The sequence below is a fragment of the Copadichromis virginalis genome, linkage group LG15 (assembly GCF_057382275.1).
Source record: "Copadichromis virginalis isolate Kocher_CV1m ecotype Utaka linkage group LG15, C_Virginalis_male_GT1.1, whole genome shotgun sequence".
NCBI classification, from domain to species: domain Eukaryota; kingdom Metazoa; phylum Chordata; class Actinopteri; order Cichliformes; family Cichlidae; genus Copadichromis; species Copadichromis virginalis.
The window spans coordinates 38,844,291-38,988,469 of NC_140632.1; the positions used below are offsets into that span (position 1 = coordinate 38,844,291).

At 40.9% G+C, this 144,179-nt stretch overlaps 4 protein-coding genes across 5 annotated transcripts; 2 read left to right on the plus strand and 2 right to left on the minus strand.

The window, feature by feature from the left end:
* Positions 1–21,900: 21,900 nt before the first annotated feature.
* Positions 21,901–49,094, minus strand: xxylt1 (xyloside xylosyltransferase 1). The gene is made up of 5 exons (XM_085433295.1): positions 48,654–49,094; positions 46,599–47,226; positions 40,122–40,269; positions 33,330–33,462; positions 21,901–24,526 (listed from the first exon to the last, which is right to left on the minus strand). The coding sequence occupies exons 2-5, from the start codon at positions 47,133–47,135 to the stop codon at positions 24,130–24,132; spliced, it is 1,215 nt and encodes a 404-aa protein (XP_085289421.1). The 5' UTR covers positions 47,136–47,226; positions 48,654–49,094; the 3' UTR covers positions 21,901–24,129.
* A 435-nt stretch (positions 49,095–49,529) lies between these two features.
* On the plus strand, positions 49,530–56,985 carry LOC146693001 (uncharacterized). 2 transcript variants are annotated; one of them, XM_085433296.1, is made up of 12 exons: positions 49,530–49,904; positions 50,952–51,085; positions 53,716–53,825; positions 54,395–54,484; positions 54,582–54,628; positions 54,720–54,850; positions 55,018–55,099; positions 55,207–55,320; positions 55,535–55,624; positions 55,798–55,869; positions 55,953–56,130; positions 56,213–56,985. In XM_085433296.1, exons 1-12 carry the CDS (start codon positions 49,783–49,785, stop codon positions 56,414–56,416), a joined length of 1,374 nt encoding a protein of 457 aa, XP_085289422.1. In that variant the 5' UTR covers positions 49,530–49,782; the 3' UTR covers positions 56,417–56,985. The 2 variants fall into 2 exon arrangements, with proteins under 2 accessions (XP_085289422.1, XP_085289423.1); XM_085433297.1 differs by lacking the exon at positions 49,530–49,904 and having other exon boundaries at positions 51,020–51,085; positions 53,316–53,825.
* A 1,120-nt stretch (positions 56,986–58,105) lies between these two features.
* Positions 58,106–85,147, minus strand: LOC146693002 (ankyrin repeat domain-containing protein 13C). Its single transcript, XM_085433298.1, has 13 exons — positions 83,421–85,147; positions 81,754–81,795; positions 75,283–75,387; positions 70,551–70,636; positions 68,489–68,534; positions 67,522–67,588; positions 66,148–66,292; positions 65,585–65,716; positions 64,545–64,706; positions 61,200–61,279; positions 60,915–61,013; positions 60,630–60,730; positions 58,106–60,513 (listed from the first exon to the last, which is right to left on the minus strand). The coding sequence occupies exons 1-13, from the start codon at positions 83,812–83,814 to the stop codon at positions 60,383–60,385; spliced, it is 1,590 nt and encodes a 529-aa protein (XP_085289424.1). The 5' UTR covers positions 83,815–85,147; the 3' UTR covers positions 58,106–60,382.
* Positions 85,148–88,510: 3,363 nt separating this feature from the next.
* cth (cystathionase (cystathionine gamma-lyase)) lies at positions 88,511–99,656 on the plus strand. The gene is made up of 12 exons (XM_085433299.1): positions 88,511–88,774; positions 90,153–90,234; positions 90,409–90,504; positions 90,644–90,753; positions 91,049–91,183; positions 91,322–91,379; positions 91,816–91,893; positions 92,122–92,274; positions 94,467–94,588; positions 95,645–95,697; positions 97,310–97,448; positions 98,708–99,656. Exons 1-12 carry the CDS (start codon positions 88,589–88,591, stop codon positions 98,720–98,722), a joined length of 1,227 nt encoding a protein of 408 aa, XP_085289425.1. The 5' UTR covers positions 88,511–88,588; the 3' UTR covers positions 98,723–99,656.
* Positions 99,657–144,179: the final 44,523 nt, after the last annotated feature.

Genomic DNA, 144,179 nt, shown 5'->3' on the forward strand with positions numbered 1-144,179 from the left:
CCACCATCATTATGCAGGTGGAAGGATGAAAAGATTATTTCCCCCCTTTGTTCCTCATCACCTTCATGTGTTCAGCACATGTGACGATGGAGGCGTTTTTACTTTGTTGACTGCGTCACGCTCACAGGATGTCACAGCATGGCTCCCTGTCCTGAGTGACAAGTGACTGATGCTGATGTGTTTCCCTTTGGTTTCTATATAAAAGTAAGCAAAGAAAAGAGACACACTTCTTTACTAGACTAGAATTCAGTAGAAGTAGAAATCAAAAACTAGCATGAAAAAAGCAAAGTGCATACACTTAAATGAAGTAGGGACCATTTTTGAAATTGTCAGATGTTTTACTGTGGGCAAATGCTGTGCATCTCCTAGTGAAATAATACAATAATACATGCTTGCTGGCCAATTTCAAATCATCAGTGTTATCTGCTCAATCCAAAGCCCTACATCACTTTAACAAACAGCAAGTAAACAGACTGAAACAACAGTTAATGTTAATAAATTAGTGACGGGCAGGACAGTATAAACTAAAAGTACCTTAGAACCACCAGTCTGGGTGTGTGGTCCAGGTAATCTGCTCTTTAACTGCACACTAACGGTCAAACGCTGATTACATGGTGCAGTCAAAGTGTGCGTCTACAAAGAGATTGTCCCGTGTCGTGAACAGCAACAGTGCTCCCATCAGGGTACAGCAGCGCCTCCGATAGGTGGCCCGAAGGGTGTCTGTGGCCTATTTTACGCACCGTGTGAACAGAACACAGTGTACAGCAGAATACACTGTGCTGCACAACTAACAAGCTCAGATCGGTGACAGTGCCTTCATATATATCAATTTATCAGTGATACAGGAGTATATGAGTGAATTATTACAGACATAGATGGGTAGACAGACAGACAGAGCCATAAATAGATGAAGATAATATTCTGTCATGTAGTGCTACTGAGGCGTGTGTGTGTGTGTGTGTGTGTGTGTGTGTGTGTGTGTGTGTGTGTGTGTGTGTGTGTGTGTGTGTGTGTGTGTGTGTATTGCATACATTTGTGGGTTTTTGAAGGAGTTGTGTTACAGGTTTGTGGGGTGTGTCTGACAAAGATGTTTAAGATTTCTCACATATCATCTTTCTAGATTTCAACCAGTACTGTCACACTGCATACAAATGCATTTAAATCACAGTATGTAGCCAACAAAGAGCAAAAAATCTCATTACTAAAAACAAAACGGTGTGTACACAAATCTTTTGCCTCAGAGGAAATTTGTTTGTGTATGTCTGCATAGTAAATCAGAGTTTTCATGGCTGGTGTCACTCGAGCCAAAGTCACAGCAGAGATGAGTGTTGGGATGGGGCACTGTGCCAGGGCTGAGCTGGCAGCTGCTCTGGGGCAGACGGAGGAAGTGGCACTGCCATGGGGGTGGCACGGGTGGTTGTACTGCTCTCTCTGAAATATAGTTTGAGTGTTTTGAAGCATCACACTGTGAAAAAGAGACAACAAAAAAGTCTGCATGTTTTTTCATCACAAGGTATCCCCTAATAGCACCATACACGCACATAAAAGCAAGACTTTAGAAGACAGATGAACAAAAACAGAGCGGCATGAACCTAGAACTGAACACAGGCTATAAAAATAGACTCAGAAAGGCATGACTGACACCTGGTATTGTCTTTATTACAAAAGCAACAGACAACATCTTACTAATGTATTAACTACTCGTGACATCAACATATTTGCAGCAGGACAGTTAATGTTGGACAGCTTTTCGCCCAGCACACCTCATATCACCAGTGAAAAAACTCTAAATATGGCCTGTCACCATCGGCTGGTGAAGGCATTTAGCACTACTATAGCTGCAAATTTCCAGTGTTGACCAACAGGACATTAAACTGTCAGATCATTCACAGGTTAACCATGCCAAAAGTCTAAAATGAATGAATAAAACCATCAATGTTTATTAGCTCTGTGGCATCATAAACCTTTATTGAACCCACAACACAGATGTGGTTTGCAAACTGTAAACTTCTTGTCTGTTTACAAAAAAAAAAAACCCTCCAAGAAGTCTGGAGAACCATTCCTGTAGACTGTTTAAAGAAATTTAAAAAAACATTTAGCTAAGAGTGTTCAGGCTGTGTTGAAGAATAAAGATGGTGTTTCCCACATTTCAATAAATCACTAAACCTGTTTCCCATTTGCACCTACAAGCAGGCACGTGCAGAGGGGGGGGCTAGAGGGGCTTGAGCACCCGCCCCTTTAAACCTCTCTGCACGGCCCTGCCTACAAGGTAGGATGGAAAGAAAAACAAGGGAATGGGAAAATAAATATCTGGTTTTATGTTAGTCGTGCTAAACATACAACAAGATCACTCAAAGAGGACAACTCCCTTCGAAGGCTACACTTACAATATGCTGATGTCAGCCTGTTTTTAACAAAATGTTATGACACTAGCTTGTTATGGCTTCTTTGTGATGTCGCAGATCATCATACTAAAAATAAAAAGAGTGTTTTACAGCTTTCTCCGTGTTCTTTCATATTACTTGATAAGGTTTCTTGGGCCTGGGGTATTGTTGTGAAAACGATCCATAAGAAATTGTGGGTAATATAAAGTTTTTACTGATTTTCACATTTGGAGTGACCTTGACCTGATTTTCACCAAAATGAAATCAGATGGACCTGTTATTGGTATCTATCATCACACAAATTTTGAAAATGATATCTTGAAAGCTGTGGACGCGAGTCTGCTAACAAGCAGTCAGACAGACAAATAAACTGAATTAAATAAATTATTGTGTTTCAGGGTCTTAAACCAGAAAAAGATGCAAGGATGAATCTGCTTATCACAGTAAGTTTCTGCCCTGTGATGAAGAGCAAAATGGAACTTCTGGGAACTTGTTCTGCTACAGTTTACCTCAGGTATTAATTAAGAGTAGTGAGCTACTGAGCCGTCATGAAGCGCACATTAGGGGTAAATCTGTGGAGGAAAGTAACAGCTGTTGATGGACAGCACAGCTGGAACATGACTTTATGTATAAAACAAGTCTGTGTCTGGAATGTGAAGGAAAATGTGCTGCAGCACGTGCATGTCAGGTTACATTTACGCTGGGGTTTGAGACTAATGCACGCACACGTTTCTTACACACACACAAACACAAGGGAACACTGCTGCCTTAAACTGCAGGCAGCATGTGCGCCGTTTCCATCATACGCAGCAAGGTTATCTGCGTCCAAGCAAGTTGTAATGAAGCTGCTTTGGGCTTACTTAAGCTCAAACAGTTAGCCTTGTTAATTACAATGAATTAAAAAAAATATCTTCCTCCTAATTTCAGAGCTTTTACTTTGATGTGGAACAAAATGTTCTGAACGCATCACTGATGACACATCTGAAGCTGCGTTGGTATTTTCCACGTCACATCGCTGCTTTCTAAAGCACCGTACAAAGCATGGGAAGTGATTTGCATTTGTATCCTCTCTTTAAACATCAGGCTCTTCTGAGAGAAGAAATTAAAACGACAAAGAGCGGAGGTAGTCTGCAACAGAAAGAGCATCCGTGTGTTTTCTGGGTCAAACTGGTGGAAGGCAACACTTCTCACCGTCAACAGGACACCGCCCTGCATGCCAGGAGTGATTATGCTGTAGCTTTTACAGCTTGGTGTGTTCTGTCAGTGTATTCCTCTAATGGACATTCATTTGGCATCTTCTTATCGTCAGCCTGAGAGATTTAATCAGTCAGCTGCTCACCTAGTTATACCCTCACTTGTCTTTTTTATTATTTTTCATACTGTTTCACTCTCCGTCTACATCAGCTTTCATGTCACTCTTCGCCTTTGTCTTTCATCCCATTTTTCTTTCCTCGTAGATTGCAATGGTGTTTAAAATTAAAATACTCTCTTAAGAAAATACAAATCTTAAGTGAGTAACATGACCTACATTATTGTGTAACCACACTCTGACAAAACATAGCATGTAGATGAAAATTGCATTTGACATTTAATGGTCAAATGCAGACCAAATGCAGACCTTATTATCTCCCCAGAGAACTCACTTCGATCATACTCACTGCGGTGTATATCCCCCCCGACGCTAATGCTAGGTTGGCCATGAAAGAACTTTCTGCAGCCATTAACAAACACCAGAATAAACACCCCGAGGCTGCTTTTATTGTTGCTGGCGACTTCAACCACACCAACTTAAAGACAGTCCTCCCACGATTCCACCAACATGTCTCCTGGTGGGACAGACGCAGTGCTCCAGGACAGATTCAAAAACACAGACTGGAATAGGTTCACCCACACAGACCTGGACCAGTACGCCTCATCTGTACTGGATTACATCTCCAAAACCACAGACAGTGTCACCACCCAGAAACGGATCACGATGTACCCCAACCAGAAGCCTTGGCTGAACCGGGATGTTCGTCTCCTCCTGAAGGCCCGCAACACCGCCTTTAGGTCAGGAGATGCACACGCCTACAGTACAGCCAGGGCTAATCTAAAGAAGGGTATCAAAAAAGCCAAACACCATTACAAAAAGAAGGTAGAAGAACACTTCTCCAACTCCAACCCCCGACGCATGTGGCAAGGACTCCAGACCATTACAGACTACAGGACCACCAAATCCTCTGATGTCTCCTTCCTCAACGAGCTCAACAACTTTTATGCTCGTTTTGAGCGAGGGAACCCCACAACCACAACAGACATGACGCCAGACCACCAACCTCTGACTCTCTCCCCCACCGATGTAGGAGCGGTGCTGAGCAGGATCAATGTCCACAAGGCTGCAGGTCCTGATGGCATCTCCGGGCGTGTTCTCAGAGCGTGTTCTGGGGAGCTTGCAGGAGTGCTCACAGACATATTCAATCTGTCCTTGGCCCACGCTGTGGTACCGGCCTGCTTCAAATCCACCTCCATTGTCCCGATACGCAAAAACTCCAACCCATCTAGCCTCAATGACTACCGCCCAGTAGCACTCACCCCCATCATCACTAAGTGCTCACCTGGTCCTAGCACACTTCACATCCTGTCTCCTCCCCACCCTGGACCCCCACCAATTCGCATACCGCCAGAACAGGAGCACAGAGGATGCAGTCTCCATCGCACTGCACTCTGTCCTCTCACATCTGGACAACAACAACACCTACGCCAGAATGCTGTTTATAGACTTCAGTTCAGCGTTCAATACAATCCACCCCTCACAACTCATCAGGAAACTGACAGACCTGGGTATCAGCTCCCTCATCTGCAAATGGTTACTGGACTTCCTGACCAACCGCCCCCAACATGTCCGGCTGGATAACCGCTGCTCATCTACAATCACGATGAACACCGGTGTACCACAAGGATGTGTGATGAGCCCTTTCCTCTACTCCCTCTTCACCCACGACTGCAGACCAGCCAATGGTTCCAACACCATCATTAAGTTTGCAGATGACACCACGGTGATTGGCCTCATCAGTGACAACGATGAGGCCGCCTACAGGGAGGAGGTGGATCGTCTGGCTGAGTGGTGCGACACAAACAACCTGCTGCTTAACACCGAGAAGACCAAGGAGCTCATCGTGGACTACAGGAGGAATGCTGATCCACATCCACCCATCCACATTAAGGGGACGGCTGTGGAGCGTGTGAGCAGCTTCAAGTTCCTGGGAGTCCACATCTCCGAGGATCTCATCTGGACGACCAACTGCTCCAAGCTGGTCAAGAAGGCTCACCAGCGCCTCTTCTTCTTGAGGACTCTGAGGAAGAACCACCTGTACTCAGACATCCTGGTGAACTTCTATCGCTGCACCATCGAGAGCATCCTGACCAACTGTATAACAGTCTGGTACGGGAACTGCTCTGCCTCGGACCGGAAGGCGTTGCAGAGGGTCGTGAAAACTACCCAGCGCATTGCCGGAGCACCACTTCCTGCCATAAAGGACATCTACAGGAAGCGGTGTCTGAAAAGGGCTGGGAAAATCATCAAAGACCCCAGTCACCCATCACATGGACTCTTCACCCTCCTGCCCTCTGGGAGGCGCTACAGGAGCCTCCGGACTAAGACCACCAGGTACTGGAACAGCTTCTTCCCCACAGCTGTCAGACTCCTGAACTCTGCCTCCTGACATCTGACCCACGTTAAACTCATGGACTGGACATACACACACCCACAACCACCTACACACACACACACACACACACACACACACAACCACCTACACACACACACAACCACATACACACACACACAACCACCCACAACCACCTACACACACACACACAATGGACAACTGTACCCTCAAACACACAATAATAACATGGACTGAACCACCACTCACAACCACCAGCACTTTATATAGCCTCTGTAGGAATTATATCTCACTTATCTTAACTGCACTACTGTATAGCTCTGTGTAAATAATCATTCTGTACATTCGATAATTTTTAATCCTACAACTGTTTATAACTTGCATAGTTCACATTTCTGTATAACTGTATATCTCAGATTTCTGTAGTTTTTCATATTTATATCCTGTACATAGCTTGTACTCACTACAGCCTGTACATACTTATAGTTATAGAATATTCATAACATACTTCATACCGTGTACATTATAACATACCATAATAGACCCATTTCTGTAATATACTTACATATCTATATTATTGGCTAATATATATTGTAATATATTTATATCACGGCTAAAGCACTTCTGGATGGATGCAAACTGCATTTCGTTGCCCTGTACCTGTGACATGTGCAATGACAATAAAGTGAATTCTATTCTATTCTATTCTAAAACTTACATACATAAAGAAAACAAAGAAGCAAAGCACGATTAATGCGGGTAAACCGGCAGATATAACTGATCAAAACATCTCAGCAGGTGTAATGCTGTTGTGCGCAGATGAATGTGGAAACCGATTCCAGGATGTTGAATTCATGCAGAAGGCACAGATTTGATGTAGAAGGTTGCAGAAGCATGCCAGGAGGAGCTTGCCAATATATTTTATTGTGCTGAAACATCTTGATTTGCCAGTGAGTTTTCCTTTGCTGCCCACTATACTACTATACTAATGGCATATTATTAAGTTCACTGGAGATGAAACTAATACTTACTCATCAGTCTGTCGCAGAAATTAAGCAGCAAGGAAAAAACAGAATAGCTGACAAGACGAAAAAGAAAAATACATCCAAAGGTCTCCAGTTCCCAATCCATCCATCCATTTGCTTCCGCTTATCCTTTTCAGGGTCGCGGGGGGCGCTGGAGCCTATCCCAGCTGTCATAGGGCGAGAGGCGGGGTACACCCTGGACAGGTCGCCAGTCTGTCGCAGGGCTAACACACAGGGACAGACAACCATTCACACTCACTAACACATTCACACCTAGTGGCAATTTGGATTATCCAATTAACCTATCCCCACAAGCTGCATGTCTTTGGACGGTGGGAGGAAGCCGGAGTACCCGGAGAGAACCCACGCAAACACGGGGAGAACATGCAAACTCCACACAGAAAGACCCCGGCCTGATGGTGGAATTGAACTCAGGACCTTCTTGCTGTGCGGCAACAGTGCTAACCACCGTGCCACCGTGCTGCCCAATCTATGGAGCATTTTAGGATTTTTCAAGCTTGCTGGTTTTTAAGTCACATCCATCCATCCATTTAGCCAAACAAACGTTTTACATTTTTAATCTTTATCATTTTAACTGTGACATTTAGAAATGTTCATTTGACATTTAGTCACGTTCCCCACGTCTTCAATTCCAACTCCCCGCCTTCTCTCTTTTCTTCTCTCTTCCTGTCTTGCCAAATGTGTGGGTTTGAACAGGTTTCTCTGCATTTGAATAGAAATCTCAGGGGTGTGTCTATTCACTGGTACCAGCGAGATCTCTGGCTGCCACGCCTGCACTTCATCACTTAATATCAGGCTTCTAGTTCCTTTTGGGGTTATTTATTCATACCTGTAACACTGTGTGTCCCCTGGACATCCTTCATGTTACAAATCTCTAAAACTCCACCTGTTACAGCTGCCATAGAGCCCCTCTCACTGAGCCTACATGAAACCCCTTTGATAAATCTTTGGCTATGTCAGTAAACAAAGAGCTCTTCGTGCCAGCATAAATATAGATTCGCAGACACAGATTTATTCCTCGTATTCGTTCTGTTGGCTGGAAACAATGTTACAACAATTGTTCTTAAGTGTTAATATATGATTCTAAACAGGATCCTTATTTGTACTTGTGGACATTAGATTAAAGTTTGCACATAACCCAAGCCTCCAGCAACTGCCCTCCTGGCTCTTAGAAGCTCAGAGCTGCTGACTTTCTATGTGATGAATAACAATTGACTATGGGCTTCAAAGGATGCCTGCTGAGAAATTTCTCAGAAATTTCTCACCCCAAAGCTTCCGAGTCCTGCTGTTAGCATTAATGAATGACTTCATATGGTTAATGAATGTGAGTTTTGTGGTTGTGAATATAAAATAGATGATTTGTCGACATGTGAGATCATTCAGCAGCCCATACGTTAACATTTACTATTTCTATGGTAGATGAAGCTGTGACCTACAACATACTCTCACTGCTCGCTTATATAAAACACCAACTAAGATTAATGTATTTTGTACATGCCCCTGTTTTATATGTGAAACTTAAGCCATTGCTTATTGGAGTTATTTTTGGATAGTGTGTCAGAATCAGTAATATAATAAAATGTAATGAAAGCGTTTCTCTAAGAAACGTCTCTTAATCCTTTAGAAAACCCTCAGACTTAGTCGAAATCACACCATGACAAAACTCCATTTTCATATCTTCCATTCCACATATATGAAACCTGTGATTAAGATGCTTCCATGTCAGTGATGTCAGTCCAACAACAGCGTGTTTATCACCTCAGAAGGTTTGACTCCCTAAATGCCAGTGAGTCACCAACACTGCCTTGGCAGAGACAGAGCCAGTGGACGCTAGCCATCTGGGCCAAGGAATCAGGGCAGAGCCTTTGAGCATATGGCCCTGTGGTGGCTTATAATGATGTTCCAAACAATAGAGACCACACTTATAGGGAAGTTACAGCGTAACTGTTTGTCATAGTTACGCAAAGTTGAGTGTTTCTATCAGCCGTCTAGCTCAGTCAATAATTGATTTATTGGTTTGTTAATAATCACGTCTTTACCAGGACACGATCCAGACAGCTCATTAAAGCGAGGCGATGACAGCGATGACAGCAGTGTCTGGTGATTGTTTCTGCTCAGTCGCAGAAAAACAGGTGGAGCAGAAAGGTTTGGGAAGCTGTGTCAGGGAGGGCTGATTAACACAGCTGCTGCACGTTGACTAATCACTGCTTGCTTCTTACGCAGTAGCATACTGGGACCTTAAGAGTTCTCATGCACAGGCTGCAAGATGTAGTCATGCCAACCCGTGTGGCTTGGGTGTCATGAGTTATACGTGCTCCACTGTGCCAGGCAATTAAAAGGTGTTCACAGCATTTCTGATGTTCATGCTGTTTGTGAGCAGCTCTGTGTGAAGAAAGGAGTGTCTGAGCTAGGTTTGGGTTTGTGCTGGAGAGCCTTACAGGCAGTGAGATAAATGCACAAAAACATCCTTGTTTACCATCTTAAACTAAACTACATGTAAAGGTTAAAAAGGCCTCAAGTGCCAGTATCCTGCAGGTTTTAGATATCACCCTGGGTCAACACCCCTGATTCAAATGATTAGTTCATTCCCAGGCCTCTGGAGAACTTGAGGACATGTTGAGGCAGTAATTTAGCCATTTAAATCAGCTGTGTTGGATCAAGGACACATCTAAAACCTGCAGGACAACGGGACTTGAAGCCTGGAGTTGCCTGCCCCTGGTCTAGATGGTGTAGTTTTAGGATGCATGTGTAAAATCTCTGTAGTCATGATTGCAATAGCACCAAGGGGGAAAAAGTTGTTGGATGGATTGAGTTGAATTTTGTGCATAGACTTGAAGACGGACTTTTACTTAAAGTACAACCCTAAATCTGTAAAAGGAGGGGAGCTGTGTAAAATGTAAACAACAGAGAATATAATGATGTGGAAATCTCACAAACCCATAGTAGAAACTGATTCACAATAGAAAATAGAAAACATACAAAAGGTTTAAGCTGAGAAAATATAACATTTTAAGACGGCAGCAATGCATTTTAGAAAGCTTGGGCATAGCTATGTTTGCATGACCTGGATGATGGAGAGCCTTCACAGATCTGTTAGCATAAAGATATTTATTTCGCAATCCCTTTTGTCCATGTGATTTCTCTGTTACACGCAGCACGGAGCGGTGGCGGTTAAAGAATGACAACACTTGCGCTGCGAGGTCAGCTGATTTTCTGACTCACTGCATCCATCTGCTTATTGCGCCAACCTTCAGCCCATTCAAGAATTTTTAAGCTTTGATTTGAATTGATTAAATAAAATTAAAACAGCCCAGCAGATCTGTGATGAACTCCCCACAGATGGTCTTCTAATGATGACCTAATACCAGTTTTCTAATACATGCAGTGATTGGCTGTTAATCACTGCTGGAGCTTCTCCACTGCTAGCCTGTTGCATGTTCTGTAGCACACTGACCTACTTACAGTGTGAGGCATGTTTTTGTCTTTTATATCAAGCCTGACAAATGACATCAACATATAAGAGCTTCATAGTCATGACCTTTCAGCTAGCTTGTGTAATTAAGTGTGCCAGAGCGTACGTGCATGAATTCAGTGATTCCATTATATATGTGACTAAGAATGCTATGCAGTCACAGTATTATTCAGTCATTACGTGCACACCAAGGTTGTTCTGCGACTGTCTTTAAGCACTGACCGACTGCCCAATTTTACCCTGCTATCCCAAAATACTCCCGGAAATTCCGTCCTATGATCTCACCAGAAGCCTGTTACCAACGTATGTCGCAGAATGGGGTCAACATTTTCTGTCATGTAACTAATACATAAAGCTTTGAATTACCTGAGGAGCTCAAACTATGGAGGTGGCAGTTCTCAGTACACACACACACAAGGCGGATTAACCTGATATATAACCATAAGAGAATTATCTTGTTCTTTCAAAGAGAGCTGGATGCAGTGTTTGCTCTCTGTGGTCTTGTCTCAGGCTTCGTCACCCCTGTTGGTCAGTTTTCTAAGGTGTTTCAACATGTGGGTCATTCGTGTTCTGATGCCTTGCTGGAGCCAAAAGGTCATAAATGGTCTTTTTAAAATTTTTACAATTAAAGTAATTACGTTTTGAATCGTAAAACTAATGGGAGATTCATTTTCTGTTTAGTCAGAGTAATCATGACGACAGAACAAACAGAAGAAATGGGTCTTCTGAGAAAATGTTTTTTAATCACCACAAATCTCTCACGTTCTCCAGTTGATCGTTTCTTAAAAAATGACAGTATACTAAAGTACAGTGCTTAACAAATTAGATCACCACCCAGTGCAACACTACTGATATGGCAGTCATAAATTAAGAGAAATGATCATTAATAAACTAAGTTTTATGTATTTTTTAACAGTAAATCCACGAGTGCTGTCTGAGTTAATCTCGTTAAAATGACGTTAACCCTCTCAAGGCAGGCGTTGCAGATTTGCAACAAGTAAAAGCTAACAACCTGATTACCCCACATACATATTTTATGAGATTTTTTTACTCAGAAGTACCACTGCAGGTATTCTTTTGTGCATTAGCAACAAAAACTTAATTTGAGCCTGAGAGGGTTAACGCCATAACTGCATTAACGCGGCAAATCTCTGTTAGCAAGTTAACGCGGATCGCCCCATGCGTGGTATTGGATGGCGTCAACCCGTTAACGTTAACAGAGATTTGCTGCGTTAATGTGCTAATGTTAATGTCATTTTAATCTCTTTATAACGAGATTAACGCTGACAGCACTAAAATCCACCAGTATCTACAAGCACTTTAATCACGATTGTTAATGCTGAAATGCTTCCTGTGTCCTGTCTTCTTCCCCACAACCAGTAGCAGCAGATGACTGCCCCTCCCTGTCAAGTACTGTGTGCAGGCAGGAATGGTGGACCCAAAAATGCAGATTCATGGAGGTGAGACGGTGAACTCAAACACAGTTTCATTGCTGGATGGCAAAACAGAAAACTGGCTAAACTAAAAATACAAACAAACTAAGCAGGCAGACAGTGAGAAATGAGGGAGATCATGACACAGACCAAGAAAAACACAGGGCTTAAATACACAGAGGGAGCAATCAGGGAATGGGAGACAGAAGGGAAACACAGCTGGGACAAATCAGAGGCAAAGAGACAAGAGAAACAAAACCAGACACACTGCACACAGGACTGGGACTATCAAAATAAGACAGGAACCAGGAAACACACAGCCTGAACTCAAGACGCGCAAGCTTAACACTAAGGACGGGAGGAATAAAACAGAGAGAAGATTCACAAAACACAAGACAAGGCTAGACACTGAGGGAGGTAAACATAATTGTTAACGGCAAGGATTAAACAACCGAACATAAACCAGTTAGAGAACCTAAACTTATGACATACCTTAAACCCTTTAGACAAAGAAAACTAGAACATAATGAAAAAAACAAAATCAAAGAACCAAAAAACACAAAACACTAACAGAGCCTGGATCTGCTGCAGGTTTCTTCCTGTTAAAAGGGAGTTTTTTTCCTACTGTCGCCAAGTGTTTGCTCACAGGGGCTGCAGGGGTTTTCTCTCTATCACTGTAGGAAATGTGGCACATTGTAAGGTGACGAATGGCACCATATAAATAAAATTGAATTGAACTGAATCAAAATATAATGATATCATATTACGTTTCTGTGAATTTATAAATTTACTGTTTTGCTGAAAAAATAGTAAAATACATTATTATTATTTTTGATGCCAAGTTACTATTTTTACTTGGATTCTCAAACAGAAAAAAATTGTTTTAGTGGTTTAATATTATTTTATCACCAGAGAAGTTTAGTGTGCCGACTCAAATTTGGGTATAAAAACATGAATTTCGTTTATTTTCCCAACAATACAATTAGAATATAATTTTTAATTTTAAACAAGCTTTTTCTGACAGTACAGTGAATCAGGCAGCCACACCTTGCAACAGCTAGAATCACTGCAGTTCACGGAGGTGAGGGCAGTAGCAAATGTTAAGCCCAGTTTAAGTGATTTAAAAGAAAAAAAAGCTTGTGATGAATCTCAACATGACTGAGAAATCAGTTAACCTGAGAAACAAATGACCACACTTAGGAACATTAAATCTTAGTTAAATCAGGCACGTGAGAGCCCAGCACAGAAGCTGAAGGGTGGGGTGGTAAAGGCGCTGAGTGTGTTATTAGCATTAGTGACACTGGCCATGCTGTACTGCATGTAATTAAATGTAACCAGCCACAATGAATGAGCCACTGACGCCGAAGCCTGAATGTGTGTGGACAGGACTTTACTGTATTCTTCATTATCAGTGTCAGGCAGTAACACATTATTTTATTAGTGTAATGAAATTACATTTTATAATGAGACGTATGAGGGTTTAAAATTGGACATTTAGTCACATGAACTAATTGCAAACTGCTGATCTGCCCATCATAGTATCTTGTTTTATGTTTTGTGTGTTAATCGCAAGATGTGTGCTACATATTCACAAGGTGTTACTGCAGCAGCTCACTCCGTGCGATTTCAAAGCACTCCGAGGCAGATTTCACATTTGCTGATGCAACCCCCAAGGGATTTGATCTCCTCTTGAAGTAAAACCAAAGATCTTTCCCTTGTTAGGTGAGTAACTGTGAGTAATTCCTAAAGAAAGAAAACTACTTTTGGCTGTTCCCTTATTCACAAGGGGTTACCACAGCAGGTTGCGCTGCGTGTTTGATTTTGGGAGATTTTTTTATGCTGGATGCCATTCCTGACACAACTCCAAAGGGATTTGTGTCTCCTGCTGGGACCAAACCAGAGATCTTTTGAAAGGTCTTCTTAGGCGACCATGTAAATGAGTAACTACAAAATTAATATATTTACCATTTTCAAGGAACTTGCCCAGTACCATCCTTTATTGGTCAAGTTTACCTTTTGATGCCTTTTCAGTCAAACAGCTCTGACTGTCTGTACAAACAGCTATGCAGCATAGATTAAAATGCACCAGAACAGCGTCTGTCACCTTCAGCAATGAGTAATTAAGTCTGATGGGTAAAATTATAAATATTACCATCAAAAGTTAGTGTGTGTGCTGCGGCCTGTCATTCTTTTCCACTGGCATAGAGTAATAAGAAAATAATGATACACCAAGGTTCCTATAGACCCTCTATTTTCATCTGTGCGATGCATTCACGGTGCTAACATAAATAACTGGTTGTGTCTGTGGAAATTCTGCATTTAGCCAGCACTTCAGAATCATAAATCAAATGTTTTTTTAAGCAGCAGGTGATCTCCGATGCAGTTTTTCTGGGTGAAATCATCTGGAGCTCTAATACACTCCCATACCAGCAAAGATAGAGGAGGCTTTTGAACTGCGTGATGATAACAAGCTAGATGGTCCCTCTGCTCTTTAGTCCAGATGATGAACTGTCCATGTTTTCCAAAAAGAATTACATTTTTGATTCGACCGAGCACAGAATAGTTTTTCCACTTTGAAAGTGTTCCTGGATGATGCCCCCTACTTTTCATTCATGCATTTTAACTTGCATTTGTGGATGACCTGATGACCTGTGTTCATACACAGTGATTTCTGGAGTGTTCCTGAACCCACGTAGTCATTTCCATGAAAGAATCATACCTGGTTTAATGTAGTGCTGCTGCACTTCGTGTCTAATAACTTTTTGTTTGGACAGAAATGCTTAAAAAGGATGACTTTATAAGAAAATATTCCAACAGTCTGTTGAGTTAGTTCAAGAAACTGGACATTAAGTGAATCCAGTGCATTGAAGATAAGTTCAGTTATCTCAACATGATAGTCGTGAGTCACCTCAGACTGTAAATCAGATTCTGCAGTTAAATACAAGATTAGAAGTCAGTGTGGACACGTCTCCCTGTGGAGAAGTAGGGCGACACAGAGACCTAATTTCAGCTAGACAGAGTCATATATTATATGGGTCAGCCTCCCGGCCAGTGTTCACAGTTTGTATCCTTCCAGAAGGCATTGTAATTCCATATCTCGTGTATTAATGGCTGTAATGTGTCTAGGTGTAGCTCTTGAGACAGCCGGTTGAAGTATCCCACTGTCTGTCCATTGTGAGATGCCATATTCCCCGTGGTTGGTGACGCACCTCTCCAATGAATCAGTCCCATTCCCACTCAATCATTCACATGAAACTCAACATAAATATCTAAGAAAAGTAAAGAAACTTTATTATTATATAAATCTATATTGCCAAAGTTTGCATGTCTGCCTTCACATGCATATGAACTTGGTTTAATATGATGTTGGCCCAACAGCTTCAACTCTTCTGGGAAGGCTTTCCACAAGGTTTAGGAGTGTTTATGAGAATTTTGGACCATTCTTCAGACACTGGCTTATAACCTCCACTCAAATTCATCCCAAAGGTTTTCTGTCAGGTTGAAATCAGAACTCTGTGCAGGCCAGTCAAGTTCTTCTACACCAGACTTGCTCATCTATGTCTTTATGGACCTTGCTTTGTGTGCTGGTGTGCAGTCATGTTGGAGCAGGAAGAGGCCATCCTAAAACTGTTCCCACAAAGTTGGGAACATGAAATCATCCAAAGTGTCTTGGTATGCTGAAGCATTAAGAGTTCCTTTCACTGGAATTAAGGGGCTGAGCCCAGCACCTGAAACTCAACTCCACACCATAATCCCCCCTTCACCAAACTTTACACTTGGCACAATCCACTTGATATCATGTCACAGTACCACAATGGAATTCACTGAGCTCCCGAGAGCAACCCACTCTACACATGACTGGGTGCTTGATTTTATACACCTGCAGCCTTGGAAGTGATTGGAACACCTGAATTCAGTTAATGCTTTTGCCAATACAGTGTATATAAAAAGACACACACACATATTTGTGTGTGTTTGCTGTTCTCCTCAGTATTCAGTTCAACGGTTACTTCAAAGAACTTAATTTTGTGAGGTAAAGAATGAACAACGTTAGAGAGAAAACTGCAACAAACAGGTAATCCCCTACAAGTGGCCCAATGGTGACAGCAGGAAGAAGGAACTCACTTTTAACAGGAACAGATCTCCAGCAGAAAGTGAACTCTGAAACATACTCATAGTATAAAAATAGTGTCTTCTACCAGGTATTTCTGTACAAATATAACCTGCCATTTAAAGATAATATTGAATTATTGTTAATACAATCGAATACAAACTTTATTTCAAATTTCTAATTCTATCGAATGTCCTCAGCTAGTGAGATTCAGCCCTAAGATCAGTTCTAGTGGCACTATGTGGGGAAAAGAATCACTTAAAAATAAGTTAGTAGATTTTGTGTGCTGCTGCTGCTCTGGATTCACTGTTTGTGGATTTATCCAACTGAATTCAACGTGATGTAAGCTAATGTTACACAAGCTATCGTGCATGTGAGAATTCAGTGAGTGAATCTAAGCAACACCACCACCCAACTCAACCCGGATCATGAACAACACAGTCCCTCTGCACCAGTTAATCACTGTAAACTTATTAAACCAGTGTGGCCTGCACTAAAACTACCTGGTATTTTCATGCAACCTTTGAACACAATAAATGTAGTATACTTGAAGTTGTTTTGCAGGATGTTTCACAATATAAAAAAACAGCAACACATCGTGTAGGCTTTGCATCCAGTATCTGTTTGATCCCAATGAGACTTTTCACCTGGGTAAATAAAGGATGATGAAACAAAAGGGGGAAAATGAACAAGGGCATTACAGGAATGCTTAAAATTTCCAGTCTAACAAGTTTTGAAATAACTCCTGTCTCACATCTTTCTCTGTCTCTGCATGGCGTTATCTCCTTCTTTTCCCCCCTGGGAAATCTATTCCATCAGTGAGTGTCACGTAGAATAATAGCTCATCACCTTACTGCATAAAACTTTATAAAACTGCACAGTTCAAACCTGTTGTTTGGCTAATCTAATCAGCCTCAGTCAACAGCGCTGACAGTCCGTGGCCCAATTTCAGGTCGTGCCATTTGCACTGATGTTTCATCGCTTGTGATTCATGAAATGATCCTCTGCTGTCATCATAATCTTCCCTCTTGTTTAGAAGTTACAGCTGTTGTGACACTGAGAGGCTGAAAACAAGGCAATCTCCAAAAGCCACAGATGGCGGTGCCGTGTGTGAGTGCATGTTAATTTGTGTACTGCTATGCATATGCAAAAACTTGGGTGCCAAGATAGGAGCATGATGAAAAATAGTAATGGATAGAGAGGGAAAGGAGGACAGGAAAGAAGACCCGAACATTTGCATACAGATCATTGTCCTTTATCACTATTGTTCTTGTCTGAAGCTTTAATCTGTTTCCTGATACTCCACCCAATATTTTTATTTTCCAGCTGGTGGTATTTGACTGTTGGTGTGTTTGTCAGGAATACCTACCTACCCTAAACTTTATAAAACATATCCAGACGAACACATTTAATGTTGGTGCTGATCTAGGTTACTTTGTTTAAAGCTGACAAATTAGGTCACTGGTATTAAAGCCTTTTAGGCTTAGTTCAGTGTAAAATAGTAAGCCTGTGTTTGGTGACAAATTGGATAAAGCCATAGGATTCATGTGCACGTGACAGCTGCACTTAATGTTTGTCATTGATTACACTCACCTTGGGACTGACTATTGTTAGAAATTGTTGAATTGTTTTTCTCTGTCCTCTGAATGAAACACTTTAATGCATATTGACTGACTATGTCAAGGTTAGACACGTGCTGTTGTGGGCACTCGTACACAGCATCAGTGCATCAAACTGCTGTTGAACCACACGTGAAATGAATTAGAACACAGGTATTCACCATGATTGTGCTTTGAATATGAAGCGATAGATGCTATTGAAAAAAAACCTTTTTTCAACATCACTACATTGTCTTATAATCTGGACTTGTTGGCTTGCAGTGAATTTTAACTTGGTTTTTAGACATAGCAGAACATTTGACAGGTTAAGTGTCATAATTACATCTTTATTGTCATTTCACATGTACAGTGAAATCAGTGCAAACGTCTGATTCATCCAACCCCATTAAAAGTAAATGCATTTTAAAAAAAGGCCATAAAATATACATGTAAGTGTCACATTATATCACACATAAAAGACATTTAAGCTGAAACAATAAAATAATTCATTGTGTTAAAAAGTTGCACAGCTCGAGCAGTGTAAATGAAGTTGTTTCTTTTGGATAAAGTATTTTTTAAATCTCTTTGTCCTTGCCTGAGGGCAGCTGTTCAAACAGGTGTCTGGGGTTGGATGCTCTGGGCTGTTTTGAGGCAGCGGGGACTGCAAAGTTCCTGCAGAGAGGAGAGAGGGCATCTGATGGTCTTCTGGGAAGTGGTGATGACTATCTGCAGCATTTTCCACTCTGCCACTGTGCAGCTGCTAAACCACACACCGTTTCAGTATGTCAATATGCTCTCTATGGTAAAAGGACACAAGTAGTTTTTAGATGTGTTGGTTCTTCCTGGAGATCCTCAGGAAGTGAAGCCTCTGCTGTGCCTGCTTTCTGTCTGTGCTCCAGGTCAGGTCCCCTTTGATGTGCACATCGCAGATCCAGAAGCCTGACACCCTTTCCACACATTCCCCACTGATGAAAATGGACCGAATTCCAATTTCCTTCCTCCTGTTAATCATCAGCTCATTGGTGTCGGTGGTGTTAAGGATCAAGTTGTAATCCTTTTACACCAACCAGACAGTTACTCATCCACCCCAGAGATGAGCCCCAGTACGGTGGTGTAATCCACAAGTTTGATGCTGCTGCTGCTGGACTGGGCGAGTATGCAATGGGAAGTAGGGAGGGTGAAGAGTAGGGGGATCCTCACAGAGCCCTGTGGGGGAGTCAGAGCTGAGACTGAGAGGTGAGGAGATGTAGTGGCCGTCTCTCACCCTCTGGGAGTGATCAGGTTTTTATCCAGAGGCAGATGGAGTGAGGCAGTCCCAGGTCTGTCAGTTTGCTCATCAGTTTGCAGCAAGGATGGTTTTAAATGTTGTGCTAAAGTCCCCAATAGTTAAATATTGCACACATACACAGCATGTACATAATGCAACTTTGTATCTATTTCAATACAATGCTCTTCCAGGCTGGCTGGTGTGTTTTCCCTTTAGTTTCAGGAAAAAGAATAAAAACTAAAAATAAATTTTTTTTTATCGTGCATATTGAGTTCTAAAGACATTTATGGAGTCTGAGTAAAGCAACAATGAGTGCAGAACAAACTGTACAGATGGATGAAGGCCGCTTATTCAACTTTTTAGTGGGCAGCCTGCCCGGTCTATGGGTGGGAGAGATACTAGAGAGAAAATAGCTGACGGAGAGACAAGGTGGAGGAGCTCTCAGGAAGGTACTGGCCTACATTTGTTTTTCCAATTGGTGTGTTGTGCTGTCTACACTCTCATACACACAAACAATCACACACAGGTTAAAGTGAAAACACTCCATGTACACATATTTGCACACGGGTTACGTGGAGCTTCTGTCAGCTGAATGTGTTTCAGAAGGAGCAAAGGCAATATATCTTTGATTCGATATGGTCTGAATGTTCAAATTGGACAGACTGTCAGCAAAGTCTGCTGAATTTCAATTACTTTTCTCTTTCTACCACAGCAGCTGTCACCATAAGCCAGCAGTTTAAGTGTTCAATTTTAATTACACACGTGCGTTTGCCTGAATTTTTAATTATGCCTATCAAGTGCTGGTGGAACATTGACTGAAGAAGAGGCGAAATGAGTGCTCAAGGGGGACGGCTGTCTGCTCCCCATCTGACGAGAGGTGAGCGGCAGGCTTAGGGAAAAAAATCAAGCGCAGATAAAAACAACAGATAAGAAACACTGAAGGTCCACAAACACCGCGTCCTTCTTTGTGCTCGAGCTGGATACAGGTGTCAAGGAAAACTGGTCCTGTGGTTTTAATCAAAATGAGAAAATCTATCTTGTTACCATCCCAGAAAAGGTGAAACAGAGGTGTATTAGCGCATGTAGCATGGACAGCTACAACTGAAAACACCTGGCTGCTTGAAAAGCAAAAAACTAAAATGGTGTACCTGAACCTGTTGCCTACAGCAAACTGAAAGAGAGCAGATATTGTTTCAGAGTAAGCTATGCTGATTTTTTTTCTACTTTTCTCAATTAAATGTAGGTTTTGAATTTGATCGCTGCGATCTCTGCTGTCATGATTAAACTCTATGAAAAGCAGAAAAGAAACGAGCCTGTCATCTCCTCGCTGATTGTCACATTAACACAACAGGAACAGGCCACAATACGCTGCACCCTGCTGTACAAGAAAACACCATTCAAACGATTGCAGATGTTTACAAGGACAAGTGAATGAAGGCTGTCACTGATGATAAAGATAACATCATTACATTCTTGCAAATGTTCTGCTTATGGAGCTTTAACTGGGTGTGATGGCAAATTTGAGTGAGAGAAATGGGTCAGGCCTGGCTTGCAGCAGATAAACAAGAGCACAGACATGGACTGGTGTTATAACATAAGCGAGGTTGATCTGTATGCATTTTTATACTTTACGTAAGTAAACGCATCCTCTTTTACTGAAGTGTTGGCAGCTTTACCTCCCACGCACACACAAACAATAAGGACAAAGAATTTTAATAACAGCAAGACATTTTATTTAGGAAAGAGAAACACAATGTAACAACATTTTAAAGATTTGATAACTCTGCTGCTGTCACAGGAAGACTTTATTAAATGAAAAGGGCATGTAAAGCTTTCTCATTTGGTTCCGTCAAGACAAATTTGATCTTTAGACATTAGCATCATCTGCTGAGGGGTTATTAAAGTGTAAAATACAGACAGCTGTTACTTTGGTAAGTATAGTGTTAGTACATCAATGCCATACACACCAGATTATTCACACTCTCCATGATCTCAGTCAGATTAACCAGGGTGTAGTTGCTTGTCTAAGTTTTGTTGTCACTGCTTGACTGCATCTGCACAAACTAATGACTAATTAAAAGCCAACGAGATGTCAAAGAGGCTCACAAACAGGGACAGACAGATGATGGATGCCTCACAATTGCATAAGTGCATTGGTCATTTAGCCAAACGAGCTAAAACGCTTTATACAAAGTCTGAGTGTTTGAAGGACAACAGAAACAACTGACATGGCAATGGATGCACGTAACACAGGAATAAGCACTCGACAATACCGATCAACTGACCAGTGACCCCGTCTGTTTCATGCATATTCAGCACATGGACAGCAGTGCAGACAAACAGTCGCTTGCACACTCGCAGACACGTGTTAATATGTCGTTACTGTGGAGGCTCTCCACTGTGAGTAAAGACACTAAAGCAAATAGGTAGGGGGAGAACCATGAAAGCGTTCACATCACCATTTATTGTTTATTGTTCACATCATTGTTGGGGCAGGGATAACTCAGTAGGTAAAGTGGTCGCCCCATGATCGGAAGGTCGGCGGTTCGAATCCACTTAACGGCTACCCTGAGCAAGGTACCGTCCCTACACACTGCTCCCCGGGCGCCTGCTTAGTGGGCTGCCCACTGCTTCACTGAGTGAATGGGTCAAATGCAGAGGAAAAACAAGTAATTTCCCCATGGGGATCAATAAAGTATCCATTATTATTATTATTAAAAGAAGGGAACGTGGCTAAAGCTAAAGCTAGCCAGAGCTCAGAGCTAGCCACAAGCTTGGTGTGAGCCTCGGTATGAGCAAAGGACCAAAGCAGTGACAGGAAAGTTGTGGAGTTGAGTGAAAAATAAAAAAGGATCACTGTTGGTAAATTTATATGCAAAATGATCTAAGAAACTGACATTAGTTCTGTTTATATCAATAAAGCATTTTATTTTCAATTGTTTCAGTAACATGTCCTGTAACTCCAAACTGTAATTGGTGCATTAAAGAAAACTTTATTTTTCTATAATCTGTCAGGTGTAGTTCTTAGAAAGAAAATCAGAATTGGCAACAAACAAACAAAAATAACCTGGAATCAGAAATTGTGTGAGTGAATCTCTAGACGATACACATATAACATTTTTTTAGATGATGACACAAATAGGTTTGTATGTGTTAGCAGAGTACCAACAAGAAACTGATATACAAGTTTTTAGATCACACACAAACCATCACATGGATGTATTGTATGACACTTACAGTACAGCTGTTGGCAGAGGTCCATAAGACCAAGCTGGGACGTATGGTTTCATCCTTCCCTTTAATAATCCATCCTTTCTGGTACATGACTGTACTTTAAAAAATTGTACATGCTTTCTGATAGATTATCAATATCAACCATTTTATGTCATTTTAAACACTGTAATGCACTGAAACTGATAGTGATGTACACTGATAGTGGCAATCCCAGTAAAACTAATGTAATCATCATGTAACCAGTAAAGCCACTGGCTCTGTTAGTAGTAAAACAGAAAAAGCTATAAGGTGTTGAGAACTGAAGACATTCTTTTTATAGTCTTATCCCACGGTTCGTTTTCTCCTCGGCAGCGTGCTTCAGTGCTACATTAAGTTTCTGATTAATATCGAGTGTTGACATTTCTTTGAATCTGAGCAGGACTTCATTGAGCACAGCAAGAAAACTGAAAAGTGGGTCAGCATCCGCAGTCACGCTTTTGGCCGCAACGCTCCTTCAGAAACGTGTCTGAATGAAGTGGGTCTGTTTGGCCTCGGCTACACTGCAAACACGGGGCACAAACAACAGCCTTCAGTGTCGTCATTGTTAATCGTTATCTCTCCAATCCCTGTGGCCAGCTCTCTGCTGTCTCCCCCCACCCACTCACTTCTGCTTTTCTACCTGTAAAGACGTGTTTGAAAAGAGCTGTGGCTGACCCACAAAGTCCACGAAGAGCGATCCCTCTGGTTGCAAGAAAGAAAAAATACAAGTAATTGACAGAGATTAGCCCTCACCTGCTACGGTGTGATGTAGGCTGAACTTGGGACACTGAAAACTCGACGTGTCGGAGAATGAAGCGAGCCGAGGTCGGTCTACGCATTTGCTTCACTGCATTAATATTTCAACATCAGTTAGTGATTTGGGAGTTACTGCGTTAAATACTGTACACTACTTGGTGTACTTGATGCTCTTGTTTTTAAGTTTGTTAAACACATAAACTGAAACTGTAAATATATAAACAATAAACCTAAATCAAACGTCAACACTGCAATTTTTTCTCTCCACAGAAATAAAAGATGCTTCTCATGTGACATCATTATTGCACTGCTCAAGAGCTGTCTGCCACATTGGATGCAGTTGCTAGGGAAACATATATTCCCCAACGAGTTGGCAGCTGACTCCTGGAAGTGGCTGGCTCTTGCTGTGTGAGCTCTGTTTCATAGAAGGAAACGCACCAAAAACCTCACAGTGATTGCTTTGGTTGCTCGCAGATTTCCACAGTTGCCCGTACTTACATGATGCTGTCTGCAAACACTCGCTAACTACTAGCAGAGCTGCAGTAAAATCTGGAAAAGTGTGGCGCACCTTTCATGTTGTCACTGCAGCTCAGGCCAATATGCTACCAGCCAAAGCAATTCCAAGGTTTTTGCCAACCAGGAGAGGAATACAGTTTTCCCAAAGGTTCCCAGCCTGTGTGACTCGTGCTTTAGCAATTATTTTTCAAGCAACCACTCACAACTCCTTCACAGCTCCCTCACGACCGCTGGTTGCCACACACCAGTCTGTACGCCTGTGTGGCTGGGGTCTAAGTCACATCCAAACTAGCAAACAAGTTTATGCGTTTGCGGAACATGAAAGAGCAGTAAAATCCTTCTGCAGTGACGGGCTCAAATCCCACATGGACCTGTATACATTACATCATAATGTCATGTGTGTAGTACCGGAAAAAACAACCTCCTGTTAATACACTACTCTGTACGACTGTAATGCAGAGCTGTTTTCACTCATAATGGCGACCTGTGCTAAAACAACTTCCACAAACACCACATCTTGTTGGGGGGTGGGGTCCCCTTGGCCAGCAGGGGGCAAGATATCTGACTGCGGTCACAAAAGGGAACTGCCATAAAATGAAAACAGTTGTAGTATCAAGCCAGTGTAAACCTCAGTCGTCTGGTATAGGGGTGTTACAGTTCCCATGATAGATATAGACAGGTCCATCGCAGCGATAATACAACTGAAATATGTCTCCGTATCCGTGATCCCTCCACCAGGTGCACAGCTGCCGGTTCCAGCCACACGCCAAGGAGTAAAACAGTTCAGGATGCTCCATTCCGATCATGGTAAAGAAGTCTTGATCACCCAGGTGGCCTCTAAAGCGATACTGGTCTGCTAGTTTGGCCACATTGCTGGGCTCCAACAGCTTATTGTAAAGAGCCGAGGACCTCATAGCACCTAGGTCCAACAACATCACACCGCTGTTGAAGCCCGGGAGGCCGTCAGGAGGAGGTTCCCCGACTCTGGTCTGAGGGTTCTCCTTCCGGTACTGCCAGAAAGTGTGCCTGAGGAAAAAAGAAGAGGTGCCAGAATAAGGATGGGTCTGCATGTCGAAGTGCATTTGGGCAAAATGTGTGTAACAGTCAAAACACTAGGTTGAATATGAAGGGTTGGAGGTAAGGGAAAGTTGCCTTTTTTCAGACTGATGAATAAACTGATGACTTCATTTGAAGAAGAAACATAAGTAGTCATGACCTTTTGTTTCTTTCCCTCATGCATTTGTCAGGAAAACTATTGCTGTGGTTTAGGCGTCCCTATCAAATTTAGGGAGATCAGGATTTTTATGCTGCTGCTTGTACCATTTTTATTTTTAGGGAGTGGGGGTGGGGATGAAGTGTTTGCTTCAAGAAAGTACAAAATGCTCCTTCTGTGTACTGACAGCTGGTGCGAAGATGTTTCGTGCCAACTGAAGACGAGGATGAATGGAAATGTGCTCTTACTTGCTTGCTTGTGCACACGTACACACAGATACAGCTTATTCTTAGTTTGGGCCACAGAGGAGGAAAGCTACAGTAGATGAAATAGTAACGCAGAAACAGAAAACAAAATTAACCACTCATTTAATTTCTGCTCTGCTGACTTTTTGGATAAATAAATGCATGTGGGCGGCAAAAAAATGAAAAAGAATAAATAAAAATCATACACAGTATGCATTTGTCTTTCTCTGTGTGTGTGCAGTTTGATCAAATCTTGTGGGAGCAGGAGATTCTGAGTCACACTTTCGTATTATTGCTGACCTATATTTGGCAGCTGTAGCTTATCCTCACAGTTTTATAGAGTGTGGTGGTTAGTGACTGGGGACTTGGGGCCCCTGTGGAGTATTTATCATTTTAAAGACATTCACTGTGTCTACGTGCACTGCACGATGTACGTGCACTGAGATGCATCCAGAGTAAACATGGTGAAGTCAGGGAACATTTACTTTTCTGTTTTGCTGCTCTGAGGGAGTAAGTAAGTAAGTAAGTAAGTACTGAGTAAAATACATTAAGAACAATAAATTGCATTTTCTTCAGCATCATGATGGCCAGTAATGTATGACTTCTATCTTACTAGTTACAGACATGACAAATAAGGCAACAGGACACCGTCCTTTTTTTGGACAAAAATGCATTCCAGAGTTTATGTGAAGCTAATATTAGTCAAAATTTCCCTGTTCTTAGCTGTCAGCGAAGAACAAGAAACTGAGGGTAGACAGCAGGGTCAGAAGCTGGCAAACACCATGAAAGCATAGATCCATTCTGCGTAGTGTTAACGATTCGGTGGTGGCGGCGTACGCATCTTTTGATGGCTGCTTCCAGCAGAATAACGTGCCACATGTCACAAAACATCTCAAACTGGTTTCTTGAACGTGACAGTGAGTTCACTGCACTCAAATGACCTCTACAGTCACCAGATCTCAGTCCAGCAGGGTACCTTTGGGATGTGGGGGAACAGGAAATTCGCATCATGGACGTGTAGCCAACCAATCTGCAGCAACTGTGCGATGCAATCATGTCAACGTGGGAGAAAAAAAAAATCTCTGAGGAATATTTTTAAGCATCCAAGCACCTTTTAGAATCTATGATACGCAATGTTAATGGAGTCTAACCGGGCACTGGCAAGGCATATTCCCAAGAAAAGCCCTTTAAACTTTAATGAAACGTTCCGCTCTACGTTTGGAGAAGGTTAGAAAACTGAGCAAATAATAGAGAATGGCTCTCCATGCTGTGACACAAAGACTTTCTCTGGCTTTGTACCAGCACACTCACACCACATTCACTCAAAGTGAGCAAATAAGCTCACTAGCTCAGATTAGGGCTCATACTCTTCACACCTCCGTCCTCTCCTGCCTTGAATTTTCACTGCCAACCTTTCAAATCAAGTGTCTCTCTCACTTGTGAAAGAATGAAAAGCAGTAGCTGGTGACAAGGGCAATCTGTGCTGCCATCCCCTCCAAATGCATGCTTCTGCTTCTTCAGAATATGAAACAGCCTGGTTTCTGATAACTGCAAAAAATGTGCTAACCGACAGAAGGGAGTCTGGGCTGTGCAAATGAAAAGTCCGGCCCTTTTCGTCTGTAGTTGGGATACACAAAAACACATTAAAATTCCAGGATGGATGCAAAAGAGACGCTTTAATAGAAGAGATGATAAAGAGCTTAATTTTAGAATAGAGTCATTAAAAAGCATGATTAAAGTCATTTAACACCGTCATGTTAAACAACGTTTGGCAATTCTGTTGACTGAATGAAGGCATCATGGTAGACTCGCTGTTCTTGATGATGATGCTGACCGCCAGATGCAAAATCTAATTTTATTAAGATCAATGACAAAGTGTCTCAGTGTCCGTGCTACATTAGTCATTATTTCATATTAAGCATTCGGTATCATCTTACAGCAAAAAGGGGAAACATGTGGGATGCATCACACAATGGAGCCTCAAAACACAAAGCTTAAAGAGAGCAATTTCCTCGCTGCTCATTGTGTGCGCCCGTGGCTGTGACACTTATGTAAGCATGTCTCCGGGGTTTTAAAACATTACGACGACAGCTGCAAGGGAAGAGGCACGGGGCATTTCTTCCAATAATGAACTTTTCAGGGGCAGGATGTGCTCTCAGTGTGGCTGGTGGGAGGATGTATTCTCCTGCATAATGCTCGGTCCATTAGCACCAAAACGCAGTGTGAGCTGAGAGCCCTCTCTCTGCTCGGCACAGGAAAAGAGGACGTGCACTCTGCCTCGCTAATAGCAAGTCTCAAAAATTTAAATATTATCAAGTCCATTAGCTAGAGGCCAATTAACAGGACAGCATGCAGAGATGACAAACAGATAACGGATAGGCTTCTCCAATGTTCACTCAGTCTGGGTTAAATGTAATTAAATAAAAGGCTTCTTTCTTTTGGGGTGCAGAGTCAGTGCTACTTATTTAATTTGGATCATGCATCCTGACATTACACTGGTCCTGACCTGTCGCTGCAATTGGAACAAAAACAAATCCTCGAAACAAAAAAAGAGAAAGAAAAACAATAAAAACTTGAATCTCTGTATTTTCTATTGATCTCAGCCAGTGGCTTCAGCAATATCCTCCAGAATTTCAGTGACGCAAAAGCTAACCGCTGTCAACACTTTCAAATTTCCTTTAAAAAGGAAAGAGGAGAAAAATCAATTGCAGCTCGGGGAATGTGCTTTTAACCCCCACAAACTGCAAGAGTGAGTGAGTCACATGTCAGTGCAGAGACAGACACTGAGCTTAATGTGGAAAAACGTAAGTTGATATACGATTTCTTGGTATTCTGCTGCTGAATAAGCCTGTCCAGGCCCACAGGAGGACATTAGTGGGGATTCCCAGTGTTGGTAAACCACTGGGAAGAACAGAGACACCAGATTTACTGATTAGCATGCACACACAAACACTGCTTTTCCACTGATGGCACTTCTCCAACACACATGACAAGCAAGCATCAATCAAATCCTGAGAGCAAACAAAGCATTACAAACAACATATAAATGTGGCCATAGAAACGCATTCGCTACAGAGGAATTTAACTTTGGTTGGCGTGAGTTATTAGGGGTTAGTGATAAGATTAATGCACAGGCATTGCAGAGAAGACGATATTAATATCACACTTGTCGCCTTCAATATCACGTGCACTTGAAATCTTAATCTGTAACTTCACGTTGACAAGATTTCCTGTACTTTATCATACACAAGCACTCTGTGTACGATGTGTAAGCCATGTCTAAAGAAAAGCCTGAGAAATTGCTGGAAAAAATTGGTAAATGGACTGATTCTTATATAGCGCTTTTCTACTCTCACGGAGCACTCAAAGCGCTCTATACAACATGCCTCATTCACCAAATCACACCCATTCTCACAAGCACTTTATCTACACTTAGTGCTTTCTAACGACATTCATACTCCGATGGATGCATCGGAGAGCAAGTTGGGGTTAGTATCTTGCCCAAGGATACTTGACATGCAGACTGGAGGAGCCAGGAACCGAACCACCAACCTTCCGATCAGTAGGTGACCTGCTCTACCTCCTGTCTACAGCCACCTTAGTGAAAGGTTTAAAAATAGTGCAAAGAAAGCAAACCTGTGACTTGTTATCCTTATTTGGCTTCTTTCTAAAATTAAACACTTTTTGATTAATTGTTTTATTAGCACACAATCTTCAAGAGCCCACAGGAAACCACCTGCCCGTGTTTGTACCAGTATAGCAGCTGCTCCTGCATGAAACTTCCCACCTGGACTTGGCTCATTGAGTCTCACTATCTCACACACACAGACATCGACACAAACACACAAGCACACACACAGTGACGTCCTGTTTTGATGCTGCACTGGAGTGGAAAACAGTGAAGTAGTCTAAACGGACCTGGTGTGTTTGTTTTATTATCTTGGAGAAAACTGGGGAAAAAAAATCAGCTGAGGAACAAAGAGCCTGAAAATCGGGGGCCCTTGTTTACCTGTGTGTACACACACACACACACACACACACACACACACACAATGACTAAATCAGTGTACAGAGCTTGATGTGAATCTTCACAGAAATATAATTACCCTTTGCAGAAACACAGACCTCAACAACTGTGATTGGTCAGTTTGATAGTAATATGCAGTAGTGCAGCAGCAGCAGCAGTGATTAGCACAAAGCTTGTACCTTTCTGAAACAAAGTAATTATAGGCTTGCTTGCTCATTAGGCTATGCAACAGCTGGTATTTCGTCAATGTATCCATGCATTTGTCAGGTTTTCCTATCACTGTGTATACACTGAAGTCTTCTCTCCTTCATATGTTCCACTAAAAGTAACCATTTTTAAGATTTATTAGCGTGCAGCTCAGTTTCACTTCTGTGGGTGCAGACACCAGTGAGTACGTTAAATACTGGCAACCCCTCATAAGTATGGCACTGCAGCTACCCATCACCCTCCCAGCAGACACACTTACTATGTTGGTTTGTTCTCAAGTTATTGCATTCACAACAGTTTCAGAAAACTTACTCTGACCTTGAGGTCGAGGTCACTGAGATTCAAACTCATCCAAGGTTTCGAATAGATGCACCTATGAGCCTTTCATTCATAAAGTTCAGAAATGCAACGGTAAGAAAGCCAATAAAGGAATGCTGAAAAGACAGAGAACCTGACCAGACATCTGTTACCACATCTGCTTATTTTAACGCCTTTGTATGTTAATAAAATATAATGAGCATTTAAGGCAGTGTTTTAAAAACATGTTTGCAGAGCCGAGGATGACAGGAGGAAAGAGATTCAATCTGGAGCGCCACATCGGAGCGCTGGATCCTCATGTCCAAGAGGATTTAATAAATTTCCACTGCCTAACGAGGGCACTCAGAGTTTTGTACTGTATGAATCAAACTGGCGTGTTGCTGGATTCTGAGTGTGAGTGATGAACAGTTTGTTTACTCCTGGCAGTTCTGAGAGAGAGACAGGAGATAAATATGAATTGCAGGACGAGAGCACTTCTTAACAGGTGACTCATCGTGGTTCCTGCCAAATCCTCAATTATTATTCTGGCATGAGAGACTCAAAACAACATTTTCACCATAGTTGTCATAACTTGGCCTTCTAAGTCTGACCTCATAGTTATGCCACTTGCAGAATCTCATTTTAAGCCAGTTATAAATCTGACTTATAAATCGGAGCAAGTGTAAAGTCACAATCTAGGACATTCCTCTATCAGCAGGTTTGACAACACAGCTTGTAACACTGACATCATCTCATAAACTTTACAACAAACCAGATTTTAGATCGGACAGAGTATTTAGGGACAGTCCGCCAGACCTCTAAACCATTTGACTAACGTAGTAAAGGCCTATTACCACATGTGGAGCCCTTTTCACTGTAAAAACTCTCCAAAAATTTCCATTTGAATTTCTGTATACGGGTGCTTTCAAAAGGACCCCTGCTGGTTTGACTGATCGTTTTATTCCCAGTGAAAAACGCTTCTTTTTCCTTCTCCACAAAGATTTTTTTCTTGTATTTGTTTTTTAAATCGTTTTCTGAATCTTCGCTGTGAAGTGACAACAATTATTTATGAACTGTGTTATTTATCTTCAGTTCACCTGCTGTTTCTTGTGTATCTCATTGGACTGTCAATCAGTGGGTTTAGTTTTCAGATTTCAGTGTTGGGGAATTTGTCTTTTCTTCATAGTTGGAGAAAAGATAAATGACATATTAGTACCAAGCCTTGCTGAATGGCGAAACATGCTTCTAGAAACAAATCTATTAACGTGAACCTTTAAATCGAGGTATAGTTAAGACCTGGGTAGCCGGTCTGATTGGTTCAGCTGAGGTAAAGTCCAATACACCCTTAATAAATACCAGATATGCAACAAGTGCTCGAGGTTCAAGTTTCAAGTCCAGATGACAATATGAAAATAATAAACTAGCAACACTACTTGGAAACGATGCAAATAAGTTAAGCGCATTAGGATGATGCTGGCACGACAGAGGTGAAATATGAGTCTCTGCAGATATGAGAGCCTCATTTCCCCTCAAAGCATTTCCCCTTAAACTGTGTTTGTCTCCAGTAAATGAAGTTAATTTCTTCCATAGCTGCCAAACACATAACAGAGATGTCTTTTTCCAAAACCCTGAAAAGGATGCAGTTTCATAAATCAAATTCAAATTAATTTCAGATTCTGCAGGAATTTCGCCTCATGTCGATATTTCACAATCCCAGCGTTTCATTTCGCATGAAAATCCTGAAACTACAATCAGAAAGGCTGCTTAATTTCCTGTTACAGGCTGCATTGCAACTTTTTCATTTGTGCTTGTATCTGAGAAAGACACACAGCGTTTAGGTTCCTGTGAATCAGTCTGGACACCAGACCTCTGATGTTCCTTCTCACTTAGCAACTGTGAGAGACACCAACTGTGAGCATGCATGTGAGGCGCAAAAAGGCTGAAATCCATCTGGGGTCAACAAGAGCGACTGAGATTTGTACAGCGTTTCAACTGGTTATTAATATTTCATTAAAAATGTGGTATGTACACTTACACCACTTACAAACGTATGTATGCACGATCCCGATCAATTCAAGGGTTGCTTGTCACCTTCAGGGACTTTATACTTCATTTGACAGAAGAATTAGCAGATGAAGATGAACTTCCTGCTTCCTGTCTTCTCTCTCTACTTTCTATTTCTCTCCCTTTCCCTTACTTTTTGTCAGGCCAGTGGATTAAATCATGTTAATGTCACACTATCGGTCGAAAGTGGTACTGGTGACCAAAACACATATAAAACAGACATTGATATGTATCCATATGTGTCCACATCTCCTCAGATCTGACATGGTCTGCCCACATTCAGGTCCAGTCCGAAAAGGCTAGGCAGCGCCTGTACCACCTCCAACAACTGAGGAAGTTTGGGGTCTCGTTGCTTTCTGTATGACTTTATCAGTGTCTCACATTATTGTTGAAGAGTTTTGGTCCACTCCTCTTGACGGTGCCCTTTCAGTTCATTGAGGTTTACCTGCATTTGTTTATGCGCTGCTCTCTTTTGGTCCCAACACACTATTTCAGCCAGGTTCAACTTAACATGAAATAAAAAAATAATAAAATAGTTTGGAACATTCCTATGCACCTCTGGGTTTTTGTCACAGCCGTGCGGCCCGGGATTCGAACCCGGGACCTCTCACACTCTCATCTATCCAAACGACATTATTCCAGATGTCTTGTGGTCCATTTAGATGCAGCTTTGCAAACCTACGCCGTGCTGCCGTGTTGTTTTTATAATAATAATAATAATAATAATAATAATAATAATAATAATAATAATAATAATAATAATGGATTGGATTTATATAGCGCTTTTCAAGGCACCCAAAACGCTTTGCAATGCCACTATCGAACCGGCGACCTTCCGGTTACAGATGTGCTTCCCAAGCCCCTGAGCCACGGTCGCCCCATTTTAGCAAGAAGAAGCTTTCCTTTTGCAACCCATCCAAACAAGCCACACTAATCTAACATGTTGAATGAGGCCTGTAGAGTCTGAGATGCAGCTCTGGGATTTTTGCACTTTCATGAGCATCGTGGTCTCACCTCGGGGTGAATTTGCTGGCACGTCCACTCCTGGGAAGGAGTGTTAAATGCTTTGCACTTGAGAATAGTCATTCTCGCTGTAGAATAATGGACGAATTGTTTGGAACTGGCCTTATGACCCTTCCCAGATTGATGAGCAGCAACAATTTCTTCTCTAACATCACTGCTGACGTCTTTCCTCACTGGCACTGTGTTAAAGACACACCTGAACGCTCCAGACCAGAAAACTGACAAAACTTCTCAATTAATCAAGTGCACTTAGCCGTTTATGACCTTCTTATATGCTCTTTGTTAAATACATACTGACACAATATAGTATATGCTGTGTGCCACTGTTAATCTGAGGCTGTAGTTATCACATTTTTAGACCTGCTAGGAACAGATGAATTTCTTTATTACATCCAGACATACAAAACCTTTGAATTGAAAGAGGGTGTAATTTGTTTTTGTCAGACTGACACCTGAATTTTACTTTGGCACAATTTAAAAACAAAGTGAGGATGCTTTCTCGCCAAAAGTCAAAGCCCAGCAGTCGAGTCTCTCCTCATGACAGATGGTAGCCTTTGATCTAGCCTGAGCCGGAAATTATACTGACGTATTGAGCGAACACTTGAAAGCAAGAGCGCCGAAGTTAAAAGCAGAGAGCCTCACTTTTATTCATGTGCATGTCAAGATGCAGCAGACTGGTGTCAGTCTGAAGCTTCCAACGACTGGCAGGTTCAGATTTCCCTAGTAGGTGCTCTGTAGGTCTGCACTGCTTACCTGTATACTGGCTGCATCTCTCTGGTGATCCCTATAACTGCTCCTGGAGGAAACCGGTGAAACTCCTGAAAAAGGTCCCTGATGTTGGTCCTGTACTTCAGGTCCAAGTCAAGCTGCACTATGCGCGTCAGACCTGAAATGGAAACACAGAGGATAAATGCAGAGACTAAGTTGAACAGATAATGGAAATAGATTGTCTATTTTAAAAATGATCCCAAGAAAATGTACTTCTGAGTAAAATCTCCCTGAAGGATCCATTTCCGTGACCACTAGCACATCATTCAGCTTGGATAACAACATTTAGTGAGAGAACTGGCCCTTCCAGGAATACCGAGTTAGAGGAAATAAGAGCAGACACTGACAGAGGTTTTGCTCCGAGGTGGCTCGTTTGGCCTCTCTCTGTGCAATGTTAGCACTGACCTAGAAATGAGAAACATGCACGAGAAGAAAATGTGGAGAGGAATATGACGAAACGTGAACACAGTGGCGTAGCATGCAGAGTAAATGCTTAACACTGCATCTTGTGGTCTGGGAAAGAACCTGTAATAACAGTAACCAGGATATTCGAGCCCTCATCAGTTCATTGTTTCAGCTTCCTATATTATTCTGGTTGGCATAGTGATGAAAGGATGGGAAATGCTCAGGAATGAGGCACTGTGCTCACAACGTTATTATGAACTGATGAAAACTTGTGTCAACTTCGGATGTAAAGTCAACGATGAACACCTACAGGCTGTCGAGTTAACAACATCTAAAGCCGATGGACTGAAAAGATGTGGCGACTTTCTGAGATCCAGGACACTTCAGAACATCATTCTCGTTTTTAAATGTCTGGTGATTAAATGTCTCCTCAGTCTTACTAATGCGGTCGTACAATGAAAGACAGTGACCTTATTTATTTAATGTTGCTTAAGTCACTAGAAAAACTCAGCTAGGTCACACATAAACATATTTAAGTGCTTCTGTCTGTTAAAACAAGTGACGTGAAAAGACGATGGCTCAGCAGTGCGGCAGCAACCTGTTTTCTGTGCTCTCCAAACAAGGAAGCTGCACATCACAATGCCCGAATGTGCTGTGGCAACACAGAGGGGCTAGGAAGCGTAATCTCTGCGTGGTCAGCGCTGTTTGTTTGTACTAACATGGCTTAACGAGCGTGAGTGTAACAGGAAGAGGGCCTTCAGTTCTTACAACATCGTAATGTGGTGGGTTTGATGTTGGACCAATAACTCAACACAAAGTCCTCTAAAGGTGAAAGCGGAGCTGCATGTTTTCAAATCAACATTTATCTTTTTGCATTTTTGAGTAATGATAACACAAAGAACCCTGTTGCAGCTCCTACATTGCTGTACGTCTTTATATTATTATCGTATATTATTATCTAGAGCAGGGCGATATGACCAAAAATATTTATCACGATATACATTTGAAAATTTGCGATAACGATATGACTGACGACATAATTGACACTAGACAAAATACTTTACAACTTCACAACTTTATTAGTGCAAACCCCCGCCCCCCCAAAAAAACATCAATGTATTTTCACTTAAACAAGCAGCTGTTCTTTATGTGCATTAAAGTTATATAAACATTTTACAGTGCAAATGCAAATTCCTCCCTGACAGTTTAACCAAAAGGCATTTCCAGTGGAAACTGGCCGACATATCCTCAGCATAACCATGTATAATATCCACAAAACTTAAAAAGAGCTTATACACACACAATACAGTAATATTATGTTGAAGCACAGTACGTATCACTCCGCGAGGCTCCGCCTACGATAGCCATAATGCTCCGACAATCCATCAAGCGGTGCGACTTCGTAGCTTAGCAAAGTCGCACTAAAACATTTGACAGATTCTCGAGCGCCGTGTACATAAAATCGTTTCGAGGTCAGTAAACACAACCAGAATTCATACATAAGGCACACGGAATTATAAGGGGCACTGTCGATTTCCAGAAAAATCAAAGGATTGATTTTAAATGCCCCGTATTTTCCAAACAACACGGTAATAACGACGGCCCGCTAGCATGCGCTACCAAAAATAGTGCTTTGTTGTGTATCTGACGGATGAAAGTTAAACCAGTTCCACACCAGTGAAGTTGCAGCATTTTTACAAACCAGTTCTGGTTCATCTGTTTCATTCAACGAGCCGCTTTCGCCCTCCACATTCTCCGTTGCCGCCGTGCTTTTTCCGCCATGTGCGTATGAAAACAAAGGCACTGCGCATGTGCGTTTTACCCATATTCTATCGCGATATTTCATTTTCTTATCGTTGCCCAACATTATACCGGTATTACCGTGAACGGTATGATATGGCCCAGCCCTATTATTATCTTTAATTATTTATAATTATGCTTTCATCCTTCTTTTAATTAAACAAACTATGTTCTTGTGCTGATTTGTAATTCCTTTTTTCCTCCCCTAATGGTCATAGTGATTGTTGTTCTCACTTAGGTCAACATCTGATGTGTTTAAATGTGCTACACAAATAAACTTGACATCGTCTTTTTCCCCCCCTCTACATCTAAACCTAAATGTATGGTTTATCCAACCAACATGGATTAAGTCCATGTTGGTCCCAAAGGCAGCTCTTGGGAAATAAAGAAACAGATCAAACTTTACTCATCTCATTCTTCTTGCTTCCTCCACTTCTGTACCATTGATTCATTAATGCTCAGATATTTGAAGTTTACACAGCTACATTCTCGCCTGAAAATATGTTAAAAGTTTTTTTGCGACCCAGAAAGAGAAATAAGAGTAATATTAAAACTAAGTAGCTGCCGCCATTGTTGGAGACTGGACTTGGCTAGGCCGCGCTATGAATACTGGGATATGGTTTTTCATTTTTGTTGTCCGGGTGGAAAATCAGGAGAAATTTTGGGAGAATGGTGGCTCCGGGAGATTTTCGTGAGGGGCACTGAAATTCGGGATTCTCCCGGAAAAATCAGGAGAGTTGGCATGTATGAGGAGCACATCATTATATACCAGCTAGCCCAACTTCAGTAACCCTACAAACGTCACTGCTGTTTAGTTTCCTGTCTTCATTTATGTTGGAAATGATAGCAGAGCTGTACGTTTGAACTGTTTCAGAAATCTCTCAGTCAGAACATGCTATATCATGTTTAGGTGGAAACTAGCGAGCTAACTTCCTGCTAACTTCTAACGCAGTTACATTTAATAAATTCTGTTTTCATGGATGCCTGGATGTTAAACTTAATTGTTACACCTGGTAAAGCAGCAACGCTGATCATTTTATTAAAGATGAAAGAATTTAGACAGTTTTTAATTCTCAGTGATGCCGCAGTGTTGATTTGACTTTGGGACCTGAAGAGACGGAGTTTAGGACCCAGATGACTCTGCGAGGCTCCTGACTACTGTAGCCGTAATCCTCTAAGCCATGCGGCTTCATAGCTCACCAAAGTCGTACCAAAACATTTTTGACAGATTTTTTAACGCTGTGTACCACATAAAATCGATTCGACGTCAGTAAGCACAACCAGAATTCATACATAAGGCACACTGTCGATTTTGGAGAAAATTACAGGATTTTAAGTTCGCCTTATAGCCCCAAAAATAGGGTACTTCACGTTTGAAAGCGGTCAGTGTACACATAAGTCAAAACTTCAATGAAACTTTTATGTGCATTTGCTTAGTTTGATTTAGAGATGAGGACGAGATTTGTTGTATTTTTGTTGAAAACCTCTCTTAATTATTAAATTAATTAATTTCTTAAACTTGTATGTACTAATCTCCAAACAGACTGAAGGCATCTTTAATGGTATCTTTATGTCTAAGATATGAAACATAAATTAAACGCACTCATATAAAAATAGTAGGAAACTTCTACATTGTTTGTTTATTTCAATTTAATTTTCTCTACATAAATAATCTTTTGAAAAGAATCCATCCCCGTGTGATCAAAATACAAAACTCTTTTCCCCCCCCAAACAGTTAAACAAAAAAATATTGTTATGTGGAAAATATGTGAGTTGAGGTCAATCTGGGCCAGGTGTGTGGGTGCTGCATTCACTTATTTACTGCAGGAATAATGTCATTAGTGTGGCTTAGAGCCTGCCTGAGGCTCTGGTCAGATCTGGTCAAACTCAGGCACAGCAACAAAACAACAGAGACATTGTTACCTAACATGATATATATTTATTTATTTTTAAAGTAAGAAAGTGGGTCAACCTCATTAAGCTGTAATAATAGCCTTGATGTTAGTCTATTCGTATGAGACGCTGTTTTCTGCTTTTACCAAGATTCACTAGAAAATGCCACCAAAAGTACGTTTCCTGATTCAATATAAACGGTTTACTCCAAACAACGAGGTCCTACAGTCACAAACAATAAAAATAAAATGGAAAAACAGGACAACAGAAAGCAGCTGTACTGCGTTCACAAACTTCATTAAGTCTAAGTGACAGTATTTTAGGCTTGCAAACGGCAAAACTGTAGACTTGAAACAAATTCCTGAAAGTTACTCTCTGCCAGTATGACGCTAATAAGGTTAACATGTTAGCTAGATTGATGAACTCAAACCTTAACCCGTGCTGAGGATACTCAAGTCAGTTACTTGAACACAGAGTTTCTGGTGTTGTTCAGTGTGATAATACAACCAGCTAGGCTCCACCTGGGTTCAATTAAGACGCCTTCAAGACACCAAACAATTCACTGAAACTGAGCAGCATTATTACAAATCAGAAAACCTGCACACATTAAAATGTGTGATTTCACTGGCAGGTAGGTATACAGACACAACCTTAACCCTACTAAAACTGTCATCGATATGTGTGACCCTGTGTCAGGTCTTTGCTAGATTTTTACATGTTTCTTAATGACATGACTTTCAGATACTGTTCATCTGGTGTAGGTCGTTTTTCGGGCTTGCCGCTTCTTTTATTCTCCCCTTGTCCAGTTTCCTCAAATTTTTTAAGGACACATTGTACAACACGCTGAGATGTGCCAGGTTTTTGGCTGAGAGCTCGTTGGGAGTTACCTTGTTGGTGCAAAAATACCAGTTTAAGCCTGTCAAACTGTGTTATCGTTTTCAATTGTTATAGATTCAACTAAAGAAATGGGGAGGAAAAGATGTGTTCTTGCAATAGGCTGCTGCCTAAAACAAAGAAAAACTGGAAAACCATCTCTCAAGACCACTTGAAAAAAATGACATCTGGCATCTTGGAAGCAAAATATAAGCAAATGAGAGGTGACTCAAAATCACAGTTTTCAACAAAACCGCTGCTTCTTCCTGGGATTCAGTTATCATCTTTGTCACTTTTTCAAAGCGGTTCGCACATTAACAGTGTCACTTTAACCCTGTGTGGAAAACAAAAGACGAGGTCGCAGCAGAGACTCAAGTAGCAGCACGTTTACCTCTCGAGGGGACACAAAAGCACGTAACACCTTTCCCCTAAACAGAACAAGTGTTTAGGAACCTTGTCATTAATTAACAGCTTTCCATTGTGCAATTTTATTTCTCGCCTATTCTCAAAGGACAGAGAATACATAGATCTGTTTTCAAGACATTTAATGACCTGCATGCTACACTTACATGGTTTTGATGTCCTCATGAATTCTTTATGTTATGCTACTCTACTGTAGCATCAGTGTGGCGTAACCTGTACCTCAATTAATAAAAATTAACATAAGGACCTCAAATACATTTTGCATTTCTCATATGCGCTGATGAAACATTTTCATATTCAGACTGTGTACAGGAAAGCGTAACAGTGCTGACAATTTCCTCCATGAATTCTCTTTTGAAAACAGCAACAAATCTGACAAAACGTCCATCCTTCACACTTGTGCCACTAATCAGAAGCTTCTTTGTCTGCTGCTTATCTCACGCAGTGATGAGAGAAACAGTTACATCAAAGACTGGTGCCTAGAAAACAACCCTGCTGTAGCTTTGTGCAGCACATACTCTCACCCCCACCTGTCCCAAAACTACCACATTATGCCCTTTCTAGATAAAAGCATTCTTTAAATAGAAATGTGTGACCACGTGGGCACACAGAGCAGACGTGCAACACATGGTTGATCAATAAGCGCTTTAAGGACACGATCTCCAGCGAGATTTTATTTGTTATTTGAATTATTCGCTTTAAAGTTTGAGCAGTCTAACAATTAGACAGTTGGATGAACAACGTCTCTTAAAATTACTTAAAGGCTCATCTCTTCAAGCTTTCACCTGAACAACTGCCATCACCAACCATCAAGCTGAACACGCTTCAGCTTCATCCCTCTTGTTCATGTTAGGATAAATTTAAACTGGAATACGGAGTAACGTTGAAAACATTTGAAAAATGTAAGCTGTTCTCTATTGTTGATCTCTACTGCATGCCCCATGCTGCACATCCATTGAAGTGATCCACAACAGTGCACAACAGAAGAGATCTCTGCCCACAGTCAGCACCCACACAGGAGGCACCGGTATGGACAGTAATGACAGAGCACATCCTTCCTTCCTCACTCCCCAGGGCCTCTGCAGCATGCCACGTGCATGTGAGATACCTGCCCAACCTGCTTTTTTCCAGCTGCGCACCAGCAAATTAAAGAAGTGAGTGACTGAGTTTATTTAAAGCTCGGTATGCCAGAGAACTAACGCAGACTTTTCTGACATATCGTCACCCGTCAACAACAGCTTGCGGCTCTATATGTGAAACATGATCTGTTATGTACATTTCTCTCCTCAAGCAAAGGAACAGAGTAATAACTGAGGCGACGGTTGCTGTCAGATAGGATAAGAACTAAAGGGACTAAATGGGATAAAATGTTCCACGTCTTACTTTCAGGCATGATGTGATGCATAGCTACGGACAGAAAGAAGATGGCGTCGCTGTAATAGGCTCCGGAGCCAGCGCTGAAATGCTTCTGCATGGCTTCCACAATAGGGAAGAGCTTCTGAGTCAGAGCCACGACGTCATGAAACACCACCTGCAGGAAAATATGAACAAAATTGAGTCGTGAAAGAAAGCTGGGAAAATAATATCGTTTTCAACAACTGGTGCAGCTTGAGGCCACTGTCTGCATTGGACAGGTTTAGTGAGCTCATCACCTTTAACTTCCCCCGCTTACCGTGTCGGTAACTGTCTACTCAAATGTTTATGTCATACTGAAATCCATTTACAGCACACTAAGCTATTTGGACTAAATTATGACAAATACTTGAAGCAGTGAGCAATGCTGAGCTACGCACTGTGATAAGGATCAGGGGTGCATGGGATATTTTCTAAGCAGAAGATCTGGACTTGAGCTAATGTGAAGTAAAGTAATGAAGAACCTGCCTATTAGAATGACCCAATGAAGTAACGCTGACTCCACTATGGAAGTTCTGCTGAAATCTTTCCGTTTTGGTGATTTCAGTTCAGACGATGGCTGCAAACAGCTGCACCAGTCCACGACCCAAATTCCATTAGGTGCTGCCTTCTTATGCCCAAGTTTCCCTTCATGCTGCCTCTGCAAGCTTCAAATCCCACAACATCTTGTACAGTAGATATCTCTACAGATTAGGGCAAGAGGATTTTAAAAAAATACACTAAGTAGTGATTATCATTAAAGTGTTCTTGCAGGAGGAAAAATAAGTAAGTCGATTTGGGCTGGGCTACTTTCTGTTAAGGCCAGACACGTGTCAGTGTGGCGAAAAGAAGTCTTAACCCGTTGCAATTACCGGGACTTGTGCACTGCAGGGTTAGACGACGTGCATAGAGGTTTTTAAAGTAGAATAGTAAGCAGAGACTTCAGATATCAGGTCCTTTTTTTCTCTCTTTAAAAAAAAAATGAAACAGGCTCCCAGTTTGGATTTAGGAAACAACACTCTCTTACAAGATTAGACTTAAAATGATCCTCTTTGATAGCAGATATAGTTAAGACTGCATCAGGTGACCCTGAACCATCCCTTAGTTATACTGCAACAGGCTTAGGAAGCTAGGGGACTTCCAACGAGCTACTGAGTGCTTCTTTACTCATCTCTTTTCTCTCTCTTTGTGTTTATACTTTTGCATTTTATCATGATTAATGATTAAATGATTCAATTAGCAATTTCAGCTCTCTCCCATGATGTCCCGTTAGAGGTTTCTTCCTGTTAAAAGGGAGTTTTTCCTTCCTATTGTTGCCAATTGCTTGCTCAGAGTCTCCCCTGATTGTTGGCGTTTTCTATTCTCTCTAATATTGTAGTCTCTTCACCCTACAATATAAAAAGCCTTGAGGCGACTGTTGTTGTGAGCTGACGATATAAATAAAACTGAAATCTTAAAGCTTCAGGCAGAACATTTCATCTGTCGATAACTTGCCCTTTTAAAGCTGAACAGAGCAAAACAAGGATAGGACTGAGCAAATAAATAATACATCCTAAGGTAGCCCTGCCCTAAAGCCTCCCCCATCATAATTTACAGTTACAATTACATTGAATACAACATGAAAGCATTGACTGAGACCTTAAATCTATCAGCATTCACTGAGGTCACAGATTAAAGGAGCTGTATGGTGTTTTTCCCACTAAAGGAATTAAAGGTTTAACTGTTTTCAACATACAGACGATATTTGATGACCTCCCCTGTACCCTTAAAGACGAGCTCTGACACCACAGCATACATCAAAGACGTAGTTTTAGTCCATTAGTATAGTTTCTGGGTTTTCTCTCCGTTTTGGCCTCCCGTCCACACTGAGACAGTGTTTTGGCTGATGGAAAACGCAGCGTTTTGAAAACGCTCTTGAAAACGCATACATTTGGAAACGGTGCTTTCACGTTGCGGTGTGGACAGCAAAAACGCAGACTTTCTAAAACATGATGCAGTCATGTGACCAATTAAACTAAGATAGCAGAGGGCGTTATACAGCAGTTGTTTAGCCCTATTAAAGATTAATATCAGTCTGTACGTGCTCCAGATAGCTTTTCTTCAAATTCTTTAATTCTCACTCGCTTTTGCAACTTTGTACTTTCGTGTTACTCGCAGCAACAACTCCACCTCATTGTTAGTCCATTTTAAAAACTCGCTGCTTTTCCTCGACATTCTGCCGCGACGCTTCAAAGAGCCGGAAAGTAAATAAGCGGCAGACAGAAATGAGGCAGGTCGAATCTTCTTGCGTTTCACACATTAGTGATGTGCGATACCACTGATTTCCTTTTCGATCCGATACCAAGTAAAATCCAGGGTGGTATCGATGATACTGATCCGATACCGATACTCTGTACAAACACTTAATGTTTCATTGTATTTAATAATACAATATATAAACTGCATTATGTAATTGTAATAATAATATAATAATATGGCATCATAATGATTACATTACTTGCTCTTATAGCTTAATGATGCAGAATAATCCTATAGAGATAAAAAACCTGAAGTTGTGCACTATTTGAGCATGTTGCCTGCCTGCAGCACTAAAGGACTCTGTGAGAGACGTCTGTCTCGCCCTATCAGCACCTGTCCCTGTCCACTCCTCCTCTTCGGTTCGCCTCCACATAAGCTCATCATATTCTGTGATATGATTTACTCTGAGGTGTTTGACGAGGTTAGTGGTGTTGCCACAATACCTCACTGTCAATGTGAACGCACAACTCTGAAAACGACTGAAAACAGTGTGGACGCGGAGCGTTTTCAAATCTATCCGGGCTAGTGTGGACGTAGCCTTAGAAGGCCGAGAGGCTTTCAGGAGGTAAAGAGTTAAGGGGTTAAATGTATTGTTCAGGTGGATTTGTGAAGAAAAGGAAAGAAAAAAGGTCATAAAACGTCCCAGGTAATCTATATTGGTACAGGGAAACCTTATCAATTCCCAGTGCAGGCTTATGTGAAAGTACTAAAATACTGTGTCCTGGTTTAATGAACAGTAGTTATTTTTGCAACACACCCAGTTCCAACTTTCAAAGCCCCAAAACTTCACACTGTTGTGTATGTTTATTCTGACACTCGGACTCATAAAATCTTACCTGTGGCACATAAATGGAAAGCCAGAGAGTTTTCACTTTTGTTTGACCGACAAAAACCAAGCAGAGAAACTCGAGCACATCATTCGAGCTCTGATGTTTTAAAATATCAGTTGATCGAGTAATATTAGCAGTGAACTTGAAAGGCTGGACATGTTTGGCAGCCGCCGTGTTGCTTTTGAAGGCGTGCCAGGACTGAGCAAAAGTTCCTTTTTTGACTTCTGTGGCCTGACTTGAGCAGCGCTCCCTTCAGAGAGCACAGAGCTTGAAAAGATTCGGACTTTGCGCTTACTTAATGAGCAATAACATGTTTTTGAATGAAAAGCTAGAGAAATGATGAACATATGTAACATAAACATGGAGGATGGATGCTTACAAAGTGGATTTAATAATGTGGACACAAAAGTCTCTGTCAGTATGACATTAACTTCAGGAATATGAGACATTAACCTCGTCCTTGAACCTGAACTTTACAGGATAAATAGAAATCAGTGACCTCAAAAAGCCTTCTTGAGTTTTATTAAATCCATGTTATGAGTTGATCTTGTGTTTCCTAGATCCTCCTGAGCGACTTGTTATTGCCTTTTATGTCCTCTTATCAGCTGCAGAATACTAACACATTGTACAATGGCTCTGACACAAAAACACTGCCATTAGGACGCAGATATTAACCCAGGAATTATATCACAACACTGCTTAATTCCCGTGAGCTGTTAGCAGTGCATGAGACACTGCTCAAGTGAGTTCCATGAAATATGGTTAGGGAGTAAAGTGCGTAACCTCTAGGCAGCGTGACTCTGCAGTCTCTCTGCTGCAAATGTCAAGTGGGCCATTTAATGTGCTGCTGCTGGGAAGCAATGTAGCCTAAAATACATACTCATCTAATCCTCGTGCTCCTTAAAGTTAAATCATTAACAGGAATGAGCCTCAAGATGAGCAGACAAGGATGTCAACACTGCCCTTGTCAGACCCCGAGGAGTCTCTGTCCCATCTAAACTGCTGGTATACGTTTCTGCCGCTGTCTCTAAGCAGGAGAGACAGCGGCTGTACTCGTGGCGGTGACGGCAGAAGGCAGTTTTATGATTCATGATCTAGAAACGTTTTGTTTTTTTAAATCGCTGGTCTGGAATGATATTATGAGACTGATGAGAAAAAAAAAACGACTTTGAATGTATGGAGCGTGTAGCTTGGATTAAAAAAACAACAACAACAACATAAAGCACTGTCAAGATGTGTTTACATCAGACTAAAGGTGAGAGGGCACTGCAGTACAGAAAGTACAGAAACGTCTTCACGTGAGAGCATACTGAGAGGAAACCAGGGGAGAGAGGAGCATGAAGCATACGTGGCAAGCCAGAGATGTTTGAGATAATTGCAGATTTGGGGAAGAGGTGGCTGGCCTGAAAATCTGTGCACAGCAGATGAACAGTATCTGAAAGTCATGTCTAAAAGGGAAAAAAACAAAGCAGAAAAGACCTGAAACAGGACCTGAGAGATGGATCTGGTGCTTAGTCGATCCATCTACTGTTTACTAAAGCCTGATCACAAACAGTCTCAGTGGAAGGGTGGCTGTAATGAAAGGAACAGGAGGAAAAGGCTGAAATACGTCAAATTACACAAGAACTGGACTGAAAACCAGGAGGTCAGGAGAGAGGTACAACAGTGGAGCTGCATTTCAAGCGAAGGTTTTGGGGATCTTGTCAAAAAGTGATGGAATCGTGAATGCAGAAAAGTGCAGTCAGACTTTGCTCCACCATTCAAAATCATCTGTGAAGTCTCAGATTGGCAACTTTAGTTTTCAGCGTGACAACGATCCCCAACACACTGCTAATGTAATAAAAGCAAACATGGAGAGAAAAACACATCAGTCATCGATTGGCCTCCGCAGAGCACAGACCTTAACATTATTGAAGCAGTGCGGGGTCATTTTGACAGGGAGCAGAACAAAGAAGAACTCTGAATGTCCTTTAGAAGCCTGAAGTCTACTTACAGAAATGGGCAGACAACTCACCCAAGTGATTTCAGGCTGCTTTGAAGATCGAACAAATACTGACTTTGAAGCTCATTAGAATTGTTTTTCCCCTTCTATGCTGTACTTCCATGTGTGTTTGCACATGTTTCAATGAATCCGTGCACCCATTTTCCTACCCAAATATAAAGATATGAGTGGTGGCTCAAGACTTTTGCACAAAACTGGATCTGTACAGTAAGAAGGACATAGAACTGTGACAGAAATAGTAAATGCAAAAGGAAAAGAAAATACCCACAAGTCAGGTTTAGCATTTCCGCACCAACACAGAGGAACTCTTGTCTGACCAAGTCCCTGCTAATGCTTTAAGCAAATATAACCAAAAATGGGTTTTTGACACAACATTTTTCTAATATCCATGCAGCAGTCCTCTGAGGACTTAGCTCTGCATAGTAAAACTTGTCCACTAGAAAAGTCTGAGTACGGTCTGATTGCAAAAGAATCATTTGAACGGGATCCGATCCAGCCTGCAGCCACTAAACTGCCAAGATCCCAAGCCGAGCAGATCCCTGACCAATCCCAGCAGGAATGCGATCAGCCTAAGATAAAAGAGCAGTGGAACATCCACAGCAGAGGTTTTATAAGATGAGACATTCCTGAGAAAGGAGGCCCTGCCTGTCGAGGAAGATCTGAAAAGGGAGATTGTAGTTTGTAAGCCAGTTTATGATGGTGTGCTCTGTGAGAAATACAAAACAGGAGAAAGTGGGTAAAATATGCATGTAACAGAAAGAGCACAAGAGGGGGGAAATAATCCTGTTTTTTGGCAGGAAGAACACAATAAGGGAGGGATATTCCCATGTGTGAGGCATCAGCTTGGCAGGAAAACACTGCCCCCCTGTGTTTCAACTGTAAATAGCAAGTACAGCCAATGTGTTTCTTAAACGGAAGGATTTTTGATTAAAAGGTCAAGTAGCTTCACAGGAAGCGCACCAGTTCTATTTAGTGATTAGTCAAGGTGTTACAAAAGTTAGACATTTCTATCAGAAGCTCCCTTTAAAAAAAAAAAAAAAAAAACCCTTCTCACTCATTCAGTGCAAAAATATAAATACCATCCCAGAAAGTGTGTGTGCATTTTGGGCTCTAAAAATAGGATCTGCTACCCACAAGAAGAATTTACATAAACATATTTTTCCCTCCCCATTAGAAATAGAGATATCTTAGAACAGTCTGTCAAGTGTTTAACTGCATAAATCACTTACTCCTTTGTTTTGTTATTAACAAACTAATATGTCAAAATAAATAGATACATGGTCAGAAACACTAATAAATAAGTTAACGGCATTTACTGGAGTGAGTGTCGAGAAATACCTCGTATTTAAACGTTGTGTCAAGGAAAAGCTCCAGCAGCATCCTCTTGCCCAGTTCTTGGCTGGCCTGGTCACTCACAAAGTGGAGAACCAACACCTCTCCTTCCAAGAAGTGTCCGTGTTTTACCATGGACAGCATGGCCACTCGGAATTTATCCTGCAAGCTCCGGCTCTTGTCCACTTTGGTGAACATCATTAGCACGTGGTAATGTTGGTAACCAGCCTCACTGTCCGCTTTCCTGGACGTCAAAGCGTCGCCGTCTTCTTCTACACCTCGCTCTTCCCATCCTTGCTCCTTTGGCTCGTCCGGGTGCGAGAGCCTGGTGTCCACGGTGAGGTCTGCATCGTTTCTGTTGGTGTTGTGACTGGCCTGGGTCTGCTTGATCCTCTTTGTGGTGCTGGAGAAATTCTGTCTCTCTGAGCCAAAGTAGTAAAAAGCTACAACAGCGAGTGCAGCAGCCAGGAGAAGCACCAGCTGATAGGACCTGAATGTACTGATCCTACCCATGATTCTGGCTACTACCCTTAAGAAGCCCATAACTCCCTGCTGGCGTCATGAGAACGGGAGCGTGAGTGGGAAGATTTTCAGCATTTCATGATCTTTGATTTCATAGATTTTCCACATTCTCCTGCAAGAGTAACAAAAACAAACATCTGCTTTAGTTTTAAGCTTTGGGGTGGACCATGAAACTAAATATCACCTATCAGCCAAATCTAAGTGAAGCATTAAGATTGATGATCTATTCTGGCTAAGCCATTAAAAGATCTTATTTCCATGGTCTTATAAATTCATCTTTGAATGTTTTTCATTTTAATTTAATTTTTAATTATATAGCACCAAATCACAACAACAGTCGCCTCAAGGCGCTTGAGCACTGCTATTCCAATCCTGGGATATGCAGCAAGATCCAGAGTAGAGTCGGTGTTGGGCGGCATTATTATATTTCAATAATATTAGCCCCCTGAAAAACTGACCATACCACAAACCACTGCTGTGCTTTAACTTTGTAATGCTCAAACTGAGGCTTGTCTTTCAATGTGACACAACAGTGCTGTCAGTTGAGAAAGCATCACGCCAAAAACAAACAAAATCAGTTTATAATTTAGAAAAAGAATTGTTTATGCCCACAAAGCAGGAGATGGATACACAAAGTTATCACAGTGTTTTCAACTGCGAAGAAACAGAAAAGTGAGAAGTTGCATCAAAAAATTCAAAGAGAGTCACAGAGTACAGAACAAGCCTGGCAGCCTGTGAAAGGTTTCAAAGACTCTGGAAAGAGAACAAGTGAGAGATGTGTCTAAAGACCCCAGAACAACTGCCAAGGCACGAGTGAATGACTTAGCCAAGTTGGGAATTGTATTCTCAAAGAAGAAAATCAGCAGAACCCTGCAAAGGAATTGGACTGCATGGTTGAAGATTAAGAAAAACTTGACTTCGGATGAACAGATATCCTTAAGACAGACTGAAGTGTACTAAGAATAACCCGAAGAAAGATTATGCATAGTAGAAGCGTGTCAGGTGAGAAGAAACTAGAGCACCGAAGTAAACATTACAGGCTGGTCTGCACAAAGCCTGTGGGTTGAACTGAAGACCAAAGTCCATGCCAAAAGACCATCAAAATCTAGAAACTCACCAAAGAGAAGAATAGGCTGGGATTGTTGAAAACTACAACACACTATTACCACCAAAAAAAAGACTATTATCATCAAAGGAGCTATTAATTTTGACCCCGGTAGTTGTTTGTTAAAGTAAGATCATGTAGACATCCCAAATAAAACTAGGGTGCTTGGAAAATCTGCTAAACATTCCTTGTCCTGTTTAACAGCACTTAGGAAATACTTAAAAAGGCAAAATCTTTCATATAGGGGCTAGTAATTCTGTGCTCATCTATGCGAGTGTCTTGATTTTAACATGTTATTCTTTGGATCAGTGCATTACATAAAGAAAATAAATCAAATTAAATATTGTTGTTGGGCAAACAGTGATTATATTCAATGTAAACACCAACTCTAACTCCAATGATACAAAATAAAACACAGAAGTGCATCCACTTGCCTGTCTCATGTTCTTGATCTCTGTGGTTCAACCATATCAGCTTATCCAGGGAGTAAGCTGTCCTGAGATCTCCTCGGTTTAAGTGGCAGCTTCTGTCTCATTTACTAAATTGCCTCCTCACGTTTTGAAAGATAAAACTAAGACTAACACTACGGAAACCTGTTGACATCCCGCCTAAAACGGGTGCTAAGCTAGCCAGCAACGTGCCTAGATGTGGGTCGTTGAGTAGCCACTACAGCGATGATTTTTCAGCACACACATCAAGAGAATTAATCAGGGTTTGCTTGTTAAAATTTTCGCTGTATATGCGCAAATCGCTGTCGCCTGAAAACGATTTGTGTATAATAGCATAGTTTAGGGTAAGGAGGTAATAGACTGCACTAACATCAGATGGAGAAGCCACCAGCTAACAGCCTAGCAACAGAATCATGTGACACAACCTTAAACACACCCACCTGGTTTCAGCCGTATTCCGACTCGTGTTGCCTTTATGTGGTGTAGGAAAAAATAGAGCTATTTACTCTCCAGTGCATTTCTCGTTTCAGCTTTATGAAACACTATTTCGTTTATTTTACAGAACATTAGTCAAGTTTATTTATATATCACATTAAAGCACAACAGACTTTGAGAATTACCTCAAAATGTTTAATTTCGAGATAGGCATCAATACATTTGTGTGCACTACCTTAGATTCCACCTTCAAAACCAAAGTGCCAGGATTTTATTAGTAACACAGTGCAGTCCACTATGATCAATATAATTTTACTCCATCTCTTGAAAAGATCAAACGTACGGCATATATTTTTGACCCTGTGACGACTGTATATGGAGGAAAAATTCTTAAGTACGATTCTACAAACAGTACCTGAAGTATCCAAAGCAACCTCACGACAGTTTGGGCAGTGGCATTGTTGTTCTGTGCTCACTATTGTAGGGCTGTCCGGAGGAAAAAAAAAACCCCAAAAACAAAACAAAAAAAAACAGCCACCATCTATCTTTGGGGAAGATGCTAGCTTTTGTGGTCGCCTGATGTTTTTGTAGTTGTGAACGTTTACGGTTTTTGTCTTTTCTGTTTAAGATTCGGGGACGCTGCTAGCATATAGCTAGCTCGACTATAGCACTCGCGAAAATGAATTCCAACACGCACGTAATCCAGGTGACAAACGTTTCACCGAGTACGACGTCCGAACAAATGAGGACTCTGTTTGGATTCCTCGGAACCATAGAGGAGCTCAAACTGTTCCCGCCCGAGTGAGTATTGTGAATTATGAACTGGTAAATTATCCTCCACAATCTATGGCGGCTCACGCGGGGCTCTTGCTGAGGCCTACAGCATCGAGCAGGCCTCGCTGCACGGTAGTGCTAATGCTCCCGCGTCTTTATTGAACGTGGCAACGCTTGCTTCTTTCAAATTAGATATGCATGTATTTAACAGTACTTCAATTCTTCATCCATACGCATCTGCCGATTATCACATTTGTCGATTAAGCAATCAAAAAATTGGTAATCGTTTGTGTAAGTCGGTTATCTAACACATACACGGTAGGCAGCTATACATCCTGTTTATCGAGTTATCTGTAATCTCTCCGTCAGAAAACAAAGTCATAAAAATATACACGGGAGAAATAAGCATGAATGGCTTAATTTTAATAATCACCAGAGTTGCTCCTAATTATTTTGATTTCAAGTGGGACTTATGTGGCAGCTTTTCGTATAAAATGAGCTGTTGATTAGCATCCTAAACCAGCGACAGTGCAAAAGAACAACTAATTATGACTCTTAATGAGCAGTGGGACATTTGGTTACACGCCTGGTTGAGCTAAATTGGAATATTTCCTTAGGTGCATGCTTTGTTTAGATCCACAGTGGACAATAATGAACTACAGTACACACTGCACAGTGTTTTCTTACCTTAATTCTCTCTGTGTTGTGTTTTCTCTGTTGAATTACACGTGGCTACTGGACAGGTATGAAATAATCAAGGTGGTGATTTTCCGGGTAGATGTAGTTGTAACAATTTAGTAACTGTTTGAAAGTTTGATCGCCGCCAGTTTTATACCAGTATTGAGTTTTATCCTCATACTGTGGTGCTAAGGAGTGCAACAGGATCAGAAATGGCTGAAGAAAAAGGTTGTGTGTCACCTCTGGATGATACTGTGTTGTACTATGCAGAGGATGCAGGGAACAAGAGTCACTCCTGTGCTTTCTTGTCCCTGTGGACACAGACTGAGTATGAAGAAGGCATGTTGTCTCCCCTTGTTTGTATTCTTTGCACAACCTATCTGTATTTTCTTCCAGTGACTCTCCCTTGCCTGTGACTTCACGTGTCTGTTTTGTAAAATTCCTTGAGGCTGAGTCCGTGGGAGTTTCCCAACACCTGACGAACACAGTCTTCGTGGACAGAGCCTTGATCGTGGTCCCTTTCGCTGAAGGTGGGTATCTGTTTTATTCCTTTGGCTGTGGTCATCTCTGAACGTACGTCATAATGCGTAGGTGTATTTGTTAGACTTGCAAACACTAGAGACATTGAGGTTTCTGTTTTTCCTACTGCCATGAGAAAGCAGCTAAGCTTTTCAGTGCTTGGCATTTCTAGGTATGTAAAAGGGAAATGTACATTTGTGTCTGTGTCTTACAATCTAGCTGTAAACTTCTCTCTCTGTTATTTGTGTTGTGGTTTTCATAGTGGACAAGTCATTTGCAGAGAGCCCCTTCCTTGCTGGCTGAAAGTGGTCCTCTGATGCCATCAGGAGATTAGAAAAAATAATGGCACCAATCGCAAGCCCCTTCTCTCTCTTGTTCTGCAGTAAAATATTAACTTTTTTTTCTCTCTGTTCAAGGCATCTTTTTTGAAAAAAGAAAAAAATAGCCTCACAACTGCTTAATCAAATTAGGGGATTTGGGAGGGTGCAGGGAACTCTAATGTCCTCACATGTTGAAAGGATTTTTTATATTCTCAGATACAATGTGTGTCATGTAGTAGGCATTCACCAAACAAGGGATACCCCGAGCAAGTAGAATAGTGTCAAGGCAATCCAAACATATCGGAACCATTTCTGATCCTCTGTTTATATTTTAACCTTCTGCGAATTGAAATTCGGCAGCAATGTGTTTTAATGTTGTCTTAGATACTGTGAAAGCCATCAGATCCACAGTGACATAGCAGTAAATGCTCTGCACATACACATAGGTGTTTCGGTTATTGGTTGATTTGATCATGTTTTTAGGATCGGCTTGGGTTGGGCTGTGATGGTTGGATCGCAAACTCTAGTCCAGTAGGTGCAAGAAAACCAGGAAAAGAGTCAGGGTGAAGCTCCTGAAAACTGGTCTGAGCAGCCTAATAAGAGAAAACACCTGTGTGGATGTTGAATCCATCCCCTTCAAACACGCACACAAGTCTCCAAACTGAACTGACTTTTTTTTTCTTTTTTTTAATGTCAATTTCTTTAGCTGGAAACGTATCACACAGCTACATTAGAGGGAAAATATGAATACTGGATCAAAATTTGGGTCTGTTTCCTTTTGTTAACACTAATCAGACTTTAAACCAATAAAAGAAGAGAAAATGTTCGGGACATCCCTACACCAGCACAAAGCATGCCAAATAGAAGAACTAATCAGCTGTGCATGCTAGACTAGATTTTTGAAGGTGTTTGCCATCATCTGAGTTTTGGCCAGCGGGTGTTGTGGCAGTTAATTCTGATTTGGCTTTTGGTCATAATAAGCACAGAAACTGCCCTCGGCATTTACTTGCTTTATTTTCCAAAGCCTTGTATTACTGTTATTACTATAAATTACTGTATTACTGTAAATTTGCATTCCAAAACTTTCACTAACACAAGAGATAATTATGGTTTTAAGCCTCTTGATGTTGCCGTAAAAATGCATTTTTATTAACTTAATTTTTTTAATTGACCCTCTCCAAACATGACTCTGAACGAGTTGAGTGAATCTCAAGTTTAACAGTGGTGTTTCTTTTGTTGTTGTGTTTTACAGTTCTTTTTCCTGGTTCAGCCAGCCCTATTTACCAGGCCCCGCTGAAAATGCCACCAACAGTTTTGTCTTCTGCAGCCTTATCCTGTTTCTCAAGTGTCCTTTCTGTTGTGTGCGTGGGTGTGCGTGGGTGCATGTCTCCCCCCTCTCTCTCTCTCTCTCTCTCTCTCCCTCTCTCCCTCCCTCCCTCTCTCCTCCCTTCATAATGTAAAGAAACATGTCAGATTAAAAAATAGCCTGTTTTCAGATTGCACAGCCATGGATGATCATCTCATGAGATTTTTTTTTCTGTCATTTTTACCGTTTGGTTCTCTTCAGCTTTGGGAATATTTTTCTTATCACTACCTTTGCTGCCAATAGCCTGTAATTGTTCAGTGTAGATTATTGTTTATTTACTATATTTTTTGTGACATACTGTTGGCTAAAACCTGTCAGTACTGTATTTGATTAGCAGTACTTTACCTGGTTGTTAAGTGTTTTTTGTGGTGGGGTTGTATAAAAAAAACAAAAAGAGAGAGAACCCACCAGAAAAAGGCTAGAAAAGGTCAAATGAGTAAGCCTTTTCTGTTTTTTGTATTGGTAATGGTAAGTGATGTTGAAATGTACCCTTGTGTCTACACCCAAATCATGAACTTTGTTTTCTGTATCTCAATGTTTTTGTGTGCTTTATAGCGAAGCAGCCGGCGCGAGTCGCTTGTTCATAAAACATCTAATGAAAGTTGAGAGCACATCCCACGGGACAACTGGCTGTGCTTGCTTACGTTTGGTTCATGACTTAAAAAACAAGTACAGGTGATAAAATCTTGGCAGTGTTGACCACAGTGTGTATTGTGACTTTGAAACTTATAGCTGCTAATCCTACAATCATATTCACAACAAAGCAAAACAGCAACAACAACAACAACAAAAGTCAGGGATCAAGATTTACAGACAAGACAAAAAAGTGGATTTTTGTTTTTCATTCTTTTACTACAGTGTAGTTAGACTGAGGTGGCTTGTCTGCAAGTCTTGTCTGAGTGTTGTCGACGTCGTCTTTGAAGATGTACTGAGATGTTCTTGGTTTTTCCTCCAGGAGTCATTCCCGATGAATCTAAAGCTATGTCGCTGTTGGCTCCAGCCAATGCTGTGGCAGGAATGATGCCCGGTGGAGGCCTTCTTCCGACACCGAATCCTCTGGCATCTGTGAGTTTTTACATTTTCACATAACATATCATACAATAATATTTAACTGTTATTTGATCAGGGGAAAAAGATATTTTAGATGTTGATGATTTTCTAAAACTGCTCCTACCTTCTCTGCAGCCATCAATCAAAATTTAACTTGGAAAAGGGCATGAATCTCCCTTATTGCAATAAACAAACACACAGCAGGCTTTTTTTCGTCTTGGTGGGGATATTTGGTAACATTTATGTCTAAAAGCACAGTAATTCATTCAAACTAAGCAAGCTGCTGGTGGTTCAGAGTTAGCAATGCTACTATTTGATCAGATTTAGCTACTGGACCACAGATTTTGACTAGCAGGTGCTTGGAGCCTGCTGAACACACTTTTCTCTGATCCATCACAAAGCCTTAGGCCCATTTGCAAGCACCCCTCTTCTTTCTAAAGCACAATTATCTGAAAATAACAAAAACAGTACATCTGAAAGTATCCTATTAAAAAAAAATCCCCCCTCCAAAACGTTACATAAATAAAGCGTGCTATGCTTTTTACCTCTACAATATATTCTAGTGTCTATGCTCCACATTTCAGATGGGAGCGACACCATTTGGCGGTCTTGGAGCTCCTAGCATTGAGCAGATGGCTGCTATGGGAATGCCCGGACCGAACATGAACCCCCAGGTGAGGATCAGTTACCTTCATAGCGCCGTTTAAGTTCAAGAAAAAAGTTCTTAGTTCTTAAAATCATAGTAATATCCTTGTCTTCCTTTCTTTCCAGGCTCTTTCCGCAGATTTCCTGAAGCTCATGCAATCCATGGATCCCAAGTAAGAAAAGTGCAGACACAGACGGGTTGTGCAGTCCAGTCAGCATACATATTTATTTGAGCAGTGTCTAAATAATTGATGCCATTTGCAGATTGAACCTTGCAGCTGGATTGAACTTGAGTCCAGGGCTGAAGGCTGATGCATCGAATAAGGAGATTGAAGAGGCCATGAAGAGAGTCCGAGAGGCCCAGTCTCTTATTTCTGCAGCTATTGAACCAGGAAGTGAGCGCGGTTTCAAAGCACGCTTCAAATATAACTGTACCAGAAATACTTGCTTCATATAGATTACGTGTTATCGGAAATTACTTCTCAGTTTACCTGTTTATTGATGTTTAGAGAGCAGTAAGTAAATGTATAATACATGTATAACTTTGTCTTTACTGTTGCAGGTAAGAAAGATGACAAGCGCAAACATTCCCGCTCCCGTTCGCGTTCACGGCGTAGACGAACCAGATCTCGTTCAAGACACAGGTAAAGATGCGTCTACGGCAATGTCGGGTGAAGCCTTTTTAGTTTCATAATTAGTATATTTTTGAATATTAATTGTTTGTAAATGTGCTGCTGCTTATTTTGAGCAGACGTTCGAAGAGCAGATCTCGGCGTAGGTCTCATTCAAGGAGCAGGAGGAGGTCCAAGAGCCCACGGAAGAGGAGGTCCTACTCCCGGGATCGAAGCCGTCGCAGTAGATCTAGGTCAGCTGTTATCCTGAGGAGCAAAATGGCTCCTGTGTTTCATTTCATTCAAAGTGTGTTTGGAGACCAGAGGTTGATCATTTCAAAATTGAAATTTGTCAAAAATATTTTTGAGCTTTAGTTTTTAACGTTGGCAGTGGGCAGCTCCAGGTTTTGAGACTTTTCAGGCATGAAAATGTTTGGTAATGTTTTTGTTTGCTTTCATCTCGTACAGAGACAGGAGGAAGGAGGAGAAGTCCAAGAAAAGATCCAAGACTCCCCCCAAAAGCTACAGCAGCGCCAGGAGGTCTCGGAGCATTAATCGGTGAGTAGTCTTGAATACGGTGTGATAATATGATGAAATGCAGGTGAGCCAATTTACAGTGTGAAAGACCAGAAGCTCTAACTCTTCTATAGACAGCAGAAAATCAAGTAAGTCCTGAATAAATGATGAGGATGTTTTTATGTTACTTATTTTTACTCCTTTGTGTGTCTCAGGAGACACAGGCGAAGTCGCAGTGCTTCTCGCTCCCCTAAGAGAAGAGTCTCCAGGTCTCCGTCCCCCAGACGGTGAGCTTTCTCCATCTGATGTACAATGAAGTTTATTTAATTTTGAGTGCCACAGTTTAAAAATATTTTTGTTCTCTTTACAGCCACAAGAAAGAAAAAAAGAAGGACAAGGACCGTGAGAAGGAAAGGGACCGAGACAGAAGGGAGGACAGGGACCGCAGCAGAGACGAACGCGAACGCTCCAACAGTAAGAAAAAAAAGAGCAAAGACAAAGAACGAGATCGGGACCGCAAGTCCGACAGCGAGAAAGGAGATGTTAAGGTATGTAGAGCAGGCACTGTTTAGAGACAGGTGGCTGGATGCATTACTCTGCTCGTCATTAACGTGATTAAATGCGGCACAGGTGACTCGGGACTACGATGAGGAGGAGCAGGGTTATGACAGCGAAAAAGGAGAGGAGGAGGAGGACGAGAGGAAGAGCGACTCTGACTCAATCTCGTCCCCGAAAAGCCAGGAGGAGATGGAGAGATCTGAGGGTCAAATCCCCAAAAAGTCCAAACTGAATGGAGATGATCACCACCAGGAAGACATGGAGATGAGCGACTAAAAACGTCCAAACCAGATAGCATCGTCTTTTCACTGTCCTTTTTATATTTTTAATATAGGCCACGATATGTCTGTGCCTGATCGCTCCAAGTTAAACAGATTTTGTCTTAACTGTAGAAACACTGCAAAGGAGGGTGGGCAGTGGGGTGTACGGAGGGGAGGGGGAGGCAGAACTTTTGTAAAGATATAAGAAACAATTACTAAAATATGAAGAACATGAAACCTGGTTTTAAATTGTCATTGCTGTACTTTTTAAAGATTTTGTCATTGGAGCTTGTTTGTCTTTCTGACAGTAGAATACGCAGCGTTTTCCTCTAAAAACGCAGCATCTGTAAATATTTTACTGGTCAGGACTTTGTCCTCATTCACACTGCTCGTTGTTTGCCACTCACCGTTTTATTTTTTCCAAACGAACCGTTTTGCTTTAACTGTGTAACACACCATCTCTACTGACCTATTTACAACCCTTTATTATTGTACATTGTAGATTGAAATGTGTTGTGACAATGAAATATGTTGTCTGCAATAGAATTTCCAAAGGACACAAATAAAATTGGGGTAAACTGTCAAGTTGCGCCACAAGGGTCCTTATTTTGAAAAATAATTGCTACGATGGGATTTATTCTGTGGTTATGTTCTGGGTGCCTGGCAACTGTTAACCTTCACTCAGGTGTTGTCACGTTATGGTTCAGTCCTAATCTCTACATTCATGGAGTTTCTTTCCACTGAAACCTGAGGGATAAACTATACATGCTTACTGTTGCCATGTACAGAGACTTTGCCTGAGAATTAAACAGCTCAGTGCATTGTGTGTGTGTGTGTGTGTGTGAAAGAAAAGTACTAAATTAGAGGCATGCATGCAGTGGTGTGGAGAAGTCATGAGCCAGCCAGTAATAAATAAATATATTTTATTTCTCTCAACCACTTACTTTGCAGTAGTTAGAACTGTACAGAGGGTGGGGGTGCCACAATTTATATTTGTAGATAAAGCCTTCCTCCTGCACATATTCTTTATAAGCCCCTCCCACCTCAGGTGCAAGTGCTTGTTTGTCAAAAGTAATTTAATTCTTAAACTCTTGAAACAAAGAGTAACCCTTGAAGCTTTTTTCCCCTGAACTGGTGGGTGTCTGACTGTTTTAGGCTGCGTATAGAACAAAATAACTGAATGTGCATCAGAAATGAGTGAGGATGGTCTCTGCCTATGCAGCTACCCTTGGAAAAACCTGGTAACTGTTCCAATGGTCATCAAACCACATCTTTATCGATATGTACTGAGGTGTCAACACTCACCATTAAGGGTACAGGACAGGTCGTCATGTTTTACTTTATATATCAACTTTTTCTCTTTTTTTTTCTGCTTTGTTTCAGAAACCACGTGAACAAAAATATTCTGAAAGGCTGCTGCGGATTCTCTTTTCTGCCCAGTCAAGCTATAAACCAAACTTTCTATCGCAGCTCTGTTTTAGTTGAACAAAAACTGAAATATTGACTATTTGACAACCATGTCTTGTCCCATTGTCCAGTAAAACGCAAAATAAAGACTTATAAACCCACAAAGGTTAAAAAAGAAGAGGAAGTGTAGGATGCCCCAGAACGAGCTCAGAATAAAAGGATACCCAGATGAGGTGTCGTATCCGTGCCACGCATGTTTTAATATGACCAAGTTAGAAAAAACACAAGAGTGCAAACATTAGATATGTGGCTTTTTATTTCGGTACATTTTATATGAAAATAGTGTCGCAGACTTATACAACAGTTTTTGCTGTACAACTGACATTTAGACATGGATGAATCATTTCCTACAGAAAACATGTCAAATCCAATCAGCTGAATTCGGGAAGGAGCATCAAATAAATGTAAAGCATTATGTCAGTGAAGAGGCACACTTCCACTAGCTGCGCCTGCCTGTACTATGGAATGTGAAAAGTCAAACTGCATTTGGTTATCATACTAAATATGCATATGTAAGCACGGTGTTTCAATGATTAGGATGCTGAACAACTCTGAGCCACCAGTACAATAGCAACATCCCACAGAAAGCTGTCTGTATCAACATTAAGAGCTCATGAACCATAGCAGCACCTACGAAGACTCCTTAGAGTTAAACCCTTCCTTCCTTCCTTCCTTCCTACAGACTGATATTGAGCTTCTTCACACAGCTGACAGGTTATTGGTTCCACACATCTCCAGGGAGTAGAAAGAAAAAAATCCAACAAAACAATTAAGAGATTCTTTTTTTTTCTTGTTAAAGCAACATAAGTATGTACAAAAAAAGCAACTCCCACCATTTACAAACCAACAGTCTCAAATTATGTCACATGATGCATAAAAATAAAAAACATTACACAACTCTTCTTTTTGCAGAGGATGTCTGAAACCCATAAACACGTAGGAATAAAAAAAGAAAGTAAAAGACAAATCAATAACTGAACATGTATTTCTATAGTGTGCGGTGGAAATGCCTGATTTTTGTTAAGTGTAAGAAAAAAAAGGGGCATGAATGCTGTACTTACTGATTCCCAGACACCTGCTCACTGTACAATCCCCAGAGTTCCTCTTTTAGCACAACTGTGCGGTTGGTTACACAGTTAAAAAAAAGAACAACAAAACAATCTGATGAAGTAAAAAGGCTGGGTTAGCCTAACTTACACTGCCCTGTCGCTCAGACTTCGCAGTACCATTAAAATCTGCAGCATCGCTACCACTGCCGCCATTAAAAGTTAATATTTCAAATGCAGGTTTAAAGATTCAGCTTCACAACATGAGTCTAAGAAGTCAGCTGGAAGGCGAGTAGGTGTAGTGGATCCAAATAGTGCCTCAAATATTCACTGACTCTGTGCCAGTAAAAATCATCGCTCACACACACACACACACACACACACACACGCACGCACGCACACGCACGCACGCACGCACGCACGCACGCACACGTTAAAAATGTGCACAGTTAAAGTGGAATTCTACGGAAAACTGATTTTTTTAAGGACTTTTATCTACAAAAAGTACTCAGCTTTATACAAAACAAACTTCTCAAAGGATTATAAAGGCCACCTTAAGAAAAAACTAATTAAATTAACCTCACATCCCAAGAATATCGTTGAGTCAAATGTCAAGCTTATTCTTGGCATTTCAAACTTACATCCAAATTAAAATAACAGACCTTTCACTTTCTTGTTTACTTAACATGGCCGTTATAATCCTTTTTTTTTTTTTTTTAAGTAACACTTTTTTAGTAATAATTCGACCCCTTTGGACATTTACATTTCATCCTTAATCATTAAATAGGAATAGTCTAGTGTGTTCTTTAATAGAGTTCTTACACAGGCCTGTAACATAGATTAGGACATAAATTATGATATGTAATTTAATAAATGTAAGATCATAAAATATTTTTTAAAAAAAGGCTGATGATTTTTCACGAGTGTTTTGAAAAGTGAAAAATTGATCTCAAAATCAATTTCAAGTGGAATTCCTCTCCAGCGTCTCTCACAGTCACTCAGTGCTTTAACTACACATCAGTTTAAAACAGTCCCTTTATGAACATTACTTACATACTTAAATACAAAGCATCAGCTGAGCTGCTGTTTTTCGTACTCGTACTGAATATACAGAAAATTCACCTGCTGTGTTGTTTCTCATATTAACTCCAATGCCCCTTCACTGATGAGATTCTCACAGTCACCTGCGCTTCCTGCCTCGGACGCTGCATCGAATCAAATCTAAAAGGTAAAGTTCAAACCTGCGACACGAGGAGATGTCGAACAACCCGCTACCTCCGATTTAAATTTAGGTGTGTTAGGCTGTCTGGTCGCCGTCTGTATTCAGAGTCGGGGCGGGCGAGGGGTAGTCGCAAAACACAGTTTTTATTCCTCATGTTTTTTGTTTTGTTTCTTAAATTCAAAAAGTACCCTCTGTAGCATAATGTTGCCTCGTTGCTTGTTTGCGGTTCAGTGTCCAGTGTGTGAGGTTAAAGGTCGGGGAAGCGGCTAGGGTCTTCTTTATAATCATTGGGAATGCTAAAAATGGATTCATCAAACTCATCGTAGCGAAACTCCTGAAACGTCACCGTGGCCGTGATCGTAGGAAACACGGGGATGTCTGCGGGGAGCCGAGAGCACAATTATATGGATGACATGAAGAACACATCACACGAAAAAGTCATGAACATCAATCAGCAGACTACTGTTTGCAACACCGTATAAAACTCTGCTTACCGAGCTTGACGGGAAAGCCAGGGGGGAGCTTCATCTGAACAAACTCCCTGAGTTTATTAAAGTGCTTGAAGGGTGCAATCACTTCCAGAACATTCAGTAACCTGAGGGACACGAGAACCCAAATCAACAAACAAAAACAAAGTCTATTTTACTAAAGCATTTAGGTCTCAATGAATGAATAATTTCCCCCTTTATCCCCACTAAACAAGCCTGAAAATACCAATAGAAAATGATGCTGCCTGCTTTTTAATAACCATCTGGAGGGCAGCTTAAATGAAGACTTACGATTCGATGCTCAGAGGGAAGTCTTGACTCATGGCTATTGTGGCTTTGAAGTTTTTCTTGCTCTCCTTGCACACCAGCTCTCTTCCTAGATGAGGAGCTCTGAGACAGAAAATTGTATCCCACGATGAAGGCAGTTCAGTCAGGAAGAGCTCACAGCTCATTAATGCAGACATGGAAAACTACCAGTGTTCTTCCAGTAACTAAAACATCAACCTATGTGAATATTGCATTTGGCACACGTAGAGATTCCTGCTTTATTTATTCCCAAACACTTCAGACACCTACTTTCCATTGTCAGCCGTGATGTATTCTTCCCAGGATATAGTGTTGGGTGACGGGGGGGTTAGAGATTGCCTTCTTGCTGGCTAAAAGTCAGAAAAGAGATTAAAAAAAGGTCATGGTTAGGCTAAAGTGTAAAATACTGAAAGGTCACACTTAAAAACAGTGAGTGAAACTAACAAAAAAAATGTTAAAACTGATCTAAGTTGTGACATACAGATGTTTTTTGTCATTACTTTTATATCAACATTAGTGTTTACCTACACACCTTTAATTTTTCCCCGCAGAGCAATGACATACACGGCACATGCCACTAGAGGGCCCCAGCGCATCACTAAGCAGTATACTTTTATGCTGACATAATTAACAGCCATCCAACAACAGCAAAGTAACTTTATATAATAAGCTAAATGTTAGCATAGTATTAAAGCTAAATCAGTAATTACTAAAAGCGGGAATCAACCAAACTTAATCTAGAAAGTCCTGATTCAGTGATGTTAAATCTTTAGTTAATTCAGCGGGTGAGCGTCACAAACGGTCACAGAGAAGAAGAAGGAGGAGAAGGAGAGCTGTTGATAATAATAATAATAATAATAATAATAATAATAATAATAATAATAATAATAATAATAATAATAATGGATACTTTATTGATCCCCATGGGGAAATTACTTGTTTTTCTCTGCATTTGACCCATTCACTCAGTGAAGCAGTGGGCAGCCCACTAAGCAGGCGCCCGAGGAGCAGTGTGTAGGGACGGTACCTTGCTCAGGGGTACCTCAGGGTAGCCGTTAAGTGGATTCGAACCGCCGACCTTCCGATCATGGGGCGACCACTTTACCTACTGAGCTATCCCTGCTGTTGTGCCGGCCTTGAAATTAGATTCTATGTTATTGTTCATGGTTGATAACAACTGTGTGAACCAGTGATCTTAACTGAATAAACAGGAGCTGCACAGTAAACAGCCTTCAAATGTTAAGCTTTGTTGAAATTCAGCTGTAACGCTGCCGTATCAGATTCATTCACCAGATCATTTTTATCAGCTGAAGTGAGTGACTCTCCCCACGAGCAACGAAGGATCAAAGACAACTTTCTTCAAAAGAAATATTTTTTTTTTTTAAAAACAAAAAATTGGAAAACGTTTGGCGCTTGGCCTTCTTGATTTAATGTTCTTCTTCGGTGTCAGTTCATATTAAGATTGGACGATCTGTTCTGGATGACTCTGAACTACGAGGTGCTTTGACAGTCTGCTATTCCTAAATATTAGCTCCCTGCTCTGCCAGAGTTCAGATTTTTTTTTAAATCACTATTAAACCAGCCGATCTCTGTTTTGTAAGCTGTGGTTGAGTACGACAACTAGGGCAGAAGAATCTGAAAACAGGTTCTGGATGACGAGACACCTCTGTGCCAAGAGATGGCTGACATAAGGTGTGCAGCCTTATTATGTCCTCTCTCACACTGTGTACCAGGCCTGGCACATTGTTGTGATGAGGACAGAGTACACACAGGGTGTGGAGACCTTGATCTGCTGGCATGCCGGACCTGCTCCCCCATCATTCCACGGCACCGGGAGGGGGGGGTTAGCTTTCATCCGTGCGATCAATAGTGTCCAGCTCTATTCCAAAGCCTCCCACGCTCTGCCTGCGTCCACAGACTGACTTGTTCTCTCCTGCTGTAGTAAACACCGTTGCGTCACAGCAGCTGCTTATCTCATCCACTTCCCATGTATCATTTTCCACAGGTGTGGAGGCGAGACTATTTTCACATCAAAACTAAAACAAAAAATGATATCCCTTCAAACTGTTTCCCCCCCCACTTTAAACAAGAGCAGGCACCAATTCACATCAGCACAAAGTTCTGACAGACAACACTTTGATGAAACAAAGCCCAACACAGAACACAGGACGGTCAAAAACAGAACAAAAAGCCGTGAGCGTCCATTGTGTGTCGAGAGGCTTTATGTTCACAGAGTGGTTGAGTTTACGGCTTCCTCTCGAACATACTATAGTGAGGGGATGGTGGGTGAGCGATGAACAGCTTAGTAGCTTTCACCACTGGGGGGCAGTGGTAGAATTTGAATCCATGCAGAGTGGCTCAGGGGCATTTGTTCATTCTGTCTTCAAACAAATAAAAACATCAAAAGGAACATTAGTGGGGATCCAGTCAGGAATTTTTCAATAAACCATACAAAGTGGCTCGACAGGGTCCGTTTCTGTAGGATTTATCTTTGTATGGACACGGGGGTGAGGAGTACTGTGAGGTTTATTTTGTCTGAGAGGCTCGTGTCCTACCCCAATGTTCCAGCGGGACAGGACAGTTTCAGGATTGGACTGGTGGTTACGCTGCAGGTATAAGTAAAGACAATGTTTATCGACAAAGTGCTGGAGGTGTACAGGTGCACTTGATACACAGGTGCACTCGAGGATTCATGTTAGAACAAACTGACCCAAGTTAAAGAAAAAAAAACTGTAACACAAATTTAACGACTTTAACTTCACTGCTGAATGAGAACCTGTGGGAAAATGAACTAGAGAAATGTAAATTAAGTACATTTCAGTGCCCATCAAACCTGCAGCACTGTATCTCCCTGTAGAAATAAAAAAGGTTAAAAGAAGTATGGTGACAAACGTTTAGTGATAAAAACTGCATTTCCTGGCCCAAACAGAGTCACCCTTCACAGATTCAGATGTTAAGCACCTAACTTCAGTTTACTACCACAAACCTTTGGTCTCCACTTCCCTTTTCATAAGCGAGAGGTCTTTGTTAAAATGTACTTAACTCACCTATTTAAATCTTATCAGGACCTAAAGTTTGAATTATTGGGAGCACGACCACTTTGAAGGACGCCTGGATGCCGTTACAGGCAGCTGCAGCTGGTAGCTGTCTGCCAGACTTCATGTCTCCAAATTCAAGTCACTGAACTGGACCTCCCGACTATGATTGTAGTGCTTGTGTGTTTTGGCTTGATGTGCGGTTAACTTTACAGTCTGTCCAGCAGGACACTAGTTCATTTGATGACTGTTATTGTGTGCTGCTGCAATATAAATAAACTTGAACTGGAATGTTGCATAGCACTCCATAACTCTGTGCCTAATAATATGGATGCAGATAGCCAAGCAGCTTTTTGGCCATAGCTCATAACTTATCAATCCAACCTCTCGTCTAAATATGCTGAAGGTTGGCTCTAAAGAATTGACATGTGATGCTATAATGCTAAAGTTAAAGCTTCAAAACAGGACTTCAACTGCACATAAAATAGGCATAACCACAGGAAGACTGTTTTTGTTTTTTTGGTTTGTGAAGTTATCAAACAAAGACACATAAATCTTTATTCATGTCAGTGATGCTCACCTCAAAGTTCTGCTCTATGAGGTTCCCTCCTTTGCTCAGACTCTCCATGATGGCTTTGTTCCTCAAGATGTCCTCCTCGCTCAGATGCTCTCTCCTCTTCCTGGACTCGAGCACCAGGCCGTTCACAGAGTAGAAATCGGCCAGAAAGTTTCCCACGCGCTCCTGGAGATTAATAAACAGTTAGATAAGTTCCCCCCTGCCACAGACTGACCAATTTCCCTTTCAAACAGAAGTCAAAAGGACAAAGGATTGAGAGGGCAAAAAGCAATACTGTCATATTTCAGTCACTAACTCCACACTGCCAGATTTGTCTGTGTTGTTTTGAACCCCAATCCTGTCACCTGAGCTCCCTTCCTGGGGTCATCACTGCCTCTCTGATGTATTTACTGCCTTTCCTTCCTGGTGTGGGGGTTACAACAGGAAATATGATATGTTGGCACTGGAATTTGAAATTGCCAATAAATAAAAACGATGAAGCTAAAGAAGAAAAACACCTTTGTTATGAATTAACACTGAATAGTTTACCACCGAACGCTCAAATTTCCCCGTCGGCAAAACAAGGCCATCGTCTTATTATTATAGTAAGGACTCATAAATACACACACTTAACAACATTAGCAAAATCTGTTTATGTTTCATGTGTCTGGAAGGAATAAAAAAGGTTTTGGTATCCGTCCATATATCTGATGATCATCAAATACATGGTATTAAAATCTCATATCGATCAGGCTTCAGATCCGGTCTAAAGGCTGCTGATGTTCTTTTCAGGTCCGGTTTTTTTAAAGAAAACAGTCAAAAACAAAACAAAAAAACACAACAACCTAAAAATGAGATATTGCAATCAATGTCACGTTACACACTGATATATCTGTGAAACCATAAGTAAAGTTTAATTTCACCAGCTATCCCAGTCAACTGAGTTATAAAGTACAAGAACTGGGTTCAAAAGTTGACTACAGTCGTTATGTCTTAAACTTTTAAAAGTCCCTGAAGGTCCACAGTCAGAGCAGAGTTTCTAAAAGCTGACAAATGACACCCACCGTCTTGTCTTCCCTGAACAGCCAACCAGTCTGCGCCCTAGAGAACGTGATGGATTTGGTGGACAGTGTGGCGGAGTACACGTCGCTGCTCATCAGAATATCCACTTCTTCTTCTGTTTCCATCTCCGACTCCTTAAAGTGTACAATAAATAAATAAATATAGCACATCATTATGCATCATGCATAGTGAACACTGAACAGCCACATCCTAGTGTTGGAAACAATGATGTCAGTCGGTTCCTCCAACTCTTTCTGAAGTGTTTGCACAAGATGTTGAACTGTTGTAGTTTCCCAGAGGGTTACATCTGTTAACATTTAGATGCCCTGACCTTTGGTCTAGTGCTGTCATCAGGTCAAATATTCCTGCTAGACATAAGAAATACCAAAATATGTAGGGACACTGTTATATAATTTACTTAAACACAACTAAACAACTTTAGATTTAGTTGTCTTCACTGTAGAATCACAAACCTGCATTTTTCAAGTCAATGACAAAACTTTAAATATGCTGCTTTGTTCTTAACAGACATCACAAATTAAAGGGCCCCAAGGGTTTCACACACCTCATGGTGTATCCGCTGGTAGACTTTCTGTTCATTATCCAGCACAACAAAAGACTCTGAGGGAATAGCATTGCCGTTAAAGATGAAACTGAGGTCACCCCGCTGGCATTTCATGTCAGTGAAGTCTATCAGGGTTGTATCCAGTCTGCATAAACACATCGTGAACATACACAGAGGAGACAAAAGTCAGAATTATTGTGAGCTCAAGTTAACTTTTCAGGCCAGCAGCACAACCGTGTCAAAACTGTGAGCGAAGACAAAACTGTGCTCGATGTTACACTTTTGAAAGGTCGGAGACAATGTGTATGGTAATCACTGCCACGGGAGTCCAACAGCACTTTTCAAAATTTTCTTTGTGTTGTCAGAGTGGGTAGTCCTGAAATAAAGCGTGACGGCAAAGAGAATAAGTGATCTGCTTGAGAAGAATGCACACAAAGCGGTAGGTGCTACGGGTAGGTATGATAGGCCTGACACACCGTGGAGCTGGTATGTAAATGAACTTGCTGTGACAGTTTTTTTCCTTTCACCCGCTCCGTCTCTCGCTCTCCCTTTTTCTCCCTACAACTCTGGCATAATAAGAGGGCATTTTGAATACCAAATTAGACAGCCAGGAGCGGTTTCACAGAATAATGACAAGCTCCACATCAAGGTTACCTCATAAGGAAGAGTGAAGATGCACACACATGCGCGCGCGCACACACTTTTACAAACTCAATTCAATCCTCAAATAGACTGTGCTGATATAAACCCAAACGTAGAGGCATAGGTTTACGTGCGTGATAAAGGGGTGGCAGGATTTGTCATATATGTATGAAAATCTATGTGCATATGCTGTAAATGTGGAAGCCAGCCCTCAAGCCTGCATAGCGTTGGATTTTTGCCTGAAAGGCGCTGGAGCACAGCGGCATATATTCCTACTGTAGATTCACTGTTGAGACTGTGTCAGCATGTGTCAGGGTGTGATGAATTTCTGCTGATGCTCTTTGTAAGTGAGCTACTCAGCACAGTAGACTGTACAGTAGCTTCATCTATGAGACTGTGATTTAAAGCGAAACAGAAGGAAGAGTTGTGCGCACAGAGGGATCGCTGTTCGGCTTCCTCGTACTGCTCATACTGCAGGCGCTGATTTCACACTCTAGTTAACAAAACTGAGAAACTGGAAGTAGAGAAAAGAAAGACGAGAGGATGCTGTGTACAGCAGCAGTTACAAATAAACCAGCAACAAAGTGCACGAAGAGCAGGCTTTCTCTGGGAAATGTTTAATATGGCAGGGCTTACATCTTCTGGTTTACTTTAACAGGCAGCTTGAGAAGTGACTCTGAGTTTTGAAATGTCAGAATGCTATTTAAATGAACATTTGTTGACAGGACTTGCCTGATGTTGATGCCTTGTTTGTAGATCTTGCAGGCATCTGAAGGCAGGATTCTGGAGAGCAAAGGCACTGCAACATGAAAAGATACAGTAAGGGTGTGTAAAACGTCTAAATTTAGAAAGCACATTTGAGGAAAAAAAACTGCAGATTTCAAAGCTTTGGTGGCATATAAACCTGGAAACTAGAGTGCCACATACCAGAAGTAGTTCAACAGCTAAATATTTAATAACTCACAGTCCCTATCGTATTAAGTAACTGAAGGCATGATACTCTACTTGCTGCTCCAAAGTACAGAAGAATAGTTGCGCATTAACAAAAACAACAACAGAAAATAAAGACCAGTCAATAAGCAAGATGTGCATCTGATACAAGTCTGTGTTGTTCTCCGAGCACACAAACCTTAAAAATATAACTTTCACTATTACACCATCTCAACTGGCAAAAATATATCCTTATGTAACCATTTTACATTTTGTTACCATCACGTGTGTGTTACATAACCCTATTCACCTTGTCAATAATTCACAAAGACACACTGAGTACACAGAAATCAGCCCAGGCCTACAGTCCTGGGTTTGGTCTGCAAGCTAAGCAAATGCTGATGCTTGAGCTCTAGTGAAGGCATTTCGTCTATCGCCACACACCGTGCTCCATCTGTGAGGTCCGCTGTTATGTTTTACCCACTGTTATGTTTTACCTGATGTATTAGATCATTAAAGGTGAGACATCCATTTTAAAGGAAGGCGTATTGGCTCATTTCAAACAGGCACTGTCATTTTCAGCTTGACGTCACTCAACGTCCTTCATGATACACGGTAATCCATCCGTAACCACCTGAACACTAAGTCTGTTCTTCTCCCTGAGATTCCTTAGTGTTCGTTTTTCAGAACAATGACATGTGATTCATTTCCACAGTGGATCAAATCTGAGAAACTGTCAAAGGAGAGCAGACAGAGAAACTTGACTCACCCCAACTTTGGAAGTCCCAGTGAAGCTCCAAGTAAAAGTCTCCGAGCTGTGAACACAGATAAAGAAAAATCAATAAGGAGTGAGGCTACGTGTTTCTACTGCTGATTATTATTCCACAGATCTGATGAAAAGGCCGGAAACCCACAATGTCAGAGTCTGTCTCTCAACACTCTCCAACTTCCCTACCCTCTCTGTGCCTCACAGCCACCAGATTGAAAATAAATAAATTATTAAGAATACTCAAAAATAAATAGTACTCCTACTGAGTTACACCACGAGGACGATGGTTTTGATAATGACAGAACAATTCACCCACTGTAACAATAGTGACATAGCGAGCTCTATGCAACAGAAAAATAAATTAAACCACAGACTTGGACACCATATTTGGTTTTATTTAATGAGATTATAAAAGTAGCACGCCAGCGTTTCACTTTACATGAAAGTATAACTGAGCCTCTGCTTCTTTACATAGCAAACCCCACCTCAGTACAGTCTAATTATCTTGTAAGGCTTGGATCACCGCTACGATCGGTGGTCTCAATCCACACGTCAGCAATGATGTCAGGCTGGCCGAGGATCATCACTTCCCAGAGCTTTATAATCTCAGAGAGATGATGACACAAGAAAATCGCCGGTCTCATCATTTCAGGGAAAATACAGCCTTCGAGGTCTGTCAAGTACTTGAGACTTTAAAACTTTTACAGTGAGGGAGGAAGGTCAGGTGAAGTGGTATAACCTCTTTAAACACGATAAAACGCAGAGTTTTATTTGCTCGTGTCCTGTTCTTGATTTCCTCAGCATTACTGCACAGCTGACCTCTTGTTTGATGGCAGATACTCCCTTCACCCTGGCCAAAAAGGCTAAAATGACCAAAGAAAAAGTGGAAAACAGTTAAACATGAGAGGTTTTGGACAAAGTTTGTGTTTTTTCCATTGTTTAAGCACTGCTTCCAGCCAAGAGTGATACCATATATGCCCCATAGCTGCAGAAAAGGCTAACATTGTTATCTTTTTACAAAAAACAGCTGACCATGAGAGGTTTTTGGACCAATTTTGTGTTCTCCATTCTTTAAGCACCGGTTTGAGCATCGTTTGAGCACCGGCACCGTTTCAAAAGTACCGATTTGGCACCGGTATCGGATAAAACCTAAACGATACCCATCCCTAGTGATGTCAGATAAGCATGATATACTTCTGCATTGTTATTTTCAGTGTATGTGTGCAAGGTCAGATAAGCTGAGATAATGCCTGACCTCTCCCCTTTCTGTTAAAAGAGGAAGTACTATGTAACTTACTTTCACTATAAATAAAGCAACCGAGCCTGCACTCGGTGTGTGTGTCTTCTCAGAGGCATTCACCCGTGCGCACGTTTTCTAATACTCTCTGAGTCGGTCTGCAGTGTCTTGTTTCTCTTACTTGTGTTTGAACAAATGTCTACCCCTGACATGTGCTAAGGCTGTGCTTGCAGAATAGATCCCAGTGAAAGGAAAAGAAACAGGACAGAATTGAATGAGAGCACTCTGACAGGTAAAAAGATCTGATGACCATAAAACAAGATATCCCATCAAAGGGTCAGGAGCAGCAAGGACTATCAGAGACATTATAAAAGAGAGAAATGGTACTCGAAAAATCCTGTGGTTTAACCGACACAAATGCAAAGCAGAGACTCACTGCAATTTCATCTGTGTAGTGGCAGGCATATCTATTTGTTACAATTAAAAAAAAAAAAGGGCTGGTTTTATTGGTTTACTGAATTAATTAGCATGACATTAGTGCTCTGGTGAGAGTCATCGATGGTGTCAGCACTCTGGAATTAGCCATTATGAAGCTGTAGAAGTATAACTTGAAGGTAAAAAGACTTTTTAAAACTTAATTTGAGCAAATGTATTTTTTTAATAGTCCATTGAGTATTTAAAATAAAGTTACGGCTCCAACTCAGTTCGTTCAGGGCAGAGGCTTCAAAATAGCGGCCAAAAAACAAAACAAAACAAAAAGAGGCTGCCAAAGTTGGGTGCAGAGTGGCAAAACTGGCTTCTAGCAGGACTTTAGGACTACGTTACCTCTTTGAGGGCTTTCAGCAGTTTGGGCCTCTTGTCCTCCACACTCTCCCTGGACTGCTGCTTCAGCTTCCTCAGCAGCGCTGTGACTGAGAGCGCACGGAAAGATGAGCAGAAAAACAGAAGAGAAAAAAAGTGACACACCAGCTTTTTCTATACAAAAACATATCAAAGTTTAATTTAAGGTTATTGGATGGCACATTACTTTTTGCCATGAATATTTTTTATAACCCTGTTTTACTGGATCCGATCCCACTGCTAAACTTAATAAATATTCTACTGTGAGTTGATCAACCATGTTTAAAAAAAAAAAAAAAAAAGTTTAACAACCATGTTTTGGCAAATCTGACCATTTTCTCCACACTCCCTGAAAGACAGGCTGTCCTTAACCCGAACTCTTCCACAGCAGCATTTTTAATTTCTCTTTGAAATTTGGTCACATTGGGGCCCGATGAATGTAAAAACGAAAAATTGCCAGATTTTTTTTTTTTATTTATTTTTGTTTTTAAGAAAAATAAGAGCCACATATGAGCATATTCGTTTAAAATTTTGAGTAACAGTAGCAGTATAATGTCCTCATAAGTGGATATCAGGCCCTTGTAGAGCAAAATTGAGTATTTTGGTCTAAATAACCCAAAATGTGATGTCCACATATGTGGACGCCAGGTCCTAGGAGGTTAATCATGATTACTTGAACATTTCTAAAATTAAGGGTGCTGGGCTTCACTTCCATATGGGCATCTTTCAAGATTTCCCACAATCTGAGTGCCTTGCAGAACATCGTCAGTTTTATTTAAAATTACAGGTGGTGATCAGAATGACAGATACTGTGCTTCTTTCATGCCCAAAAATATCATACCATCTGTTTTTATGCTGCACAGCAAAGGGCAGACCTGCAATATTGGTAAGGTTAACGTTTAGGGCAAGACGTTTTTAAACGTACAGGAAATACTGTGTACTTAACGGTTTCTCTAAGCGAATCATGTCAACAATGAAAAAAAAAGTGCTACAGGCTACAGCAATTTTTACTGAGATTTACCAGCTTCCTGGAGCCAAATGGGGCACTCCCAGCATCATCCAACCAACCCTGATGCATAGCCTGCAGGGATCAAACCGTTCCAGGAAGTTCAAAGGGAGCAGCAATGGCAGATACAGAGCTGCCTGTTAATGAGCAACTCCTTTAACCTCCTTAACGAACTAGGGGAGAGGAACGCTCACAGGGGGCTTTTAGCCATGATGGGTCACATTAACAAGCGTTCTGCAGCACTGGCTGCAGGAGACTTGTGCAAAAGAAAACGGTTCCACGCAAATTTACAACAACTATTTAGATGTTATGTGATGCTTATTAGGGAGTGGGAGCATCAGTTGCTCACTAACATAACTGTGGTGCTTTTGACGAAGCCATGAAGGGAATAAATGACAACAACTATTCCAGTGATTAAGTCATGGAAGCAGTTATGAAAAAAAAAAAAAGGGGGGGATATGTTTGGCCACTGAGAACCCGCCCGTCCTACATTTTAATAGGACTAAAAGCAGCAGTGCCCATATGGCATAGTCATCAGCCTGACCATCTCCTGTGCCCTCCTGCATGTCCACGTGGCGAGTCAACATACACAAACATGTTGTTCATATTGTCTAACTGGTGCTCCCCGTGCAGCAGCACAGAGGGGCAGAGGACTCAACGGTAAAACTAGGCCAAATGAGAGCACAGGAACGCACATGCGCCAGCCGGCACAGACACAACTACAGGATGAGGGTGTCTTTGTGGCCTGGCTGCCTAATGAGTGTAGACAAGCTCTGGATGGGGCTCCTCCTGATCCTCACCGCCTCGCAGCAGGACAAGGAAGGGAGTAAAATCTCACCATCTGGTCACAGACCACCCAGCCAACACAGACTGAGAAACCAATGCGGGCCGTTTCAACACTAAACCCAACTGACTCTCCACGCTGGCACTAATTCACCGAGATACTGATCGGGGCACTTTGCTGGCACTAATTAGTCGAGTGATCTCAGCAGTTTCACCTCCACACTAATAAAAAGAGACAGAGTCAAGACAAAAAACTTGCTTTTACATTACCACAAAGGGCAACTATTTAACAAGATACGCAGGTGGAGGGCTGCTGCTGCCAGGTCTCCAAGAATGTGGGAAAAGTTCAAAATGACACAGGCCAGAATATTAAATGGATGCGAAAACTCACCGAGGTCGACAAATTTTGCAAGCTAACTCAAACGGCCGAGTTAACTGAAGATGACATATCACATGCAGGGAGCTTGATTCAATTTAGTTTCATTTAAACGCTCTGAATCATATCAGGAAATTTTAATTTTTAGACATAACAAATAATTACAAGCTGAAACAGAATTCCGTTGTTCTTTATCCCTGCAGCCTGTGCTGTCATATTTTTATATGCACAATAATTTTGCTCTACATTAATTTGTCAGTGAGGTTACAGTGAGGCTATAAACAAACCTTTGTTTGCAAATAAATGTAGAAAAATTCACTAGTTACAAGCTAAAATAAAACTATGGCAGCTTATAATTAATAAATAAGAAAATAACATTTAAGAATTCGTTTGCTTTGCTATGGCCTTAATAAAAAAACAAAAAACAACTTTTCTTCCTTCTAATGCCACACATATCACCCGAAAAAGCAAAATGTAAAATATCATTCAGTCAGTCAATCAAGATAATAATATTCAGAAATAAAAATTATCCAACTGAAAATGTTCAAATATGCTGGTGATAGTGTTGTTGGTGCCTTTACTTTTACAGGAATTCTAACCCTGACTCTTCTGCACAGGTTGGAGGAGTAATATAAATCTCCTCATTTGTTACTGAATGCTGCCTTGTTTTGATTCACACATGCACTATAACATATAACACCATAACATTAATAGCATATACTGCAACATATACTGATAAGAAGATGAATTTTATGGATAACGATGATTCTATCTACAAGAAAGCCAGTTAGTGATTATTTGATGTTGAACTTGTGCCCTCAGGGTGATTTAATAGTCAGGGATTATTTCAGCCAAAAGCAATTAGTATACAGAAAAATAAGACGCTGTGATGCATTTCTATTCTGTATGTATGAATGCTGCTGATTGTTGGCACTAATTCTATTATGAAGTGATCTTGTGTATGTATGACTTGATGAATCATGAGTTATTCTAATTCTAATCTATTCTAATGCCTTAATCGTGGATATTTATAAGTGACTCCTAATAGCTCTATAAATTTTGAACACAGGAAGAAAACATGTGAGAAAAATCTAAACTCAAGCTTATTACAAAGACACAGAAAGAGAAAAGGATCTTCTTAAGCCAAACTTCTTCAACTTAAACTTTTCTTGCCAAGTCTGGTTGTTTATTCAGGCTAGTGAGACCATTACTGCCTGACACCCACATGAAAAAGCAGCTCCCTGCCTCACATACAGTAATATGACTGAAACTCTCTTTGAACAAGTCCCTGAAGCTGACAACACAGCTGTGTGGCAGAGGCGAGCGAGGACTGAAATAGCTCTTTCTGAACCAAACACATGACAAAAACTATTTCTGAGCCACATTTTGTCTCCTCGTTCAAACGGAAAGCCACACACCCGGGTAACAAACGCACTGTGTCGCAACAACATACGGGGGAAATGAATGTTGAGCAGAGAATAGAGAGCTACACCTTTCTTTAAAACCTTACTGCAACATGTACCTGCATGGTCACCTGCACAAGAAACCTGCCAGCTGTAAGATGAAATGTCATTAGAGTTCATTAGAGGTTTCAGTCAACAGACATACTTTGAGTCAGTTCATTAGAGGAAGCAGTCGATGGAGGAACTTAAAGCTGCTTCCGTTTATGACGTAACATTGGTGCGAAGTGGCTGTGTGGATACATGAATGAAAGAGCAAGCTCTTTCATTCATGTATCAACATGTACTAGGTTAGCAAAGTCATTTTTTAACTGGAACTTATTAACTTATATGTAAAATCCGAATGCTGTACTTGAGATGTTCCAATAGCTGAGAATGAAGTGGGCCAATCAACACCTAACCTGGTAGTTCTGTAGCAGTAGTGAAGGGTTGTAAAATACTTTTAATGCATTCACCACAGCTACAGACCCCACCACAGTGAACAAACCTCAAGCCTTCCTGTTTCTGTCATCAAAAGCTCTAAATAGATTGCAGGTGAAATTCTCACTAGCAGAGTACTACGGTACTAGCAAAACTGTAACAGCTGTCATTCAATCCATTCTCCCTCAGTCATTACAAAAAATCTAACGTGACTTTTTGTACAGTGCCACAGGTACTCGTGACAGTGAAATAATACAAAACATTCTCACTGTTTCAAAACAAACTTTTGGGCCATTATGAAACGTGGGACAAAAACACGTGTGATATGGGCTTGAGCATAATCAGCCTATCAGGACTGAGGGAAATATCTAATGAATTGCTTTTCACTGGAATACAAAAGCCAGAGGGCCTTGAGGAATGCCCCCCTCTGAGGGACAAAAGAGCCAGGCCGGTGTGGTGGCCTCACTGCGAGGCGGCCGCGTGGAAGAATGTGCAGAGCCGTTTGTTGATTTATATCTGTTGATGGAAACTTCTCTCTCTTGCCTTCTCCCACTGGTGCAAGCCTGATGCCTCGCTTTAGTAAACGAGTTCACTGACCAACATCAGTTTCAAACCTCTGCGTGAGTGTTTTATTGAGCAAAGCCAGCTACTCAGCGAGTCAGAGATACTTACTCATCTGTCGGTCTCCGTAGCTAATGGCCTCGGCGAGGGGGCTCCATCCCTGAGCGTTCTTCACCTTCACTGGTGCATTGTGGGCCAGCAGCAGATGGGCACACTCTGCAAGGAGGACAGTTAATCACTAAACACCAAAAGACAAACAGAAGGACAAACTGAAAACCCAAAAAGCCACCAGGAATGTGCCTAACACACGACTCACTAGCAGTACCACAGACCTAATAGATTTCAGTTTGGCATCTTGACTTGACAACGGGCTGAAGGATGATTTCCTGACCAGAAATAGTCTGAAAATGTGACAGCACCCAAACTTCATAGTCATAGATATTAGGAAATTAATGTTCCAGTAACTAATAATAAAAATCCACAGAAGTAAAAGGTGCTTTGGGGTATGTTTTTTTATGTATCTTCATTTTACATCCTATTAATATGAAGCAAACACATAATACAATATATGCTGAAAACAAAACAATAAAAACTTTTTAAAAAAAAAACTACATTGATATTTTTTATGGTGACTGCTTAATACACAGAAGAAAAACCCTGCGTCCAGCTCTAGTCATGCGTTCGATTTTCAAACCACAGAGGAACCGAACAAAAATGAGATGCAAAGTTAAACAGCTTTACTTCTCCTGCTCTGCAAGTTTTATCTGATGTGTTTACTTCAAACTGACTACTCTGCAGTACAGGTGTCATCGGTTACATAGAGCACATTTCTCACAATGTTTCCAGGGTGTCCAGAGGGCTAGTTTGTGTATAGAACTTTAACCAAAAAGCCATATGGGACCTACAATTATGCAAGACTTGGAATCTTTCCTTTTTCTTTTTTTTTTGTCCTGCATTGCTTTAAATTAACGAACTAAATTTTGAGCTAAAGGAAAAGACATCCCTTGGTACTATGTAGTCACCCTCCGAGCGGTGCTTGAATTCTAACACCTAGAAAACAGCCAAAGAGCTTCGTCTCTTTTCTATGGTGAGATCAGCAGTAAGTGCAGCATAAAATCCCTCTGCTCTCCGGGCAGCGTGTCAACAAACTACAGCCAGCCACAACTGAAGCCTGTTGTTCCGGCTCAGCTGTCAGTTTTGTTGTGACATCACTCATTAAAATGTTGGCATCTGTACAGCTCTGTCCCAGCACTGGCCCGAAAAGTCACAGTCCTACAAATGCTAAGCAGGGGCTAAGTGCTAATGGTCCGCTGCTGAGTGCATATGTGGGGCCTTTGCTTGTTGGAGCCAGAAGTTACATTTGCTCGACCGGTCTTTTTAGTCATGGGTGTATCACGTGAACTCATTCAAATCCTCCTGACTTGTTTTTTTGCATAGATAATAACAGCTATCAAATACATCACAAAACCACATGCACCATATACATACTCCCCATGTTTCATTAATGAGAAAGAGGGTAACACAAAGTCTTAATGACGGAGGGCAATACAATCTGAAACTCTTCCTTATTAGACGCATTAACCACACAACAAAGAGAAGCACGTCTCTCCCAGGAGTGTAGTTACAGAAATAAAAAGGGCAAGATGTGACATCAACCAGTTCAAACAGTTAGGCTACATTCTCCTCATAAGCAATTAACAGTAACACCAGTTGTGTATAGTACAGCAGACATCAAGATGGGAGCATGGCAAAGAAAATCGAGATGAACAGAGACGCGGCGCTGGGAAGTCATTATGGTCACACCAGTGATGCAGAGTTTCAAAGACTTGGCTCATTACTGGCTTTAATGGATTTTCTTGGTAAATTTCTGCTTGATGCCGAACGCTGTCCAAAAGCTGACCACTTCAAAAAGATTGACTAATACTGTTCATATCGCATGCTTGAATGAATTAAAATAGCTGCATTGGTAACAGGAAGATAGCTGAAAAGTGAATGAATAATGCAACATTACAGCAAAGCCCAGTCTTTACATGTTAGTTCAAACTGTCACCCAGCTCCAGGACTCAGTCGCTGATAACAGAAGTTGATATGGAGGCAACACAGGCAAACAAACGGACAAGAGCATGCTTTCTGATGTAAGCTTTGCATTTCCTCAAGGCTCTGACCTATATATCCCTCTGCTAAATCCAACGATTGTGTAATGATAACGACAACATTTAGCAGACATGCATTATATAACCACGAGGAGAACAGCCAGGCCGTGTGTCCTGAGCCCCACACCTTCAAGCTTCTGGTCTGAGTTTTGTGTTTCAGATGCAAGCGTATAGTGTGGCATCATGGATACACTTTTGTTTTAAAGGCACACAACACTTGAGTTCTATGTCAGTTGTTTATGATGTGAATTAAATGCAGAAACTAAGTTAATCGCCTCGCACTTTAAGATAAAAATTACAAACAGTTGCTATTCGAAGATCGACTCTGATACATTTCCATTACCTGTGAGGTAAGCGGGACATCACAGCACAATTGTAGCTACATCATGTTGAGATAATGAAGGCTTTATGTATCAAATGTGACTAACAGCAAAGACACGTGGCTATTCCACTGACTAAAGTGTTTGTTTAAACTTGAACATCCAGGCAAACATTTGTAATTCCCGTTTCAAGCACTTGTCTCCTGTTTGCTCTTATTGGTGAAATAATAGCATTTGTGACGCATTCAAGTTGTTACCAACAGTTAAGTAAAGACTGAGCTATGATATTGAGCCATGGCTGTAGATGAAATGGCTTCAAACAGCAGCAAATGAGGATCGGTTTAAAAGCAGGTCAGGATGAAGGTGGCATGTGCCTGTGTGTGGCACGCCACCATTTGGTTTCAAGGACAGTTTCATAATCAACCATCAAACATTTTCTCAGAAAGACACACACAGCAACATGGCAGCTACATCCACAGAGGCGCTTTCAGAGATATCAAAGACTTGCATTTCTCTCAGGAATGAGTAACAAGTCAAACTTTTGGAACAGCCGAGAGTTCTGTTTTCTTATCGTAACAAAGTAATATCGATTTACACATTATCATGGACATGGTGCTCAGGTGGAGACAAACAGATACTGTTTTATCTTTCACTGGTCACTACAGAGTCAAGGACACAGACAGACACACCCACCCCTTTTTTATTTCCTTTGGCTCTCTCCAAAAGTATCTTACCTGATAATTCTGTGACCTGAACATCAGATTTTTCCACAAGATTCCTAACAAATTAAATTTTAATACAATAATGTTTTGATTAGTACTTAGTTATCAGAAGTAGTTTAACTAAATTACTCAAATAAATCAGTTATGCTTTGTTTTCTGTCCATCATTCAAGAATTTTCACTTCCGAATTCATTTTTATCAGTGTCCAGAAACTCTCCGAAAAGCCTGCAATTGATCCAAAATGCTGCAGCAGACTAGAAAGAGAGAGAATATTTGACCCATACTTCTCTTCATAGGCTCCCTCTTAAATCCAGAATCAAATTTAAAATCCTTCTCACAAGATACAAGGTCTTGAATAATCAGGCCCCATCCTATCTTAAAAACCTCACAGCACCATACCCACCCAATCATCCACTTTGCTCAAAGACTGCCAGTTTATTTGGTTGGTGGTTCCTAGGATATTTAAAAGCAGGCCCCTCTCAAATGGTAAACACTGAGCACACAAAGCGCTTTATGCAACTTACCTCATTCATCCACTCATACAAGCACTTTTTTTCTATGCTTTTTCTATGCAAGTGCTTTCTAACATTCACAAATATTCACACTCCGATTAATGCATCGGAGTTAGTATCTTGTCCAAGAATATTTGGTATGATATTTGATATTTGGTATAAGATTAGGCTTAAAACTTTCCTTTTTTGATAAAGCATAGAGTTAGGACTGGATCAGTTGACCCTGAATCCTCCCTTAGTTATGCTGCAATAGGCCTAGGGTGCTGTGGGCTTTCCATGATGGCTGTTTCTTCTTCACTCACTATGAGCTTACACACACCATTTTGCATTTCATCCTTAGTTATTGTGAATCTCTTCCACTGGATCTATTCCACAGTGTGTTTTTGTCCTGCCTTCCTCCCATCACTCCCAACCTACTGGTTCTGCTGGAGGGTTCTTCCCGTTTCTTCTTCCCACTGTTGCCAAGTACTTGCTCAAAAGAGGTTGTTTTCTGTGTATTACAGTCTCTACCTTGGAATATAAGAGCATCTTGAGGTTACTGCTGCGGTAATTTGGCGCTATATAAATAAAATGAAATTGAATTTTATATAACCATGATCAAATCATGACAAATTTGGGATCACTTGTCCCAATTTGGGCAGCATAGCTTCTATACAAAATGGCTATAATGTATTGCTGTGTGTGTATTTAGTGTTTTAAATATAAACAAAGTTAGCTAACTGGATAAAATGACATTTAGGCTGCTTGTTATTAGCCACCGTTTGCTGTCTTGTTCGATCTAATATGCACTTGTGCGAGCACTGATAAAGGAAAACTCCTTGTGGGCTGCTGGGCTGATTGCACGTGCATCTGCTGCACAGACGTCCTGCTTGAGTCGCATTCAACTCATGAGTGAGGGAGCAGGATGGTGATGTAAAGCACTTATCTAATGCTACTTGCTGTGCACTGGCTGCAGATGGGGCTTCTGTCGACAGGATCCGATTGCTGTTAAAGCTCCCTACCTTCACCCTACAGTTTTGACTAAGTCTGAGTACATTTTAAATGTTGATCTGGCTTTTTTTTTTTTAACCATTATTTACATACTCAGCAACATTTGCAATTGTGGATTTGAGTCAAACAGGAAATTTTCTTTTCCTGTTTGACTCAAATGCACTATTTTAATCAAAATCTTAAAATGAGCATGTGTGTGCCACTTTAGAGTATTTTTTTCCAGCCAGGGTGGCCCACTAATGTCAAACACTCACTGGAACTGTATCTTTCAAAGCCATTTTTAGAATCTCACCATTTTATCTTTCATTCACACCCATTAGACAAATGAAACAAAAAAAAAAAAAAAGAGTTTTCTTTCCAGGCACATGACAGGAAGCAGAATCCAGACAAACTGTCTTACTCCTCTGACAATGACATCAGCTTTCAGGACTGCATTATGCTCTGCTTTGGATTTTCTTCGTCTTTTACGTTAGATATTTCACCTGTGCAACTATTCCAGTCATGCAAACGATCAGACAGTAGACTGCTGATATGCACAACTGTCATTACCACAATGGCGGACATATATGCAGAAAAGCCAGAAACAAAGAGAGCCTTGTCCTCTGCATCCCAACAGGCCAGCCACACCCAGGCTGTGATCTCATGCTGTAGCCTTCAGCCCGTCTGGCCTGAGCATCCCTAGAGGACCAGGCAGCAGCTCAGGCAAGAGACAGGCAACCTCATTAGCAAAATCAATTCCATGGCGTCCCGTCCACGACAACACTTCGGTACTCTGCTATCTGAATTACCAGTAGGTAGTGGCAGAGCCATCACACTGACAGAAATTGAGCTGTGCGAATGTGAAATCAATCGAAACCCGTGCTTCAGTGACAAACACCACAAATGACAATGTGCAGCACGGGTAACCCTATGCCTGAATGGTTGATCAGGAGCTGACTGCAAAAAAGGCTAAATTAATTTTTCAGAAGCATGTTCTGATGTTTCCTTGTCATATTAAAATGCAGGCATTGAGTCTTGAAGGGACAGCGTTTTAATGTTTTATGTGGATGCTTTCAGTCCAGCCAGAGCAATTCATTCTAAAAACAAACTCATGTAAGATTCCTACATTGCCTTGATACATCATGACATATTCATTATATACTCTTAACTCACAGTTATTCTAAGACGCCCAGATCTCATTAATGTGCAATTTGTTATATGTTCAACATTCTGAGAAAATACACATTGTTGTAGCCTCTGAAACACGTTCACCTCTTTTTCACAAGCCAATTCGAACCGATCACAAAACCAAAGTAACCTCTTTGGTGAGAGACACTGGCAGGTAACTAAAAATAACAGACTAAGCAAATATTATAGGCACTGAAAATTACATCGCTTATCTCAACTAATTACCTCCTGTGCCAGCTTCAAAGTTAAAGTCTTTCGAGCCAGCAGTGTTACATCAATCAGAATGAGACTTTAACTACTGAGAGGGGCCTAATTCTTGCACTATCATCATTATCCAGTACTCACTGATTAAATATGATCTGATAATCCTTTGTGAATCTATAAAGTTGGGGAGAAAAGAAAACCCGCTCTTAACAGATAAAGAAGGAAAGGTCTCTTGTTCCATCGTGATTTTGACCAGGAGAAAATCCATTAACACAACCTCTTTATTCATGCATGAGCATCTTGCCTTCTGGGATCTATGTGGTGATCTGTGACAAATGTCTTGTGGTGCTTAGCCTGGCAAATGCACACACAAAGGGAGGGAAATAAACTGAAACACACACAAACAAAAGATGCACGGGCCTACAGAGAGGCGTGTTTAAAAAGCCACGGAGACGGAGACAAGGAGAGAAACCAAAATAAAGCACGTGGAGGTGAATGTTTCAACACTACTCACCTTTATGTCCCATCATGACAGCAAGATGCAGCGGTGTGTTTCCTGAAGAAAGGGGGAAAAAAACAGAATTTGTGTACTGCATTTAAGAATAACAAAAACAAGCGAGAGACTTCGAAGAGCATTTTGCCTTTAGGGCTGTCACAGCTGGAGTGAATTAGATGTTTAATCTGGGAGGCAGCCTTTGCTAAACTCCAAATGATATGGTAAGTCTGTGCTCACTGTGCCTTCTCCTACCATGATGGCAATACCACTGATTACTACCCAACTGCACCACAAAGCAAGCTACATTTCAGAGGCAGGCACATGGCCTGCTAACAGACACAATGTATGTGTTACATGGTAATCATTCAAGAGAGAAATGATATTTGTGGCAGGTGTGCAAAAGCCTCTACCTACTATCTGGCCAAACTGTAGGACCAGCTCCTTCAGGCTCTCCCTTACAGAGGAAGACGGAGGTAGGCACGCATCCAAAAACAACGTGGGGTAAATATGGGGAAATGTGCCAAAGCTGGGGTTCAGCTAAAAATCACAAGGGACGCTGTGATGAACAACAGAAAGATTTTTTTCTGTGTATATGAGGTCTGAGTTCACTTACAGCCACCACTGTTGACAGTTTCAAATAAACCACTGATATTTTTTAAAGCACCAATCCAAAGTCAGCTGACGTAAATGACGTTTAATCTGTAAACAAGCTGCATTTTAACTCGTCAACAACGCAGTGTTACGAAAGTATTGTCTGGATTCACTGGGACTATTTCCTCCCTCCCACAAGCAAGTGGAAAACAATTGTTTAAAAAGGTATTTCTTTAAGCAACAAGTTTTCTGGGAAAAAAATCATAACAAAACAGCAAAGTGAATGGATGAAATATAATAGTGTTAATAAACATATCAAACAAAGCCTGCCTTACTTCAGTGATTTGATGGTCCAGCTTCAACTTATATCCACTAGAAGCTAAAAATTTATGGGAATAAAGCCACGAATTCAAGATACTGAGCCCAGGTAACCATCAACCGAGAAGGCAAAAAGGCTTAACAAGTTCAGATTCTTCAGCATCACCAGAGTAAATGCCCTCCCCTTCTGCTACGTTGTTTCATTACAGCATGTCAGTGTTTTGAGGACAGAACACATTCCAGAGCTGACAGTAAGCACAGCCCATCCTTTTTTCTTTACATGCGAACCGGAACAACCCTTCGCTGTAGATCTGTCAGTTAAGAATGCGTTGATTTGGAAAATGTGGCGTTATCTGAACAGACTTTGCCTTGCAGATGAATTGCAGTCAAGTCTGGGAATCCCAAAGTTTCGCACAACACGCCTTGATGCGTTAGCCATAGGGCCCTGAACCAACTTATCATCCAGTGTTTAAAGATGACTCATGTCACAAGGAATATGTGATAAATTTGAAATGTGGACTGAAAGGCCGCTGGGACCTTTCCTTATGCAGGCTTGAAAGAAGTGAATTTGAAGAAATTACAGGGTATTGACATTAAACTGCTCCTCAATTTGGACATCAGTTATCTGGGCCTTGGCAACAAGAAACCTCGCCTACATCTAATGCTGCCGGAGAATGATGGCCTATTAGCTAAAACTAAGCTTCACTGGACCTTGAAATTGGCAGTTCATTGTGGGCTTTTTAAAGGCAGCTGAGATGAGCAGTTGTTAAACTCACCATGGACGTCTTTCTGGGCGATATTCTGCGTCCGTATGAGCGAAGACAGTCGTCGGACATCTCCCTTAAATACACATTCGTGCACCGGAAAGTCCTGCCCAGTTCGGATAATGGGGTTTTTGTTGTTGTCATCGATAACATCGGATGTTGACAGTGTGTTGGTGTTAGCATTAATCTGCGACTGTTGGTTCTGCTGCTGCTGTTGTTGTTGTTGTTGTGTGGATGAAGACTTGATTAACTTGTGGTTGCTGAAGATTTTACTCGCTCTGCTCTTGTTGTTCGTCCTGGAGGCTGTAAACGTCCCGGTCGCAGCCTCTTCGTCGGGCTCCAGTAAGTCCTCGTCTTTGCTCGGCCTGTGGTCCTTGCGCAGGGAGCGGACCTTCTCTCCGGTCATTTTCTAAACGGTCGACGCTGACGGAGCAGAGGGTGTCGTCGCTGACGATGACCCTCCGGGCGAACTGATGCGATTCGCCAGTTGGAAGTCTTCGCGCAAACACTGGAAACTGCACAACATGAAAACACTTACTTCTCCCACGGACACACAAAAACCACAGTTTGCTCGAGGACGAAAAAGTAGCACCCCCCTCCTGCCGGTCTCTTATGAAAACAAACAGTCCACTCTCCTCCTACCGCCCCAAACTGTCGACGGCTGCAGTACAACATAAGCGGCTCCAGTTGACTAGTACGAACGCTTCGGCTGATATCTTCCGGCTCGTATTATCGCGAGAGTTTGCGAAAGGTTATTACCGGCCACTCACTGAAGCCGCTCCTATTTTATCAAAACACAGCCTACAGTAGTGTAAAATAAACACGTTTTCTATTATTTTACTCATGTATTTGAGTTGAGTCCAAATTTAAGAGCCATATAAGAGCCAACCTCTGTATATTTTATATATTTTTTTTATTTTTACTCTATTTAATTTGTAAAATATGTATACACACACACACACACACATATATACACACGTAGACATACATATTTAGTATACACATTCAGTAATATGCATACACTCTTATATTGTACATATATTTATTCATATAATTCTCAGATTTAGCCATTCTTATATTTGCTTGTTCTTATGTTATTGTACTTTGCACACCTCTGTTGCTTGTGAAGCTCGCACACAAGAATTTCACTCACATGTACTGTACCAGTGTACCTGCACATGTGATGTGACAATAAAAGTGATTTGATATTTTACATTTTTAATCTAAAATGACCTCTAATATAGCTACACGAACACCGAAATCCAACTCCCACACACATCAACTACCCATTAGCTTTGGCCTTGTAACTGAAAGCGTTCAGATTGCTCGCGAGTAACCAAATTCCTCAAAAAAAGAAAAAAAAATCCCCCCAAAAACTACAATTAATTCTCTCGTGAAAAGTCTTTCCTCGCTCCTCTTTAATTTTTTTTTAATGATTTTTAATTTAATTTTACTTTTTCCAGGCTGTTAATTCTGACGAACTGGAGGTCGCAACTTATTTAAAATCTAAACATATTTTATTTTTATTATGTACTGTGCATGAAAGCACTGCATTCAAAAATATGTCAACAAGGGAGTTACACTTCCTATGATTTTTTAAAACTTACATGACACATGGGAAACAGCCAGCAACCCCCCCGCACCTAACGCAGTCTATTCTCGTTTATCCCAACAATAATTATATATATTTTTTATGTATGTAACAAAAACTGTCTGCTCATAGGGGCTTGTCTTTTATTTTCATAAAAGCTGTGTGTACAGTACAGTGTACTTACCACCTCTTTATGCTAAATCTTTCTAAAATATTGTTCTCTTTTGTTTTTGCAGAAAACAAAAACTTGGATGAAGGACATTTTGTAAAGTAATAATTTAACACTGTGGAACTGTTATTTTTATTTAACACTGCACTGTTTATTTGTAGAGTTACAAGAGTTACAAGCATGCTTGTTATTCATAAAAAAGAAGCCTATTGCACTCATTATTGGATTTTAAATTTTTATACTGTATTACTGTGTCTTCTGCATTTTATTAAGGTCTTTTACCAGTGTGTAATCTGCCCACGTGACCTGCAATATATACTGAATAATAAATTCAACATAAAATAAATATTAATATAATAAATAAATATTTTATTCAGTAAAATGCTAAGGTACTTTAATTTTTTTTTTAAGGTCATACTACAAAATACATCAATGTACATCGATGACAATAAAAGTTCTACATTTTAATGACCACATAGTACATCAGCTGAATGTTTTTATATGGAAGTGTTAATTTCAGCCACAGACCTCAGCTTTAAAACTTTAAAAGTTTAGAGCTGGAGATGGAAATCTTATGTGTATCATACTCTCTGTGGATCATCCGCATTGAATAGCTCGAATAAATAAAAAGGAATATTAACTCTCAAATGAATCTATAGTGGAAGATCTATACTAAGAAGAACAGAAATAAACATGTATTTAAAATTGCACCCAGATACCTCAGTGAATGCATTTCTTTATCACCACTAATTAGTAATTAGTTTATAATCTATTTCATGTTATCATTTAAAATAAAGTGTATGACCAAAAGCCTGAGTGAACAATGAACATTAATTCTTTCTGACAATGATGGACTCAGTGCTTCAGGAAAAAAGAAAGGTATTTAAAATACAAGAAATATGACAGATTCCGTTTCATAAATAGTCATAAACATACTTAGACAAAAGCAAAACAAAACACGACGATCTCTAAGCCCTTATTCACAGAATTTCTGTTCAAACTGTAGTGAGTACTTTGCCAAGAAAAGGCCATAGCAGCAGCAGCTTGATTTGTTTGGATACCTGCAAAACCATGAAATGTCCACAGTTTCCTAAAACAAAGGTGAGATCTTGTTTACAGTAGTCACAGTCATGTGAGGTTTCATGTGACTGTGCATTCAAACTAAATACACCCTTTCTGCTTCCACAGGAATTATGCGAGTAAGTAGCAGCCAGATACTAATCAAATGGACTTGATTTACTGATTATCTGGAAGTGTAAAAGCAGAAGTTTTCACAGTTTGTGTTAAAACAATGCAACAGTCTTTCCAAGAGTGGATTTCCAGTTCAGACTGTGCAATGCTCAGAGAAACTGCCAAAAGCCCAAAACCTACTCTTCAGATTCTGCAGACTTCGGTTAACAAATTCAATGTTTAAGTTCATGACAGTACAATTAGAAGAAGGCTGAACAAATATAACTTGTTTGGAAGTATTAACTCATGAATAAGAACTACAGCACTCACAATTTCATGTGTAAAATCTTTAATATTACTAGATAATAAGAAAAATACAAATGCATTTTAGCACAAGGCTTTCCTCAGCAGTTCTAATGCACATGTGGGCGCAGCCATCCACAAAACACTACCGGGACCTAATCCCTAATAGGCACAGGTGGTAACAGTTGATAGTTTGTCAGCATGCAACACTGGCTGTGCACTTCAACCACAGACCTAAATCCTTGAAACATGTACAAAACAACACGGTCCATTAACACTGTCTGAAACACACAGCTCCCATTATTTATTTATTTATTTATTTATTTAATTGGGGGGGGGGGGGGGGGGGGGGTTTGTTGCAGTTGAGCCTGTTGGTTTTCGTATTTGCAAGGGCTGCCAGGAGAAAACCTCTTCTCTGTAAAAAGGTCATGGCAGCACAGCTTAGACATTTAAAGAATCCACAAAACTTTTTGAACAATGAACACGACACCAAAGTGGGGATGTTATAATTTAATAATGCACACACAAGCATATCAGGACAAACACCTCATATCAACAGTCGCAGAGGGCTGATGAATTGGACTTATTTTCACCTTCATGGGTAATTTGCATTCATTGCATCGACCATGAACTTCTTTGTAAACCAAAGTATTCTAGAGTCAAATATGAGTCCCTCACAATCCCAAGCACAGCAGAAAATCTACAGCCGAATAGCAGGAAAAAAAAAAGAATCAAGGTGGTTCAAGGGCCCAAAGTCAGATCTCAAGCTGACTAAATACTGTATCAGGAACTGTGCACAAACAAGTGCACACAGAACTCAATGAAGTGAAGCAACACTGTAAAGAGGAGTGGAACAAAATTCCTCCACAACAATGTGAGAGACTGATAAAGTCACACGGAAAACGATTACTTCAAGTTACTGCTGCAAAAGGTTCTTCTTTATGCTACTAAATCACAGGACTGCACGGAGACCTCTGATTTTCCACAGATCGTTCCATACCAGAGCACACCCACTGTCTACGTGCTAAATCATTACTATACATAAACGTATTCATGAAAAACAACAACAAATACTTAAATCTGCATCAAAACCACCTCTATCGTGTTACCACTGTCTCACTGACACCAAAATGTTGTGACTACACCAACAAAGATAATGTAGTTCTGATAGAAAGATTCAATTTGTTGTTTCCATGACAGAAAAAACAAATAGCCAGAAATGTTCCTATATTTATCTGATGTTGTTTTCACTTTGAGATCACACTAACTCCACGCGCTTGTGTGAATTTGCTCAACAAACTGAAGAAAACTGCACACAATAAAGCAAAGCGGACTGTTCTCGTTCAAAGTCATTACAGAGCACTTCCTCCCCCTGTGGTTCACTCCTGGAAACACAGCTTCAGACACAAAAATGTTTTTAAAGAAGAAAACAAAATAGCGATAATAATAATATGATTGGATAAAAAAATGCACCAGATTCTGTGAATTGTGCCACCAACACAAGAACTTTTATTGCGGCTGCTGAAAAATCGAGTATCCCCCCCAAGTCAGTGTTATTGTAAACTGACTCTGTTGCGTTACAAAACAACATAAATCACTGTCTTTGGGTAAATACCTGAATTATAAACCCAGAAGGAAACAACGTGCAGTAGCACATTCGTGTTAAAAACGTAGGCACCGTGTTGGAAAAAGAGACGCGGACCCTGACTTAAAAAGCAGGAAACGTTGCATCACGACGAACAGCGTAAACAACGTGCATGGCCACGTGGGCTGGACGCCCACTAACCCCCAGCAAATCAGCGCCACATCGCGGTTTGTGTCGAGCGCTGATTGGCTCCGAGAGACAAGCGCAGCGCACGGCTCCATTAAATGTCTTTTACCATTACTGGGCACGGGTAATGTGTACTCATCTTCAGCCCGCAGCAGTCATTTTTGGAGCGCACTGCCATGAGTAACGCGGACAAAAAAGAAGAACAAAGCGATTTATTCGCCGGTTTCCGCACGGCTTATAAATCCTTTGCAACAGATGCCATACACGTCGGTCAGGAGCCGGAGCAATGGAAATCTATGGCTGTAGTGCCGCCGATTTCCCTTTCTACCACGTTCAAGCAGTACTCTCCAGGAAAGCACGCTGTAAGTATCCCGTTACTTTAGGCCAGGTTAGGATCAGACTCGTTCCAGTGTTATGGACGATACGAAGCCCGATGGTTTCTAAGTGTTTGTATATTTTTAGGTTATTCTTATACTATTATTATGTTTTAGCTCTGTATGGAGGCGTGTCTTGTATTATTTTTAGCATGAATAAGAATGTCTCTTTAGGTAAGTAAAGTTAACGTAAAATCTGTGAATTCAAGTGTTTTTAACCCACTGCATGCGACTGACTGCGCACTCTGTTAAATAAGAAACTACCCTCAGTCGAAAGATGAAGCTTGACTTGTATTGTAATTCCTTCCTGCGTGTGATAACCAGTTCATGGCCATCCATTACTGGGAGTCTGTGTTAGATAAATATTGTTTTGTTTCCGCTTTAACATCATTATCTCTCCATGTTTCAGATTGTTAAAGTCGTTTTTTCCCTTCTCATTGCTTCTGGCATTGATTGGCTTACAGATGACAGATTTCTAGCACTACACTGACAAAAAGAGGCAGGACATTACACAGGAAAGAAATTCTTGAGGGCAGAGTTCACTAGTGTCAGTTTTCATTGCTTAATGTTTCACAGTTATAAGACTCCTCATATGTAATGCATTACCAGTTAAACTTTTTTTTTTCTTATTTGCAAGGGCTGCCAGGAGAAAACCTCTTCTCTGTAAAAAGGTCATGGCAGCACAGCTTAGGCATTTAAAGAATCCACAAAACTTTTTGAACAATGAACACGACACCAAAGTGGGGATGTTATAATTTAATAATGCACACACAAGCATATCAATACAAACACCTCATATCAACAGTCGCAGAGGGCTGATGAATTGGACTTATTTTCACCTGGACATCACCTTCATGGGTACTTTGCATACTCCTCATTTGTAATGCATTACCAGTTAAACTTTTTTTTTTTTTTGAGTTTTTGCACTCAGGTCAGCTTTCTTCACACAAACCACTTAACCTCCATTAGAAGTGGTAATTTTTTTTCTCCAAAAATTAAAAACGTATTTTTTTATTTCATTTACATCTTTCTGATCTTTTCAAAGCAAGCCGTATTTTTCAAAATCAAGGAAAAAGAAGGAAAAACCCGACTATGTTTTAGACAAAAAGGGTGTAGGCAGAAGCAACAGCTTGTATGTACCTGCAACATATATATAATCCAACACAAAGTATTTTATAATAACATTAATAATAATAAATATCTACTTCTGTGGGGTTTTTTAATACTTAAACTTAACAAAAGTGCCACATACCAAGTCATCACTGATCACTAAATAACTGCATCCCCTTACTGTCTGAACAGGTGCAAGCAAGTATTATAAATGCTGACCGTGGTGATGAAATGTAAAAATCTTGTGTTGATGTAGGGGTTCGAGTATAGCCGGAGTGGAAACCCTACCAGGAACTGCCTTGAAAAAGCCGTAGCTGCACTGGACGGAGCAAAGTACTGTACGTCAGCCAACCGTATTTCACAGCAGTGAATTTAAACAACATGTTTTAACATCGTTTTACTAAATGTTTAACGCTTCAAAAATGACAGAGCCTTCCAATTTTAGGCTTCTCTGACACGATGATGAAAATAATTCCTGCTCTGGACAACTTCTCACACCTTTTCCTCTGCAGGCCTTGCTCTCGCTTCAGGACTGGCGGCCACAGTGACGGTCACTCACATGCTCAAGGCAGGCGATGGAATCGTCAGCATGGATGACGTGTACGGAGGTGAGAAACCACTTTGCAACTTGGCCAAATGTGTAAAACAAACTCTGTGAGCTATGAGACGTTATCTTGTTTCCTAGATTATGTATGCGTTATGTGGTTTAGTGATACTAACAGAGATTCTTTTTTTTTTAATCACAAGGCACAAACCGCTACTTTCAAAGAATCGCAGCTGAAGTCGGCCTGGATGTGTCTTTTGCTGACTGCACAAAACCACAATTGCTCAAGGCTGCCTTGAAGCCAAATACTAAGGTATGTCAAAGCAAAAATTACACTTCAGAAGATTTCAGAACATGTGTTGTTTGTTTGTTTGTGTTTGGGTGCACCTTTTAGGAGATGTTTCCATTTTATCTGCAAAATAAACACATGCTGTTGTACCAGTGTCTGGTTTGACTAGTATGTTGCTTAATAGGGCGTGTCTTTAAGCTAACTGAAACGGTCATTGTGAATCAGCAGTTCGAGTGATTTCTCTTCTGGAAGTTACACCCACCCCTCCCTCCGCCCCCATGTTTGGTTTGACTTATATGTCATCTCTTTGCTCACGTAGCTGGTGTGGATTGAAACACCCACCAACCCCATGATGAAGGTGGTGGACATCAAGGCCTGCTCCGACTTGGTCCACGAGCACAACAAAGACATAGTGGTGGTCGTGGACAACACCTTCATGTCGGCCTATTTCCAGGTGAAACTTGACCCACGGTGCATTTTGTGCGCTGTTGATTGTGTAACAACAGTTCGATAACCTCCTGCAATCAAATTCCAGTTCATCCTGGAATAATTCAGGAAATGATTTACTCTTGTTTCTCTTGTGCACCTTTAGCGCCCCTTGGCTTTGGGAGCTGATATCTGCATGTACTCAGCCACCAAATACATGAATGGTAGGTTCGATTTTACTAACCTAACATTTGCATTAGAAGTCGATGCAAACATTTTGTGAGCTTAGTCACATGATCTGTTGCACGCTAGAAGGGATTAATTACTTTAGTCCTAAAATGTCTCCAAAATGTACCAAAGTACGTCTGAAATGGGTGAAATAAGATCTTAAGCTTAAATGAATAATAATTGTAAAGCATTGCTAAAATGCTCACGTTGCCTGTCTCTACGATTAAAACAGAGAAACACATGCAGGGATCACCAGTGAAGTTAGAACTTTTGTCAAGGTGTTTGAATTTGATGCTCACCCAGTTAGTTTTGCCCCACCATCATCACATAGCAAAGACGCACAAGCTCAAACACAGAAGAGCAACAAAGTCAACTCCAGTATAAACTCTGTGTTTTGGACTTCTCTTTATTGTTGTATAATCTGTTTGGCAGGCCACAGCGATGTGGTGATGGGACTCGTCTCCATGAACAGGGAGGATCTGTACGAGCGACTGAAGTTCCTGCAAAATGGTGATTAAATACAAAGAGTGCATCAAGTGTTTTTTTAATTTTTTTATGGAAATGTACAATAAACCTCTTTATATGCCTCCATGCCACACATTGTATTTGGAGGCTCAAGTTCTGACCAGTTTAAATTCTCTTCAGTAGGAAAGTATTTGTTGATCTGGATTTTGGGAGGCTTTGTTTGTAACCTCTTTGGATTTTCCTTTTCTTCATGTGATCCCGCCTCTGCGTCAGCACTGGGTAGTGTGCCGTCTCCTTTTGACTGTTTCCTGTGTAACCGTGGATTGAAGACCCTTCACCTGAGGATGGAGCGGCACTTTAAGAACACCCTGGCTGTTGCCAAGTTTCTGGAGGCTGATCCGAGGGTGGAGCGCGTCCTCTACCCAGGTGATTTGCTGTAAACATTTTAAAATCACACATACCACAGACTTGTCAAAACATGCCTGTCATTATCTCCAATCTCAATCTTTACAAGGAAACTCTTGCTGATTTAGCTTTAAGCTTATTTGGAGGAGCCTGCAAAACCCAAGTTGCACAGTTTGTTGTACATTGTCTTTTTAGGTCATTTGAGGTCACACTGACCAATGGTGACCTTCCCCATTGAAACACTGTCTTTTTTTTCACAACTCTGGTGGTCTTACAGTTAAACTATAAAAGTCTGACCTTTCCTGGTTTCATCTCTTTATGCTTTGTTTGCCAGTTATTTAGTCGACAACATTGATCCAAAGAACCATTGTTCTTTAAACCATTGTCACTGTCGTCACTTGAGTTCACGTTGCTGAGCGGTGACCCGTGGCACGCTTCTTTTTTTTTTTTTTTTTTTTTTTCTAGCAAAACGCACTCCCTGCCTTGTGTTGCCCTCTATTTCTACATAATAAGTAAATAAATAAATACTAGAGATGGACCGATCTGATATTACGTATCGGTATCGGTCTGATACTGACGTAAATTACTGGATCGGATATCGGAGAGAAATAAAAAATGTCATCGATCCATTAAATATCAAAAAAAGCACCTCAAAACTTGCGACATGGCGTAACTCGGCTCATAACCGTAGCACGTCGCAGCAATGTGGTCACGTGGTAGAGCGGCTGTGTGTATTTGTAGCCTCGCTAGCAATCCAGCATTTCATCTCCGAGGAAGTGATCCCAGAGAGAAGTAAAGCAAGTGTGTAAGTTCATCTCTGAATGTTTGTAAAGCATTCCAGCGTTAAGCTTAACAACCGATTTATGGAGCGATGGCCTCTTCTCTCTCTCTTCCTCCCTCTCCTGTTGCTACTTCAATCATGAAACTGATCAATGATCAGCTGATCAGCTTTTCTGTCGCGACTCCGTCTCTCTTGTTTGTTTTTGGCCCACTTTGCACCAGAAAGAGGAAACCAGCGGCTGAACAACAGCAGCACTTTTAACCTTGATCAGCTGTTGTTAGAACTTATTTAATATTACTTTCTACACCAGGATCTTTTTCTACGTAGCTGACGGCTATGCAGGGGCGGATCTAGCAAAGTTTAGCCAGGGGGGCCGATAGGGCAAGAACAGGGAAAAGGGGGGCACAAAGACATACTTTTCTTTCTTATTCTCATTTTAAATGTCTAGCTTTTAATAAATAATTATCCGAATCTTACACCCAAAGTTTTAATCTGATGTAAAATGTATAGAAGTCTAATAGTATAACTATTAAGTCTAATATACCCTAGTAAGCTGTAGTACTTTTTCCTTTGGGAAGGTACCATCTGTGCAGTCTGCAGTTCTGTTGAAGAAAGATGTTGAATCTATTTAATTATTCTTGAAATTTTTTTTATTTCTGTGCATTTTTTTTTCACACTGCATCAAATTAAAGTTGATTACGTCAATTAAGCATCATGAGGTGGGGGGTGGGTCCCTATTTTTTTTTTTTTTAATTTTTAAAATTTTTTTTTTTTTTTTTGCTGGGAGTTTTAGAGCCCTATTAGTTAGGTTGCTTACTCTTTAAAATACCAGAATAGGGAGGATGGAGCAGGTTTAAGTTTATTAGATTGATCAGTATTGCTGAAATATGAAATATTTTGGGTGCAGTGTATTTTTTGCATACAGGTATAACAGAATAGCTTTAGTTTTTTTTGTTTTTGTTTTTTTTAACTTGAGTATGAACTTATACAAAAAGCAGCAAGATATTAAAAAGACAGTTTTATTGAAAAACACACTATATCGGATTCATATCGGTATCGGCAGATATCCAAATTTATGATATCGTATCGGACATAAAAAAGTGGCATCGTGCCGTCTCTAATAAATACATAATTTTCTATTGAAAGTAGCCAACTGAATGTGTCTCATCCATAAAATTTTTTGCCCCTCCTCTGTGCTAATTTTTAACTAAGCAAACTGATTAATCAGCATTTTCCCTCCAACTTACTTTGGTGTTCATGGGTAGATAACTAACTTTCATCTTATTGTGCTGTTTTTGCCAATTATTTACAGCTTTTGCCTATAAAATATAATTTAGTCAGTTTTCTTATTTAAATTAAGTTGTACGTTACCAACTTTTTCTTTAAAATTAAATTTGAAATTTTGAGATATGTCTTCCCTCTTTTGACACAGGCCTGCCGTCTCACCCCCAGTACGAAGTGATGAAGAGACAGTGTACTGGGTGTCCAGGGATGATTGCCTTCAACATTAAAGGGAAACTTGAGCATGCTACTACCTTCCTCAATAACCTCAAAGTAATTTGGCTCAAAGTTTTTATTTATTCTGGCCTGTTTGATTTTGCATTTAATAAGCAGGTTGCTGGGCTTTAGGAAAACTATGAGATGTAGTGCTGTGAAAAACTAAATGCACCCTTACTGTGTTTGTAGGGATTACAAAGAAATGGTTTAGTCGAGCTACTATCCCTTCTGGCTTCCTGTTTGGACCTCAGACACTATATTTTCACTTTCTTCTTATTTCTTGCCTTTCACAGCTTTCTCAGCTGCACCTAGAGGTAAACCTACTTCCTTATATAGAGAAATGTGGACGGGGTAGTGTGCAGATAGGTTGCAAATTGTATGAAGATTAAACAAGACTGTTGGTCATGAACGATGAACATACGCACTGTGGTAAGAACAAAATAGGCCAGTGCGACTGTTTCATAAATCCAACTGAAATTTTGTGTGCAAACGATTATTTTGCACAAGATGATTACTTCAAGTTGTTGCTTCTAAAGGTTCTATAACTAATGAGTCATGGGGTGTACTTAGTTTTTCATAGGACTGCATAGAGTCTGTATCAGGATCAGATGCCTTCACTGACCGGACACACACGCACACAGACACAGTGACATTTTCAAACGCTGTTTTTCTACAAGACACATTACAAACTTTCCAAGTTGATAATATTTCGCTACATTATAATAGCCATAATTAACATGTGACATCAGTTTATACTTGCTGCCAAATTCATCACATTTTTTTCACACTGGAAAAACATTGTTTTCATGTTAATTTGACCAGTTTTATTATAGTATTTGTTACAAGTGGACCATTGTGAAGCAGCATGATCCAAGGAGAACAGATTGTGGACTTCACTGTGTGTATGAAAGGCCTATGTAAGCTCGCTGTTAATGTCTGAAAATGATCCAGACCACAAATAACAGTGAAGAGTGCTGCTTTGGCTTGTTTCCGTTGTGGGTTACTAATTGTCTTTTTCATTTTTTGTAATTCCCTTGAAACTTTTGTGCTCGCCTGTACACATTACGCGCCGTGCTTCACTTCATCTTCATGTCCTTTGTGGTCTTATTTCAGATGTTTGCGATTGCAGAAAGCCTCGGTGGGTACGAAAGTTTGGCAGAACACCCGTAAGTGTCACTGTAGTGTTTTTATTCTTGGTAGTGTTAAAAGTACACTCTTCTGTAAATGGTTTACTGTAAGCTTGCTGCAGTTTAACACAGACCACCACAAGGGGGCAGCAGAGACCAATAGATGAGCCCTATCAGACTCCCTCAAACTACACTCAACAAAAATATAAACGCAACACCTTTGTTACTGCTCCCATTCCCCATGGGATGGACGTAGAGACCTAAAATTCATTCCAGATACACAATATAACCATCCCTCCCAAACAGTGGTCACAAATCAGTCCAAATGTGTGGTAGTGGGCACATCTGCTATATTGAGATAATCCATCCCACCTCACAGGTGTGCCACATCAGGATGCTGATCTGACATCATGAGTAGTGCACAGGTGTACCTCAGACTGCCCACAACAAAAGGCCACCCTGGAATGTGCAGTTTTTTGCGCTATTGGGGGTCTGGGGACCCAGAACCGGTCAGTATCTGGTGTGACCACCATTTGCCTCATGCAGTGCAACACATCGTCGCATGGAGTCTATCAGATTGTCAATTGTGGCCTGTGGAATGTTGGTCCACTCCACTTCAATGGCTGTGCGAGGTTGTTGGATATTCGTGGGAACTGGTACACGCTGTCGTATACGCCGGTCAAGCACATCCCGAACATGCTCAATGGGTGACATGTCCGGTGAGTATGCTGGCCATGCAAGAACTGGGACATTCTCAGCTGCCATCTGCCCTGAACAATGTGAACCATGATTCATCCGTGAAGCGCACACCTCTCCAACGTGCCAGACGCCATCGAATGTGAGCATTTGCCCACACAAGTCTGTTACGGCGACGAGCTGGAGTCAGGTCAAGACCCCGATGAGGACGACGGGCATGCAGTTGAGCGTCCCTGAGACGGTTTCTGACAGTTTGTGCAGAAATTGTTTGGTTGTGCAAACCAATTGTTCCAGCAGCTGTCTGGGTGGCTGGTCTCAGACGATCTTGGAGGTGAACCTGCTGGATGTGGAGGTCCTGGGCTGGTGTGGTTACACGAGGTCTGCGGTTGTGAGGCCGGTTGGATGTGCTGCCATATTCTCTGAAACGCCTGTGGAGACGGCTTATGGTTGAGAAATGAACATTCAATGCACGGGCGACAGATCTGGTTGACATTCCTGCTGTCAGCATGCCAATTGCACGCTCCCTCATTGCTTGTGGCATCTGTGGCATTTTGCTGTGAGACAAAACTGCACATTCCAGGGTGGCCTTTTGTTGTGGGCAGTCTGAGGTACACCTGTGCACTACTCATGATGTCAGATCAGCATCCTGATGTGGCACACCTGTGAGGTGGGATGGATTATCTCAATATAGCAGATGTGCCCACTACCACACATTTGGACTGATTTGTGACCACTGTTTGGGAGGGATGGTTATATTGTGTATCTGGAATGAATTTTAGGTCTCTACGTCCATCCCATGGGGAATGGGAGCAGTAACAAAGGTGTTGCGTTTATATTTTTGTTGAGTGTAATTGCAACACTTTATGTCCATTATAAAGTCACTGTCTATGCTCTCCATTAGAATCTCAGCATGTTTTTCTGCTCATGTGTAATCCTTCTCTATCATACCGTTCAGGGCGATTATGACCCATGCATCAGTGCCAGAAAATGAGAGGAATGTGCTGGGCATCAGCGACACCCTGATCCGGCTCTCCGTTGGGCTGGAAGACGAAGCCAACATCATCGAAGACCTGGATCAGGCACTGGCTGCTGCTGTAAGTATCAGACATTAAGTTTTTGTTTTCTTTCTGTGTTGTGGTGGCATCAAGTTTACGGGAGACTTGAGTTGACTTCCTGAGAAGGTTAACTTTACCTGTTGGTCAAGCTAGTGCTTTAGTGAATAAAATGTTCACTTTTTTCTACCAAAAACCTCTTTTGGATACCCTCTCCTCAAATGGATATTTGCTGTTTCTCAGTATATACAGTGCAAATGTTATTTTTAACTTCTTTGTTGGTTCAGCAGAAACATTGTCGTGTTCCCAGGATTCATTTTCAAGTTCATTACTCAGTTTTAAGCTGTCTCACTGCAGTGCAGCACTGTAGTGCATCGCTTTCAGACTTGGCAGACTGTGTCCAGACATCTGCATCTTTATCGCATCTCGTCCTCTGGCAGCCGGTGTCGACGTCTGACGTTTTCGTCCACCTCTCTGACTGTCTCTGGCCTGGCACGGTGGCAAAGAGTTTATTAAATGTGCTTTTCTCTGATTCGTCGTTGTTCTGGTTGGCGTGGATAGTTTAGGGATGTGAGTTCTGGTGTATTTTATGAATGGATGCAAAACTAAACACCAACAACTCGTTCTGATTTACGGTCACCCAAATTGGCCATGATTCTGCTGCATTAAAACTCCGAGCTCTAGCGCACTGGTTTGGGATGATTCACCGCTAATTCCCATCCTCTAACTACGCTGTCATCAGCAGTGCATTTGAATTTCCTAAAATCTTGTTACGACCTCGTTTAGCTGTACCCTACATGGCACTCTGTACCTCCTGTCCTCAGCATTCAGATAATGCTGCTGCGTCCTTCTGCTGCCCATCTGAAGAAAATGGATATTAAATGGAGACAAATCTCTCTAATGACTGTCTGTGGTCCCAGGAAAAGGCACCTCTGATTTGTGAAACATTTAATTGGATAGGATGGCAGGTCAGATGGGGGTAGACGGGTTCATTTCCAGTTGAGTTTTATCAGGAAAAGTTGGCTGTGGACATCAGTTGGTCAGTTAGTGATGTAGTTTATGGTGATATTTCTGTAAGATCCTGGGTTTGGATTAGTGACTGGTTTCGTCTTTGGCCTATATTAATCTAATCTGGTCTTGTCTTTATCGCAGTCATTTTGGTATCCCGTCTAAGCTCATCAGAGAGTGACCTTTTTATTCTTAGGGGAAAAAAAGAGAAGCTGGATGTGGACTGTACATTTTATTTATGTATTTATTAAATTATTTTAATTCCCCCCTCTATCTTCTGTTCTCTTTAATAGCATCCAAAGAAGTGAAATGTCTTCAGATGGCATCCTTGAGGGTGGAGGAGTCAAATTTGGGATGAAAGACCCGAGTTTCCAACATGTGGGACCTCAGCTCAGTGACATTCGCCTGTCAGGGAAGCTTGTTCTTGGGGAGGCTGACTTTTAGGCTGGTTTTACTTTGTTTTCATGTTTGTTCTGTGCTTTGTTATAATTAGGATTTTTCGAAGGCTTTAATCAGGCAAAGTCCTGCTCAGTTAAAATTGATGAAGCACGAGTTACTGCTGGAACAATGTCAAACAGACACTTTTCTGAATAACCTGGCTATGAAACTGTGTCTTCAGGTTGATTCATGGTATCAATGTGCAGATTTTTAGATTACTTTATATGCACTTCCAATTCACAACGTAAGTCATCTACCTTAGGGCACTTTAGGTGGCAAGGTAAAGACTCCACACGATCATCTGCAATCTGAGGCTCAGCTGCCACCTACTGACCAAATGTTAGAAGTGATAGTGGCTCTCACAGTTTTGGACAGAGATTTCTTTTTCCCATGCAGAACAATTGTTTTACTCAAACTAGAAGGTGAACAAAAAATGCTGCATGTCCTTTTTGTTTGGCCAAAACTTTGATATAAATGAACTGTTACTAAGAGAGGAGGAGCTCCAGATATTTGCTAGTAAACGTGGGAGGGTCTGGTATACACAAGTGAAGACGTTCCCAGCAGTGACTCCAGTTGAGGTCTGTGTAGAAACGGCTGAATGTTTTTACAGGAACATCTCTGAGAATTATGCTTGATAAAGAGCTTTTTATGTTTTTAAACAAGAGGTTGAGACATGTCAGAACTCCTTTGGGTTTTATCTGTGTGACAACACACACGCCATTTGTGCAACCCACTGTACTCCCACATCACAGCTCATCATTTACTGTAATCGAAAAAATCCATTAAAATCAGTCCAAGTGCAAATCTGTGCCCGTCTCACTTCCTCTCAACCATCGTGCTGTACAAGCACAAGTCTTGTTGTGAGTTCAGCATCAGCAGTGGGGTGGGGGTGCACGGTGGGGCAATTCCCAACTTAAGGTGTCAGATCTTCTGCAAAAGACTGATCAGTACCCACACCTGCAGTCAGTAATTTTATGTAATTATTAAATGGAGAAAAATGTATCATGTTCATCAGGATACAAAGATTTAGTGTGTGTGTTTATATCTTCCAACAAATTGTTGCTTTCTGATGAACCTATAATGTATCCATTAAAAATACAGAGGAATAGGGAAGTGGTTTGTGGAAACCACCATATTTGAAAGCAGTGGGTGGAAGCACCTCTCCTTTCCAACTGTGTTTTACGTATGTGGCTAGAGACTGGCCACATACGTAGGCGGCCGCCTGCGGTGGAGGGACATTTCACTTCATGCCTGCACCTTCAGACTTGAGATATGAAGCATCGTACCTGTGCTTTATCGTCAGAGATTAAGTCCCCCTCACCACAGAAACAAAAATGTGAAGAAAGTAATGCTGCCTCTTAATAAAATGTCACGCTCTTCCTCCTCACCTCAAGAGTCATCTCCTGAACTGAAGTCAGGGCTCTAATGTGTGAAAAAAGTTTGCATAAAATAAACATGCTTATTTCTTGTCAATATAGTCACAGCTAATTATTATCAGCAGGTAAGACACACGTCTCTTCCGTCTTTGGGTAGCTCACAAGAGCTGTCTAAACCTGCGGTCCCCAACCTTTTTTGCGCCACGGACCGTGTTTATGTGCGACAATATTTTTACAGGCCTGCCTTTAAGATGTCGTGGATAAATACAACATAATAAATCAGTACCGGTACCAAAAAAAGAAGAAGAATTATTCATAACACACGGGAGAAGACCCAGGGAAACAGAGTTAACGATAAAAACGTTTAAAAAAACAACAAAACACTAAAAATCGATAAAAATCCTGAAAACCATGAATTTCACACGTGAGCCTCAACTCTCGCGGCCCGGTACCAAACGGTCCATGGCCGCTGGTCTAAACGAACATTATTCTAGCTAATGTTGCCAGCTAACACTTTCCCTCTGATTAACAGTTGATTATTCTCACATCATATGAGAGTTGATTCACTGTCAGAGTAGCAGTGTTTCACAAACAGCAACACAAACAGCAGCCTTACTGACAGGCAAAGTTCAGCATATCCTCAACAACTCACTGCAGTATTGCTGTCATTGTTCAGAGGAGAAGTCGTTTACCATAGTTTTATACCAGACTAAATAAATGTGGATGCTTCTCACTGTCACTGACAGCTGAGGTAAGCGGTGGACTAACAGCCCACAGACAGGGATAAACTGTGGGGTCTGTCTAGCTTCTGTCTAAAGTAGCAGAAACATGCTGAGCAGCCTCGGCCATTATGGGGAACAATGTGTATATTTACTGTTTTTGATCTCTTTCGGCTAACAAAAACACGTTAGTGCCGTAGCAGCTTTAACTATGATTATGAACTTGAATTGAGAGGGACAAGAAAACGGAACTCAGTCTTCTTTAGCTCTCAGCGAAGGCGGTCGCACTTTTCTCCTCTCCTCCTCACCCTTATCTTCCCTGCTTAGCCTTGTCTTGTCTTGTGTGCATTACTTCCCTGGAATAGCCTCCCACTGTCGTTCCCTGATCATGACTGTGTTACGGCTATTCTTCCCCCTTTCCAACGCCTTCGATGCTTGTGCCCTACCGGGGAAGATAGCAGTCAACTGGACCAGCACTGCAGGACCGGATGCGCTGTCTACGCCGGCTCTCTCTTACCCTTTACCCGCCCCTGTTGCTTGTCTTGTGTTTCTATGGTGTATTGATAATCATGTGCTTTTGTGCTGAGGTGTTTTTTCTGTTATCAAACTGTTCTCCCACTAGGAGCTCAGTCTGAGTGGAGTTTTTTTTCTCCTCCTCTTACCTCATGTAGTGTATTTTCGTTGTTTTTTCCTATCAGCCTACCTTTCTGACATGTCTGCCCAATGTGATGTTTGTGTAAAGTTGGTCAGAAGGTTCCTTTGTAAGTGCGCATGCGCCATTAGCGTGCTGCCTGCTGTAACCCTAATTTCCCTCGGGATGAATAAAGTATTCTGATTCTGATTCTAATCTACAGACATCTAGTGGTGAAGCTTTACACACTGTAAAGGTTTGTTTTGAGTAAGAGAATATTCTGCAGCAATCATCTGCCAAAGTATTTCAAATTTGCTGAAATCTTTAACTTAACAATCATCTTCACACAGAAGCCTCACAGAACTTGTTTAACCTGGCATGTCCCATTAGCTGTACCCGTGTGAACTCAGGGCTAAAATGGAAACGGGACAGGAAAACAGGCTTTGGATCAAAATTGAAGGGCTACTGAAGTGTTTTAAATTCAGCTCTGAGCCCTTTTATCCGTGACTTGGCTTGAATCTGTCACTCAGTGAGCGGTTAAAATGGAAAATGTAAGTACACGTCTGAGGTTTTCAGCTTCATTTCCCCTCATTTAGACAGAGCCTTTTTTTGGGGCACTGCTTATCACATCCACCTTAACCTTCAATAACAACCCTGGACTACTGTGGAAAGACACATTTCTGTGTGTGGCTCTTGGTGTTTATTTAACAAATATGACTAATGGATTAGATTTCCTGTTAAATATAGCATGTGCTGTCATCATTTTAAACAAATCGGGACTGAAAATGTGGACAAAGTCTTCACTGTAAACACTGTAAAAACGACTGCTCTGACCCTTCCATTGTGTGCTTTCAATCTGTTGCACCACTTACTTGCCTTCACTGGAGGGTCTCTGCTCTTCATCATGTCTGACCAACAGTACTTTCGTGTACACAAATCTGAGAGTAAAATACTTGGAGTTCAGATGTCAGCTTGCTCTGTTTTGAAATATCAACTCCAGTTCCCAGAAATTGACTACACACTGCTCATACGTGTGTTTCAGTGTGGGCAGCGGCGTATTACGGAAAGGTATCAAAAAATGATAGAAGCAGAAAGACACAAGAACTGTGTGTTTATTTTTCTTTAGAAAGATTCTGTATTTTCTGATCTTTGATGGATTCTTTTCACCTCCAGTAACCAGTAGCCTTTGAGCCATTTAAACTTGGACCATTAAATGAACATCAGCATGGAGAGTAGTGATCTTCAGTGTCTTGTCAGTCAAAAGTGATGTCAGGAACATGCTACTGTTAGCCAGGAAACAAACCAACACAAACCCTTCATATAAATGGAAACGGTTAATCTTACACTTTGGAATTGTTATAAACAAGATGTGCTGTCATGAGTTTTAGAGGCGCTGGAACATCAAACTTATGATAGAAGAAGAAGCACTCCAAGAGCACAAACCTTCGCCAGGGCAGCTCACTCTCTGAGCAGTAAGGGAATATTGTCATATTTTGTATATATTCAATTTGTTTTCTTTGTTGAAAGCCAAATTTTAATGGACTGTTAAAATGATCCCGTTTTACACTCATACAAGATTTTATCAGAATTTGTTCAAAACCTTCAAGCTATCGTGTTTACAGACAGAAAGAATGACATGCATTCACGCAAACATTACAAAAAACATAGCATCTTTTGTAGAAATCTTGGCTATGTCTCATTTAGAGTCCAACTGTTGTTAGATTCTTCTTACTGTAGCTTGTCTAACTCTGCACAAAACATAAATATAACCTGCCACCTCTCCAGAATTACAGAAAGACCCTTTGTTCAAATTTAACATTAACAAATTTTATGTCTAGCATGCCCAAAATAAGTCTGATGTGTTTAGTCAAAAAGCATCTGGTTTCAAATTAGACTTTATTTGACTGAAAAGCAGAATTTAATTACACGTTAGCACGGTCATTAAAATGCTGTTAGAGAAGGGTTTAAAGCAACCAAGTCACTGTTCTGCTCAGGCTGCTGCTGAGACAAAACACAGTAGTAGCTTTAAGCCAGACGTCCAGATGCCTTTTGACCTGCCTATCGCCCTATTAATGTGTGCATAATGATGATGAGGCTCACTTGGCATGCACTTTAAAAACTTTCTAGACCACATGGCCAACCAGAATCCAGTCTGTTTGGTCTCTGTCTGGTCTAACATTAAGACATACTGTAAATCTGAACTGAACCAGTTTGTTTGTATGATGCATGTGCCGTGCTGCCGTGCTGCCCATTTGAATTACTCTGCGTAAATGAGCTTGCTGGTAAAAACTGCTTTGTGGTTGATTGAAGCTCCATCTGTTTCCAATGTCAGCCAAGAGCTCTAGTGGAGAACAACTGCAGTCAGCTCTGGCATTTTTCACACTAGAAACTGTAAACAGTCTCACACAAGACAAATTCTAGGCAAGTAAAGCTGGGTAGGACATTGGAATCATTTCCACACAGTCTTCAGCACTGAAAACAAGAATGATTGTTTGCAGTGAGTTTGCATAGATTCTGGGAAAGCTTAAATATCCCCATTTTAAAATAGCACAAACAATGACTTTAGTTACATTTATTTTTAGGTCTAACACAACTAAAAGAATAAACTGAAGCGATATTGACAGTGTCTTTGAAAAGGAATAATTACGTGTCTGAAGGGTTTGTTGTCGCCATTTATTTCTCAGCCTCTATGTTTGGCAGACAAAGAATATAATTACTCCTGTATTGATTTTAAATAATGTCAATGACGTTGCTGTTGTGGCAAAACCAGAAGCTGCAGCAACTGTTGTTGTTGTTGTTGTGCGTTATGCCAACAACGGCAGTTGCAGTCAAGATCTAAGGAAAAATAAATAAAAAGACAATAAAAAAAACAATGCGGATCAATCAACCAGCAGTACAGTCTGGTCAATCTGAGTAAAAACAGGCAGAAATGATTCTGAAAGGAAGTCAACAGAATAGTGCTGATGCATGCATCATTTGGCTGAAACTTCTGTCTGTTGTTCACAGACTTCATAAAGTTATGCTCAGACAATTTCAGAAGCCGGCAGCAGACAGATTAAAGTATATTGCCTTCTTTCTTTAAAAGAAACTGATTTTCTTCATTTCTCACTCATGCGGATTGTAAAAGCTAAATAGGAACAACCAACTTCAATATTATTGATCGTTTTATTAAAAAGTAAATACATTTTGTTTCTTTTTATTTAAATACACACAAACTAACAAACATGTAAGCGTAGCTGTTACACAAAAGCCCAAACCTTTATCTAAATACAGATAGCTGTTCAACACGAACATGTAGGGATGCAGTGTAGAAAAACACAAGAACTGTTCTTTCATCAGAAGCAGTTTTGTTTGCATGTGCTGAGATTGCATGCATAGTCTAATTCATTTTATCAATGAAAGGATTTTGCAGTTGTGCTCAGAAGTTTGCACTCAATCGTAGACATGGATGTCATAGTGAGTTTGGGATTTTTTGATTTCTTTGAACTCCACGTGGAATAATTGGGAAACATGCATCTTTAAAAAAGAAGAACTGAGAGCATAAGTTTGTATTTATTTGGCATTTTAGTTAAAAGTATAAATATATCCCTAATATAATGTCCCTCAGCAAACTGCCACTCAGCGAGACCTTTTTGGTAGCCAAGCTTCTGTCTGTCTGGATATTTGACCACTCCCGTCAGAATAGGTAGAGTTATATCTAAATTGGTTAATTTCCTGGCGTAAACCTGGATTTAAGCACAGTGCAGAAATTTTCAATAGGTTGAGGTTGGGGTGAAGGTCATTCTTGATGCTTAATATTAGCCTGCTTCATTTGAAAAACCAAGCTTAAATTGTTTATGGGATCATCGCCCTGCTGGATCACAAGTCTATGAACATATTTATTTTCTCTGTGAAGTTGTATAAAATACATTTTATAAATTTTTTATACAACATTTTGTTTGTAGGAAATGTTTCACTTTGAGAGGCAATCTCAAGTAGCCATTTCATTAACTGAAATAACCACTGGAATAAAACATGAAAGCAATTTCATTTGTTCGTCTGAACAAGACTCTTCCATTTATGTCACAGCTGAAAGGCCAGACATAAAACCGGAGTGCAAATTGAGCCATCATTGAGCAGCGAGATGTGATGACCTTTATCTTATCAGTAAATACAGTCATTACTGGAAGGTATTAATAGCACTGCATTCAGTTGCTCAAATTACAGAAATAGAAATATATCATAGTTAAGCTACAAGTTCACACTGTGGTTTCTTTCTCCCCTTTGCAACAACTGCCCACTTTCTGTGTAAATAGAATGCAAATGTCAGCTTATCAGTTTGCAAAAGGTAGGAGGATGACCTCTTCAGCTAAAGGTTAGAAGGATGTAGGGGAAGAAATTATTCTACTGCCCAACAGTCGGGGGACTGTGAATTTTAGAAAACCAACCTACGGCAAAAATTATAGCCTGCAAATATCAGTCCATGTCCAGATGGATTTAATAAGTTTTCTTCGTCCCACTCCTTTTTCAGGCAATTTTTGTTTTTTGTTTTGTGCATTTTATGTTCAATATAGGTATTTGTTGTGCCTGAAAATGAACAAATAAATGAATGAAATGAATGAATGTCATAAACAGCTTTGCAATGTTCTTTGAACAGACAGGACCAAAGTGGAGACATTTGGCTACAATGCACGACTACATGTTTGGTGAAAACCTGACAGAGCAGACCGGTGTAAACACCTCATACCAACTGTAAGCATGGTGGTGGAGGGCTGATGATTTGGGCTTGTTTTACAACCACAGGACCCGGGCTTCTTGCAGCTGACTGTGAAGGCCTCTGCTGAAGTCAAACTGGGTCATGCAGCAGGATAACAAGCAGGAGCAAATCTGCAAGAGAATGGCTGAAAAAGAGAAGACTCAAAATGTTACAAACCTCAGTCTGACTCAAATGCTCTGGTAGATAAGATAAGATAACTTCTATTAGTCCCACACATGGCAAATTTGTTTTGTTACAGCAGAAAGTGGACAGTGCAAAGTTACATAGCAAAAATTAGAAAAACACTGGAATAGGATAAGAATAAGATGCTGTGCACAACTGTACACAATAGAATAGAATAGAATAAAATACTATATACAACTGAGTAAAATACAACGTTGTCAGAAAAAGAGTATTGCACTTAGTGTTATTGCTATTGCACATGTGTGGATGTGTGTGTTTGGTCAGTTGTGAAGTCTTTGTTGTGCAGTCTGACTGCTCAGTGAAATGGCCTGCATTTGTATAGCGCTTTACTAGTCCCTAAGGACCCCAAAGCGCTTCACACTACATTCAGTCATTCACCCATTCACACACACATTCACACACTGGCGATGGCAAGCTACATTGTAGCCACAGCTGCCCTGGGGCGCACTGACAGAGGCGAGGCTGCCGGACACTGGCGCCACCGGGCCCTCTGACCACCACCAGTAGGCAAACATGGGGTTAGTATCTTGCCCAAGGATATTTGGCATGCAGCCAGGAGGCAGCCTGGGATCGAACCACCGACCTTCTGATTAGTGGCTGACCTGCTCTGCCACCTGAGCTACAGAATATTCTGCAGCCACCTGAGACTCTGACAGTGCTGTCAGAGTCTCCCGCATGGGGTGGAGATGTTGTCCAACAGGGATGACAGCTTAGCTACCATTCTTCTGTCACTCACCACATCCGCTGCATCCAGAGGGCATCCTAGAGCAGAGCTGGCCCTCTTAAGGCCCTCTGGACCTTGAGAGTGAGACTGATGCATAAACAAATATCCATAAATTCAATGAACTGAAGCAAAGCTATAAAGGAGTGTGGGCCAAAATTTCTCCACATTAACTTGAGAGATGACAAGTTATGCTGAAAATAACTACTTAAAGTTATTGCTACTAAAGGTGTTTGTATAAACTACCACATTGTGGTTTGGTACTGAGGCGTTACCCTTGCAAGGTCAGTGAGTGGGGTTACATCACTTGAGGCTAAAATCTATACCAGCATAGCATGACTACTTGTCATCTACACGGCAATAGATCAAGCAGGAAATTGCCTGGTTTTTTATAATTACCCTCCATCTGCTGGTTATTGAGACTTTATATGTTTTCATAAGGAGCCGTCATTATATTGATGTTTGTGTTTTCTCTCCAAAGAGAACCTGGTTCAGCAGGAGCACATCACGTCACAGAATAGTTACTCCCATAGAGTCATTCCCGAGCAAGGAAATAAGTTGTCAGTGTTAACATGGAGGAGACGGTTGCATTGGTGGGCTGAGATGGAGGGAGTTGTTCTCCCCTCTCCTGACCTTGTCATGAGGAGGTATCCTATCAATTATTCACTCTCAGCGGTGTGTTGTGTTCTGTTTTTGAGTGAACAGAACAGCTTATTTCTCTGGATCTGGTTCAATGTGATGTTTTATTGGTTTCCCAGAAGTCCTTGCCTGTGCTGCTAGAAATTCATCATCTTGTAAAAAAGAAAAAGTAGTTTGAATAAAGTGCATCCGTCTCTCTACTCAAGGATGAGTCTTACCTCACTTATTTCTCCTGCCTGTCAGATTTATTCTCACTTCACTACAGCTTTAAACGAGCCACGAAAAAGTATTCGTCCCCTTCCTAATTTCTTATTTTGTTGTTTTGCTGTCACGCTTACATTTTTTAGATCATTAAACAAATTTTAATATTAGATATTGGACAGCTTTATATTGTGAGATGCTGAAAAATTTCTTTTAATATTTTTTTATTTAATTCGTTCTTTCTACCTTGAACTTTAGCCAAAAGTTTATTCGTTGAAAGAAAATCTTTCGACAGAATCACTCCCAACAACTATTTTTGGTTCCAGCCAGCACCTTTGTGTTTACCACAGTTCATGGGGACAGCAAAGCGTTGCACATCTCGATACCTTCCATAAAAACACATGTTATTCAAGGTTTGCTTGGCTCAGACATACAGAAATGGGCACCGACAGCAAAACTTACATAACAAATAACACCGACTGTATATTTCCTTAAAATCAGATTTAGCCAGGACATTTCTGTCTCTAACACATCTGATTTGTAGATGGATATCTTAAAAACATGACAGTAAATGCAAAGTCCCTTAAAACAACAAAGGTCAGATAGGATTAGTTGACACAGACATTTGCTCTCATTATGCTGTAGGCCTCAGAGACATTTACCTTCATGTCCACCAGTTCAGGTGTTTTGGGTGACAGTCACACTGAAATGCAGAATCACTCACTCATCATCGCTCTCTGCTTGGCTGCCCACATGGATTCATCTACAAGATCAATACAAAGGGAGTTTGCTGCTTTCTCCAATGCTTGCCAAGAAAACAGTCCTTCTTCCTCTTATCAGTCTCCCATCTCTCTTTAATGTTTTTCCGTATATTGTTGGACAGTCATGACTTTATTTCCAATGTACTTTGTCCAGTACCTCATAAATTAGATAGTCTTAGGATTGGCTTAAGAATTTTTACTCCCTCTAGCAGATCGTTACATGGAGAAACCTTTTGAATACAAGCGAGCTCATCCACACAGGTGCACACAGACACAAACTACACCTTTCTTGGCTGTTACCTCAAAGCACATTGTGTGCTGTCATTCTTGCGTGCTACACAATATCATTCAATATTTAGTATTTACTGTTAGTTACAGATTATTGCAATGGTGCTGTGTTTATTATGTTGCTCTCTCTTTTGCTCGTTGTCTCTTTTTTTATTTTTTCTCCTCTCAACAGGTGATCCAGGAGATTTTTTTTCCTGTCTGTAACAGCTGAAAATAAAATAAAATAAATAAATAATAATAACAAAGGTCGATCAAATGGACGAATACGGCAAGGACGTGATGATCCACCTTCAGACAGTTCTGATGGCTAAAGAACCAAACGGGACAGGCAAAAAAATAAGACATCTTTTTTACTACTTTTCTAAGTTGTACCAAGTGTTTTAGTTTCTGGGGCTGTGGTGATTTTTCCTCTTCATGTGGTCACTGGATTGCAGGCAGTTGTGGCATGAACCTTCGCTTTCTTTGCCTTCTTCCAGTTTAAAAGGAGTTCTTTCTTTCTACTCTCACTGCGTCCCAGTTGGGGATCTTCTGATTGTTGGCGTTTTCTTTACCTTACAAAAGAAATGAAATCACAGTAACTGTGAACTGCTACTACATAAATAAAACTGGATTGAATTGAATGGAACAGAACAAAATAAACCATTGTGTTGTTTAATTATTCACTGTACACAAGACTTCCTGATTTACTTTTTACTACTAATGTTACCAAAGAGCAGCTGTCAGATGCCTGTCAGAGCCGTCAGAGCCACGTGTGGCTTCATTTCCATTTGTCTTGGGATGAGGCTTGTACACATGATGTTCCCGATCATGAAAGGATTTTTCTCTTGTACACTCAGGCACTCAAGGGGAACATTCAGTCCTTGGGTGATGGTGTTGTGAAGAGGAAAAGGTTCCTGATGCTGAGCTTTAATGTACAAATAATAAAATCCCTAAAGACGTGATTTGTACCACTTTTTGCCAAAAGCAAAGTGGTGGATATCTTCCTGAGGGAGCCCATTATAGCATCTGGAGCTGCAGATGAAAGGCTTGCAGGGGATGCGATCTCTGCGTGTGTGTTGTTACCTGCTGGTTACCTAAGATTTTGTCATTTATCTCAGTCTGTTTGTCACAAAAGGTCGATGATAACAGTGTTTTAATAATGGAGCACCTGAAGATGTAACCTCAGGCAGTTTAAGTCACAGAGTGCGCACAAAATAAATTCTCCCAGTGACCCAACTCAACACTGATGATGCCAAACAGTGGCAGACTCTCTTTTCAGTCTGAACTGAACAGGAACTGTTGCACTCTTTTGGTGAAGCGTCGATAAGTTAAGGACACAAAACAGATTCAGAGGTTTGTTTGTCACTAGCTCATACAGCATACGCATCGAAATCTCAAGCATGACTTATGAGGGAGTCTGGGAGTCGATGGCAAGACCAGGGTTTAGAAATACTGATTTATCGTGGCTGTGTCAATATTGATTGATAAGACCGTCAGAATGATTTGTGAGTCCAAGTCTAACCAAATCCTGAAAATGCTCTTGAGACTTTTCTAAAAATGACAAATTAGGTATAATTAGGTATGTGACCTAATGTGACCTAATTATGAAGCACATTATAAAATAAAAGTGATGCATATGAGCTGTGACTCATACTGAAGTATACTGAACTTCAGTATGAGTCACAGAGACTGTGGAATAGTCCACTGTGTTTAGTTGACTCTGTGGATTCTTTAAAAAGCAGTTAAAACATTTTGGTCCCAACTGGGTTTCTGATGAGAATTTTTATTGAATTGTTTCTTTATTTTTTAAACTAAACATATTTTAGTTTTTATGTCTTACTGTGTCTTTTTAATAGGCTGTTGTGGCCCTTAATGTTCTTATTTATTTCACTCTTTCAGTGTGTGTGTGTGTGTGTGCAGCACTTTGTGACTGTTTGTCTGTGAGAATCACTTAAAAAATAAATTTGACTTATTTGCTTTGCTTTGCTTTACTTACGCTTGCACCAGGTGCATTGATCAGGTCCTGTGTCAGCTCTTCACTGTTTTTTTCTTCCTGTTTCTCAGATATTGTTCACTTGCTGTAGGTAGTTTTGTTTTCTTAGGCCTGCAACCTCTTTTTCTGCTATCCACTTATCCAGTTTCCTCCAATTTTATAAGCAATTTGTCAGCTTTCTATATCAATGTTCTTGGCTGATGGCACTTGGAGTAAAAATATTGTTTTATGCCTGTCAAAATGTGTCATATTTGGCATTTTTCATAGATCTAGTTTTTTTTAAAAAAAGAACCACATTATATGTTTTTGTGACAGGCTGCTAACAACACAGTACTTATGTGTAGAAGGAACATTAGTTTACTGCTTGAGTTCCTGGTCTTTTTTATGCTTGAATGATTCATAGGTCAGGGTTAAGTGGCTTAACAAACAAACAAAGGAACAAACAACTCCAGAAAGCCTGAAGAGCTATTGCTCAAAAGCACTTTAGAAATGATTCCTGGCATTGGGCTCCGTGGAAACAAATTATAAAAGATATAAGAGAGGGTTCAAGACTTTTGCACATTACTTTTTTGTAAACTTTATTGTAGATTTTCTGTTTTTGCGTCATGACATAATGTTCTGGTCAGCCAGCAAGGAAGTGTAGGTCAGTGCATTAGATCCAGGTTTTCACTTACACAGCATTGTCAGATTATCCCAACCTCAGCACCATTTCCAGCACTACCTGTAGGTTCTCTGGTCTTCTTTTCCACCAACCGTATTAACAGCAGTTTGGTGGTCAGTATCTTGATGCTGAAGACTTTCATTATTATATGAAAAATGTCATAATGAATTTAAAAACCTGTCAAACCTCCAGATGTTAACAGTTGGATAATAATACACTCATTATCATAGGAACGCATATGCTAATCCAGTTGTTTCTGTATGATATTATTATTTATAAACAGCAGCCTCACATTTGCCATGACCTTTGGAAAATCTATCAATAACCATGTTAATACTGCAGTTCAGTGTTCCTGGAAAAATCTTGGATAAATATGGTAAATGCAGTAAAGTGGGTCTGTAAAGAGTTCTAAAGGCCAGGGGATGGCTTTTTGAGTAGGAAAAATATGTTAATCATAGACTATGTCCTTCAGTCACTCTAAAAGTGAACAAGTGGGAAATTCAAAGCACTTAATGGAGGAATATTGTTTGAAATAATAGTTTTCTTCTCTGCAGTGGAGTGCACCAAAGAGCAATATACATATTTATGCAGATTTTTATTGTATCTTGGTACCCATTCTTAACCCCTGTGTACCATACCACATTAAATCTGCAAATACAAACTTGCACTCGTGTCAGTGTGCTTTTCTATCTACTGAGGCAGACTGTCAGCTCACAGGAAAGTTGAAGATTGATTTTTTTCTGCTTCATGATTTTAAAAATATATGTGTATTAAAATTTTAGGCTAGGCCAAAGCCCACATTGACATTCAAGCCTTCAGGATGAAAAGGGCAGGTCTAATAGCATCGTTCTTTCGTGACATTTCGCTGATGTGGACTTTTCTGCAAACACAGAACAGACTTTTTTTTTTAAATTTAGCAGGAGCCACAGACCTTTCTCACAGCAGACATGTTGTCTTGTCACAGTAGATGAAGCACTATGACAAAAATGACTTTAATTGCTGTAGTTGTTCATGTTTAAAGGAACAACTGTGATTCTTCTGCTGTGACAAGTCGAGATGACTGCTTTTAAACATCTGATGCAGTAGACTGAATATTGAAAATGAGAGTAAATGTTACACATTTACAAACAGATACAAAACTGTTTCCAAAACAGCCGGGACCCCACATGAAATTTAATGATTTGAAAACCTAGAGACAAAACAATGAATATTTAAATAAAAAACAACAACACTGTGTTTATCTCCAAGAGGGCAATTAAGAGAGAATGAGACACAGAACACCAAACAAACACAAACATCAAATAAATCATTCTGTAAATAAACACAAAAAGTCAATATAAATGCAATCTAAAATAACCAGTCATATTTCAGGAACAGTGTGCTGATCATTTATAAAAGAACTGACTTGAGAGGGATGTTGTCACAGATCACCCCTGAGACTCGACCCTGTCTGCACACTCTTCTTGTGCTTTGTCTGTTGCTTTGGTTGACCCCAGGTATTTAAACTTATCTAGCTTCAACACACCTTCTCCTTACAGCTTCACTGTTACACCTGTAACTCTCTCATTCACACATGTATTCCCTGTTGCTTTTTACTGACTTCATTCTTCTCCCCCTGCAGCACTTCTTTCACTTTTCCAGTTTTTTTCCCCACCTGCTTCCTGTTTTCACTACAGATCACAATTTCATCGACAAGCAGCATAGTCCAAAAGATAAACCCTGTTTATTTTTGCATATATGTGTCATTTTGGATGCTACAGACTGGTAACCTGTCCAGGGTGTACCCTCCCTCATGCCCTGTGGTAACTGGGATTGATGGATGGGTCATTTTGGACATTGACACTTTTTTTTTTTGAAAGAACAGCTTTAATTTGAGTATTTATGCATCAGCTGTTTAGAAATTACTGCTACTATTATACACTCAACAAAAATATAAACGCAACACCTTTGTTACTGCTCCCATTCCCCATGGGATGGACGTAGAGACCTAAAATTCATCCCAGATACACAATATAACCATCCCTCCCAAACAGTGGTCACAAATCAGTCCAAATGTGTGGTAGTGGGCACATCTGCTATATTGAGATAATCCATCCCACCTCACAGGTGTGCCACATCAGGATGCTGATCTGACATCATGAGTAGTGCACAGGTGTACCTCAGACTGCCCACAACAAAAGGCCACCCTGGAATGTGCAGTTTTGTCTCACAGCAAAATGCCACAGATGCCACAAGCAATGAGGGAGCGTGCAACTGGCATGCTGACAGCAGGAATGTCAACCAGATCTGTCGCCCGTGCATTGAATGTTCATTTCTCAACCATAAGCCGTCTCCACAGGCGTTTCAGAGAATATGGCAGCACATCCAACCGGCCTCACAACCGCAGACCTCGTGTAACCACACCAGCCCAGGACCTCCACATCCAGCAGGTTCACCTCCAAGATCGTCTGAGACCAGCCACCCAGACAGCTGCTGGAACAATTGGTTTGCACAACCAAACAATTTCTGCACAAACTGTCAGAAACCGTCTCAGGGACGCTCAACTGCATGCCCGTCGTCCTCATCGGGGTCTTGACCTGACTCCAGCTCGTCGCCGTAACAGACTTGTGTGGGCAAATGCTCACATTCGATGGCGTCTGGCACGTTGGAGAGGTGTGCGCTTCACGGATGAATCATGGTTCACATTGTTCAGGGCAGACGGCAGCTGAGAATGTCCCAGTTCTTGCATGGCCAGCATACTCACCGGACATGTCACCCATTGAGCATGTTCGGGATGTGCTTGACCGGCGTATACGACAGCGTGTACCAGTTCCCACGAATATCCAACAACCTCGCACAGCCATTGAAGTGGAGTGGACCAACATTCCACAGGCCACAATTGACAATCTGATAGACTCCATGCGACGATGTGTTGCACTGCATGAGGCAAATGGTGGTCACACCAGATACTGACCGGTTCTGGGTCCCCAGACCCCCAATAGTGCAAAAAACTGCACATTCCAGGGTGGCCTTTTGTTGTGGGCAGTCTGAGGTACACCTGTGCACTACTCATGATGTCAGATCAGCATCCTGATGTGGCACACCTGTGAGGTGGGATGGATTATCTCAATATAGCAGATGTGCCCACTACCACACATTTGGACTGATTTGTGACCACTGTTTGGGAGGGATGGTTATATTGTGTATCTGGAATGAATTTTAGGTCTCTACGTCCATCCCATGGGGAATGGGAGCAGTAACAAAGGTGTTGCGTTTATATTTTTGTTGAGTGTATATATAATCCCCCTTTTTGAGAAGCGCTTATTCTGAGCATCCAAAATCCTAAATCATGGAAGGAATGATTGGCTTTCAAAACAAGAGTCTCCTCCTGTTTTTAGTCTGAAACCCGACGTTTAGTCGAGTGAGTTGATTTTCTTCACTGGTGATTTTCAAAATTAGTCGCACTTTAACACAAAATGGATCTGAGTAACATTTGCATTAAAAGATGCAATCTGCTTTGGTACTGAAATTAAACATGTGTTTGCAGATGAGTGCAGTACAAGATAAGACCAGACACAAACCAGCCGTCGCACACTCAGGCCTGTCACACTTCCACTGGCCGATGCAGATTTATTGTGGCCTCATGTCCTCCAAACTCTCCTTTGATGGGTTATTGGTCCATAAAAATGTGCGTGCATAAACGAAAGACATCAACACGATTTATGTTCAAGAGAGCTGAAACGCTTGATGTTGGAGTGGACAAGGGTCAAAAACCAAAAACATCAAAGAGAATAAAACTGAATCAAATGCTAGAAAAAATAAAAACAAGAAAAAAAAGGCTTTGACAAAATGTGGAGCATCTTCCAGCCTCAAACATTTGATTAAACTGTACAGTTGCAAAAAAAAAAAAAAGGAGTTAATAGCCTGAATGAAAAACCAATAACGGAGGAGAAATTATTAATCCACCAACTGCGTTTTGCAGTGGAACAGGTGGAGGTGGGTATGGTGTCACTGTGGGTGTTGATACTAAAGCAAATACTGCCAAACTCATAGAGTTTTAGCAAAATAAGAACAAATTAAACTGCAGCCTCTGGCGATGTCATAATTTATGGTCATTTTGATGTTTAATGAACACAAATGAGAGTTCCTGACTTTCCAATAATCTACACAATGATTTGCATAAAATATGAACATAAAATATAGCAATAAAGTTTTTGCCATTAGTTGTCACTAATAAATAGTGCAAAAAAGTAATGAAAGGTGTGCTGATGTTGTGCTGTACCAGGTTGTTCTACTATGAAACCTTCCTTTTCACAGCTTGCAACCCAAATCTTAAATCCCAACTTCAAGCAGAGAGTTGGAGAAAGGAAGCAGGTGTGAAGAGTCAGGAACATAAAGTCGAGCACTTGGACTTACAGGGAAAATTTCAGTTATGGGGTGCTTTACCAAACAGACAGAGCTGAAGTGCTGTTCAGTTTGATGCCTGAGAACTCGTATGCGTACTAGAAGTGACCCTTGATGCTCTTTTCTGAACTGAGTGGTTTCTGTCACATTTCAGCCCTGCTTATGGAACAAAGTGACTGGGTTTGAATCAGATGTTAGTGAGAGTGGTCTCTGCCTATACGTCTACCCTTGAAAAGCCTGGAAAGTATTCCAATGGTCATCAAACCACATCTTTGTTGATATATACTAAGGTGTCAAAACTCATTATTAAAGGTAGAGGTCGTCATTATGAGGGAAAGAGGTAAAAAGAGAAACCATGACATGTTTTAGTCACAAAGGTCACAGAAGCCATCAACTGGCATCATCTGGAGTCTGGTGTTTTTCCACTGTCATCCTGTATGTCCACCTTGTGGGCGGAGCCTTAGTTCCTCACCTTTTCTGCTCACCTACCATCCATTGACAGCAATGAGTGAGGCAATACTCAAGGCCGACGCAGTAAATCACTCTCCGTCAGTTCGTCAGCTACCTCTGGTGCTAACCAGACTTATGTCTATGCTCTGTACTTGCCTTGATTTCCTTGTGCTTCCAGTTTTAGTCACGACGCCGTTTACTCACCTGCAGCTCAAGACTCTGAACACTGGTCACTTTAGCAAAATTCACTGCGTTGCTCCACAACCTGCCTCTCGGAAACTAAGCTTCTCACTGCTCTCACCTGCCTGTCACTCTTGGATTCCTGGAAACATAAGGTTGAAACCTCAGTCGATCACACTCCTCTCGGATGCTCACCCTCCTACCCTCTCGACAGCCCCCCACTCTCCTCAGTATTCACCTTTTCCACAGTAATTGCTCTGCCCACTCAGCATCTAATCTCACTCTGTTTCAGTGCCTTCATGTCAGAGCTCCTGCTATGTTCACAGGTCTTGTTATCTTGCATATCTGTTTGTTAAAAACTTATCACTGTCCGACTTGTGTCTGCATTTGGGTCAACTCCCACGTACTGCCTCCCGGCCCAGCTTGAAATCAGTAGAAACGAAACTCTTCTACAGCCTGCATATTGATCTTCATTTCGACTGTTATTACACAACTGTACAGTTTTGTGGCTATGTTGGTCGACTGGTCCTGATACAGACATTAGAGGTGATTTCCATGACACACATATGCACACACAGACACACTGCTGTTGTGGCTGATAATGACTTTAATGGCTGGACTGATGTAGTTTCAGCTTGTTATTTAGTAAAAGCTCCACATCATGGTTTGATGAACTTGCTCGAAATAGGATCAAAAATTGCTAAGTGAGTATGAAAGCCGATATGTTGTCACATCGTCGGTGTCTGCATACAAAACAACGCAGTTTAGAGGATGAAGACTTGCGTGACAAATGTTTTATGTGATGTCTTTTCCACATTAACCTTGTGACGCTTAAGATCTTGATTAATTTCTGTACTGCAAGGAGCTCTTTGCTCTGTGGGCATAATGTTGAAAAAGGACTGTTTTACAAAGATGGAAGACACAGACCATTAATGCTGAATTTGCATTCCTCATAGTCTTTGACAGCATCAATTCACTGCCTGTGACAGTGCCGCTTAGACTCCTAGACCATGCAGAAGTGGAGCAGAGAGGAGAGCTTACCACAGCTTTTTCCATTACACTATGTGGGTAAGATAAATTACCAGCATGTTCTGCTTTTCGATTTACTTTGTTAGGGGACAAAATAAACATTTTTGTGCTGTAGATCATAAAACACAGGGTGCATTAAGCCAGACTTCTCATTGCATTAAAGCATTCTAACGCTTCAGAGTCCAAATATGGAACACTAAGATTTATATTTGTCTCTTAAGCCACTTGGTCTCCCTTTTTGTTTTCACTTTTGTAGATAAAATAATTTTAATGTGTCTGGCCACGTTAAAATTGACAAAAAATTACAGGTGCACATTACATAGTGTGTAAAAGACGGACAGAGCAACTCATTTAATAAAACTTTATAATATCCATCAGTGGTGGTCAGCTGCTCACAAACTCATTACTGTCCATCCCATCCTTAAAGTCCATCGGGTCATTCACTTCCTCCGCCCCCTGCTTCGTCCCTCTCCTCCAGAGTTTCCGTGCAGTCTAATCACCAGGGGGCAAAAGACTTTCTCAGTCTATCTGTGCAGCAGCTCTGAGACAGCAGGCTGTTGCTGTATATACTCTCTCTCTGTGAAGTCAGAGTGCCGAGGGTGGAAAGTAACCCCTATGACTGACTTAAACCTGAACCGTGCTCTCTGCTCTCGCTCTGACCTCCACAGGGTCCATCTTCAGCCCAACAACCTGATTATTCTATTCAGCCAGTATATGTTCTTCTTGTTGGTACCACTGCATAGAGAATCCTGCTAGCAACCACCAACCGAACTCTGTAGCAGCTTTGTGCAGAAAACCACTTCCAGTAGCGAAGATTGGTGTTCATTTTGTGGTTGAGTAGGAGCCATAGGTACTTAGAGGATGTGAGTCTCAACCCCCTTGAGAAGACTGGCTGAGAAAGGGGCCTTTTGTGGGAAATCTAGCACCATCTCTTTGGTTTTTAATATATTCAGCTGCAGATGGTTCCTCCCACACCACTGCACAAAGTTATTCACCGCTACCCTGTATTCCCCCAACTCATTTGGCGATGCATACAACTATGGCTGATTCATGTGACTATTTCTGCGAATATCACAGAACTTGAAATTGTATTGGAAGTTATAAGAGGGCTGGGGACACTCATCACCATTTTGGTTTGCAAAACCTGACGTGAGGAGAAGAAAAGACTCATCATACTTTGTTTAATTACCTATTTACATAAACTAGGACCATCATTAACAAAATGAACACTATTTTGTATTAAATGAGACTTGAAATTAGCAAATAAAATCATAAAGTCATTAGGAAAATGAATACTGAGGTCATAGATCAAGTGAGCTCTCTGATCGATCTCTAAGCGTTTAATAATGGGCTATTTTTACAGCCCGAGGAGTCACCTCATGTCGGCCATAGAAACAAGGCATTTTAAGGCACTTCAGATTAACTTTCCAGAGGTTTGCCTATTCTATATAAAATACAATGAAAAAGAATTTGCCTTCTTCCTGATTTATTTTTTTGCCTATTTGTCAAGCTTAGATGTTTTAGACCATTAGACAAAAGCAGAGATCATTGGAAAGAATGAACATGATTTATTGATGAACAGAATTTCGATATAGGTTTTTGACTGTTAGGACCGTCTCAGTGGAACAGAACCCCAGCTGTGAAAGGCATTATAGCAGGACCCCCCCAGAGACGAAGGTGGCTTGAATGGAGCCTTAGTGAAGAGAAGCAGTGATGGCGAGGAGGTGGGTTGCACGCAGGCGTCTGCATAGAGAATGACAGATGCACAGTGAGATTAAAAGTACGTGTCATGAATGCTGATTGGCCTGGAGAAGGCCGGGAGAAGGTGATTGGACCAGACCAGTGATGACATGATAAATGGTGTGATAAAGCTGAGATGTAGACGAAGACAACAAAAGCATCATTTAGAAAGTGAATTTTGTATTTACTCTGTTTTTTGTCTAATAATAAATTTTATTTGATGATCTAAAACATGTAGCTGGGATAAGGACAGATGGATGTTTGATGCAAAAACAAAGCAAATGCCTGCTGCATCTCAGACTGACAGGGGCTTTGCTGTAAGCTGCAGATATTTCACATCCATGAAACACAAATATGCATTATAGTGGAAAATTCAAAGATATTTATATAAATAAATAAAGACACAGTCTGCTGTCAGACAGCATAACATAGACTGAGACTCTAACCCAGTGATGAAAGTAGTAATAAAAATGATGCACTTGTCAATGCAAACCAAGCATTTTCTGCTGCTACAGCTTTACATTAAAAGGGTTTAATAAGAAGTCACAGACAATATTGTTGTCAGTGAATGTAACACTCAAAGTAAACAGTTATTGTACAATGACACTTGGATACCACCTTAGTGGATTTCAAGTCAAACAATCATGATATGATTTAAGAGCAGACTTTCACTTTTTATTATAGTGGAAGTGGATGATGACGGTATTATTTCCATGGTTAGGAAAAACAACTTCTAACCAAGTCAAGAACACTCTCGAGGATTTATGGATTTCAAGAGACGTCTTCCTGAGTGTAAATGCAGAGGGTTTAAAAGCAAAGTTCAGACCACTGGTTACTCTCAAGAACAAGAAGGCCAGATTAGATTTTGACGTAAAAACATCTGAAAGAGTCGTCTGAAAAAGAAAAGAGTGTATCAAATAATATTTTCAGCCAGATTAAAACAAGATTAACTTGAAAGAACGATGAGAGTCATACAAAAAGGAAAGGCACACTTCATGAACTCAAGCGTATGACAACATATTTTAAACATGAAGCAGGCTACCTTAGGACATGGGCATGTATGGCTCAGTGGAACTGGGCTGCTACTGTTTATTGATGATGTGACTGCTGATAGAAATAGCAGGATCAATTATGAAGCAATATGCTCTCTGCTCAGCCTGTCACAGCGGGAATCGCTAATGGCCCAAAGCTTACTGCAAAACGAATACTTCTTAAGAGAAAGAAATGCAATATTCTTCAATGGCCACCTCAATCACCTGATCACAGTCTAATACAGCAAGCTTTTTAGTTATCAAATAGAGAGACCCACAAACATGCAGCAGCTGAAGCTGACTGCAGTGAAGCCCTGACAGAGCATCCAAGCGAACAAACATAATGTCCACGACTTTTACTTGATACTTTATACATACTTTTAATGAACTTCAGTCAAATCTTGAACAATTGAGTTAAAATCCAGCATGGTAAACTACAAAAGTGTGTCACTGTCCGAAAACGTATGGGCCTTAATGAACATTGCAGGGAATGAACATTAATTCTGTGACCAGTCGTGTTAAACGTTACCAGCAGTAACTACTACAACAGTTCAACCAGGACAAAAAGCTTAAACTTAAACAAACAGTAAAACCTCTCACAAAAAACAGGATATCAGAAAATATTCTTGTTCAGAGTAATATTTCTGCCTCTGATCTTGTAACTTCATGGTTACTGTTTTTCCAATTTTCATCCCTGGCCTGCGGTCATTCTGAACATGTGAGAAATTCCCGGTCTTCAATTACTGCTGCAAACATCTGAGAAGAACAAAATGACCTGCCACGTCCCATTCAACGGCTCTTTTTACATTGCGTTACACAGATGAGCATTACTCATGTCAGGCTCCTTCATCATTTGAAGAGTGGCAACGTAATGACACTTAAAAGATGCCACGAGTCTGGTTTAAGAGCTGCAGTGTTTGGTTTGGACTTCCAGTCACATTTATACCTTACGAATCCTGAATAAAATCACTATGATGTGCAGCTTCTAGAGTATTGTAAACACACCAGACCCCTTTGAGTTTACAGCTTCTGTTTAAAGGATTTCCTGTGTGGGTATTTGAATAAAGTCTGACTTTACCCTGGGGCCTAACATGTTGTTAAGCTTTTATGCACATTAATGTTTTTTGTGCTGCTAAATAATTCTCATATTTACAGATAAGCAAATGAATCTTTAAACTGTCTGTTAAATGTGATGTTAGATGTTTGCAAAGCCACAGGGTTATAAATGACCTGTTGAGTTTTCCCACAATACCACAGCTATACACTCATGGTCACTTTATTTGGTACGCTGTGTTAGTACTGACTTGGTACTGCGTCACGTAGTTGCTGCAGATTTGTCGGTTGCAGATACAAAATGTGAAGATACAAAATGATACAAAATAGATACAAGATGTGAAGCACATCACAAAGTTGCGGCTTTAATATCTGGTGACTCTGGAGTCCATTTCAGAACAGGGAACTCACTGTCATGCTCTAGAAATCAGTTAGAGATGACTTTTTCACATAGTGTGTTATTATGCTGGAAGCAGCCATCAGAAGATGGGTACATCAGAGTCATAAAGGGATGGACAGCAGCAATGCTCAGGGAGGATGCAGTGTTTATATGCTCAGTTGCCACTAAAGGGCCCAACGTGCGCCAAGAAAATATCCCACAGTGTGAACGAGGCAGGGTGGATCCATTCTTTCATGTTGTTCATGCCAATATGTTTTTATGAACACTAGATCTCATGACTAATTTAAAAAATTAGTTTGTGAGTAATTAATTCACAGAAAACGATCAGCTGTTTCAATGCCAGCTTCACAATTACTGTCACGTGAATTGACATATTTGGTTTTTCCTGGATCTTTCCCTTAGCGTGAACTGTAATAAATTTTGTAAAGTACTTTGTCACAACATAAATAAAAATTTGCATTATGGAAAGTTCAAAGATGTTCATTTAAATACATTAAGTCACTATCTATTGTCAGTTGGCACAAACACAAAAGTATGCAAAAATGAAATCAGATAGAGGGCAAATAGTTTTTCACAGCACTGTAACTGCTGATGATAAAACATCTGAGAAAATTCCCTCAAATACGTTCGCACATAGATATTAACATTCAACTTAAGATCTTTAAGGTGTGAAACAGCTGTGTACTGCCTTTTGTTCCTGGAGATATTTAACTGAGAGCCATGCTGGGCTCAGACTCTGCTGACCATCTGTCCCGCGGTCATGCAGGGACTTCATCAAGCTTGGTTGTCTGTTCTTTGTGTGTTTGATCAAAGAATGTTAGCTACCGCTCACCGCTCGTCTGCAGGCTTTATTTAAATGGAAAACTTCCACAACAGGCAAAAAAAAGCTTTTTGCTAAAAAAAAAGATTCAGAGCAGAAGTTTTTGGCACTGCATTTTAAAATGAAAACATATTGCATTTATTTACAATTAAAGACACAGAGCAGAAAGTGTGTTACTGTTTTACATCCACAGACACACAAGAAAAGAAGCAGGCAACATGAGGTCAAGTTATGGCAATTTTATTTGTGCATTTCAGTTTTTAAAAAACAAACAAACGTCCCAAGAAGAAGGATGGGGTGAAAGAAAGGTGGAGAGAGGGGGAAGAAACTATTGATGCTGCTGGGTCAGTTCTTTCTCAGCAGTCTGCTCCAGAATCCCCTCCTGTCCTCGGCTTGCTTTTCTTTTTCTTTTGCCTTCAGTTCGTTTAAGGTCTTGTTGAGCTGCTCCTCGGCATCTTTAAATTTTTCTTTCAGCTGCTGTTTGGCCAGTTTCCCTTTGTGTTTGAGGAGCTCTTTAGCTTCCTTTTTGTGCTTTCGCATTTCTTTCAGTGCGTCTTTGCAGTCTTTCTTGGTCACCGTCATTTCTTTCTTCAATACCTTCACCTCAATTTTCTCTTCTGCAAGTTCTTCTTGCACTTTCATCAGTTCCTTCTTCATGTTTTCAGTGTGACTCTTTGTATCTTCCATTTCTTTCTTTGCTTCCTGTATTTTCATTTTCTCTTCCTCCAACACTTTTTGAGCTTCCAACAATTCTTTCTTCAAATTTTCAATCTCATTTTCTGCCTCATCTTTACGTCTTTTCTCCTCTTCAAGTTGTTGCTTTACATGCAGTAATTCCTTTCTTAGTGTTTCAGCTTCAGCCGTTACATTTGCAGCTTCTTGAGTTGCCAACTGCATTTTCTTTTTTCCCTCTCCAAAAGCTTCCTGCACCTCCTGTAATTCCTGCATCACATTTCCTGCCTCCTTCTTTGCAGTTTGATATTTATTTTTGGCTTCTTGTGCTGTGCTTTTCTCTTCCTCCAATGCTTTTTGAGCTTCCAACAGTTCTTTCTTCATCTTTTCTTTCTCCTTTTCTGCCTGTTGTTTTCCCATTTTCTCTCCTTTAAGTTTGAGACCCACATGCAGTAATTCCTGCAATACTACTTCAGTTTCAAACTGTGAATCTTTAGCTTCTCCTCTTGATTTTTCTGCCTCTTCTTTTAATTTGATATTTTCAGCCTGTATCATTTGAAGTTCTTCTTGCAGGTTAATCAGCTGTACTGAATTGTGAGGTGAAGCACTCGCCGATCCTCTTCTCGTTCTCCCCTGATTCATTTTGGCCTTTTAAACAAAGGAGCCAACGTTTTGTAGAGGAGTGAAGTGAAGTTTTTGATGTTTCTTCGTCAACTGTCGTTTGTCCTGCACAGAGATGCTGCTGTCGATGTGTCTCTAGCTGTGTCTGGATACAATGAAACATGCTGGAACTAAGTGCTTGTGTTGCACAGTTCTACTAAACATTCCATTTCATGCATGCTCCGCCCACATGGTCAGGAATGTCAGGTGCTGCATCACCAAATGCTGCTCCCGTTGCCTAGCAATAACAGCTGTTTACTTTTGGGGTCTGGTTCATTATTTAATAAAGAAAACATGTCCAAGTATTGGGTGCTGAGGCTCAGCGCATATTCTAGCCTGCTGTGTGGGTGGGCAGCTAGAAATCACTGGTGGGCAACATGAGTGAGGAGAAAACTGGAGCAGCCAAGCAGGGAGCTGCAGGTTGCTGGTTTGAGTCTCTGTTCAGATGCTGGTGTCTCCTCTCTCTGAGATGTCTGCAAACAGTCCCAGATAAAACAATAAGGATAATAAACAAACACGTGACTAAAATAACAATTATGACTCTGATGTGTTTCATGTGTAGCAGGATGGCCTCTATACAGCAGTCGCTGCAAGCATCCACATCGCCACACTCACTTTTCTTTAAGCAGGCGTGCTGGGCTCCTCCTAAGGAAAGTTTGAAACTTCATTTCCTTCATGCTGGTGAACTTTTTACCAAATATTTCCATCAAAGCTTCTCCATCACTGACAGGGATTGTTTGGATCTTCACACTCATCTCCACCAACCCTAAAAAATGAGTCTCACTTTGCTCATATAATGCCAGGAGTGTCTCCATATTCCACAAAAGTCTGTGCAAACATGTAACAGTATCCCATATTCATATGAATATTATTGATATTATAACAAAAGCTGTCACCAACACAATTGTCCCAAGTGCTTTTTTTATTAGTTATTGCAAATGCTTGATTGCAGTTCTTGCTAGATGACAAAACCACTTATTAGGTTTAGAAGGAAATGACTTTTTCTACATGAGGTAAAGTTGGAGCTGTTTCCCCAAACTAAATGAAATCATCATTTAAAAAACTACAATCTGTATTTACTCTGAACATCTGTGTTAACATTTGAAATTGGAAACATGTAAGTGTAACAAACATGTTAAAACATAAGAAATCAGGAAGGGGCATGTATAGGAATTTCTTTTACTTATGTATTAATCACATTATTTTATTGTATGATGCCTTGGTGCCACTGGATTTTAACATGTCTCACACTCATACAGTAAGACAAATGGTGGGGGTGTAGTAAGGAAGTTGGGGGAAGCAGAAAACTCCACAGGAAGAGTCTTTTGTCTCTTTGAGGACTCTGGGAGGCAGCAAGGGAGTGTGAAGCTTAAGGTGTGAAACAGCTGTGTACTGCCTTTTGTTCCTGGAGATATTTAACTGAGAGCCATGCTGGGCTCAGACTCTGCTGACCGTCTGTCCCGCGGTCATGCAGGGACTTCATCAAGCTTGGTTGTCTGTTCTTTGTGTGTTTGATTAAAGAATGTTAGCTACCGCTCACCGCTCGTCTGCAGCTTTATTTAAATGGAAAACTTCCACAACAGGCAAAAAAAAGCTTTTTGCTAAAAAAAAGATTCAGAGCAGAAGTTTTTTGCACTGCATTTTAAAATGAAAACATATTGCATTTATTTACAATTAAAGACACAGAGCAGAAAGTGTGTTACTGTTTTACATCCACAGACACACAAGAAAAGAAGCAGGCAACATGAGGTCAAGTTATGGCAATTTTATTTGTGTATTTCAGTTTTTAAAAAACAAACAAACGTCCCAAGAAGAAGGATGGGGTGAAAGAAAGGTGGAGAGAGGGGGAAGAAACTATTGATGCTGCTGGGTCAGTTCTTTCTCAGCAGTCTGCTCCAGAATCCCCTCCTGTCCTCGGCTTGCTTTTCTTTTTCTTTTGCCTTCAGTTCGTTTAAGGTTTTGTTGAGCTGCTCCTCGGCATCTTTAAATTTTTCTTTCAGCTGCTGTTTGGCCAGTTTCCCTTTGTGTTTGAGGAGCTCTTTAGCTTCCTTTTTGTGCTTTCGCATTTCTTTCAGTGCGTCTTTGCAGCCTTTCTTGGTCACCGTCATTTCTTTCTTCAATACCTTCACCTCAATTTTCTCTTCTGCAAGTTCTTCTTGCACTTTCATCAGTTCCTTCTTCATGTTTTCAGTGTGACTCTTTGTATCTTCCATTTCTTTCTTTGCTTCCTGTATTTTAATTTTCTCTTCCTCCAACACTTTTTGAGCTTCCAACAATTCTTTCTTCAAATTTTCAATCTCATTTTCTGCCTCATCTTTACGTCTTTTCTCCTCTTCAAGTTGTTGCTTTACATGCAGTAATTCCTTTCTTAGTGTTTCAGCTTCAGCTGTTACATTTGCAGCTTCTTGAGTTGCCAACTGCATTTTCCTTTTTCCCTCTCCAAAAGCTTCCTGCACCTCCTGTAATTCCTGCATCACATTTCCTGCCTCCTTCTTTGCAGTTTGATATTTATTGTTGGCTTCTTGTGCTGTGCTTTTCTCTTCCTCCAATGCTTTTTGAGCTTCCAACAGTTCTTTCTTCATCTTTTCATTCTCCTTTTCTGCCTGTTGTTTTCCCATTTTCTCTCCTTTAAGTTTGAGACCCACATGCAGTAATTCCTGCAATACTACTTCAGTTTCAAACTGTGAATCTTTAGCTTCTCCTCTTGATTTTTCTGCCTCTTCTTTTAATTTGAAATTTTCAGCCTGTATCATTTGAAGTTCTTCTTGCAGGTTAATCAGCTGTACTGAATTGTGAGGTGAAGCACTCGCCGATCCTCTTCTCGTTCTCCCCTGATTCATTTTGGCCTTTTAAACAAAGGAGCCAACGTTTTGTAGAGGAGTGAAGTGAAGTTTTCGATGTTTCTTCGTCAACTGTCGTTTGTCCTGCACAGAGATGCTGCTGTAGATGTGTCTCTAGCTGTGTCTGGATACAATGAAACATGCTGGAACTAAGTGCTTGTGTTGCACAGTTCTACTAAACATTCCATTTCATGCATGCTCCGCCCACATGGTCAGGAATGTCAGGTGCTGCATCACCAAATGCTGCTCCCGTTGCCTAGCAATAACAGCTGTTTACTTTTGGGGTCTGGTTCATTATTTAATAAAGAAAACATGTCCAAGTATTGGGTGCTGAGGCTCAGCGCATATTCTAGCCTGCTGTGTGGGTGGGCAGCTAGAAATCACTGGTGGGCAACATGAGTGAGGAGAAAACTGGAGCAGCCAAGCAGGGAGCTGCAGGTTGCTGGTTTGAGTCTCTGTTCAGATGCTGGTGTCTCCTCTCTCTGAGATGTCTGCAAACAGTCCCAGATAAAACAATAAGGATAATAAACAAACACGTGACTAAAATAACAATTATGACTCTGATGTGTTTCATGTGTAGCAGGATGGCCTCTATACAGCAGTCGCTGCAAGCATCCACATCGCCACACTCACTTTTCTTTAAGCAGGCGTGCTGGGCTCCTCCTAAGGAAAGTTTGAAACTTCATTTCCTTCATGCTGGTGAACTTTTTACCAAATATTTCCATCAAAGCTTCTCCATCACTGACAGGGATTGTTTGGATCTTCACACTCATCTCCACCAACCCTAAAAAATGAGTCTCACTTTGCTCATATAATGCCAGGAGTGTCTCCATATTCCACAAAAGTCTGTGCAAACATGTAACAGTATCCCATATTCATATGAATATTATTGATATTATAACAAAAGCTGTCACCAACACAATTGTCCCAAGTGCTTTTTTATTAGTTATTGCAAATGCTTGATTGCAGTTCTTGCTAGATGACAAAACCACTTATTAGGTTTAGAAGGAAATGACTTTTTCTACATGAGGTAAAGTTGGAGCTGTTTCCCCAAACTAAATGAAATCATCATTTAAAAAACTACAATCTGTATTTACTCTGAACATCTGTGTTAACATTTGAAATTGGAAACATGTAAGTGTAACAAACATGTTAAAACATAAGAAATCAGGAAGGGGCATGTATAGGAATTTCTTTTACTTATGTATTAATCACATTATTTTATTGTATGATGCCTTGGTGCCACTGGATTTTAACATGTCTCACACTCATACAGTAAGACAAATGGTGGGGGTCTAGTAAGGAAGTTGGGGGAAACAGGAACTCCACAGGAAGAGTCTTTTGTCTCTTTGAGGACTCTGGTAGGTAGAAAGGGAGTGTGAACCTTAATCCATCAGCAGGACTGCAGGATCTGCTCTTTTATGCAAGAAGGAACATGATGAGCACTGCTAGAGATATAAAATGATCTCCAGCAGGCCACTGGTGTAAATGTTTCTGACCAAACAATCAGAAACAGAGTTCATGAAGGTGGCCTGAGGCCCTGATGTTCTGTAGTGGGCCCTGTCCAGCAGTATGGAGCTCGATCGACATTTGCTGTAGAATACCAAACCTGGCAGGTCAACCACTGCCATGATTACACCCTGCCTGATGCGGTGTGAGTATGCAGGCAGTTCCTGGAGGATGAAGGAATTGATATCATTGACTGGTGCCCACGCTCACCTGATACTAATAGAGGCGCTCTGTGACGTTATGTTTTGGTCCCTCAAATACCACCAGGTTGCACTTCAGACTGTCCAGGAGCTCACTGAGCCGTCTTCAGGATACTATCCATTGTCTCATTAGAAATACATCCTGAATTTGTCAGTACACAAACACAGATTTCAGCCTTTTATATGTTAATAATTCAAATTTCCATCAAACAATGCGGCATCCTTTGGATCCTGACAGATTATAGAGTCTGAACAAGAACAGAAATCCAGCCTGATTTTCTCCCCACTGAGAGCTGATGTGTTTTTAACGTTTTCATTTAATTTGTTTTTTAGCACTTTATATAAAACTCACTAAAAAGTTGTGAAAAGAAGAACAAAAACTCATCTTAACACAGAAAATCACAAATCTTGTTAGCAAATGAAAGGCAATTTTATATTCGTTTGCCTTTTTAAATTACGGTCTTTCTTTATTGTGCTTAAGCGTAAGTGTCTCTTTACGACAAACAAGTAATGTTCAAAGCCTGGATACAACAAAATGATTCACCCATTACCAGCAAGTGTTTTAAAGAGGAATTGGAAACGGTAAATCATAGAGGTTATTTCTATAAATACAGGGCCAGAACATAATGACGGTGAGGCGGTTTTGATTTGATTGTTGTTTGAAGTGCCATATTTCCTGTTTCAGGTGAGCTCAAGAGGCCGGCAGCAGCGCAGCGTTGTCAGAATCACGTTAGTATTGTTAATTTTGTGCTCTCCAAAAGTAGCTTGATGGAAATATATTGCAAAAGCTGAGACACATTTTTCACTTCCCGCTGTTTTGTGTGCGCACATACTGGATGTACACCACTGCTGCTACTGTTGGACAGTGCTCTACTTCCAAAAGACCATTATGCTGAGACAGATAAATGTGCGTTTGCTCTAAATGACATAATTGTTCCTCCTGGGCCTCTCAAGGAGCAGAGCCACAACTTTAATTTAATTAATTAGGGGTTGATAGATGCCTCTACTTTACCTAGCTTATGCTTTTACTGTATATTTTAAATATTGAGGGATTAAGGATTTGTTAGCAGACTGTGTGATCAGTGAATCAGACATAACAATGCATCTGTGATTAGTGTGAGGAAAAAGTATGGTCGCATAAACAACCTTGGAGTAGTCAAAAGGTCACCTGCTGAGTGCATGGAAGATCTAACAGCATCCGTGCACCTGAACAAAATTATCTTTATTACTGTTTCCTCAGGCAATGGATCACTGTGACCTAAAACATAGCAGCTGGTGTAAAATCTCAGTGCTTGTGTGGAGATTGTTACGGATTCAAATATTGGGGATGGATACAAGAGGAAAAACCACAATAACAACACTGGTCCGGCCGGGTTGAGTCAAACAATGATTTTAATGGTCACACGCGTGGGAGATGGACACCGCACGCAGACAGCATCAGATCTCAAAATGGTGGAGCATTGATCAAACTCTTATAGCCTCTAGTGGCCCCCACCTTATCATAAAAGCCTAAACATTGTTGCGAAATCAGTTTTACCCCGGTTCTTTTATTCGTCGAAACTTCCAGAGACGGCACCGAAACTCAGTAGTCATTTCACAAAACCTTTATTCATCTTCATTTAAGCATGCACTTCTAGAAGGGAAGACGAGGCCGGTGTCCCTCTGCAAAATCTTCACCCCTTTGTCTGTGAAACACAGTTTTATAGGGGCGACCCTATCATAAAACCCCCCACGGTGTGCTGCAAACTCTGTGTCTGTGTGCGCATACCTGTGTGTATGTGTGAGTGCACATAAGTGAATGTGCGTGTGAATGTGTGTGCGTGACAGTTAAAACACTATGGGTATAGGTAACGCCCTAGAGGTCATAAAACCCCTCTCCCTTCCAGACCACAGGTATCCAGTTACAATGTTGAGACCCCCACCCATACATCCTCTGGGGAATTTCCACTCAGCATTAACTCTTCTCTGTTTTACTTTCACAGCTCAAGTGGGGGAGGGGTCTCCTACAATCTACTCCTAAGTTCACGACACAATCAGCCTTTATTATATTGAGGGCAGTGTCAGTGTCTCTACAACAGTTCTACATTCTATGATAACACATTTCTAAACTCTAAACCAGCTAAATATTCTACAACATTCACATGCTTTCTCTCACACAGCGCCTAAGCTACGACCTTGGCTCCCTGTTTATCTGCTCCTGCTGAGATGAGGCAGAAAACTCCAGCATGTTCTGTTCTCTTCTAATCAGACAAATAAGGCGATGACAGTATTTCTTATAACTCAGCAGTATAATGCATCATAAAACAATATCATTCATCCACAATAAATCAGCAGTCTAATGTAATGCAAATCAGTTTAACAAATGCAATAGTTATCACCTTCTTCTAATTCAGGAGAATAATGCAAACTAAAACTACATAATAATTCACAATCTTTAATTAGGGGTCTAACATGGCATAAAATAATATTATAATCTCACACTCCCCCTGATGAGCTCTTTAGAATAGAGAGCTCACCTACACCCTGTAATCCAGTGTGGCCGGGTTCATTCCTTCTCACTCCTGAGGCCCTTTGTCCCCCTGTTGGACGAACCATATGTGAGATGACCTCTGTGTTTGCGCAGTTCAGATGCAAGAAAAACTATTATTACAACAATAGCAGGTACAGATGACACTCCCCAGGTCTCCCACAGCTTTATTTTGGTGCTACCTTATACCCTTCAGACGTACTCAGACTAGAACCTCTGTCCGAGGAGCTTTTAGCCTTTATTTTATTGCTGCAGCCACCAGTGCCTTCCAGTTGGGTGATCCTCTGCTCTTCTTTCTTCAACCTCAGGGGTTAGACAACCCTTCAGTCATTGCACAGATCAGTGGATTATTCTGCCCCGATTTCAAACAACGATCTGTGTATCCTCGGGTCCTGTGCGTCCTGTGTATCCCCCAGAAAAAGGAACAGGAACGTGTCCCCCTCGTTGGTCTGGTGTTCCTGGATTTCCGCCACCCCCTTCATGGTTATTGCTGTGTTTATGGGATCCATCCTTTTGAGGTGACTAATCGGAGCCCAAACGCCATGACACTTGAACCCATTTGGTGTCTCGGCAGTCACTGTGTCTGTCTCTGCTGCGAAGGATCCTCGTATATCTGTGACCTCGTCTGGTGTCTGTTCCTTTCTCTGTAAGAGACAGAAAACCAAAACACCTCTCTTCCTAGCTCTAATAATCTAATGTTGTTATCTACTGATCTTCTGGTGATTCAGAATTGGTTTAAAATATTCAGAATGTCCCAGGGACTTATTCTAATCATATCCTATGTGTGTGTAAGCGTGTTTGCATTTAGCCCTCTGCACCCAAGGCATTTCCTACACTTTATCAGTCCGGACCATCACGCCGAACGAAGCTTATGACCTTCAAAAGACCGAGTGCCAACTCATTATAAGCACATTTGCAAGGTGTGTACGAAAATTATTAAAACCACTCATTTTAGCAAAAGACATCAAAAACAAATTAGCCATTTTTAATCCTAACATTTGCCCCCCAAAAATCATGTGTTTGCTTCCGCCTACTGTCCCACGGTTTCCTCTCCAGTGTGGTACTCAGCTTCTCATGAACACAGGCATTTTATCATCTAAACGCTATTCAGTTCATTTCAATGATTAATGCTTAAACATGGAAATAATGATTTATGCTTCTCACTGATTCTCTAAAAAAGTCCGGAAACCTCTTGGGTCACTATTAGCTTAAGCTTTACCATACCTAAGTTATTAAAAACACAAATGAAGTCATAAAAATGTTCATATAATCCTTGTTTGATGTTAAAACTCAACTTCCCCCCTTTTTTGACACATTCCCATGTGTCAAATCAACGGAGCTAGAAAATTAAAAGAAAAGGTTAGTGACCTCATACCTCAGAAAGTATGAGACTTTCTCCTATCCAGTGTCGTTGCTCCAGTCCTGTCATCCTGTGCCAGGGAATGAAACCAATTTAATTGTCATGTTAGATCTGTTCAACTCCTGGCTCCGCCCAGAGCCTGCGTCCGCAGAATCGCCATGAAACAAAACCTGTATTAATATGAACTTCACTTGAATATGAACTTGTTGACACAGCAAAGGAAGATGCTCTCCTTCTCGAGGACAGGCACTGACTCCCACTTATCTCCTGGAGCCAACTGTCCCTTATGGAGACACAACATTGCAGCTACAAGGTTTTGCAGATTGTTAAGTTGATCTGTGTGTAATGCTCTGAATCAGGTATGTAATATTAAATGAATGTCGTTTAATCAACTGCCACTACTTAAAACTTAGCAAAAGACATGACTGAATAAAAGATCACAAAGAAAAACACGATATCAGTGTTATGTAAGCGCGTGCAGCCTTCCATGCCCATAGTCACTCCAGTCCATAGATCAGCCAAACATTGCGTTGACTGTAGCTTTTAACCCTTATTAATTTGAGCACAACTCTATAATGAGCAACAAACTGCAATATGTATAGAAATGATCATGGTTACACCTGCAATGAAAGATCATATGATTATCCTGACACCTGTAAATAGAATATTAACCTGAGGTTATAACAATCACCGTAATACAAATGTTAATGTAATGTCAAAAGCTTCAATAAATGATTAATGCAATGCTTGTTATATGATTCTGATGTAACAATAATGCTGATGCTAAAATGACAGTAAAACACCCCCTTTTTATCCCGTTTACAAACTTGACACATAAACATCTATCCATGCCTCTTTTACTTTTATTTCCCCCTGTTTTTCCCCTTACTGACCACAGCAGGGGAATCTATGTTTTGATTCAGCCATGAATCCAGCTCACCTGATTCATCAGTGAGCCCCACCGTCACTGGCGTCTGACAGGGTGGCGCTGCATACTCTTCCTTTAATGTCACTATTTTCAATCTGTTAATTAGAGTGCTTAAACATGAAGTAGACTACGTCCACAACAAGTCAATACAGCTGTAAATGTGGCCAATTATCAATCGATTACCAATCAATAATAAAAAATAGCTTTTATTTTATGCATGCTTTTAGTCAACCACTCACCCAGAGGATCTCCAATCCCAGAAAATTCCTTCTCCTCATTTAATGAGTCTGTCCTCCTTCCATGCCCTGGTAACCGGTCCATCCAGAGCCATATCATCTCGAAATATACATACAACAAGCCAAACCACACCTCGGTCACACCAACCCTTTTCCACCCTGAAGATGTCCAACATGGCGTCGGACATCTTAGTCTGGACTGTCAAAGGTGACTTTAACGCTGACTGTTCCGACAATCCATTTTATAACATTTCCTGGTCAGATTTGCCAATCTCTGCACCAGGGTTTTAATCGTTTTGCAATTTTCATTAGTTTTTATTTTTATTCAGCTTCGACTTCAGATTTTCAATTTTATATCAGTTGTAATTAGTTTTTACCAATTGTTTGCTAGTTTAGTCTAGTTTTTATTTTCTGAAAATCCTTAGTTTCAGTTTAGTTTTGATTAGTTTCAGTTATAGTTTTAGTTGTGTCTGCAATAATTAAGTGTAACAAAATCCCAGTTTCCTCATATCTGTCATGCTCTTGTGCTTATCCTTGGGTATTGAGACTATTAACTCTTGCAGCACCGGGTGTTCGTAATTTTGGTTCAAGTGAATTGATAAACTTTTTGAGGGCAATTGACTCACACAGTTATGTAGATGTCCCCGTCCTGTTGTCTCGGGATGCATCACGCCGCCTTGTCTGGGGTTAGCTTCTGTTTTCTGGGGATGAGGGTTGAGTGTGCTCCCGTACCTTCTCAAGGTAAGCTAGGTTAGCCTTCTGGTGTGAACTTTTCAAGTGCACTTTAAGGTTTGTGGGATTTTTTCCCTTTAGAAATGTCCCTCATTTGCCCCTCAATTTGTCTCTTTCCACTGCAAGACACTTGCTTTAAGCAAAGCATAGTCATATTCAAAGTAATCCCAAATTGGACTCTGGTGCTTTCTCCCGACTTTTCCTGACATGATTCTGCGCGTGGACGGAGCAGCAACACAGGCGACTGGACTAACGTACTGCCACCTGCTGGCATAATGACACACAGCAAGAAAAAATCTGAAAACTAAACTTCATTTTCAAGATCTGTCACTAAAATACAATAAAGTTGAAAGACCAAAATATGAGAACTTTGTTTACTCAGCCTAAGCAAATGGACCAAACACAGATGTCAAATTTAACACACAACACTAATTTCACTCTATTTTTGTCATTGGTATTCTCTTTTTTCTTTTGCCACATCCATAGAACTTTGTATCATGTCTTTATCCTGTCTCTGCTAGACTGTGTTATTGTGAATTTTCAGTGAGAATCATTTATACCGCAATTCTTTTTTTCTAACCTAAACAACAAGCAAAGGAGGACTTGGAAAACCGAAGAATTGAATATTCAATAATTCAGCTGACGTTTAGAATAGAATAGAATAGAATTATAGAATAGAATTCAACTTTATTGTCATTGCACATGCACAGGTACAGGGCAACGAAATGCAGTTTGCATCCATCCAGAAGTGCTTAGTGATATAGATATATTACAATATATATTAGCAATAATATAGATATGTAAGTATATTACAGAAATGGGTCTATTATGTTATAATGTACACGGTATGAAGTATGTTGTGAATATTCTATAACTATAAGTATGTACAGGCTGTAGTGAGTACAAGCTATGTACAGGATATGAACAGGATATAAATATGAAAAACTATACAGAATATGAAATAAATAACTTTACAGGAATCTGAGATATACAGCTATACAGAAATGGGAACTATGCAAGTTGTAAACAGTTGTAGGGTTAAAAATTATCGTATGTACAGAATGATTGTTTACACAGGGCTATACAGTAGTGCAGTTAAGGTAAGTGAGGGTGTGGATAATTTCTACAGAGGCTATATAAAGTGCTAGTGGTTGTGAGTGGTGGTTCACTCCATGTTATTATTGTGTGTTTGAGGGTACAGTTGTCCATTGTGGGTGTGTGTATGTTCAGTCCATGAGTTTAACGTGGGTCAGATGTCAGGAGGCAGAGTTCAGGAGTCTGACAGCTGTGGGGAAGAAGCTGTTCCGGTACCTGGTGGTCTTAGTCCGGAGGCTCCTGTAGCGCCTCCCAGAGGGCAGGAGGGTGAAGAGTCCATGTGATGGGTGACTGGGGTCTCTGATGATTTTCCCAGCCCTTTTCAGACACCGCTTCCTGTAGATGTCTTTTATGGCAGGAAGTGGTGCTCCGGCGATGCACTGGGCAGTTTTCACGACCCTCTGCAACGCCTTCCGGTCCGAGGCAGAGCAGTTCCCGTACCAGACTGTTATACAGTTGGTCAGGATGCTCTCGATGGTGCAGCGATAGAAGTTCACCAGGATGTCTGAGGACAGGTGGTTCTTCCTCAGAGTCCTCAAGAAGAAGAGGCGCTGGTGAGCCTTCTTGACCAGCTTGGAGCAGTTGGTCGTCCAGGTGAGATCCTCGGAGATGTGGACTCCCAGGAACTTGAAGCTGCTCACACGCTCCACAGCCGTCCCCTTAATGTGGATGGGTGGATGTGGGTCAGCATTCCTCCTGTAGTCCACGATGAGCTCCTTGGTCTTCTCGGTGTTAAGCAGCAGGTTGTTTGTGTCGCACCACTCAGCCAGACGATCCACCTCCTCCCTGTAGGCGGCCTCATCGTTGTCACTGATGAGGCCAATCACCGTGGTGTCATCTGCAAACTTAATGATGGTGTTGGAACCATCAGCAGGTCTGCAGTCGTGGGTGATGAGGGAGTAGAGGAAAGGGCTCATCACACAGCCTTGTGGTACACCGGTGTTCATTGTGATGGTAGATGAGCAGCGGTTATCCAGCCGGACATGTTGGGGGCGGTTGGTCAGGAAGTCCAGTAACCATTTGCAGATGAGGGAACTGATACCCAGGTCTGTCAGTTTCCTGATGAGTTGTGAGGGGTGGATTGTATTGAACGCTGAACTGAAGTCTATAAACAGCATTCTGGCGTAGGTGTTGTTGTTGTCCAGGTGTGAGAGGACAGAGTGCAGTGCGATGGAGACTGCATCCTCTGTGCTCCTGTTCTGGCGGTATGCGAATTGGTGGGGGTCCAGGGTGGGGGGGAGACAGGATTTGAAGTGTGCTAGGACCAGCTGCTCTAAGCACTTAGTGATGATGGGGGTGAGTGCTACTGGGCGGTAATCATTGAGGCAAGATGGGTTGGAGTTTTTGGGTATCGGGACGATGGAGGTGGATTTGAAGCAGGCCGGTACCACAGCGTGGGCCAAGGACAGGTTGAATATGTCTGTCAGCACTCCTGCAAGCTCCTCAGAACACGCTCTGAGAACACGCCCGGGGATGCCATCGGGACCTGCAGCCTTGTGGACATTGATCCTGCTCAGCACCGCTCCTACATCGGTGGGGGAGAGAGTCAGAGGTTGGTGGTCTGGCGTCACGTCTGCTTTGGTTGGTTGTTTAGGGGCTGTGATTACAACATTTTACTGCTTATCCACTGCACGGCAACTATTTTAGTACCAGATCTAATTGATAAAATGAATAAAGCTGTGTGCAAACATTCCCTCCCACCAAACATTTGTAACTCTGACTCTCATACTACTTTCAAATTCTGTCTCAAAACTCACCTCTTTGAAAAGACATGTTCACTTTGTTTTCCAGCATATGAATTCTCTGCTCTTATTATTATTATTATTATTATTATTATTATTATTATTATTATTATTATTATTATCATCATCTGTGGGGGTCTTCCGAGGGTACACCCTGCACAGAGCACCAGTTTAACACTGCAAAAACTAAATTTTATATTTTTAAATGTGCGGACTGTTTGTTCTACATTGCAATAATATGAGAAAGTCAATCTACGATAATGACAACATTATAGGACACGATATAGCAAAATCTGAAGCGGACCCCTGAGAGTGGTACATGAGAGAAAGGGCAACAATAGCCTCAAATTTTCTGGGGATCATGTGAAACAGCTCAAAGTGTTATATGTTCTGAGTGCAAGTCGGAAGGTGGGAATAACAAAAATTTGTTGCAATCAGTGTAAAAAGAGTCACAGAGAATTGGAACTATATTAAAAAAAACTGTGACAGATGTTTTACTGCTTACCGCAACACGAAATATTCACCAAAGAGGCTGCTATGAGTCAGTGTAGTCAGTAGTGTAACAGGCAACTGACCGTGACAAGTAGCAAAACCCAATGTGACCCTGAATACTGAACCTAGAAATGTTGTCACACAAAATATAATCCTTGAGTCTGAGCTCGGGATGGATGAAAAAGGGCGACCCCAGTGCCTGACTCAAAAAATCAAATGAGAATTTACTGATCTTAAGGCGTTGTTTTTGTTTTTGTTAGCATGTTTCAGCTTTTGCCAGAGAAGCTACAGGCTATGTCTTTCACTGCAAAATATCAGAGAGCTTCAGATGCCTAATGACAGAATATGAGGGCGCTGGTACTGCAGCTAATTTGTCTGCTATAATGCGATGGACAGCATATCTGCAGTGGGGAGAGGTCTGTGGAGGCGCAGGCCATTATTGCCCAAATTAATCCCTGTAACACAGCTTCAAACATTATGCTGGCTGACACAAAGCTTTTATCTGAGATTGTTCATTACCTTTACTACACCTTGTGAGAACTGTTGAGCTTAATGAAGCACTTCAGGACAAAAAAAGACAAGAATTCCTTTTGTGTCTGTTGAGAAAGATGGCTCACAGAAAGACATTTCCTGATTGGGCAGATACAGAAGTATTCCTACAAACACAGCTACAACGTAACAAATGTACCAAGAATCACCTTTTTTCTACACAGAGTTCTAGGTTTTAAACTTACAAACCCAATTCTGAAAAAAAAAGTCGGATTGCTATGTCAAATGTAAATAAAAAAATGTTAAAAGAATAATCTAAAAATCTCATAATCCATATTACTGACAATAGAACACAATCAAATCAAATTGAGAAAATGTACCATTTCAAGAAATCAACAAAGTCATTTTCTAAGAAATTTGGGACGGAGGTATGTTTGTCCCACTCTTGGCTTTCTGTTTTACGACCCAACAAATATTTTCAAGTAGTAAAAAATCTGGACTGCAGGCGGATCAGTTCAGCATGTTTGCGGTTTTTTCACGTTTGTCATGAAACAGCAAAATGTCTCAATTCAAACATCTATGTTCTACTTTGCCTTTCAGGGAGCTATTACAAGGAGGTTTTGTGGGTTTTTTGTTTGTTTTTTGTTAACAGAGGTTGTGTTTATGGGCTCATACACACAGAGACACACACATGCTATGGATTTATTAGATTTTTTATTATGTCAACTCTTGAGACACAACTCACAAGATGAAGACCAGAGTTGTAGAGTTTTTAGCCACTGGAAGTGCAAATAGACACGGCTGGCTTCAGGCAAAAGTGAAATTCTAGTGGAAAGTGCAATGGTACTGTGTTGGCGTCAGTTTGCATGTTTGACTATGCAGAAAGAAAAATTTGGAATATGCAACATATGCAACAACTCAGACGTGATTGTGCGTAATCCTCCAGAAAAGTGATGCAGCGTAGCCTGATGACTGTGCAAATGCAGAATGCCGATGGGAAAGTAGCTTAAGCAGTTAAGGGACATTAAATATTAACGAGAAAAAAGAAGCATGCAAAGCACAGAAAATAGCTGCAGTGGTTACTTTCTGTTGTTTTTAACACTTAGTTTCACTTCAGTGCAAAAAGATCCTCTTGGTGTATTATAACTCTGGTCTTCTCGACGGACCAGTTGCAGGAACCAAAACATGCTAGGTAAGTGTGTTTTAATCTCATGATTCATGTAATACTGATGACGGATTTTTAGGCTAATAGTTAGGCTAACACACTTACTTCTCATCTTTTCTTTCCTCACAAAACCAATAGATCCTCCACTTCTTTTAAGTGTCTCCCAGCGCAATTCTTAGCATATTTTGGTTTCTGTAACTGGTCCGTCGGGTTATTGTCTCCACAGAAACACTCCCCTTGTGCTTTTGGAAATCAGTTTTTTCCTATTTCCGTTGTGTTTTGTGTGCTTTTCCAGCTTTTTTCTTATTGCTGGTGTTTTCTTAAGTTGCAGTCCGTTTGGCCTCTCAGGGCCACCGTACCTTTCCCATATTAATGGGCAACAACAATTGCTTGTCTGAGATTATTGCTGATGTTCTCCTGAAACACCTTCCGTTTCACATACCCATCCTGGTGTATGAAATGTGCATAAAATGTCCGAAACCATAATCATTATGGTGTGTGCTACCTGTGTTGTCATGACAACATCCTGTATACTTAAGGAGAGGTGACATTAATTCCTATGGGGCGACCGTGGCTCAGGGGGTTAGGGAATCGCATCTGTAACCGGAAGGTCGCCGGTTCGATCCCTGGGCTCTCTGTCCTGGTTGTTGTGTCCCTGGGCAAGACACTTTACCCTACTTGCCTACTGGTGTTGGCCAGAGGGGCCGATGGCGCGATATGGCAGCCTCGCTTCTGTCAGTCTGCCCCAGGGCAGCTGTGGCTACAACTGTAGCTCCCTCCACCAGTGTATGAATGTGAGAGTGAATGAATAGTGGTATTGTAAAGCGCTTTGGGTGCCTTGAAAAGCGCTATATAAATCCAATCCATTATTATTATGGTAGCGGAATAATGATGTGAGCCAGTGTAACCCTGTGCCATTCCAAAGCTTGGATAAATGGGAAGAGTTGTGTCATGAATCAGAGATAATGATAAATAACTCTGGGTCTCTCCCTATGTGAAGTGCTTTAAGGAGACTGTTGTTGTAATATGTATCTGTGTAAATAGAACTGAACTGAATGTGAGCACTATTTAAACACGAGCATGGCCCACTGCTTTCTGGCTGACTACACACCTACCGTATATTAATGAGATCAAGTCATCAATAATCAGTGACCTCGTCTTGATTGATTTAAGGACTCGACTCTGCTTGTGGTCAATAAGCCACACTGAACTTAATTTGCATTTTCGTGATGGCGCAGTTCCTGGATGCATGCAAATACAATGCAAAAACGTTGAAGGATGTAGCAGCTGTGACTGCTGTTTACACGTGGCAGAGACCTTATTTGTATTTGGTAATAAAAAATAGTAGATCTTGGTAACACTATGGCAATAGTTCCCTGTTGACTATTATACACAAACGCAGTAAAATAAAGACTCAACATAACACAGTAATCATGGCTAAATTTTACTGCTGCCATATTCTTCAGGGGAAGAATGCAATAAAGGCAGTAATACAAGTGCAAGACAAATATCACTATTTTGCTCACTTAGGGAATGAGGGTTGAAGGTAGCTTGTTTTGCCATATTGGCACATCCATTTTCCTGGTACACTGTGTGTGTCACTCTCACAGTAAGAGAGTATCAAGAACTGCGTCTATGAATATTCGCTTCATAAAACACAGTATGCATTATAGCACTGCTTCATTAACACTCCCAGCCTTGAACTAATGTGCCACACCTGTTCTCAACAACTTTTATTGTTTTATTGTCTTTGTAGGTGTTTTGTTACTATCATAAAATTAAAATTATAAGTGATTTTATACGTTGTTATAATGGTATAAATGTTAAAAATGGGTCATCAGCCACTGAGTAGGTGGTTTCTATGTAACGTGGCAACATTTTAGGATGTGATACAGATAAGAGCCTCCAGGAGCCCAAGATGTACTGGTGTGCTAAATTTGATTGTTAAACTCCTAATGGTCCAGGAGAGGTTTGTGCATTATATTAAGGTACGCTGATGGATTTTAATGTGATTTTCAGATATACCACACCTTGTTTAAACAGTACAAATCAGTTCAAATTTTGACTTATGAGATTTTACTCTCAAAACAGAGTGACAGACCCAATGACAAGGTGAACGACACAAATCCATATATTATCGACTTGTGGCTCATACTCTTTATATTGAGGCCTGCAGACCAAGAAACTCATGAATTTCACTTTGTTCATTTTAAAAAGGTTTTTCCTTTGACCTCAATAACTGACTTCTCTTCAAGAAGTGATGGGTTTCCCAATATCACAGTCTTACCAGAAGAAAAAAAAACTGCCCAAGCAGCAACAGCAGCACTGGTTTTTCCCCATGGGAGTTTGGGAGTTAATGAGTTTTAGTAGTAAATTACATTGTCTCTGCACCAAATGCATTTCTGGTCTTCCTATAAACGTCTGAAGTAAGATAATATTAGTTTCCTTGTTCTTACTAAAGCCAAACAAACATTTGTCACAAAGACAAAGTCATCCTGGCAATGTTTCAGTAAATCCAATGAAGTGCAAAGTGCAAGGACAAACTGGAGAACAATCATGGTTTAATCAGGGTTACGGAGAAACTAGAACTTTCTCATGACCCTGTTTTTTTTACCTCTTATTTGAAGCAGGGTTGAAGATTTCACACTGACCAGTTATTATTATCATCATCAGGCTGCTGATGTAAAATAAGCTGCTTGCTGTAAGAGCAGTGGCTGTAGTGTGAAGATGCGACCAGACCACTCACTTCAAGCTTCAAAACCTCATAAAATCTACTTCTAAAGCAAGAAATATAAAGTCTCGCAGATCGAGCCTTTACTCAGTTAGCTTCTCTGAAAAAAATACCAAAGCAATGCTAGGAGCACCATTTAATAAAGGCATTGTTGGTTACTGGTTTTTATCCACAAAACTGTGTGTGCACATCTGAGCAGTTATATGCCTGTTAAGCTCCAAGTGCACAGAAAAAACCCCAGAATTTATCTTTGGCACAAGCTTTTTCCTCTAAACCGATCAGAAGAAACACAGTTGAAACTGAATTTCAAGGTGATCTGATCCACAAGGTCCCACTGATGAGATTGAGGAAGGTGACACTAAGTGTGCAGTTAAAAATGGCTGCTCCGCTTATTTCACATAAAAGACACAAATGAAGACACATGCCAGGTGGGGAAGGCAAACAAAAGAAAACTTTAGTGAGACTTTAATAAGATGCAAGTAGGAGAGGAAATTATGGACAAACCATAACATTGAAAAGAAAAGAAAAAAAATAAGAAAACAGAAATGTTTGTGGGTAGATGCCACTCAACATAAAGGAATAAATGAAACAAAAAGCAACATCTAACAGAAGTGTAGGAGCAATGCTCGACTGTTCCAATTAATTAAAATAAATCAATCCCAGGCCCAATGAATCTGACATTATTAGCCGGGCTCTGCTTTGTGCAGGAGCCCAGGGCTCTGGTCCTGTCAGAGCTGGCAGCAGGAGGAGGACACAAGAGGAGGAGACATTTGAGGAAAGCAAACGTCTACATTATGAAGCAGGATTTGAGCTTATCCAAGTAACTTCAGGGTTAGTCTTTGGTTTTACTTATTACCAGTTTGTTTGTAACTGGGGTATATCCCCACGGCAGCTTTTACTCAAGATTAGACATCAATAGGAATCAAATTGCAACTATTGATCAATCAATTCTCTGGAAAATAGGACCATCATTCCCAGAAGATCTCTTGGATCTCGGTGCACAGACAGTAAGAGGGTCTAAAAAGGTTTTTAATGGAATCTGGAGTCTTTGTTTTACCCTGATGAGATACAGCTTTTCTCCAATGTTTTCCTGCTGGCTGCAAATCATTTTACAATAATTTATATTTAAATTTGCAGACTAGGCCTATATTGGAATAATGTTGTAATATTTATTTTTTGCCTGCTCTCAGTGTGGCTCCATACTGTAGAGGTTTTCATGTTTGCTTGGCAAGAGAAAGCTCGCTTGTTGAGTGCCCTTTGTGACACACCTCTATGAGGGATTTGTGTCACGAAGGGCATCTGGTGTAAAAACTCTGCCAAATCAAACATATGGAGCTAATTGTTGTGCTAACACCTTTTGCTTGCTTTCAGATTAAACACTGCTGACGCCAAGGCTGAAAGAATAAAAACTGTCTAAACATTAAGTTAATAATCCATGACATTGTCCTATGTCTTAATAGTAGAGTTGTAATACTGGTAAGTGGTTTTACTTACCCAGTCGCATCATTTTATACTGCAAATCTTTTTGGCCAAAGTACTTGAGTGCACACCAGTGTTGGGGATGTTACTTTTAAAATGTTTTCCACTACAGATTACAGATTACAGATTACATGCCCCAAGATGTATTTTGTAACGTATTCCGTTACGTTACTCAATGAGTGTAACATATTCTGAATACTTCGGATTACTTAATATATTATCATGCTTTTTACAACTACATGAATGTACTAGTTTTATTTATTACTATTACTGAAGGCTACTCGCCAAACCAATACCAACTAGATTTTTAAATCTTAATATAAAATGAGCAACAGTAGGTTGACATTAGGTAAGGCTGCACTTTTTGTAGCTACCTCGTAAAGAAAATGATATAATAAAACTACATAAAACAGGTCCGTGGCTCCGAACCGTAAAGGCGTAAAACCGTAAAGGGACCTCTGGCTAATACATCGGGT

Coding starts and splice junctions, on each gene's coding strand:
- xxylt1 (XM_085433295.1), bottom strand. CDS start 47,135: ATGGGCTTCTTAAGGGTAGTAGCCAGAATCATGGGTAGGATCAGTACA. Junction 40,270..46,598: donor ACACAACGTTTAAATACGAG/GTATTTCTCGAC, acceptor ATTTTCCTGCAG/GTGGTGTTTCATGACGTCGT. Junction 33,463..40,121: donor GCATCACATCATGCCTGAAA/GTAAGACGTGGA, acceptor TTTCCATTTCAG/GTCTGACGCGCATAGTGCAG.
- LOC146693001 (XM_085433296.1), top strand. CDS start 49,783: ATGAATTCCAACACGCACGTAATCCAGGTGACAAACGTTTCACCGAGT. Junction 55,321..55,534: donor AGCCGTCGCAGTAGATCTAG/GTCAGCTGTTAT, acceptor CATCTCGTACAG/AGACAGGAGGAAGGAGGAGA. Junction 55,625..55,797: donor AGGTCTCGGAGCATTAATCG/GTGAGTAGTCTT, acceptor TGTGTGTCTCAG/GAGACACAGGCGAAGTCGCA.
- LOC146693002 (XM_085433298.1), bottom strand. CDS start 83,814: ATGACCGGAGAGAAGGTCCGCTCCCTGCGCAAGGACCACAGGCCGAGC. Junction 67,589..68,488: donor CTGGGACTTCCAAAGTTGGG/GTGAGTCAAGTT, acceptor TTCATGTTGCAG/TGCCTTTGCTCTCCAGAATC. Junction 61,014..61,199: donor ATCACGGCTGACAATGGAAA/GTAGGTGTCTGA, acceptor TTTCTGTCTCAG/AGCTCCTCATCTAGGAAGAG.
- cth (XM_085433299.1), top strand. CDS start 88,589: ATGAGTAACGCGGACAAAAAAGAAGAACAAAGCGATTTATTCGCCGGT. Junction 90,235..90,408: donor ACTGGACGGAGCAAAGTACT/GTACGTCAGCCA, acceptor TTTCCTCTGCAG/GCCTTGCTCTCGCTTCAGGA. Junction 90,754..91,048: donor CCTTGAAGCCAAATACTAAG/GTATGTCAAAGC, acceptor TTGCTCACGTAG/CTGGTGTGGATTGAAACACC.